Source organism: Lygodium microphyllum, chromosome 22 (assembly GCF_053477565.2).
Source record: "Lygodium microphyllum isolate KBCC chromosome 22, Lygodium_microphyllum_v1.1.10, whole genome shotgun sequence".
In the NCBI taxonomy this organism is placed as follows: domain Eukaryota; kingdom Viridiplantae; phylum Streptophyta; class Polypodiopsida; order Schizaeales; family Lygodiaceae; genus Lygodium; species Lygodium microphyllum.
Genome location: NC_141156.1, coordinates 127,730,674 through 127,874,852, shown reverse-complemented (window position 1 = coordinate 127,874,852; position 144,179 = coordinate 127,730,674). Strand labels below are relative to the sequence as shown.

The following is a 144,179-nucleotide window of genomic DNA, read 5'->3' as shown; positions in this document are numbered from 1 at the left end:
TCAATGGTGAAGGTTTTCATGCCTGGAAGGAGAAGACCATGTATCACCTTATGCGAAAGGACTTGTGGGACCTATTTGAAGATGATGCAGATAGCAAGAAGGAAGATTATGAAGATGGGTTCATTGAACAAGACCAACTCAAAACCAAAGAATGGAAGAAGATGAATAACAGGGCACTAGGCATCATTGCTTGGGGACTAAGTGATGATGTGCTACATCATATCTCTGGCACTAGAAATGCTAGAACTACTTGGGAGGAACTTGACAGGATGTTCGATACCCAAGCAAAGAACACAAAGGTAAAATTACTCATGCAGTTTTATAAACTAGATATCAAAGACAGTGACTCTATGACCACACACATTAACAAGTTCAAGAGCCTAAAAGCCCAGCTTGCAACTCTTAAGAAGAATATTGATGAAGATGAAGCAATAGTCATACTGCTTGCAAGTGTACACAAGGATCCATATGAGAACCGTGTGTCCACCCTAAGTAATGTTCCCAGTCTCTCACTCAAAGATATTGAGCACTCACTGCTTGATGCAGAAAGCAAATTTAAAAGCAAAGATGTAAAAGAGACCAGCTCAAGGGAAAATCTCCTATACACCAAAGGAGCTAGTGGAGCCAAAGGAAGAGGCCGAGGATTCAACATTGACAACAGAAGTCAAATGCAATGTCATTATTGTGGTAAGACTGGCCATATTGCCAATGAATGTTTTCACAAGAAAAGAGCCTAGGAGATGCAGAATGACCACCACCAAGGTCAATTCATGAATGAAGAAGAAGAAGAAGAAGAAGATACTTCCACTACCATCAACAACTCTGACAATTTGTTTTAAGGAATGTGTTCCCATAGTGGACCTACTTTACAAAAACCCTTGCCAAAGATGTAAAGTTTCAAGCTTTAACTTGACTAGGCTACCTATGAGCTAGTCTCCTAGGCCATGTTATCATGTAGGGGGGGCAAAAGCTAGCAAGTGTAGGGACTCATCATTTGAGGGGGGTGTTGAGAAATAGAAAAATCATGTATGCTCTAGGAAGAGCTGTATTGAATCACATATGCACAGTGAGGAGAATGGAACAACCAAACTTCTATAAAGCATTATACTTGACTATCACTTTTATATGGAATGAATACAATGTCATGATGCTTTGTACTTTCACTTAAGTGTCTTGACTTTGTCAGCCCTACATTAGATTGTGTTTATGAGTCCAAGCTACCAACTTGGAACCTAATTCACTTGTGTAACAAGTTGTCTCTACTTGTCTATGTCATCATGAGTTTGGTCCTCATCTTCCACCTGCCATAGCATTTGCCATGCTCTAGATCCACAATTTTAACTGTTTCATCCCTCTCTTTTCTATTCTCATTCTTACACTTCCTTAATAGTTTCTTGACAAAATCATTGCAAAATTTGGGAACCAAGCTGTGTCTCTCAGCCTTAGGCTCCTTAGGGATGCATTCCATAAGGCTATCTAGGATTTATTCATATTGCTTTCCAACATGTTCTTGCTCTTCCCATGACAATGGCCACTCTATGAATTCCATGTACTCCTCGACTAAGATTCCAACATCAATCTAGGGGTAGATGCGCGTGAGTCACATTAGCTTAACATTCAATTCTTCAATGCATTCCTCCATCATTCTATTTCATTTTGATATTTTCCTTCTACCATTTCATTGAGACTTCAGACCATTAAGTTAGGTCTTAATTTAGTTGTGGGGGTCTTGGTCCGGTCAAGCATGACTTAATAGTTGTTGAGTCAATTGTGCTCATTTCTTTAGAGTTGGTATCCACATTGTGCATTGAACCATTACTATTTTGTTCTTGGGTGGAACCCTTAGTCGCAAGTGAGGAGTGCAAGGATTGGGGTTTCACTAAGTTTGGAATAGTAGTGACATTATCTATGGGTGTAGCAATGTGAGTAGTCACCATAGATGATTACTTACTAGGATCCATGGACTAGATGGAAGCATTCTTGGGCTCAATGGATTTGAGACTTCCTATGATAGCCCTTTTGACTTGTTTCTCACTTTTGACTTCTTTCTATCATTCATCATATGATTGTTTCCCTTTTGTATGTTTTTTGGTGATTTTTGTTGTTTCTTCATGCTTAAGATCTAGATGCTCAGTGATACTACTATTTTTTCCTATAGATCCTTGTTATGAGATATTTTTTGGTAATTCACTTTGCCCTGCATCCTAGGATGAGGATGCGAGCTGTGTAGAGCAAAAGCAGAAAGCATGTTAGATTTAGTGTCACTTAGCCTTGGAATAAACTACTCAAAGAAGTTTTTGAGTGTATTGAAGCTAGGGACATAGTTGTTAAGAATTTTTTGATCTTGGGAAATGCAAAAGACATAGGAATTGATATCAAGGACCATGCTTCCTTGTCCCAATCTACTAGCCACATGTAACTCCTCCTTAGAAAGGAGTTTGTCACACAAGGGACGTTGTTGGGTAGGTGTAGAAAGTTTAACACTTTGGGCAATCAAAAGAACTCATAGAGATGTAGGGGCTACATATGTCAAATCATGCATAGAAGTCTACAATGCTTTTCTTTGTTTAACCATGATTATTAGTCAACTACCATATTGGGCTACCAAACTTCAATAGTACCATTTCTATTCAAACACACTTTGACCTTTTTCTTTTCATTCTAGTGCTTCTATTTTCTCCTTACTTGCCTCACAATATTCAACATGAAATGACAAAATCAAGTATAACTACATAGATTTAGCTTTTGGTTTAGCACGACTTCACCAAAAAAATGGTTATATAATGAAACCAAATGTGTTGTTGCTTGTCCCATATCAACAACTTTTCCAAGAGATTTTATGCTCTTTAGTTAACTTTCCAATGTTGGTCTAGATATAAGCATGTCTTAGTGAGCTTAGCATGTCATCCACTTTTACAAGGCACTTCATTTTTGGTCCATTAGTTTTGCTATCTCTTATGCCATCTCTATTAGAGTCTTTTGATGTACCGAGGCTTCAAGTGCATTGGAGGTTCCATTTGAGAATAGGATGTCTTGCAAATTATCAATTTCATCATGCTTTTGAGTAGAAAGCTTATGTCCCCTTCTAGTATCAAAGTAGTAGAGGCTTGATCCTTGACTAAAATGAAAAGTTCAATAGTTTCACTAGATTAGTCAATCTTGGCAATCAAGGATGATTACTTGCTTGGATCCTCAAACTAATTGAAAGTAGCCTCTCAACCTTAGCAATTTCAAATGTGCCTTAACAACACTCTCAAGGGGAGATTGTCAATCCTCGATTGTCTACTTGGCTATCCTTTTGTAAATTTTGTTTTTGCAATTGAATAGCTACAATAGACTATTGCTACTACATTTCTTATTTCTAAATTGATGATGAAGGTCTCATGGACTTAGGGAATTTCAAACCCTTGGGTGTAATTGCCTTGGGTTGTTTTTGGGAAATACTTGATGGATCCTTTGTTCCCTTCTTTTGGCTCTTATTTCCAACATGAGCAGCATAATGTGGATGCCATTTGATGGATCATCAAACACCATTAATTTCTCTTTTAGATTGACACCTACATTAAGTGGTTACCTAAGTCAAAGTAGACTTCGGGCCTTTTGTATTAAGGGAATTTATGAAAATGTGATATTGAATAGGAGAAAGAGATGATGCTCAATCAACCAGTAAAACAATGGAAATGGTGTTGTTTAAAAATGCTCTTTGTAGGGACAAAAAGTGCTTTTATAGAAATAGAAGTTTTTTTTGGATACAAAAGTGCTTTTACATATATGAATGCACTTTTAACATAGTTGACTATTTTATGGAGAATGATGGTGGAATGTGTAGTGAAAACCAAGTACTACTTCAAAGCATAATCAACGCAAGTAAACTCATAATGAATAGAGAACTCAAGCTCGAGACGATGGTTTTAGCTCAGCTCCCAAAGTAGGTAGATAGTTGCTCCACATTTCTTGCACTTTTTTATCCAACCATAATGTAGCCTTGATATCGGGAGATCTAAGTTGAATTTGGGAAATCCCAATAGTCAAGTTGTAGATCACTTTGTCTACAAACTATTTTCTTTACATTAGAGAATTTTGATTGTTAGATCTTGAGAATCAGCTCTTCAAAATATCCTTTAAAAAGACACTACCTAAAAATTATCCTCAAATGTAGTAGTGCTTTTCCAAGTGGACTAATGCTTATATTTCACTTTTACCATCCAATACATGTGATTTTTATTAACTTTAGATATTATTGAAATGTTAAGGATGATGTGAACTTACAATCTTTAACACCTTTCCTCAAGGACAACATCATCTACATGCTACAAAAGTGAATTTGCAATGGCTGAAGATGGATGTATGTACACCCATGATAGGGTCCTTCCATTGTAGGGAAAGAATCTAACGGTCCTTCCATTAATGATAAATCATCCTTCCCTTAAGGGAAGATCCTTCATTCCAAGATGATCACTATGTTTGATGAAGAGATCCCCACTTAATACCTTGGTGAAGATATTAGCTACATTCTCCTTAGTATTGTAATGTTGTAGTACAGTCTCTCCATCATGTATCTTCTCCCTAATGAAATGCTCTCAGACAAAATATGATTTTCCTTGATGATGGATTGGATTCCTTGCAAGAGCATTTACTGAAGTATTATCACAAGAGATAGGAATACTTGTAGAGTCATCACAAAATCCAATCTCAAGTAGAAATCTTTTCAACCAAATAGCCTCACAAGTTGAAGTTGTAAGGGCTTTTCAACCTCTATTGAAGAAAGGCTAAAAATAGTTTGCTTCTTAGAAGCCCATGAGATTGCTCCATTACCTAAGAAGAAAACATAATCTGTGATGGACTTGCAATCATTCAATTTTGAGGCATAATCAAAATTGTTTGCAAGCAAAAAACTTATTGAACCACTAATCATTTTGAATGGGATAGTTTAATAAATATCTAATCCTATTGAAATGTAATGAAACTTAACACATGCACTCATTAGGTGGCCAAGAGCACATTAAATTTTTTTTGAGCAAAAAAAAAGGAAGGCCCTAGTTTGAAATGTGGCGCTTGAGGCCATTTTCCTAATAGGAAAAGGACCCCAAATGGCAAACTTCAAACCAAGAGCTTTTTAAGGGGGGGAAAAAGGAAGGCCCTAGTTTGAAATCTGGCACTTGAGGCGCCAAATGCCAAACTTCAAACCAAGGGCTTGCCAAACCAAGGGCTTGCCCTTGGTCTGAAGTTTGGCATTTGGGGTCGTTTTCCTGTTAGGAAAATGGCCTCAAGCGCCAAATTTCAAACTAGGGCCTTCTTCCTTTTTTTTGCTCAAAAAGCTTTTGATGTGCTCTTGGCCTCCTAATGTGTGTATCTATTGAGTGATGTCACATTTCGATAAAATGTGATGGCTTCATAATCACATACTAAAATGTGTGTGGATGTCATATTTAGCTAGTTTAGGATTTTAAAGGATTTAAAGCTCAATCTTCTTCTCATTTTCACTTGTCAATTTCACTCTTTCCTCCTTAGCTTCCTCCTCTTTTCCATTATTCTCTCCTTGAGCTTGCATGGCATGCATCAAGCAAGCCATTGGCCGTTTAACCACCAATACCATGTGCACAATGCCCCCTAGGGTAGTACATGAAGTATCCTTTAGGATGACAAATACTCCCCCTAGACCACCAAGATCTCCACAAAGAAGAAAAGATGGCAATTAAGTACCATAACCCTTTGAGAAATCAAGCAAATCCAACTTGCTTATGAGCTCTTGATACCAAAGGCATCATTTCAAAAGATAATTCAAGAGATCTTGCAAGACTTGTAAGATGAAGAGCTATGCAAGTTTAGGACTAAGTGGTAGATGGCCTAACATGGTGGAAGTGGACTATTGCAGCCATGGAGACCCTACAAATAGTAGCACATGGGTACCTGATAAACTTCTTCAATGACAAGTCACTACCTACCATCCATGCAAAGTGGGTCAACATGACCAAGAAAAATATGAACTTTATTGTTCACCTTTGTCAAGGCAAGGTTCCCTACTAGGAGTCTCACATAAATGAGGTTTCTATAGGTATGAACATGCATTATCAAATTCTTGAAAGGCAATGCCTTGAATCAACATTGATTTATATGTATATATATGTCCACATATTTGTGTATTCATTGCCTTTATTTTTAGTAAATGTAACTGTTGTGTTTCTTTAAATTCCATACACATAATTAGCACACATGTTTAAGAAATTTTAATTACTTTAATATGTTTATGAACTACACATTATCGCACATACATATACTATGCATGATCCCATTAGATGTACCATATGTATATTTAACATATTCGGGTCACATTGTCATGTAAACATGTAACATGCATCTATCTAATTGGTTTAGGATTTAGTTATCACATACAAATGTATCACATATTTCTACTATTGAATTACATTACACGATTGCATGAAAATATGCAATGCATTATCACATGTATATATATCACACATTATCATACATCTCTTTATTGCACATTATCATCACATGCATGTGGACCACACATTTATTTAATAAATTCGAAGCTATTGAGACGAAGAAAAGTATTTGTATTAACAAAAAACAATATAACATGCAAAAGTTGTTAGTGACTAGTACAAAATGTGTTCACAAAGACATGCAAACAAAGAAACTCAATGTTTCTTCAATTTCTTTGATGGTGGGGGGCCTTAAGGTTGGAACAAAAGTTCTTTCTTTGACTCAAATATGAGGTGCTTTCCCTTCAACTCTTCCTGCGAGAGAAATGGATCCGACACATTGCCCAACTCACCTTATGTAGCAAGCATGTAGATTGCTCCACCATACACTTGATCAAACATTGCAAACGCTTTGGGTGCTTCACGAGCACCACCTTCTCCATGTTGGATGTTGCATGTATTGTACAAAAGGGTTTAGATTTCCTCAGTGATCAAATCTTCGTTGTATCTCATTCCCTCTAATGAGCTCTTATTATGAGGTGACCACAGCAAGGTTGCTGATGTACTCCTCCAAGGGTGAATCCTTGTGATGGTCCACATGCCTAGATCCTCCTTGTTATGACTCGAACAAAGTAATTCTTGGATCACATTGTCAAAATAAAAACATAATTATTGACTAACCTGAAGTTATCAAATTGAACCAAAACTTGACCTAGGGTGCATTGGGTCTTGATGAGGTTACCAATCAAATATTGATGAAACTTGAATATTGCAAGGCCCCAGTCCAAAGTCTAACATCTAGGGCCATTTTCTTGGCAAAAAAAGGGCCCCAGATAACACATGTACTTTTTTTTACTAATATCTTTATAAATCTACAATGTATGTATAAACATGATAGTGTGACACTTTCCCCCATTCCATCGGCTAATATTTGCAAGAAGTCTGCCTCTCTCTCTCTCTCTCTCTCTCTCTACATGGGCATGCATGTGTATGCATTATATCTCATATACATGTTCAAAAAATCACTACAAAGTGCAAGAATACAAAAGTAGTCTATAAATTAATTTTGGAGGAAAGCTCCCTCCCCCTTAGTAGATGTATGCATATTATCCTAATTGAAAAATGTGTGTACACATGTTTAAAAAATTCAGAAGTAGCAGATGTGTCATCCTCTCGGTGGGCATTTGAGTACATGTATCAATTCTTAAAAATGAAAATGTGTACACACCTTCAAGCATGAACGTATAACTATTAAAAAAAAAACTATAATGAGAATATTATAAGCATAGGATATTGCGAAGTAGTTCTATTCTATTAGAAAATTTTGATACTTATTAAGTGTTCGATATTATAATTTCTGGCATTGGGATATTTAAAGAGACTTCACAATTTCTATTATGTGTAGAGCCATACACTTTTCACTGGTAGCTTGAGAATGTACTTAGTTTGGAGTGTAAATTTTTACTTGAAAGCCATATCCCTTGTTGTCACTCGATACCTTGCTATGTTATCCAAATGCACTTTTTACTACATATGTGCTTTTAGTGCATCTCAAATTCTCAAACCAACTTAGGTATACATTATTTGAGGTAGCACTTGCCTTCATAGAGTTCAATATGTTTGGTAAAGTTTTGTGTTACACATGCAAAATCTCACCATTGCACAATGGACATTCCATGTTACCGAGACTCAATACATGCATACACTCAAGGGCTCCACAATTGAGACCACCTTTGCATAGTATGTACTTGAGTCCTATGTGAGATGCTTGGATATACGCTCCTCAAAAAGGAGTTAACAAATTTTGATGCAGTAGCACTTGAAAGTACATGTAAACTCTCAACATTTTGCAACTCGTAACAATTATAAAGACTTACTATTTACAATATTTTGGTGAAAGCTTAACGTGGATGCGACATGTATTTGTTTGTGTATGAATACACGTTGCACTAATGCGTCTATAACAAGGTAATAATCAACCTTTCTTTGTTTAAGAGCTTCAAAAATACCCTTCTAGTGCTCTAATGCATCTCCAATCACAAATGCTTTTACCTTAAAAGCTCCCTTTGTACTTGGATGCATGTGTATCCGACATGAACAACAATCAATTATCCACTTTCCTTCCTCATCTTTCCTATTACATACTTCTATTGAAAGAATGTTTATTCCTCTCCCTAACATTATGACCTATGAAATAGATGTAAAGAATGATATGTTATCATTACACAATGTGCATTTTAATACCAATCATCCAATCACAAATATGTCACGTAAATCGACTATGGCATTAAGATAAATTAGCATTTTTATAATAAATCAAACATTGGAAAACATATAGAGATACACGGCAACACAAAGTACAGGTTGAATTTGAAAGTGTCACATTGATCATCATGTGTACACAAAAGAGAATGGAAATAATAATATAAAAATAATGAGAAAGATAATTTAATAGAAAGAAAATTCATTATATTCAATAAAGCTTAACATATTGCATGAAAACATGGGTAGTATAAAATAGTAGCTACAAGAATGGCAGCCAAATGACATGTAGATTTGAATATACATGTTCTATCAACACTTGAGATGTTCTATAACTCAATGTATTGTGTGATAGATGGATAATGTGGCACATCAAATACAAGAATGGTAGCCAAATGGCATGCAGATCTAGATAGACACATCAAACTGACACAGAGGAATTCTAAACCTCAACTTTTAATAAACCCAATCCATCCAGCACAAAGGTAGTACTCACAACAACAAAGTAGATTGAGAGTTGTGTGCTTCAAAGCATTGTACTACACTTGTATGTTGCTAAAACATATAATCTCAATGCAAACAAAAAATAACTAATCAATCACTTGAATTTTAGCAACATAAAATAGAATAAATTTGGCTATAAGTTGATTTGTAGAAGAGAAGATAGAATCTCTGCTCTACCCTATATAATTGCTACAAAAGCAATGGATTATAAAGTTATGGTCATCAAAACCTATTGAAAATGATAGATATGAGAAAATAAAGACTAAACTATCCAAAACATCAATTATTTTAGCACAAGGACCTAAATCAATGAAAGAATCAAGAATAACAATAAAACTCATCAAAACATAGGTCGTCTTTAAGCCAAGTAGTAACTTCCATCTAATATTTCATTACAGATGCATGTTATACAAGTTGAAAACATTAGTATAATTCTAAAATTGTGAAAGGTGAGAAGGATCGAAGCTTGCACGCGAGCTATGGCGGGAGAGCAAGAGCAAGAAAGAGAGAGACAAGAAATGGGAACTTCAACAGTCACAATGTGTGACCGGGCCTTCCTTTATTTACTAGTCACTAAAATGAATGTAAAGAATAAAGTGATGTGACGGGCGCCCGCCACCTGCAGTGTGCAGTGGCGGGTATTGTCAGTGTAGTAATACATGGGGCGGCACGACGGAGGCACCTTTACCCCAACAACCTTCCACTTAAAGGCGAATCTGCCCCAGTGAGAGAGAAAAGGAAAGAAAAAAGACAGTACAACTGTACATAGGTACAAGGGATGAGGAAAGGCAACATCTCATCCAACGCCCATCAATCGCCTGAGGAAGGCAAAGCGCTCAGTAGTGAGGCTTTTCGTGAGCAGATCTGCAGGATTCTCGTCAGTGGAGATCTTGACAAGGTCAACAGACTTGTCCTCCATGACACCACGTATGAAGTGATACCTCACCTCAATGTGTTTCGTCTTCGCATGGAAGACCGGATTCTTAGCCAACTGAATGTCACTCATAGAATCCGAATGCAGTGTAAGTATAGCATCAATCCCAAGGTCAGCAACTAGACGGCCTAGCCATATGGCCTCCTTGCAAGCCTCAGTGGTGGCTGCAACATACTCGGCCTTAGTGGTAGACAAAGCCGTACACTTCTGAACCCGGGACATCCAAGAGACAGCACCTCCAGCATAGGTGAATACATAGCCAGAAGTGGACTTCCTACTATCTGCATGTCCTGCATAATCGAAGTCAGTGTACCAATGTTTCCTGCTAGGTGTAGCCATATAGCGTGCCACAACACCAACTGCAAAGGCAATATTTGGACGAGTGGCTATCATGGCATACATCAAACTGCCCACGGCTGAAGCATAAGGGATCTGGGCCATCTCGGCCCTCTGCTCATCTGTCTGCGGACAATCGGCCTGTGATATCTTCACATAAGAAGGCAATGGACAGCCAATAGGCTTTACATCATGCATGCGAAAGCGCTCAAGGACTTTATGAATATACTCCCTCTGTGACAAGTAGAGGAGTCCCTGATGCCTGTCGCGTCTAATGTGCATACCAAGGATGTGAGAGGCCTGTCCCAAATCCTTCATCTCAAAGCTCTTCTTCAGCTGAGATTTAAGAGCATCTAGCTCATCATGAGCTTTCTCTGCTATCAGCATATCATCAACATAGAGTACCAAAACAAGCAATGAACCATCACGGGCTTTCTTCGTGTAAATACATGGATCCATAGCACTCCTGATGTAGCCCTGTGACTGCATAAAGGCATCAAACTTATGATACCATTCCCTAGGTGCCTGCTTCAAGCCATAAAGACTTTTATTCAACTTGCACACTAGGTGCTCCCTGCCAGATTCTGCAAAGCCCTTAGGCTGATCCATATAGATCTCATCATGCAAGTCCCCATGTAAGAAAGCCGTCTTGACATCCATCTGATATAGATCTAAAGTCAAGCTGAGAAACCAAAGCCAAGACCAAGCGCAGGGTGGTCATCTTAACCACAGGAGAAAAGACTTCATCAAAGTCTACACCATGCTCCTGCTTAAAACCCTTTGCTACCAGTCTAGCCTTGTATGCCAGCTTGGGGTGTCCAGGGGTACTTTTCAGCTTGTACACCCACTTGCATGGCAAAGCCTTCTTGCCCTAAGGCAAGGCAACCAAATCCCAAGTCTCATTCTTATGCAAGGAGTCTATCTCAGACTGCATAGCCCTCTCCTAGGAGTGACTGTCACCCCTGCGCATAGCCTCATCATAAGTGAAAGGCTCTCCTGCATCTGTAACCAAAACATAATGCATAGAGGGCTGAAATCTATTAGGTGGACGTCTGTCTCTAGCAGATCGTCTCACTGTAGGCTCTGTTGCCCTACCCAGTTGCCTGGCCAACACCTTGACCATGAGTATCTGCTGCAGCTATAGGCTATCCAACTAGATGTGCAGGAGCTCTAGGCTCCTCCTGAAAGATCACTCTGCGGATCTCAACCACCTTCTCAGGTTACCTGTGCATCTTGTCTTCATGGAAGACTACATCATGGCTGCGTACTATTTTCCGCACCTCCGGATCCCATAGGCGATAGCCCATCTCTCCTGAATCACCATAACCAAGAAAGATGCATTTAATGCTCTTTGGATCCAACTTACTCCTCTTGTCCTTGGGCACACGGCAGAATGCCTCACATCCAAAGACAAGGAGATGTGCATAAGAGGGTGGCTTACTAGCCCAAACTTCCTCTGTAACCTGGAAATTTAATCCACTTGAAGGCGATCGGTTTATGACATACACTGTCGTACTAACTACCTCAGCCCAAAAGCTTTGTGGTAGGCATGCATGGCTAAGCATAGAGTAGACACGCTCCTGAATAGTCCTGTTCATGCACTCAGCCAAACCATTCTGGGGTGGGGTGTAAGGGGCGGTCAACTGACGCTTAATACCCATGTCATCACAAAACTGCTCAAAAGCACGTGAGACATATTGTCCCCCATTGTCAGTCCTAAGGCATTTCAGCCTATACCCAGTCTGGTTCTCAACAAGAGCAAGCCAACGCTGAAAGACTGCCAAGACATCGGACTTTTGCTTATGGGATAAGCCCACAGTTTCCTAGAAAAATCATCAATGAAGGTAACAAAGTACTTCGCGCCACCCATAGACATACACGGCATGGGCCCACAAACATCTGAATGCACCAAAGCCAAGGGCTCACTCATGCATGGCCTACCCAATTTCTGATGCGTAGACCTATTCTGCTTACCATAAAGACAATGATCACACGATTCAAAACGTGCATAGTCCAAAGGCGGAAGATACTGCAAACCAGATAACATTTTCATTCCCTTCAAAGACATATGCCCCAAACGGGCATGCCAAAGTGATACATGTGGGATAAAGCCCACTGCCAAAACATGGTCTACAGAAGACCCAGATACAACAAGAGGATAGAGGTTGCCAGCCTTGGCGCCTCTAGCAAGCACAAGTCTGCCTTTGGTAATCTTCCAGGCAGAATCCCCAAAACAGACATGAAACCCTGTATCATCCAACTGTCCTGCAGACATAAGACTGCGCGTAAGCGCATGTACATGACGTACATCCCTGAGTAAAAAGGAACTGCCAGTGGAAAACTACAACTGAATATCTCCACAACCCACAATATCAAGAGACCTGTCACCTCCAAGTCTGATTGATCCAGATACAGTACGATAAGAGTGAAACCACTCATAGTAAGGTGTCATATGGAAGGACGCATCCGAATCCAATAACCAGCATTGTGCACACATACTAGGTGTCTCAGTCAAGTGTGAGGCATCAGAAGAACTAGCTGCAAGTATGAACTCATCACCACCATCGGAATCCTCGGTCTGTGTGATATTAATTTCCTCAATCTTGATGCTGGACTTCGCAGGTACTATGCTGCGATCAGAGGACTTCTCCTGCACTTTCTCTTTCCCCTTATCCTTGTGCTTCTCATTGCGCAACTCATGACACTGTGGTCTGATATGGCCCTTTTTCCTACAATGATGACAAGTGACATTAGCGTTGCGCCCACGCGACTTACTACGTGACTTTCCACGAGATTTAGACCGACCCTTCTACGAGTCACGGCCACGGCCATGACCACGATCATTCCTGTCATTCCTGCCTCTAACTGTCAAAGCATGTGAAACACAAGAGGCATCCAAGTTTTTGCGATTAACCTCTTCTTGCAGAAGAGCACTCTCAACATCATTCAGTTTCAGAGTAGCACTAGAGGCACATAGGGCAGTGCAGAATACATCCCATGACTCATTCAGAGTCCCAAGCAAGAAAAGAGGAGTTACTTCCTCTCCAAAGGTGATATCCTGGGAAGTCAGGTTCTTCAGTATAGCATGGAACTGGCTCAAGTGAGCAGACATACTCGCATTATCCTTCATGCGCAGATCCATAAGCTGCTTCAACCAGTACATCTGACTCGCCGGACTTTTCTTATCATAAAGATTCTTGATCTTATTCCATAGATCCCATGCACTCTGTGCTTCCTCAAATACATTATTATGTACTTGTTCAGTGACAGACAATACAATCGTGGACTTGCATAGCTCATCAAGTTCAAGCCAGTCGTCATTGTCCATATTTCAGGCTACTCCCCGCTCAACTGAAGTGGCTTAATCTAAGATTTCTGCACCAAGACCTGCCAAATTTGACTCTTCCAATAAGAGTAGTCGGTACCATCCAACTTTATGATTTTAAATATGGCATTATCAGTCGAAGAGGACGCCATAATGCAGGCTGGAAATGCACAGACAATGTAAAACTGCTGGCTGTTTTACTGCAGAAAATGCCCAAAATCCACTGAAATGAGCTCCAAATGGCGAGAAAAGTATGCGGAAAGATGTTGCCCACTTAGTATTAGGTGCGATACACCAAATCAGGATATTTCAGCATAAAAAATACTGCTCAGTCCACCAATAAATGCTTGCAGTAATAAATTTCAGAACTGCAATAATGAGAGCAAACTGTCCCAAAACTGGATCTAATGTCAACTAAACAATGCTAGGTCCAAAGCTGGCATAAAGAGGACAAAGCAAAGCCAAATGACAGTGAAAATACATAAGCACAACACCGAGAGATGTCAAATAGCATCTGCCAGTAATAAGAGGCACACCCCCAGACAATCTAGGCAAAATGTACCTGCAACTGCCAAAACCTAACACAAATAGGTGTTTGCTCAAAAGAAAGCGGATCCAAAACTGAGACTCAACTCATAAGCATCCTGTGAACCAAGACATATACTCAATGCAACATCCAATTGTCGGAGTATAATCCCAAAGTCTCAATACATCTGTAACTGCTCAATGGCATAGACTGCTCCAATAGCATGTAATCCCTGCTCAAGGTCAAGTAAGCATGCAAGATGCTCCCACTGGCACAAAAGGCGTACAAACGAGCTCAAGGGCTCAAGCAACCCAAGACAAAGTACCAGTGATAAGTGACCAAGTCAATGCGTCATACGCATCCCAAGAGCATGACATACATGAAGCAACTGATGGAAGCAACCAACGAGCAATACATAATTCCAAAATAAGATCTCTGTCAACTCAATGACATCCGATAGCAACCAAGTAAATGATCAAACTGAGTCAGAAATGCTCAAATACATCCAAGGCAAAGCTCCCAATGTCGGTAAAGCATAGATGAACCAAGCGACATATATCACGAACCAAAGCATGCAATGTATGAAGCCTAACTGTCAAGCATAGACATGAGGCAGGTCCAAGAGCATGCCAAGTTGGTCCAAATGTCAGTGAATACCAACCAAGACGGAGCTTATGCGTAGCTCAAATACATTCCATAGATTCAAACATGAGCTCAAAGTCATCCCCAAATGTCAGATACTTGATGGCAAATCCCAAAGTATATATCCGGTACCAATAGGTAAGTGACAAAGTATCCAAAGTACCTTCAGCCCACTGTTATTACAGCCAAGTTTGACTATCAAAACTGAGAAATTTTAGCCAATATTTCAGGCCAAAATCATGGCATAATCATGTGCATACATTCCCAAGGCACTAGGCATCATGTAGGTCGCATACTGGCATCAAACAAGGTAATCGGAGTAGAATAGAAGCATCAAATGCCAAATGCCAAGTGTGGCTGCCCTGTTTCCAGCACTGTATAATAGTAAATGACAGTCCCATATCAGCCAATATTTCAGGCCAAAATCATGACATAATCATATGCATACATTCCCAAGGCACTAGGCATCATGTAGCCCGCATACGGGCATCAAACAAGGTAACCGGAGTAGAGTATAAGCATCAAATGCCAATGTCAAGTGTGGCTGCCCTGTTTCCAGCACTGTATAACGATAAATGACAGTCCCAAATCAAAGAATGTCAGCCCCAAATCTTCAATGCCAAGCACAAGGCCTAAAGAGGCTTTCAAAGTAGCTCAAATGCCTTCTAGAAACCATTGTTTAAGTGCTCATTTAGGAGCCAAGGCATATAGTTTGAAAACTTGATGAGTAGGCAGGCCGAAATCTGGCGCAAATTCAGCATAGGCTGTCCTGGGAAGTGGTTGCTCCATGTGGCAATGTTGGTGTGGATGGGAGGCTCAAAGAGGCCCCAAAGAGGGTATACAACAAAGCCATGAATGCCCAAAGCAAAGGGCAAGGGAGATATGGAGCTTTGAAGCTTCAAATGATGGTTGCCCCTCTTCTTCCACCTGTTTAAAACTGAGAACTGAAGTAAAACCCTTCAAACTCTGATGCAATACCTCAAGGGCAAGGCCGTGAAGAAGCCCAACAATGCCGGGAAGGAGCTTGGGAAGTCGGGGAGTGTCGGAAGCTCGGGAGATCGGCTATGGCTGCCGGGATGGAGACCCAATGCGTGAAGGGAGGCGATGCGAAGGTAGAGAAGCACCGAGTCAAGCTCGAGCAAGTGGAAGCCAAGCTCTGATACCAATTGAAAGGTGAGAAGGATCGAAGCTTGCACGTGAGCTATGGCAGGAGAGCAAGAGCAAGAAAGAGAGAGACAAGAAATGGGAACTCCAACAGTCACAATGTGTGACCGGGCCTTCCTTTATTTACTAGCTACTAAAATGAATGTAAAGAATAAAGTGACATGACGGGCGCCCGCCACCTGCAGTGTGCAGTGGCGGGTACTGTCAGTGTAGTAATACACGGGGCGGCACGGCAGAGGCGCCTTTACCCCAACAAATTGGTGATCAAACCCTAAAGTTGTAGCATTGTGAACTATAAAAGGTTATGTATAGAAAGATATGTAGGAGAGAAAGTAGATGCTTTAGTCAAAGTTGGACCTCTACAAGAAGATAAAAATAAGAGTTAAAACTGAAATCAAACCCTACTCTAAAAATAGTCAAAAATAGAAAGGAGAGAGAGAGAGAGAGAGAGAGAGAGAGAGAGAGAGAGAGAGAGAGAGAGAGAGAGAGAGAGAGAGAGAGAGAGAGAGAGAGAGAGAGAGAGAGATGAGCACATGTATCTTACCCAAAATGATATCTGCAAATGGCAAGAGTTGAAATCAACATTAAGCTCTACTAACAAATAGTAGAAAGGAGAAAACACGTAGAGAGAGAGAGAGAGAGATAAGCACCTATGTCTTGCCAAAATCATATCTACAAGAAGATAATATCAAGAGTTAGAATCAACATGTTTTTAGGTTGAATTTTGAGAGTTGAGTCCCTCATTCATTAGTCATCACCCCTTACCTCGGCACTCAGTAAAGTCCACCAAACGATACATTGACTAGTGACCATCATGACCTATGGTCAAGATGGTTATAATTGGCTAGGCCAACATCTCCCATTTGACCACGAACACCAACACCACAATCAAGAAGCAATAAACAAGCACACCAACTATGATGAGAGAGATAGGAGGAAGATCATACATACTTGATTAGGGTAGTTGAGGGGGTGGGGATAGTAAAAGAAGAAGAGGAGCACTTGAAGTGTTGAAGGAGAGGTGGTAGGGTTTGTAACTCAATCTCCATAGTTTTCAAAAGGAAAATTCAAAATTAATGTGTGTCTCTCTCTCAACCCCACCCTAACCCTAAAGACCTAGCCTTATGCTTGTCGTTTAAGTGGAGTACCACCATTCACATGGACTCAACCTGTAATCTACATGCATATGTTGCTAAATAAGCACATAGGTACATGGAATGTAATCAAATCACACCCATATACACTCATGGGCATTAGATTCATGTACTTAATCAACACTAGGTAAAAAACACATGCACTTAAATACCTCATTGTGTGTATAGTCACAAACAAACACACATACACACTCAGCATATAAACACCCATTAGTACGTAGGTTCACAATCACTCCCATAAGCTCACATAGGTACAAATCTAACACATGACTACTACCATTTGCCCTTAGGCATAGGTATCAACCCATTGTAAGATATTACCTCCACTTAGGCGCATAGAAACCACCTGTACATAAGCTAAAATTCACATACATCACAAAACATAGGAATAGGCATTAAATAAACTCATTATTAATAGTAAATGTGAAATTCTAGCAAAGTCAAAAGAAGATCAAAATAATGTCAAATTCAAAGTTAACATGTTGAATTTCTTCTTTGAAAGATTATTATTCTTGGAGCTTCGATGCATTATTTATTGTGCAATTGAATTACTTTGTGAGCACACTATATTTATGGTTGTATTATTTTGCGATAGTTGTGCGCCTTGTATTTTTTCTCACGTTTTTATTTGGCACACCCAATATTTTTGTGTGGATTGCACCCATGAAAAAGTGATTAGAATGGTCTAGGATAGGCCCAATTAGGCTAAGGTGTAACCAAGGAAGGGTAGGCCAAGAGCCCACAAAGTGGATAGAGTGTCCAAGAAATGGATGCAAACTCTAGTTCACATTTTTGAAAACCCTAAAATGGAAAAGGGGCACTAATCCTATTCAACAAGGGTACCTAACCCTAATTTTTTTGAACATAAAGGTGGGAGGTCTTGAGTTGCAACTTCTGAAACAATACAAGCATGTCCAAAAGTCCCAACTAATATGTATCTAGCCCAAAACTTCCTCACATACATACTCATTCACCCACCTAGCCACCCATGCACCAAGGAGCTAGGACACAAACATGTTCATGTTGACATAATTACACACTCCTAGTTCCCACTCATATACTTTTACACGTATGGATACTCACACCATCTTGTAGCCTTAGGGATATGATTAGTATAGGCATGCATGAGTTCACTTTTAGACACATTCTTAGTCTTTTATAAGCATGCTTATGCACATAGTGACACACATTTTCACACATTAAAATTCACCCGCTTAGAGCACACACACCCATTAAGGTTAGGCATTCTTCCCCACAATAGGTACTTTGCATTGGACACTCACACACCCACATTGGTACATAAGTCATCATAGCCACTATCACTTGGCCTTTAGTCTAGGACCTAATACACCCACACTTCCTTTTTGGTACAACTCTCTTCCATTCAAGGTCTATCCTTAAGACTAGTAGACCCTCAACAAATCCCCTACACTTGTACACCTTTGGTCTTCAAATTATAATCTAGGATACCCTAAGTAATCACTTTGCTTGGAAATTTGGAGCATCCAAGTAGTTACCCATCCACTTTCCTTAGGCACACCACATGGGCATTTAGGTTGGGATCATGCTTCCTCTAAATCCATATCCTACTCTTAGGTTAGGGTCTTAACTCGCCAACATTGTTTCTTAGGTGTGTCCATTAGCTCTAGACATCTCATTCCCACCACCTAGGTCTTCCATACATGGGTACATATAATCACCCTCCAACACTAGGATTGTTCTAAAGCATCTCTCATAGACTAGGCCTCTTACACACTAGTGTGCAAGTGCACTACCACTTAGGTCATCCTCATTTTGGAAACTCCCACATATGACCTTAGTTAATAAACTCCACAAGTATACCCAAGACACCCTTAACTCACATGTCTAAAACGTCATCTGTTACTTAGGTTCAGTTAAGACCACTAGGATCCCATCTCACAACACACCCTGGACAATTATGCACCTATGCACAAGGCAACCACATTTAAGGAATAATTAAAGCTAATCAAGCTACCAAAAATATCATGAGAATAGAGGCAAAAAATGTTAGACCCAAGGAGCATTGAAAGTGGGGGAAATGCTAAAATTTGACACCTAAGCCAACAAAGTGGTGTAGAAACTTAATGCAAAAGGGGGAAAAAAAGGAACTACTAACACAATTTTATGGACATTACTATGGTATGATGCATGTTATTTAAGGTAGTTTGACATTCTCATGTTCTTATTGTCTATTTTCTAAATATTGCATATAGACATATTCGTGCTACTCTCCCAAAGGAGGTACTCAGTGTACACAAACATGAAGTACAAGAGTGGACACTTGTGATCAATCTACTTATGTCAATGACATCGCAAGTTTGCTTTGTTTGTGGTCTACCCAACTAGGTCAACATCCTAAGCTACGATATTAGCTTCCCAATAATCCACATCCAACTCTACCACAAAACTAGTAATTTCTTCATCCTCTTTATCAACATCATTCCTTTGGCATATCTTCGTCACCATCCAATCCTCATGTCAAATGCCACACCCTCTCACTAGTTGATATTTTAATTCTAAGGGTCCTCTATATCAACTTTAAATGGATCTTATGCGGATTAGCCAAAGAATTACATGGAAATGTACACATGCTCTTTGACATCTTAAACCAAATTTGAAGACCTCTTATCACCTCAAAACACTTGAATTTAAAGCTATTTGTCTTTCATATTTTAAACCAAGAGTGCATATTATCTTGAGACGTAATCGTAACATTTTATCTTCAATAATGTGACATATTGGGTACCTCCATCCAAAAAAAACCTATTATACTTGTCTTCCTTGATCCCATGCATCCATGATTAGCACTATTCCTTTTACATTGGATAAATGGACTATTCTATTTATCTTAGCTTGATTCATTCCCATTGGAAAGGTATGCATTTTAATATCCCTACTAGATGTACTCCTTTTACTTGGTCATGGCTACTTTAGCACCTAGCTTAGCTTGGATGCAAAAAAACAAGTTGTCCAATACATGAGAGTGGATAGTAGCTTGAATGTATGGGAGTGACAATAGTAAGATAGCAAGTTATGCACCCCCTAGATGTAGTTGCCCAGCAAAATACAAGCCACACTAATGAGGGCTTGGATAGCAAGATACAAGTGTAGTAGCTCCAACTGCAATAAAACAAAACAATTTGGATAAGAGGTCAAGCCAAAATAAGCCCCCTAGTTGCCAAACAATGTACCCACCTAAAAGCTAGGTAAAATACCCTAACACCCAAGAAGTATACAAAACCAACATCCAATCATTAGATACCACAACACATTTTGAAGATTGCATGCATTTTAAAGAAAGATCACCTACTACTGATAGATTTTTACATTTTGAATAAAGGATCACCTACTCATAGAATTTTACACAAGTACTTTACAAGTAGATTTGGAATATGCATATCCTCAACATATGAATCCTCAGTGTCCCATCAAGCCTTGTGCAATACAATGTTCCAAAGTGTGTGAACAAAGTTAAGTGCATATTTTCCTAAAGAAATAATCCATTCAATTAATTTATCATACTTTAAGTATTACTTCATGAGAAGATGATATAGGCAACATAAACTCTTTCCAAATTTTCCATGACTCCCAAACATGGAGATTGCTAAGCAAAAAGTAGAGATGACAAAATTTAGAAAAACAAAACATAGCTAATTACTATATAGGCTTCATTCATCTACAATGGCATAAGAAAGTCATTTTTCATGATATCCCATTATTTAGATTCTTGCAATATTCAAGACCACATTCACAAACCAACTTTTTAGGTTTGAGAACCTCAATGTATCCATGGAATGTATCAAGTCTAGAAGTGGAGATTGCTAAGCAAAAAGTAGAGATGAAAAAATTTAGAAAAAAGCGCATAGCTAACTATTATGTAGGCTTCATTCATCTACAATTGCAAAGAAAGTCATTTTTCATGATATCCCATTATTTAGATTCTTGCAATATTGAGGACCACATTCATAAACCAACTTGTTAGGTTTGAGAACCTCGATGTATCCATGGAATCTATCAAGTCTAGAACTTGTAGCAAATGAGAGATCCAAGTATTTATGAATCCTTAAGAACCATCCAAAACTATTTTTCATAAAGTATAATCAATTTATAAGTACTTAGAGCATTTTCCACCATTGAGGTAAAGTGATAAATGCAATGAGAATTTGAGAATATTGAGTACTACCAAAAATTATGTGTTACCAACAAAGGTGTAAGTTGTTTAATGTTAGATGTTAGGTCTATGTGTTTAGTAGATGAGTATATGCTATTATGGTGATTACACCTAAGAAAAATGGAATTTGGAGGATTTGTGTATGTTTAGAACACGTAATGCAATAAAAAAGAGAAACCGTATTCCCTTGCCATTTCAAGATAAAATTTTGTACCAAGACATAGGTCATGAACTTTATAATGTATCTGATGGGTTATTTTCATATCACAATTGCACCCAAAAACCAAAAGGCTACTTTTACAACTCCCTAGTATTACTTCTATCATATGATCGCACTACATGGATTGTTAAATGTAAGCATAGCTTTCAAAGATGGCTCATTTCTTGGGGCAATCTTTGAATATCTTTCAAATGAAATGTGTGCTTACGGCTACTTCACACCCACTAAATAGCTCTATCTTCAAAAATCCAAGTTCATTTCTTAAAGAGAGATGCAAGTTATAAGATTCAATGAACTTAATTATGAGGGAAATGAGGTCTTGCATGGTGTAGATGAATTCTCATTTATAAAAGCAAAGTTATACTTTCAAAAAAGAGATGTGATTATAGTAAAGGCCAAATGTATTTTGTAAGAGGTCTCCAAATGGGTTTTTGAATAGAGATACTTATGTATGAAAAGATTGCTACTTGTCTAGCAATCTCTTGTGAACCTTGCATTGATATTTTGGGGAGAATCTAGCAGAGTAAAATAATTTTTATTATAAGATTTATTTTCCTAAGCAAAAATAGAAGTGTTGATCATTGGTGCAAAACTTGTGGTCAATGCAAGGCATATGCCAAGAGGAACCTTACTGTACCAAAAATCCAAAGCTATCATAGCATACTCACCTTGTGAGAAATGAACATTAGATTTTATAAAACCTCTACCAAGATAAGAATAGACAAAAATGTACATTCTTTCAATAGTACATTATATGGCTACTAAGAGTGCCAAAGGAAAATATATAGCAAAGATTCCAAGCTATCATGGTATATTGACCTTGCAAGAATTGAAAATTGACCTTTATCAAGTTTAGAATTGACAAAAGTGTACATTCTTTCAATAGTAGATTATACAACTACTAGGAGTGCCAAAGGAAAAGATACAGCAAAGATTGTGATCGAGTACATATTACAAATTTGGTATGCCAAGATTTAAAAGAAAATAATCAAAGAGCAACTTAGATTTTAAAGGAAAATATGCAACTTGTTAGTATCCCCAATGTAATGGTATGTTACAAAACACCATCTCTAGTTTGTGGAGTCTTATTGAATGAGTATTTTCCTTATTAAGCATAGGTAGTGCCTTTGGACTTAATGATTCACTCACTTAAGTGTCATCAAGAACACAAGTTCAAGATTAAAATCCTCTAAGATTTCAATAGTTTGAGTTAGATAAAGAAGCCATCAATGAGCATATTGATCAGATTGCTAAGAGATTCCAATTTCTCGCTTTAAAAAGCCATCATGACATTATTGTGCTTAGGCATGATAGTATATTGGACACCACCCTTTACAACAAATTTAAAATAGGTGAAAAGGATTCATTGCCATGAAGGTCTTTGCCAATGGTTACCTACTATCTAGTACTAAGACTTGGATGGCATAATGTATCAAATGAGGGGGTAATATTTTAAGTTAAAGAAAGAACTTGCTAGAATTATGTAGATGTTGGGAGGCAAGGGGGAACAGGAGAAGGGGAGGCCAAGATCATGACAATAATGATCCAAAGATGCCTTTTATGGGATGACTAAGGGCATATCACTTAGAAATGCTACGGATCAATACTACTAAGCATAAAGTCCCAAAGAAGCTCAAGTACGTGCAAACTTTCATGCAAAAAGAAAAAGTTAAGACATCACTATACCTCAATTTATTGCATATAAAGCAAGGTGTGGAGAATGACCACGTTAAGTTCATTGCATGAGATAATTGAGGTGAGGGGGATGAGATCGAAAACTCAACCTAAACATAAGAACCCCAATACATGAAATCTTCTCTACAATACTTTTCAAGATTCTAATGGTAATGATGAAAATAGTGTGGCTCTTCCATCTTAACAATAACAAAATGGTTCAAAGATGCTTTGGATGTGATGCCCAAGAGCTTAAAGATGCATAACACTTAAGTCATGGCATTAGTCCTAATGTAGGTCTAGCACATGCAAAAAGAAAAAGTCAAAACCCTTATAACTCAAGCTATTATATAAAGAGAGAGGTGAAGAATTACCATTTTTGGCAACCGTATTTTATGGACAATTGAAAGGAGAGGCATCAAATCCAAAACTTGACCTTGACATAGGGACCCCAATACATGCAAACTCCTTACTATGAGGCTTTCAAGTACATTTGGATTGCTCTAGTGGAAATAAATTATCCTTGTTCATGTTTTAAGTTGCATTCATGTTTCCTTGCATATAAAATGACTACTAGAGTTGTGAAACTTGATTTGTGAACTATAGTTCTTTTGAGATGGGTATTGCAATCATCAAGGAAATATTGTGTGTCATACTTGGTGTTTGCAAGGTTCTTGAGTTGCTTTAAGTGGTCAACATCCTTGGTTGCTTTATGGTCTCTAGGTTGCAATCATTAAAGGCTAGCTCTATACTCAACTATCATCAACATGCAAATTTCGAACGTACTTTCAATACCAACTAAAAGTTGTCGAAAGAATGCAACTCGTGATAGCTTGGTTCCATCAAGATGTGAGATATATACAAAGAAGCCTTGGAATCCAAAAGCACCTACTAAACACCAAATTGAGAGCTACATTTTGTCACTTTATAGCTCAACATATTACAATTCACCAAAGCAAATTATTAAGGGGAGGAAATTAACATTAAACTATTCAAAACTCAAATCAAATTCTAACCTTAAAGAGATGCAAAACTTCCTTAAGCACACAAACCATCCAAATAGCATCTGCCTAAGATGCAACCACTAGTATAACTCTACTCTAGTGTAGAAAAATGTAAATTGAACATTAATATCACATTTGTCCGTCATCCAATGCTATTGAGGGTAGTCAAGCATGCAAAGTAAAAATGGGACCCCTTAAGAACCTTATTACAAAAGCCCACAAGAGCACAAAGTAGCAACAGGCTCCAAAAGAGGAGAGGTCAAATGGAATCAAATTGTCTATGACACATCATATATTATCCCATATCCCATTGCTCTCGAGCCCCTACACATGTGACGAAAAAACTTTTGCAAATTAAGCCACAAGGATCATCTTAGTAGACACATATACAACACAACCCACCTTCACCTACCAAAGCAATACTTCATTTGAAAAGCCCATTTGCCCCATAAAAACATCCAAAGATACATATGCTAAATTTATTTCATCCTTGGCCATTTTCGCAAAAGTCAACAATTCAAGGTCCTTGCAATCTTAATATCACGTCAACAAATGTACCATTTTACACGAGGCATATCATTTACGAAAAAGGAGCCCCTACATCTCAATATCGAGGATCATTTTTCAAAAACAAAATAGGCTGCCTCAAAGAGCTGTCTGAATAATATTTTGGATACAATTCCTTCAATGTCATGCATGCCAACTAAGTGCATTTGCAATGTAAATGCTACATGGCACATCCATCCATAATGCCAAAACATACAACTTAACATTGAAAAGCTCGATGCAATATGACCTCTATATTTAGAATATGTATGGCAAACCATTAGTAGTTGCATAATACATACGTGCTAAAGGAAAATATTTAGGCTAAAGGGACTTGAATAGTGATAACTACCACAACCGGCCCCTGCCTCTGCTTCAAAAACAAACTATTCATCATTCCCAATAACAATTGCCTTCGCCACACGTTCAACCTTCAATCCTCGTGTAAAAAGTGGGGAGCTACAATGAATCACATCACTCAATGTAGAGAAACAAAGTTGTGCAATTGATTTAAAAACCACCACAAACCTAGATGAAAGACCCAAAATTTCAACCCTTATACGGAGAAAGCAAGAGCTTTTACACCATTGAAATGACCAATCAAAACTTCGTAATTGCAGCTAATCAAAGGTGGCTCTATCGTAATGGATGTCCTAAAATGGGGCGATCTTTTAATTATCCCCCTTGTCCTAACGAAACACCAAAGGTTTTCATTTTTAATAAACTTGTCACCGAAGACATGGTGACATAAGCATTTGCTATAATGTATAAAAGAGTCTATTGGAACAAGAAATAGATCTCAATATAAACCTAGTAGAAATTTTATTCGAAGCCTTCATGTTAAAATGAGAGCAAGCCCCTTCAAGGTAAAGGGCCCAATCCAATGACGTCCAAGGGAACCCCATTATATTTTCATCAAGAGTAGAATATTTGATAAATATTACACTTCACATACTAATTAGAACATCAAGTCAATACATCAAAAGAGCATTCGTGTGATCTTACATTTCACAACGGAGTTACGAAATTAGGATACACTATCTGATGTTTTAGGGGACTATCCTTACCCTAGTGCACAAGCGGGCGCACGTGCAAGCACACACGTGAGAGAGAGAGAGAGAGAGAGAGAGAGAGAGAGAGAGAGAGAGAGGAGACCAAACAGGTGTAACTCGATTAGTTAACTCAAATAGATGGTGATCAGATGGTCTTGAGTTCAATTCCTACATCCACACGGTCACTTCTTATAGGAATTTCAAACAAAGAAAGATTTGAACCCGGGTCAGCAGGTTGATAAAACAAGTGGCTTATCAGGCGCAAAGCCCTAGGCGGGGTGCCTCCGAGACAAATGCAAACAAAAATACCCTTTTCCAACTTTTGACTGGTAAGGCTGACCTTTAAAAACTTTCTGCTCTATTTGGTTAGACCAGATGGTTAACAAGTTTCAAATATTCATGATGTTCAGTGCATGGCTGTGGCAAACAAACAAGATACATCATTTTGGCACAGAAAAAACAGTAAAACAACCCCGTTGAGACCAGAAAATGAATGATCAAGAAACTAAATAACAAGAAGCATTGTCAAGGTTTAAGGACCTTACTGCTGCTTTAAAACAAGACTTTAGTGGCCCATATTTAAATGCCCTAACTCCTGTAAAATTTGCTCATGCTGATACTGCTGCTTTTTAATAGCCCAATGTATTATCTTGAAGCACAAGGGGAAGGTTGCACAAATGTGATGTATACTAAACAGAGGCTTTGAGAAGAGAGACATCAGATACCAAGCCCAGTTACCCAGACCTTCATTTTCTGTTGCATATACGTTAGACCAAAAGGAGGAAGTAGATAATACTGATGACTCACATTGCATTTACATATGGCAGAATAGATTCAGCAAACTTTTGTTGCCTGCAATCCATGTAGATAATAGCGGTTAATTCATATCAAGCATGGAACGGTAAACCAGATGCACCCAAAACTGTAATGCAAAGCAGCAGTTAATACACAACAGTGCATGAAACAGTATGAAATGCTTTAGTTCTAATTTATCAAGCTAAACATTGATGACACTTGTGTCAGTGACTTGGCACATTAACTGATCACCTATCCAAGGCCTATCTTCAGAATGGGACCACCAGCCAAGGCAAGGATAGCACAGGTGCATACAACTCCAGCCAGTCGGGGTGACACAGAGAGAGAGAGAGAGAGAGAATGGCTCCATTACGAAAAAAAAAAAAAAAGAGAGAGAATGGCCCGTTCCTGCTCGAACCCTGCACCCCTGCAAACAGTCGACCTGCTCTGCAACCAGTTATGCCCTGTGCCCTGCTCTGCGCCTGAGAGAGAGGTCGAAAAAGGACCAGCTGCAGCCCTGTCCCCTTTCGATTGCCCACCCTTTCGACTGCCCACCCTGTCGCCAAACTGTCCTGCGCCTGGTGCTGGGTACCTGTGTCTTCTGCACAGCGAGCTCACCTGTGACCCTGTGGCTGTTGACAGGCTTGAAGGTCGTCTGACTTGCGGTTTGTGGCTCCCCATCTGACATCTGACCTGCACAGGGTCCATTCGCAGCGTCCCGTTCTGCTTCCGGGTAAGATAGAGAGAGAGTGAGAGAGACTGTGAGAAGGCTTGTACAGACAGTACAGCAGATTCTCGATCTGCCCAGAGAACCTGAAGCACAACGGCCTGTAGAGGGTGACAAATTCAGTTCAGATCTGTGACAGACAGACAGGGTTGAGAATAGAGCATGTAAGAGAGAGAACAGGGTCGTTTGTGATCAGCATCTAGTTCTGCTATGGTGAATCTGCAGGTGTCAAATGGTATCGATATGGCCTTCCTCGATCACCATATAGGGCATGGGAATGACAAAGATCTGGTGGACTCAGATGGTGATTCGTCGGCTGAAGACCCCGGGCCGTTGATGGATGGGGATGAGATGGGCAAATGTTGTAGGATGCCAATTGAAGAACCGGTCTTAAGCTCCCAAATTTGCCTCAGCCAGAAGTTCATGTTTCTTGCTCACAAACTGATGGGTCTCTTCAGTTCATGCTGGCCACTGCCAATCATCTTATGTCAGATTATATCCATGCTAATGAGGGTAAAGCTAACTCTTTACCGGATGGGGATCATGTAGTTGCAGTCATGGGAACTGACCTAGTTTTACAACAGATTGCTACTTTCCACGAGAGGGCAGCCATTTTATTTTACAGGAAGGACTCCCTTGATCACCAGAATTTGTGCTTGGCTGCAGTCCATGCTTGTCAGTGTTGAACAATGCCAAGATGACGCTTCAGGGCATATGCAGGCCCCTCTTGTTGAAGAGATTTATGATGGACCGAGGGGGGTTTTTGAGGTTCTTTTTCATTCCTCGGAAGTGCGGGCTCTCATTATGCAACGCATTCCTTTGTTTATGGAATGGGCAGCTAGTTCATATGATCCCTAGGAGGCCTATGGCAAAGCTTCAAGAGGTGCTAAGGCAAGTATGCCCAATTTGGGTGGAGGTGGTTGATTTTCCTACACATCTTTGGATACTCCTCCCTCTGGTTTTGAGAACCCTTCGTGAGGTTTTAGTGGAACCTTGGATGCCTTCCCACAATAGGAACAGGGCATGTATGCTTTGGGACACAGGGAAACCTCGCCCGACCAAAATTCGTTTTGAGGTTCCAGGGTTGCAAACGGTGGTTTGAGAGTTGAAATGGGGTACTTTTGCTAGACATTGTTTCAGATGTGGCCAATTGGGCCATTTCATTTCAGAATGTGACAAAAATCCTGAGGTATTGCAGTGCTCTATGGATCCTGACATGGATATGCAAGAACACCATCCTCAGCAGATGCTTCAGCAACCAGAAGCTGATCCTCATTAGCTTCCCCAACATGGTCGTGATGATGTGAAGAAGGATGTTTCCCAAGTTGGTGTGGAGCGTGCTTCGCTTGCGGTTGGGCAGAATTTGTCTCCTTAGGAGGATTCTTGGGTCACAATGGTTAGACATAATGCCAGACAAGATTCTCGTTCAACTCCTGCCCATCCACCGCCACACCCAATCACTCAAACCTTTCAACGCAAAGGTAGGGGGTTTTATATAAAACCTCAATCTTCATGTGCACCGGCAAGGGATGATATAAGGACTTTTCATTCTGCTTTGCGCTTTGATGCACATGGGAGGCTTGTGCCTCCTCGGGATGTTTTCTGTTCACAACAACAAAAGTTTCCTTCTCATGCTTCGATTGTTGGTTTGCAGAGGGCAGATCTTGTAGATGTATTCCGAAGTGAAATTGGAGAGATTCCAGGCAGCTAAAGCTATTGATGTAAAAGGGAAAGGAAAAGTTGTGGTTTAGTAGTTTTTCTCATTTGTGATTTATCATGAGAATTGCTTTGTGGAATGTGAAAGGTATTTCTTCGGAAAACAAGCACTATCGGTTGTAGAAAGTTGTGTTAGCTGGAAATTGGGATGTTTTTTGTGTTGTGGAGCATAAACAGCACGCTTTGGCTGGATCTTCTTATGTATACAAGGATTATGCAATCTTTTTTAGTGGTCGAGCTCCGCATAAATCTGGAGATATGTTGATTGTTAAATCTTCCCTGCAACCATCATTGGTTTTTCAAGACTCTCGCGGCCGATTTGTGATTCTGGAAATACTATATGAGGGAGGGGTTTTATGGCTGGTGGGCGTGTATGCTCCTACTCCACGGAAACATCATCAGCTTTGGGATAACTTGCATTGCCTTGCCATGGCTCGTCAAGGCTTTTTCATGGGTGATTTTGATGCATGTGTATCTCGGGATCAAGCAACTTCTCCGCATTCGATCACGGATGGTCCTGAGTGACAGGCTTGGGATGCTCTAGCAGCTGTGTCTTTGAAACAAGACATGTGGTCCTGGATGTATCCATCACAACCCGGATATACTTATTGTTCTTTTCAGAATCCAAATACTTGGGCCAGACTGGATAGGATCTACATTTGCCAGAGTGATTCTTTTCTTCCTGCAGTCATTGACATGTGGGTGGAACAACACCATGTCTTGTTAGATCATTACCCTTTGGTCTTGGAAATGAGCCACAGACCTGTTCATGCATTTAAGGCTGTCCTTGCTCATTTGCCTCTTTGTTTTAACCAATCTTTTCTACAGCAAAATCAGTTTTTGGAATGTGTTCAACAATTGATCGCTTCTTTTAGCTTGAGGGTCCTATCTAGAGGGATGGAAGCATGGGCTGTTTTTAGGGATAATGCACGAGCATTATCCCGACAAAATGATATTCAGCATGCTTCCTCTTTCCGAGCTGAATTGCAGCATGCCCAATCTTTATTGGCCCATTCGTTGTCTCAGTGTCAGTCAGGGGATTCCAATGATGACTTGCTTACATGCACTGACTGGTTGAAAGGTAGGGTTTAATCTCTTCAAGAAGAGGAATATGCAAAATTGATGGCCAGAGCCGATGCTTTACACATTAATAAATGTCAATCCCAGACATATGCCCGGGAAAATATAGTGTGTTTAATGGATGCGCAAGGTGTTATGGTGACTAATCCTACTTCCATCATTTGGATGACTGATGACTTTTATAGGTCTTTGTTAGGTTCACAAGAGATTATTTCTAATGCTGTTCACTCTACTTGCCGATATATTTGCGAGTTGGTTAGTAATTAGGTTAAACCAGAATGATTGGATTCGATGGAGACTAATATTTCAAAAGATGGAAGTGGAAAAAGTTTTGTTCCACTTGCCTCGAAGAAACAGTCCTGGCTGTGATGGGCTTCCTAATGAGTTGTTTTCAACCCATGTGGAGAAGCTTAAGGAGCCATTAACATGCCTATGTCAACAAGTGTGGAATTCTAATATGATGTCTTCAGATTGGAAGATTATTGTTATTAGGTTGTTGCCCAAGGTTCCCTCTCCAACCTCTTTGAAACAATGGAGACCCATTTCTCTTATGGGTCTTTATATAAAATCTTCTCCAAAATCATTGCCAACTGATTGCACAAAGTATTTCCGCACTTGGTTCATCCACGTCAATACGGTTTCATTAAATGTCACGCACAACATTTTGAATCTTCAACTGGGAATTGACTATGTCAAAGCTTCACGCTAGCAGGTTGTTATGCTTCAACTTGATATTGAGAAGGCATTTGATCATGTTAGCTTGTCATTTTTGTGGCAATTAGTGTCTACAATAGGATTCGGTCCTCGCATGATTTCTCTGGTTGATACCATTAGTCACGATGTTGTGGCTCATATTGCACTTAATGGAGGGATCACAGAGGAAATTGCCTTACCTTGGTCTCTTCGACAAGGCTGCCCTCTCAATCCTTTGCTATTTGCTTTAGTCACTCACCCAATGCTCTCATTGTTAGATAAGTTGGTTGATCAAGGCGAGATAGTTGGCTTGTCTCTTCCCAGTGGTACCCAACTTGTGGGTCAATCTTTGGCAGATAATTATTTTATGTTCCTTAAGGCTGATCGCACTAATGTTAATCGGGTAATGGTGGTGTGGAATCTTTTTGCTTTGGCATTGGGTCTTCATATTAATACTCGGAAATCAACTCTACTCTCCCATACGGAGAATGATCTGCAGGCCTTGGGCTGGCATGGAATTGTGATCTCAAGGAGAATACAACCAGACACTTGGGATATCCTATTGGTATGGAGGTAGCTCCCCGTGTCTTGCTAGATTGGATGGCCTCCTAGATTCATGATAGGTTCATATATTGGAAATCTCAAGGCTGGCCTCTACATGTCGCAGACTTAAGTTGCTCAATGCATTATGATCAATATGATTTCCTTTTTTCTACCATTGCTTCCTTGGACTAAGAAGTCCATTTTGGAATTGGTTCAGCCTATCAAATTCATGTTGTGGAAAAAGAAAGGCAATCGTTTGTTGGGACAAGTGTGGATTTCGTGGCAGCATGTGACTACTCCTAAAAGAATGGGGGGTGCAGCTTTGTTGGATGTTAACTTGCATATGGTTGCTTTGAGGCTATCCCTTTTGCAAGCTCTATGTGTACAGAGTCATCGTTGGTCAAATATTGCTAAATTTTTCATAAAAAAAACTGTCATCCCTCATGGTAGCACGGTTATTCATGCTTCCCGGTGGCATGTGCTTAACTTCACAAGGCCTATTAAGGTCTCCCAATCTTTTCTCCTTTCTCATTTGATTGCATTCTAGCAAGAGATATTACGTTTTGCAGTTTGGCGCCCTCCGAATATTCATAAGAAGGAGAATTTGCTGCAAGGAGAAGTACTAGCTTCCTCCAAGTTATTGGATTTGCCAGATAAAGATTTACAACAAGACAAGCTTAATCCGATGGCTCGTTTGGGGTTGTAGACAATCCTTGATGGTGTTATTCCTAGGCAGCCTCGTCTTTATTCTTTCAAGCGTATTCGTCAATACTTTCAGGTGCCTCGCGGATATAGTGACATTTGGTTGTCCATACACAACAGACTTTAGAGGTTCTCTCCTTTGCCTGTGTTATAGCCATTGTATCCATGGTGTGACTGGATGTTTGTGCTTCCTGATGATTTCGAAAAGAGGTCAACTAATCAGATATATCATCAGATGGTGGAGGCCAAGAGATGGGTCACTGGAAAGGTTTATAAATTATGGCATATTCAAGATAGTAAAAAGAAATGGCAAGAAAGATTCATCTAGCTTTGGAAGTCTAAGTTTCCGTATCAAGGTAAAGTGTTTATGTGGAGACTCCTTATTGGGGGATCTTCCTACAAGGAATGTAATGCATGCCCAAAAGATCTTTGTAGGTCGTCGTGTATTCTGCACATGTGATGAGACATTGCTTCATCTCTCTGTCTCTTGCCCTATTGCTCAACAGATTTGGAGTTTTATTTCCCGCATGTGGTCCTTGATGACTCAGCACCGGATACCAGCTCGTTCGTGGATTATGGGAAACATGTCATCTATGTCTTCTTTGCATTCAGATTATTCATGCCTTTTCTATTTCCTTAGATGGATAACCCTGTGGCATATTTGGCGTACTCGAAATGCCTTTATTTTTTATTCAATATCGGGCATCCATGGTCAGGTGGCCCGTATTCGTGGTTTAGTGATATGGCCAATCTCTTCTATGATGTCAGCTGACCTGGTTCTTCTTGGCATTGCTGCTCCCTGGCAAGCTATTGTTCGAGCTACTCCAATTGTCCTTTCTCTGTGATTTCTTTGTGTTACTCATGCAGTAGGTTGTTCTGATAGCCTAATGGCTTCATTACAGTTGTTTCCATCCTGTTTGGTTGACCTAAAGGCCTGATGTAAATATTTCCATACATTAATATACACTTATTCACAAAAGAGAGAGAGAGAGAGAGAGAGAGAGAGAGAGAGAGAGAGAGAGAGAGAGATTCAGTGCACATCTTTAAGAGCCAAGCACCTTATGGTAGTCGGTTCTACCCTATGACAATGTAGAAAAGTACCAGTGGCATCAGATTTAAGCAGTGAACTGTGCGGCAAAGCACTGTGCTAGCTAGGATGATAACAGCGCAAGGCCTCCACGATATATCACACTATAAAAAAAGAATTGGTACACTTGCCGTAGGTGAGGCCTATTTTCATTAGTCTCATACTGTGTTTGGCAGAATTTACATAAAAGATTATTAATCCCCTTAAGCTCTATAAAAATTAGAGGCCAAAGGCACAAATAGAAAGCGCACAACTGCCAAAGACGCAATGCCAAATCAATAAGTTCCTTCACACAATAGTTATGTGTCTACCTGCTATGATCGACATGAGGTTTCTATACTACTACAATCACCTAACAATAACATAGGGCCCACCCAAGAAAGGTCCTTTTGCAACTAAGCAAAGACAAGTGTGGACTAACACCACACTCCGTTCAAAGAGAGTGTGGAATGAGGGGATGTTGAACATCAACCCCTCTGTCGCAACATAGTCGCACTCCAACCCCCTTAAACAGTGTTGATCTGGAGATAACTCGTTGTATGCTCAAAAGCAAGGGGCTGCCTCATAAATTTTGGTTAGAAGGCCTTCAATGTGCAATTCATGTGTTGAATCGTGTACCCACTCAGGCTAAAGACAGCTCCGAGCTATTGCTGCACCATATGCGCCTGAACAACAAGGTATTGATGATGATTTGCCACATGCCAATGTTGGAAAATGACAACCAGCTATGGAGAAGAGAAAAGAGAGACAATGAGAGCATGCTGAAGCAAAAGAGTAGAGTATACTTGCTGAACTAAAAGAATGAAAATGAAAGATACAAGATAGGTCTAAGATAGACCTACCTCTAACTCAACTAGAGTTAACTAACTCTAACTCTAACACTAAGAATGGTGGCACAACTTATAACTTTAGTTGTGTTCACACTAAGAACTGAAAAAAAACTAAGACAAACATTGGGCACTGCCCATAGAATTGGAAAATTCTTAACATCCCCCTGCAATGCCAATGTGGTAAAGTACAGGAATGATCAATCACCAAAGGGTAGCAAGTTTAAGGACTTGTGAAAAGCCTCAAACTTCTCACGAGGTACTGCCTTGGTGAAAATGTCTGCAACATTTTCTTGTGTAGGAACATACATCAAGCTGATCTCTCCTGCATAGCCTCTCTCTCTCGCATAATGGTAATGCATCTCAATATGTTTTGTGCGAGCATGAAACACAAGATTTCGTGCCACTACAACAGCACTCTTGACTATCAGAAGGAATGGATGTAGGACCCTCCAATAATAAATGTAGATCAGCCAACAATCTACACAACCATACACATTCCACTATTGCCGTGAAGGCTGCCTTGTACTCAGCCTTACAGGATGAGGTAGCCACTGTAGGTTGTTTCTTGCTTAGCCATGCAATGCATAAACGGTCCAGAAAGACAAAGTATCCACTAGTAGACTACCTAGTGTTTGCATCACCAGCCCAATCTGCATCACTATAACCCTATAATTGCAAAGTCTCCCCCCTAGGAAATAATAATACATGTGACTGAGTACCTTGCAAGTATCTGAAGATCCGCTTAACAACTTGCCAATATATAGTCCGTGGACTATACATATACTTGCTCACCTGAGATACTGCATAATACTGAATGTCAAGGTGTGTACTGCAAAGATAAATAAGACAACCAACAGCCTAGTTGTAACTTGCAACATCAAACATCTCTTCACCATCATGCATAGACAACTTTAAGCTTGGCTCCATAAGAGTGCACATAGGTTTGCAATCTTGCATATTAAACCTATGTAACATCTTATCCACATACCGTGACTATGACATGATGATACCATGCTGATTTTGGATGAACCGAATCCCCAAATAATAGTGTAGACAGCCCATATTTGGCATAGCAAATGTTAATTCAGCCTTGAAATCTGCAATTTTTGCTTCTAAAGGTCCAATGAGCTACATGTCTTGGTATTAGAGCTCAAGTTGCTAAGCTTGGGTGGCATTAGGACCTCAATCAAGGTGTGGCTTGAGGAGGGGTATTGGAAATGTAATCCACACTTACTAGAGAAAATTAGCTCACTATCGATGCAGCGGCAATGTATTGAGACTAGGTTTGAATCCTAAGCCAAATGGAGGAAGATTTCCATAATTGGATAGACTGGAGGTCATCCATCACCTTAAGGTTTTGGGGGCTAGATGGCTAGTCCAATTATGGGAAAATTCCCGTTAAGCACGCAATAACATGAGCAATACCAAGATGGGTGACCTTCTAGGAAGGGGAGGTACAAGGGCCCCCACCTAGTTTCTAGCCCCTCTCTCTCTCTCTCTCATGGTGAATCGTCGCTAGCCTAACATGTCACTACTCGTTGCAACTCCTATCCGCTAGTCTCCGGTTGCTTGCCTAACACATCAATACCCGCTGCATCTCTCTCTTTTTTTTTCGGAATGCTGCATCTCTCTCTCTCTGTGGATGGGATCTCCCAAAAGAAACAAGGTATCCCCACCATTCGAAAGCCGCACAAGAGGGGAGAAGAGGGAGAAAATTTCAGTCATCTCGATTCTCAAGCAACGTTGGCAAGGCGAAAGATTTCCATACACAAAAGGGCATGGAAGCGCTCCAAGTCCTTTGTAAAATTCAGGACCACAACATGGAGAATATCAAAGAAATTACAATAGCCATGTTTGACAAAGCTATCCATTAGATCAAGGAGGAGATGTTCGCCAAGATGCAAGAATGGAATAATGAGGTATACGAGGAAATCAAAGCACACTTCACATCCTAGAAAGAGGACATCGAACCTTGCCTCCAAGAGAGGAACAAGGTGATTGAAGAGCTTAAGCATGAGGTCACCAATTACAAGAACCAGCTCGACCTTCTTAAAAAGAAGGGGACATCACGAAAACCATGCCCCTATTAGATGCCAAAAGCCTATATGGAAAACTAAGAGTGGAGGACTCATCCATTGTGAAAAATGTATGGCAAGTAGATAAGGACCCAAGCGGCCCCTTATCGTTAATTTTACTGATTTGGGGTTGTGATGTGTCTTCCTCTCTAAAAGGAAGGCTCTCAAAGGGGAGAGAATCTACGTAGAGGATGACCTCATTCCAGCCCAGGTAGACCACTGACCGAAATGCATACCACAGATTATGGAGGCTTGCAAGGTGGGCATATAGGAAGTACATATAGACAAAGAGGCATATCATCATCACAAAAAAGTGCCAATGACAACACGGCCTATGAGTCACATCTAAGGGTTGCATTGTGGAACTATTATGGAGCCATGAGAACTAATGCCCAATTATTCCACGAGACCTTCACTGAGAGGGATATCATCTTGGATACAAATACATACCTAAGTCCGAGCACAAGTACCAATGGTGAGAGGTTGCAGATCGGAGTCGGGCTGCCACCCTCAAACTTGATCACGAAAGGGAACCAACGGCTCTAGGGGGGTGGTGGTTGTAACCGGCCTGTTCACTGGGAAGGGCGGTAGTGTACAACCAAAATAAATAAATGCTTTCACCCAATTTAACAGTCGCCCACTTTACCTGAACTTAAAGACACAGAATCACGAAGACATACAAGCTAGAATGCTCCTGTTGCAACACATACACCCTGTCGGCCCCTAAGTTAGGCGCCCCTTGTAGTATTTCTTTATTTTTAAAAAGAGAAAGTACAATGGGCTGTCTTTCACCTATTCTGGGTGAAATTTGACAGCATAACAGTACAATTACTAACCCAAATCAAGTTGACCAGGAGGGGAAACTCTGCCCAAGTCTGAATCTTCTGGTTGGAGTGCAGAATTGACCATTTCAACCTGCTGTATTTACTGATTCAGACCTGTTCTGAAACCTGTTTACAACTCATATTGTTCCCTGTACTGTTCAGCCCACTGTAATTACTGGTTCAGACCTGTTCTGACACCTGTTCTCAGCTCATATTGTTCCCTGCACTGTCCTGCATCATCTGGGCCAAGTGCCCCTTGATTCTGACATCAATTGGGCTCTGAAATAACCTCTGAACAGTCCAAAAACAGTACTGATTCAGTGCTGTTTCAAACACTTACTTGGTGAGGTTACCACCCTCCCCTGTCCCTGCTGGGAACTGCAAACAACTGCTCCAGTTCCTGAAGAAAGGAGGCTCTTGCCTCATGCAAAATCAGCATATTCCACACAGCTGTACCTGAATCAGAAGAAAGGCCCTTGATTCTGCAGCATAACCATACTGTTAGGGGGAGAGAGAGAGAGTAGGAAGCAAGCTCAGCCCTCTGTGCATCATAGACAGGGTAGACCAACTCTCAAGAGCTCTCCATCTGCAGCAATCCATCTCCCTTTCACAAAAATGAGCCCCCCCTGTGCTGCCCTCTCCTCTCTTTTGGGAATTTATGCCCAAATTGTGACACATGGCAAATATGTAACAATTTTCCTGTCTAAACCTTTCGTCTAAATTTCTCCATCCTCGGTTCAGAATTTGACCTTGGTACAGACCAGAGGATTAATCCTCGTACAAAAACGAAGATAATGACGCGAACAGATTCTGGGGTCCAAAAATAGTAACTCCCTAAATTTTAGGAGTGGCTTCCATTGCATCCCCACTAGTCTTCTGACCATTTTGCTGACTATGGCTACATCCAAATTTACAATGTAGCTCAACTGAAAGTGAATTTCCACTGATGACCCCACATGGACTAATCTCTTGAAGATTTGTCCATCTTCACTTTGAACTAGTCTCTTCTAGGCTAGTTCTTCAACACACTTATCCATATACACTTTCACAAGTCTCTTCCAGGCTTGTCAATCTACAGTGCCATCAGTCTCTTCCAGACTTGTACTGAACCTTAACTGTCCAATCTTGACTCACTAGACATTCCTGTCTGGTTCACATGCTGGCCATGCAACTCAGGCGTTTAGATTTCAAGAGGGATCCTTCCAAAAAGAAAAACCAAATAAAATATGTAATAAAGAAATCAACAAAAATGTAATAGTTGTCACAATCTTGTGACAGTTGTACTATGCAGGGAGAAGCTACAGCACGTTGTGCAAGTCATAAAAAGAGATGAGGAAACATGCTTCATGTGGATCCGGATTTATACATATCGCCCCCATGACATATACATTGCAATATGCTACTTTGTGCAAACTCCTCGGATGCACCATAGGGAGAGATATCACCACATTTACCACTATATAAGGATATCATGCACTATTCTAGCATGGGAGATCTTCTGCTAGCTAGAGATTTCAATGCTCGCACAGCATAGATACATGTCCCTTCTTCAAGAGTGAGGACCACATGAAGAGAGAGAGAGCACCAAAGGAGATGAGGATCATCCAGACATCAAAGATAGCCGAGTGCACAGATTATGGAAACCATCTCTTGGCCTTGAAGAAGCACATGGATTAGCCATCCTTATTAAATGGCTAGGATCGGATGCTCACATGCTTCCTACATAAGTATGCATTTAGACGTATAGGAGGGAGTGAGCACAATGGACTACCTATTAGGACCATTATGTCTCATCCACGACATACAGTCTTTCACAGTCTCCCCATGTCCACTGGTAATGATCACTTGCACACATGATGTGATCCCCCCAGTGAGAGGCCCTCAGCAATTTCCCAGATACCACTTCACTAGACTGACAACGAGTGCCTGCTTAGATCATATATATTGAAGCTTATAAAAAATGGACGTACATATACGCCTCGAGGAGTTCACAGTATAACTTGCCAGAGCATTCCACACCTCAACTACCTTATACTTTCTCCATACACATCCCAATCTCATTCATCCGAACAAGAATGTCCCACAGAACAACTAGTATGACAAGGAATGCAATGAAAAGCATCTTCACCTTCAACGAGGGGAAGCATGAGGGGCCTACACATGTGGGCATCTGGCACACACAATATTTTGCCACCTAGTGTGGCAAAACAAGAGGGCATACCTATCCAAATTAGAGCATGGGTTTTACCAACTATTCTTAGGGCATGACAACAAGGAGGCATGGCAAGGCATTCCAAGAGCCCCAAGCCCATACACCCATTACCTCTCTAATGACATCGCATACATATACCACCTCACTATACCATGTACTTGGACAGCCCCCTCTGCCTTGGCGATTAGAAGACACACCCACATTATCCACCTTCTTCAATGCAGCTATGGTTCACAATGCCATTGATAGACTCCAAAATGGCCAAGCTCAGGACCATGATGGACTAGTAGCCGAGCACCTCTCATATGCCAGAGATGTGCTACGCCCCTTCTAACCCACATGTTCAACAAGGACCTATGTGAAGGCTTCCATGCCAACTGGTTAGCTAATACTATAGTACCAATCCTAAAAGTTGGAGGACCCATGGTTCCTATGAACTATCGCAGGGTCATGGTCAACCATCCAAGCTTTATGGATCTATACTAGAGTATGAGCTGAGCAAATGGGCAAAGAAGTAACAACATCGCGCACATGGACAGGTGAGGTTCAAGAGAGGATATTCTACACTTGATCACATTCTCACACTCCAAGCCATCATTGAGGAGAGTAGAGCACAAGAGAGGCGAGTATATTACTACTTTGTAGGTTTCCACAAGGCTTTTGACACCTTACTCCATGCTAGACTCATGCAAAAGCTATAGGAGCTGGAGGCTCCAACTAAGATGAGATGGGAAGTACTAACACTATATGAGTCTGTCACGAGACAGGTACCAGCACTAGGAGGGTTGTCTGAGGAGATCACCAGCACTATGGAGTGAAACAAAATCAGGGTCTATCTAGTGCCCATACACTGTGCTCAATGAGAATTTCTTCTCCATCTCAAGACGAGGCATGGGGCTTACCTACACGACCAAAGCCCCTTCGTACCCATGCCACCATAGGAGGGAACCCTCTAGTGGTCGATCTCATCATCCTAGGTGTCAATCCCCACACTCTAGGCAATCAACTCCTACCATTGCACCTAGCCCACACACTACCGAGCATTGTCCCTAGTCCCTTCCATCACCATTCAACACTAATTACCAAGGCTACATCTTGCTCTAAAGTGCCCTGACCCATATTTTCCACCCGTAAACAGGCCCTTTCTCCATGCAACATGGAACAGATCTAGGTAGAGTTGTTAATCATGAATGCCATCGACAAAGTCAAAAAAAGATTTAGACAATGGACTGAATACAATAACAGGCTACTAAATGATCAGATCAAAAAACTTGAACCGAAAATTGAAACTCGAGACGAAGAAATTACATCACTTAAGAAGCAGTTGGCTGAAATACAATTCAACCCCAAGTTGGAGGAGGGAGAAATTCAACCCAACATAGCCAAGGAGATCACTCCTATCAAAGAGGAAGTACAACAGCTCCAAAAGGAGGAGGAGGAAATGACAAAGGCAGCCGTTTCTTGGGCAAAGATGCCTAAGAAAACCCAAAAACAAGTAGAGGAAGCGGAGCAATGGATTCAAGTAGCCAAGAAAGGGAAACAACCAACCCATACATCTACAACAGCCACCATCAATGACACACGGGAGGAAGAACAAAAATGGAAAGCGAGAGCACTTCACATTTAGGTGACAAGGCTGAAAATGCATGAGAAAGTAGAAGAAGACACCAAGGAATTATTATACACCTTGATGAACATTTAGAGGGGGAGAGATGGTATTCTACTCAGAGACACATCTACACTCCCACAAGTGACAAGCTATAGATAGGAGTCAGCATACATGAAGGAGACATGCACTGACCACAGTAGCCGAAACGAGGCTCGAGAAGAGTGGCAGTGCTATTCAAAAAGAGGAACTACATCAGATGATCTAGATAGTTCGCAGGGGTGAGCAAGCCACCTATATGAGGGTGAGAGTGCAGGGTGAGGAGCGCACTCTTTACATTGCCATAGGTTATTTTTCCCCTATGACATCCTAATACACCCCACCAAAGGGGCAATCACCATACATGGCTTTGGATGAGGATATTTGGGAGTTCTCAAGGGAGGGAGATGTCATCTTACCAAGGGACTTTAATGCGAGGACAGCCTCCCACCAAGTGTCTTTCTTCAATGCATCTGAGGAGATATTACAAGAGCAAAATGTCTCAGAGCTACAAATGGAGAGGACCTCCCAAGACACAGGGGAAGTCACAAAGTACAAGAGATATCTCGTGGAGATGGGCACAGCACACGGACTAGCCATCCTCAATGACCTAGCCAGATACCTGGAAATTGCCATGAATGTCACATTTTTTCTGGCATTTTTCTGGCTCTCAAAACAGTCCCAAACATGATTATTTTATTAAATGGGAGGTGTCTAACATATTTCTGCTGACACAATACACTATATGATCTGCTGCATGCACATGCAGTAGTGTGAAACACAACATGTCACAGCAAGTGTTTTAATCAAATTGCACAGTAGTGATGTCACCTCAAATTGAAACAGAGGGTCTGTAGATTACGACTACATACTCCACCTGAGAGCATCTGAGCAACTCTGAATCAAGCTCATACAAAACTTGAACTTAAAGATCATTTTATATAACAAAACTGTTCTAGATTCCCAGTTGTCAACTCATAATATCTGCAACCATGTTTTCTCTCCTATCCTTCTCTCAGATTCTGGATTGAATGCTTTGAAAAATCAAGCCCATCAATCTCTCTGTGAGAAATCCATGGCTGAGTAAGGAGATAATCACTACTTGTTTGCTTAGTCTTGATGAGCATTTCAGGTCCAATGCATTAATGCTTCTAAGCAACTCTTTACCCTACGTGCAAATTTTTGCTCAATTGACCTAAACTTACAAGACTCGAATGCAATTGAACAATTGTTTTTGCATATCAATAAAGCCTAACACTTGGCTACATGAAATAAACTGTTTAAGTTTGGAGATGGGCCTAAGACATATTGTTACTGTGACACCTGGTATGAAGTCCAACATGGGGTACATTTTTGAGACACTTATAGAAATGAATGAAGGACAGTGAAAATAGCTCCACATATGAAGCACAAGCAAAGCAGCTTTCTCGCTTTCATGGACCTTACAGAGTCAGCACATCAGAGAGCTAAGCTTTACAGAAAGCTTACTTTTTTTCAGTTAGCTTAGGACTTGGTCTATAATACTTCAAATAGCCATCCCATGCAACTTTCTTAATGCCAGCTCGTTTTGCGATCATGTCACGAACTCTGCAGCCCAATTGAAAGGATGCAACTTAGAAAGGTTTTTACAAAGTTAATCAAATAAAAAATGAGCATCCATGCTATGTAATTGATCACCTTTCAGCAAACTCAATAGGTGTCTCAGATGGCTGCAATGTTTGTGGCTCAAGATACCAAACATCACATACCACTGCCCAGGATGTCATCAAATGTAAAAGATGCATTGTAAATGATTGCCTACATCAAACAATGACAATGATAGTAAATCGAACCAATCTGTGCAGCCAACAAGAACAGCAAAGTAACATTTTCTTTTGTATCTTATTCTTCATTTAAAGAACAACGACCAAAATAGCTTCACCAGTTATACATATCACTGTTTCAAACATCAAAGATTCAGAAATAGTTTAGCCAGTTTTGCATATCATGGTTTCAAATGTCAAAGATAATCAGGCATATAAAGTTATGATTTAGTCACTAGTCTGTCACAATCACTCTGAAAAAACACTTTTGCCAGCTCTTGAACACAAGCTTTAAGTGATTGAATTGAGTCTAAAGCCCATAAGTGGAGGTCAAAAGTTATTCCAATCAAAGGTTAAATCATGTAATACATAAATAGTAGCTGATGGTATCAAGTTCCTTATAACACAAGCTTTAAGTGATTGAATGACTCTAAAAGCTCATAATTGGAGGTCAAAAGGCATTCCAATCAAAGGTTAAATTATATAGTAAATAGATAGTGGCTGATGATTGTTACGACACTCGTGTATCCACAAGTGTTTTTTGCTTCATGCTTGACACCTCATGTATATCGTGGTTGAGCAAGAAGCAGCCCACTATGGGCACTTCTAGTTGTGAAGCTGAGTACAAGGCAGCTTTCACACCTATGGTTGACCATATTTGGCTCAGATGCCTCTTGGCTAATTTGGTTGTTGGATAGTCATTTTCCACCACCATCTTTACTAACAATCAGAGTGCATTGGCAATTGCACGGAATCTAGTGTTCCATGCATGTACTAACCACATTGAGGTGCACTATCATTAAGAGAGACTCTCTGCATGAGATCAGCTTGGCCTATGTGCCAATATAAGATAACCTTACGAATCTTTTCACAAAGGCTTTGCCTTGTAAGAAGTTTGAAGCTTTCTGCAAAGCTTTGGACTTACTCACCTTTGTGGATTGATCTATTCCATTGGGCATGGCACTTCCCTATACAAGAATGCCAACTCTTGTTCACTGCATCACTCCCGAAGGGAAATTTGGTACCATATTTTGGTAATGATGTGTAAACATACTTAGGACCACCAGGGTACTTTTTTCCCTCTTTAGGATGGTGTTTCCCCTAGCCTTGTATATATGCCTATTCACTTTTAGGGCATACTTGGTCTTATAAATCTTCTCTATTGATATCTCTCAATCTACTTTAAGTTATACTCTCTCAAGCTGTTGCTTCTCCAAGCCATGTACGTGCATTCCTGCAACCTTAAACCCAACATTAATACCTTAATTAGCTTTTTAAACAGCCCCAAAACTCAAAATGCTACGGAATTTTTGTGTTTCATAAGCAAACCCACAAACTTCGGTGAATAGATGGGCTGCACAGTCATTTGCCATCCTGATCAGTTTACCTCAATAATCAACTAGCACCTACATCCCACTACTCTATATACCTCTACTGGCAGATATCACAATTCCTGGAATGCTATCCAGTCTTCTACTGCTGAGGCGCCTTGTTGGAAGCTATCACCCACCTTCCTCACCATCGTTTGGAGCTGTTAATCCTTGCCGACATCTGTGTTTCCATTGTGCAGCTGCCGCCCAGCCTGTTTGGAGCAGATGGCTGCCTGCCCACATCATCCAGCAGCTGTGTTTTCATCTTACAGCTGCTGCCCAGCATCTGCAGCACCTCCAAAAGCAGTCGCCCATACAGCTAGGCTTGCATTTTGGAGCTTCTGCCACTATGTATGACCACCCAGTCAGCCACCCTACTGGTGCCTTCAGCACTCAGCCTATTATGGACAGATATGCCTGCTGCATTTCAAGATCCATTTGAGGTACAACACACTCTTAGAGATATCATCAATGCCTCCAACTCCTCTTCCAGCTCATCTCTTCCCCAGTCCACTCGAGACATGGAGGTTTGAGGTTCATTGTATCCATATCAACATAGTCTGTTTATTCAGTCATTCTCCATTCATTCTCTTGCGCTTTGAGCTCTACTATGTTGATTGTGTTCTTGTCGTACACTTTGAGTTTCATTCTTTGTTCAAGCATTTCTTTACAGATGGCTGTCCAACAGCCATTGTCTCTCCTGGGAACACACTGAGATATGCTGAAGAAGAGAATCGTCCTTCCAAGACAAATACCAGACATGAAAAACCACACCAAAACTTGATGCTGGATGATGCAGAATAAGTTAATCAGCAATGCAGCTGTCGACAGAAACCAAAATGCAGTCATGCAAGAGAAGATGATCCTGTGGACTGGGCAGTGATAATGAGAAGACCTCCAGGTCAGCAACACAAAGGCAGCAACAGTTGTGTTGGATGGCACCTCTACAAGGGTTGTCATGTGTCATGGCAGCAGGAGGAAGAGAATGCAGCACGATGACTGGCTTGCTGCCATGAAGAGAATGCAGCATGGTGACTGGCTTGTCCAGGGCAATGTCAGCAACAGAACCTCACCTCCATATGATGGCAATAGCTGCTCAGAGAGGGTTCTAATGAAGGCTGGCTATGAAACCCAGCAAAGATGATGATGATCGCGATGAGACAATGGCAAAGGTCAATAGTAGCAAGGTGTGGTAAGGGATAGAACAGGATAAAAGAGTGGTCATACGTTAGTACCCCTTTATAGAACTTCTTCAGCCATGTCCTACCAAAAACTCTTGAGTTTCACATTTACATAAGTTTAATGTAGAACAGGTTTCGGAGCGCTATAGAACAGCCAAAAGAAGTTAGCCCATGATTTGAGATTATCTTTTAGGCTAATTCTGAGTAGCGCAACACCTGCTACACACCCCAACGCATGGGGGAAAATACAATATACAAGGGCTCGTTTGCTGTAAACAGCAGGAAAGATCTGGAGCCCAGCATAGTGAGATACACTTCCAAGGAAGAACCTATAGGCCGTGCAGCCCTAATCAGACTGACAGGACTACAGCCTGGCTGACCCACTCATCAGCATAGGCCTGCCTGATTTTGCAATCTAGCAGGTCCCAACATACATGATGTCTCCAACTGGATCACCACCCCATCCATGTGCCAGTCCACCCATTTACTTCCACACCAGCAGCTACATGGCCCGGCGCCACATCAGCAGGTACAGCTGAAGCTACACTGGTCACAAGAATTGGTAGATCTTAAGAGTCAATCTAGAATGACTAGTATATAATAAAATCGACAAAAAAACTTACGTCTACACAGGCCAAAACTAAAACAACATTCAAAAAGGTAAATTTCCATTTTTGTTAACGTCTACTTGCATTAATAAAGTACTTACTTTTTGCTATTCCAAAATGCATCAACGAATATTTTGTTATATTTTATTGCAATTGGACACACAGCACATCCCAACTCGAAGGCACCCTACAAACACAGAGCAGCAATTAGTATTATAGCAGTTAAATTGAGCTACATTCTTTATTGACAGTGCAAGCAATCAGAACACAAGCAAATGTAAGCTACATTGGTTTGTAACTACCAAAATACGAAGAAGTAACCCTACACAAAAACTTATATGCACACTTATATACATTTGTGCACATGCAACCTTCATATGGTTTAGAAACTTGTAGTACGCTGAGATCAATCATTGGGGATTGGGCTGATGTTCATTAGCCCACTCATCATCATGATTGCATCCATCAGCATAAGGAACTGTCAGGTAACTTTGAGTGCTGTATCTCCATGTCCTCGGGTCAATATTAGTTTACTATGCTACTAGAACGTCCTAAGTTACATTTCCATAAGTAGACTTTCCTTTCTTGTTATCATCAAGAGAACCTTTTATGCAGGGACTAGAAAACTCATTTAAGGGCCTCCAATCTTTAGTATCTAGATTCAAACTCAAAAAAGAAGAGGAATCATTGGTTGATCTCGAATGTTCAAATATTAAACTGTGTAGAAGTTAAATAATAAGTCCAGCTAGCCTTGGGGAAGCATTCCAGGAGACCTAGTGATCATAGGTACTCCAAAAAAGTGGTTGTATATTTATTTTATTGTGCATATAAATAGTGACTTTTCTATTTAAAACATAAGACTTATTTGGTGATACCAACAAATTGGATAATCTTTCATTTAACATATACAATCTTCGGTTATTAGAAAATGAAAGGCCTGAAGTTGACCATAAGACTCTGAGAATGCATGGACATAGAAGCAATAAACACAACACAATGAACAGTGAACAAGAAAGAACAATTAACTCAGAGACAACTAATAAAACAGGCAATGGAATCCATAACGAAGAACTAGAATGAGTACAATGTCAACAAGGTAACAAGCACCTTGATGACCAAACACACTATCTCCAATCTCCCTCTCTCCAAGGATAGGAGATGCTATGATGATGGTACAGCAGGAGTGAAAGCCTAATATAGGTAACAGTACAGCCAAGAACCTAGAGAATCAGGTCGGCTAGTGCAAATAGCTGCCCAATGGTCTAAACGTGGTGCCCACTAAAGCCCATGAAATGCACAATAAATACAACACCTACTACCCATGATATGGATAAAAGTTTAAACTAATAACCTCTCAAATCATTGGCGATTTGTGCAATGAAACATACAATGATATATCGCTCAAAATGCAGCCACCCAAGAAGATTCCCAAAAGTCTACCATGTCTGATACCACAATAAACATCAATGTCCATGTGCAAAGAATAGAAATAGCCAAATAATCTTTGCTCGTCACAAAAAAACCTACAAAATCACATCATGACCATGGATTCCCTGCCTTCGGCTATCCTATTAAAGGGGTCCTCCATGTGAGAACCAACTAGGAGCAAGCAAGCTCATTGTCATGTTTCCCATGATGCATCTCAGCTTTAGGCTTTCAAAACCACCAATTAAACCAATGCAAGTTGCAAGCCATGCAAAGTACAACAGAGACTAGGATCAACAATGCATAAAGTTGAGTGATCGCACTAAATCAACCATGAAGACTCTCTCTCTCAAGCACAAACACTGATATCAAGAGTGTGCAAAGTATAAGAATGCAGGTTGAACATGTTAGGAGCAGCAGTTATCAGCAAATCATTAGCATATTCGGTAACTCAATAGTATAAGGAGCCAAAACAGCAGTCCAATTAGCAAGGCATCAGTCCTAAACAGCCAATCATAAGGATGCTCAAACAGCATGCTCCTCTTTGAAGAAATTCCAGCTCCCACACGGGCTCTACTACCATGTGAGAGTGCATAGCGGAAAGGAAAGCGAACCCTAAGAGAAGAAGACAAAAAGAAAACGCAGGTAAGAGAAGGAACGATCTAACAACAATGGCTGATAGGTACACCGCTGCAATGGTCAAACCCAATATGCAGCTCTACGCATTAATGTGAGCACCAGACCGTAGCAAGAGGATGAGAGAATGAGGAGTGCTGGTTAATCACGAAGGATCAACAATGGATGATAAGAGTGAGAGAATAGTCCTCCTATAAATTGGCTAGCTAGGGCCACAACTAGTAATAAAGTTACTCATATTGTTGAACCCTTTATACATTTGCTTAAGGGTGTCCAAAGTTTTTTAAAAAAAGCACATTAGTTCACTAGTTGTTTGGACTAGTGAGCTCGATCAATGTTTTCAAACATTGAAACTGTTGGTTGATACTGCATTGATGTTGCAAATTATCAATCTGAATAAACCTTTTGACGTTCAAACAGATGCGAGTGATTACGCTATGGATGTTGTTCTCTACCAAGGCAGTCGATCCATCACATTTGAGAGCTATAAGGTCATGAATGCTCATGATGTCAATGTGCAAGGATCGAGACAGAGTGCAGGTCAAATTGAGTGCGGAGTTCAGAGTAGGAAAAGTGAGCAGAAGGAGTGAGAGCACAACACACAGTGTTTTTCGGTACAATGAGATGTACCACTTTAGTTTTGATAATATATATAAAGTACAAGTGTAAGGGTGCGTGCACACCCGAACACCGTAGAAGGCACGGTGAGCCTTTATTCCCAACAACCCTCCACCTAAAGGCAACGTGCCTGAAGGTAGAGGAAAGAATCCGCTAAGTCTATGTATATACAAAGCTGAAATTCACATATACTATCCAACCCCCATCATCTGGCGAGGCAATGAGCAAATCGCTCTGCTTGAAGACCCTTCGTAAGAAGGTCTGCAAGATTATCATCTGTATGTACCTTCACAAGCTCAATGCTTTGGTTATCAAGTACATTCTTGATAAAATTATACTTCACATGTATGTGCTTTGTCTTTGCATGAAAGATAGGATTCCCTACTAGCATGATAGCGCTCTGACTGTCACAATGGAGAATAGGAACCTTTGTAATACCAAGCTCTCTCACCAAACGTGAAAGCCATAAGCCTCTTTGCATGCCTCAGTGGCAGCCACATACTCTACCTCTGTAGTAGACAACGAACATACTTTTGCAACTTGGATATCCAAGAGACTACTCCCCCTATGAATGAGAACACATATCCTCAAGTAGACTTCCTACAGTCAAGATGCCCAGCATAGTTTGCATCCATGAAGCCAACAACAGATGACTTCTATTTCCCAAAGCAGATACAGTGTACACAAATCCCTTGTGCCCTTAAGGTATCTCATTATACCTTTCACTACTTCCCAATGTTTTTTGCCATGATATACCATGTACCTGCTAACCACTCTTACCGCAAATGCTATGTCAGGACGTGTAGCAACCATAGCATACATCGAGCTACCAACAGCTGAAGCATAAGGGATCTTGGCAATCTCAGTCTTTCCATCATCAAATGTAAGGTTGTCATCTGCACTAAGTTTCACATATGGAGGCAATGGTATACCAATGGCTTTCCCCCCCTCCATATTGGAACGCTGCAAAACCTTAGTAACATACTCTTGCTATGACAAATAGAGAAGACCCTTCGATCTGTCCCTGAGTATACGCATGCCAAGAATATGATTTGCCTCACCAAGATCCTTCATATCAAAGTTGTTGTGTAAGCTCTGTTTTAAGGAGTCCAAGGCATGAGCATCCCTACCTGCAATTAGTATGTCATCCACATACAAAACCAAGAGAATAAGGCTACCATCCATTGCCTTCTTGGTGTATAAGCAATGACCAACTCGAGAGCGATGGAATCGCTGAGATTGCATAAATGTATCAAATTTATGATACCATTCTCGTGGTACCTATTTTAGCCCATACAAAGTCTTGTTGAGTTTACATACCATGTGCTCTTTCCCCTTTGCAACAAAACCCTCAGGTTGCTACATATAGATCTCCTCGTATAAATCACCATGTAAAAAGGCTGGCTTACCATCCATCTATATAAGTTCCATATCTTCAGATGCAACCAAGCCCAAGATGGTTTATAAAGTAGTCATTTTGACTACAGGAGAAAAGATTTCATCAAAATCAATTCCATGTTCTTGCTTATACCCTTTAGCAACCAGTCGTGCCTTGTACTTTGGCAAAGAACCAGAAGTGACTTTCATTTTGTAAACCCATTTGCATGGTAGAAGTTTCTATCCTTTAGGCAAATGTACCAAATCCCAAGTGTCATTTTTCATGAGAGATTCCATCTCTAACAGAATAGCCTTATGCCATTTCTTGATGTCTTTTCTGTTCATTGCTTCCTGGAAGAAAAACGGCTCACCACAATCGGTCAACATGACAAAATCAACCACATAATTGACACCAGGAACAAACCTGTCTGGCTGTCTTTGCACTCTAGTCGACCTACGGACCCAATGGTCAAGATTTTCTAGTGGTTCAACCTACAAATCTGCATTAACAGCTTGCTGTTCTGCAAATCCAGCATATTGTACAGTTGGTTCTGGTTATTCCAAAGGTATATGTTCTTGATGAATTTGTGGTACATCATGGGCAATATCTTGCTGATCATTTTCAGCATTATTTCCTACATTTTCAAGGACATTTACAGCAGGTATTTGTTGTTGTCTAGCGGGTATCATTTGCTATCCAATTGGTACATCCTCCCAAAATACAACCCTTCTGACCTCCTCTGTCTTTTCGGGCTGTTTGTGCATGCGATCTTCCCAAAAGATAACATCATTGCTATATACTACTTTTCTTTTCTCAAGATCCCATAATCGATACCCTATTTCACCTTCATCACCATATCCTAGGAAAATACATTTATAGGACTTTGGCTCAAGTTTGTTGCGTTCTTCCTTGCAAATGTGCACAAATGCCTCGCAGCTAAACACTCTGAAGTGAGCATACGGAGGTGGCTTGCCCGACCACACTTCTTGCGGAACTCCCCCATATTTTGCGTGTGGCATCATCAACAAAGGTAATGAAATACTTATTTCCCCCTAGATATAACCCTGGCATTTGACATACATCTGAATGTACCAACTCTAAGGGTGAAGACTTTAGAGAAATAGATTTTTTATGTAACGTTTGAGCATGCTTCCATAAATACAATGATCACACTATTCAAAATCAGCATATCTCAAAGACCACAAATAACCCAAACGAGAAAGCACTTTCATTCCAGTTTGACTAATGTGTCCCAACCAGCTATGCCACAAAGAAACGCTTGGCTGCTCGGTTATGGCGACTACATGGTCACGTACTCTAGATACATGCAAAGGATACAAAGTATCACTTTTGGAGCCCTTGGCAACAATGTGAGAGCCTTTATAAATTCTCCATTTGCTATCCCCAAAGGTGGTGTGATAGCCTTCATCATCTAGCTGACATGTGCTTATCAAGCTCTTCTTGAGCTGAGGTACATGCCTTGCATTATGCAAAACAAACACACAACCATGCTGAAATTCCAATTTCAATGTTTTTGTTTTTGTCTATCTCTTTCTTCCATTGAACACAGTCCCGTTTGTAGTGCCCTTTCTTGCCACAATGATGACAGTCCACATTTTTACTACGAGACTTGTTGCGTGCTCTATTTTCAGAACTGTCCTTTTGCTTAAATCTGCCCCTAGTGTGCAATGCATTAGAAGACTTGTTTGTTGAATTGTTTTGTCTATTGAGTTCTTCCATCAGCGAAGAACTCTCCGCATCAGAATATAACAACTAAGCATTTAAGTTATTCAAGGCTGTCCTAAAAGTATCCCAACTTTCGGGCAAAGTGCATAGCAATAAAGTAGCTTTGAACTCATCATCAATATGGAAATCCAAAGCAATCAGCTGACTGAAAATTGAATTGAACTCGTTCAAATGTACAGACATGGTTGTACCTTCCTTCATGCGAAAGTCCATTAACTTTTTCAGCCAATAAACCTTGCTGGCTGCACTTTTCTGAGCATACAATTCTTCAAGTCTTTACCACATTGCATGCTGAATTCAACTTCTCAATGTTAAAGAGCAAGTTGTGTGACATTGAGAGCTCAATGGTAGAGCGTGCAAGCTCATCCAGATCATCCCACTCTTCTTATTCCATACTTGCTGATTTTATTCCCTTCGCTTTGATGGGCTTTACCTGTTTCTTCTGCACCAAGACACTGTAGCATTGTTTTTGCCATATTGCAAAATTATGTGCACCCTCAAGCTTCTTGATGTGCAAAAGATTGCTGCTGTCACTGTTTCCAGCCATAATTTGCAGCACTAAATTGACTCAAAAGTCACCAAATCAAGCCCAAATGTCACACAAGTGACCACAGTATACTGCAAGTACCAACCGGCAGTGAAAATCGAAGAAATTGCAGAAATTTTAGATCTACAAATAGATTTTCAGAATTAGAAAGTGTCTACTACTGCACTCCACAAGCAAATACAGGCGCATTCAAAGGCCAAGGCACCAATTACATGTGAAATCCCCAAAATTTGACTACAACTTCTGCTCCAAAAACATTCACAAGCACAACTTTGACAACTTAGGTCAAAAGCCCAAAATTTTCAAAAGGAAATCTATCCAGATTGCATCAATACATGTATCCAAGTGCATATACCAAACAATTTTTGCACAAATTGAAGAAATTTTGCAAAAGCCCCAATTTTCTTGGGTCCGGTGTGCACAAATTTCAATGAAATTTAAGAAATTTCACTAAAATGTGAAAAGCCCAAAATGTCCCAGGTAAATGTGCACCAATTTTGAAATTTCTAGGTCAAATTGTCATGTTCTGCATCACGGTTCCCACAAATCCGAGAAAAACCCCAAATTTTTAGGCCAAGAAGACATATTGAGCTTGTGCACGTGAACACCCGATAGGAGAAGGAGAAAAAGGATTGCATGACTTTATTAAAAAAAAAAGAAGAAAATCCATCCTGTCGAGACATTGACAAAGCCCCGTCACCCGTTGGTGGGCCTGCACCGGTCGTCCATTGGACCTGCACACCTGTCGCCCGTGCCATGTCTCGTAGCCTGTGCCATGTTTGGTCGCCCGCTAGACCTGCTTCATCATGTGCTGACTACTCACTGTGCCTATCTACTATCGCCTACCCTGTCAACATCGCCTACAGAAAAATGTACCCCCCTTGGTTTAACTACCTCCGTCAGGCAATCAACTATTTTCTCTAATGTGTGCCTGCTGAGCCTGTGCACGCCTATCAACTATCTTGAGGCGTGTGCACACCTGAGCTGTCTCTTGCCTACTCTGATACCAATTTGATGTCAATGTGCAAGGATCGAGATAGATTGCACATCAGATTGAGTGCAGAGTTTAGAGTAGGAAGAGTGAGCAAAGAGTGAGAGCACGACACACAAAGTGTTTTTTGGTACAATGAGAAGATATACCGCTTTAGGTTTAGATAATATATATAAAGTACAAGTGTAAGGGTACGTACACACCCGAACATCATAAAAGGCATAATGAGCCTTTATTCCCAACAGTTCAAACGCATTACACCACCCAAGAAAATCTTCATGATCAGTTTGACCTCCAAGCCCGTAAGGCATGATGGGCATAGCTTATGTAGGAATTTAACTTCGAGATTCGTTATCAAAAGGGCGCAACTAATATAGTTACCGATACCCTTCCTCAGATCCTCGAAGTCAATGCCTTGTCCTTCTCTAAAATTTCGATTGATTTCTATCTTTCTCTCAAAGGGCATTGCCAAAATGATTCTACTTTGGTAGGACTGACAATTAGTCCAAGATGGACCTAGTAGCCCAAAAAGCTTTAGCGGTCCAAACGTGTGAGAGGAAGATGGTAGAAAAGTATTCCATTTGCAATGGATTACTTTTTAAACAAGGAAAAGTGTATGTGTCTAACGATCAAGATATCCACAAAAAAATTTTATAGGAGTGTCATAACATGCAGAGTGTGGTCATCTTGTGTTCAGCATGAGTCATTGAAAGGAACGACTAGGATAAGGTGAACTAATTGTTGTGATTGAGAAAGTCCCGCAGCTCAAGGGTATTGCTCGTTATATTTCACTTAAACCCAAATCGGTTCTTGACCATACGACTAAACGATCCCGCCAAATCGTTTATCCTGAGTATTTGATCGAGTGGAAAAACCACAATGCGAAGGCCACTTGGGAGTCCGTACGTTCATTGAAGAGGGGTTTGTTCCTAGGATATTATTGGGGACAGCAATCATTCATAAGGAGGAAAGTGTTACAGCCTTGGATATCCAAACAGATGCTAGTAGCATTGGTTACAAAGGTCATGAAGTGATTTAGTGCAAATGCACTAAAGACACTTCAGGGTTAGGGAGACCAAGCCCTATTTATAAGACTCAAGGCCCTATTGTGCACATTCATTGTGTGATCACCACTCTTGGACTCTAGGCTCATTGGCCAATGCATTTGTGCACCGGACTCGTGTGGACTGGGAGTATGGGACGTCAGCCCTTGGGATGTGTTTGTGACCCGAAGTGTTGCTAGCTCCCAGGCTCGATTGTGAGCCTGTTTGGCTCTATGGTTGGGAGGCAAGTCTGATATCCTATCTCTTTATATTCGTGGATATAGCTTGAGTCATGTCTCGTATGCAAGTTGGATCCTAGGTGGGCATTTCACTAACATTTGGAATTGGAAATGAAAATGAAAGCTAAAACAAAAATCCTAATCCTGATCCTATTGTGCATGGCATTAACCAATTCAAACCCATTGTGGATGATGCAAGTGTTGAATGTAAGCCTAAGCTCTAAGAGCAAAAGAAATAGAATCTAAATTATAATGAGAAGTGGGAGAGATGGAAGGAAATTGCGATTGATTAGCACCAAAAACATGCTCAAATGAAGCAGAAGGTAGTACAATAGGTATACTTGAAAAGGTATGTTTGTCTCTAGCACCTCACTGATGGATATTAACATATCGATACCAATCATGGTCTCCATGGTAGCTTACAACCCGATCTTGCACGAGAAGGAGCAATTTGGTTCATACAAATCAAAAGGATCGAACTTGGCATCGCACTTGGCCATGATGAAGACAAGGGTTCACCAATAGTCAAGAATGTGCTATGTATTCCCTAAGTGGAAAGGTGGCCAGCCTCACCATAAAACTCATTGATGCACAGCCCCTAATGAAAAGTAGATTGAAGACAAAGGATAGTAGCTGAGGTATCTGCTACGTATGCATTCTCTGAACTCCACGTCCGCATAACATGTGGTAAGATGGATGAAGATGAGCGAAAGGATGTGTTGCTCTCATTGAGAGCATAATGCTGCCTTAGGGCCTCTAGTGAAGAAGCCTAAGAAGACATGATAACTTCCCAAGAGTAAGGTGTCTCAGCCATTGTTGGTTACTTATGTGTCACTTGTGTTTCTCGCACGAACCAAGCCTCCATAAAAGCCACAAGATACTCTTCAATAGAGTATTGGCTCTGATACCATATAAAGCTATGCTAGGGTTTGCATAGAGAAAACACAAAACGTACAAATACAACTAAAATACAGTAACTCCAAAAAAAAAAAAAATGCAAAACGTAAAATAGGGAAGAAAAAGATGAAACCGTATGAATTATGTATGTTGAATGAATGAATGAATGAATATAAACAAAAACAATGCTCAAAGGCAAAGCATTCCAATTGCCAACGACTCTCGTGAAAGCTCGCTAAGGGGGGTGTTAGATTGTGTCAACCACCAGAGACAGATCCAAAATTCAGTAATAACCACCAGTCAAAGCAGAGGATGATGTTGCTAAAAAATCCAAAACACAGCAGCTAACTATATGGATGATGACGTGGCAATCAGTCACTAAGAGCAAATCAGCAATTAGGTAATGATGAGGGAGTGATGTAAGAAGTGAAGCGCAACCGTGGAAAGTGTCATCAACAGTATGGATGACTTCTAGATGACAAAGAGCAACCAGTTCTGATGTAAATGCTGCAGTACGCCAGGTCATGATGAACAGGGGAGCAGCTAGAAACCCTTGGATAGGGGCTGGATCGGTCACAAATGGGATTGAAGCAAATGCAGCAGTCCGCCAGACCAGGACGAGCATGCTGCCAGCTGGAAACTCTCTAATAGGAGCTGGAGCAATCACAAATAAACTGAAGTGATTAATATGTGGAACCAAACGCAGGCGTGGGTAGCCTTCGAATGTTCATGGCACCAGCTGGTAATGATGGGCAAACTGGATGGCAAAAGGGATGCAAAAGATACAAGGGACCTAGCGCACACTATTTATAGAGATGGAACCACCCATAGTTTTAAGGTTTTGCTTATGAGATATTGAAGCACTCTTGTGCATTTGAGTTTTGGGACTGTTTAATAAGGTTTAATGTTAATGCACCTTTTTGAGCTTCACACCCAGCCCGTGCCTCCACACATGTGTAACATCCATCATTTCAGCCAAAGCTCAGCTACCCAGTTAACTAATAGAGCTCATGAAATGCGCAATAAATATAATGTCCATACCCATGATATGCATAAGACTAAAACATCCTCTCTCAAATAACGGGTATATGTACACTGAGAATACAATGGTGTATGGCTCAAAAAGCAGCCAGCCAAGAAGATCCCCTTAATGTCCACCATGTCTCATACCCCAACGAGCACCAAAACACCCTCAAAATCATAAACAACAACGATGACAACAAATAACATGCATACTCAATACTTGGGTCATCAAGCTAATACTAAGGTGGCTCAGAGAAGGCACTGATGTTGAGGTTAATCGTATTCAAACCAAGATCATAAAAAGTAGAAATACTCGAGTTCTTTTTGCCTGTTACAAAAAGACTTGCAAAAGCACATCATGAGTATGGATTCCCCACCTTCATCCATCCTACTAAAGGAGCCCCCCATGTGAGAACCAACTAGGAGCGAAACCGCCTGGGTGTTCTATCTCCTATCATGGACTTGAAGGCACACCAATTTCAAGGTTTCAAAACTGCCAAATAAATGAATGCATGTAGAAAGCCACAGTGAAAGAACCACCATACCAAAGAGATGGGTGAGGTGGAGATGCTTCACTATTACCACCCTCTTGTAATCCCACTCTGTCCTAAGAACTTATCAAGAGTGACAGCATCCCTAGGGCTAGAAGATGAATTCCATGGTCACAACAACCTTGGTTGCCCAACCGGAATTGGAGTCGGGGTCAAAGAATAATGAAGAATCCAAGTCACCCTTGCCCTTTGTTGCCGCCTCCTTCCGCAAAGGCACTATCATATTTCAATCCTTCTGCAAATGCCCCTTGTTGCCACAAAAGCAGCACTTTCCCCTTCTTGATGCCCATCTCTTCAACCATGAATGTTGTCAAATAACTACCTCCAACTCAAGAAGGCAATCTCCCCTATAAACTGAGAACAAACTCATGTTCCAACAACATGGAGGTCAAATGCTGAAAAGTGATTGGAGCTGATGAGGTATGACCTTTAAGGGCATTGGCAATACTATCAAAATTGCAAGAGCTTATAGAGCACAATTCCCACAAGTGTGCTTCAAGAAGGGCGGCCTATATGGTCCAAAGTTGACCTATATATGTGTCACTCAATTTTTTAAAAAATTTGTTGGTTGCATGTGAGTCTTGCAACTTGCCTAATGAGGTCCCTTCCGAGTTTCCTTTCCGCCTCTATGTCTGTTATTATTTCGTCTACCTCTCTATTTCTATGTTTGACACGAGTATGCTGGTCATAGAGTGACACTAAGTCCCGAATATTGATTGGAAACTCCATTGCATTGAACTCCAAGGAGTTGTTGTTTGAGCTTATTCCTGCCATGGTTTCCGAGTGTTCTTGTGTAACAAGTGTTTCAATGAGGCTAATGAGCCTAGATAAGGTTCTAGGGGTTCCTATAGGGATTCTTCGCAAGCTCGAAATACTCTCTAGTTCTAATCAATGAGGTGTAGTGTTAGCACTTGCAAGTGCTTTTACCTTGTTCCCTTACAGCCCTTGATGGCTAGGATAGCACTCTGAGCCTTTTTTTTTGGGGGGGTGGTATGGTAGTTCTCTTCAAGGTTTGGATGTGTACACTAGCCTTCTCTCTTTCAACACTCCCGTCACTCAAGTTCCTTGTTTCGGTTTTATTTTGTTATCCACGTCGGTCGCAAGGTCCAGGTCAAGGACGTGCACCCTCTCAATGGCTTTATAGTCTTTTTGAATAGAATCTCTCGTAACACAACTTTTTCTATCAAGTTGGTCAAGGTCTACCCATCTAGACTCAGTGTTTATTCTTTTTTCCTTCCGGTCCACCCTCCACTCAATTACATTTTAGGAAGGGAGGCTTCATCGTCCTAACTTTCTTTGGCTCAATGCTTATGGCTTTGCATGTCAAGCTTTGTACATGCAATCCCAAGTTGTCGCACTGTTGGAGTCAAGGCGTGGTGGCTCGGTTGGTGCCCCGACCAGTTACATCTGTGTGTCTACTCTAGTTGATCTCTTATTTATGGTTATTTTCTTGTTTTGCAGGCATTCGTTGTGATTGTCTATGTGTGTGTGGTGTGTGTGCAATCCATCTGAATGGCGCCTAAAGCTCCTTCTCCAGTCCAGTATGTCCCATTAGTGTCTCACAATTATTCTTTATTACTGGAGTCTAAACTTATCGGCAAAGCAGGCTTGGCCAAGTTCGTCGCACTCTCATTACCACTCATCCCGGAGAATGCTGCTACTTATGATCAGTTTCTATGTTATGCCACATCTTAAGGGAGGCAATCCATTGGATTACTCCTTGTGTAATTCCTCCCTTTTGTCTCAATGTTGCCTTGGGCCTTGGTGACTTGGGCCTCTTGGTTTGTTTGCCAAGACGTTTTACCCTCATCTCCAAGTCAAGTACTTGGGCTGTTCTCCTTGGTCTCTTTATCGGATCTTTCTTACCAGCTTTGAACTTAGACAAATTAGTTGGTTCAACTTGTCTTTTCGCACAGAAAATGCAGTCTTGGTGCATGGCACCTCTTTGGCTCTTCTTAGCCTCATCTAGAGTTGAAGTTCTTTGGGGGGTATCGACTAAGTCGTCACACGTAGCCTAGATTTGGGGTTGTGGAAGTGGAGGTATCATTGAAGTTCTTGGGGTGATACCTATGTTTGGAGTGCTTAGCATGTCACGGATCCATAGGATCGGGATGACAACTCCTTACACTGCTTGTAGCCTAAAGGCCGAGATCTTTATCTTTACCAGCATTGAGTATGTTCCCAATGGGTTCCATAGTCCAAAGACATTCACCTTAAGAGTGAGTTGGAGAGTTCTCCAAGGCTCAACTAGCAAGGTTCCCTTCCGTGGCACTAAGTTGCCTTGGACGGACCATATTGCGAACCCTCCCTCATATTCTTCCTTCTTTTAGGCTTCATCCTCTAACTCATTCTATCTAAGTAGGGTTTGCCACTTCGAGCTCCAAGGCATAGCCAATGACTCCATTGTTGAAGTTCACTTGGTTCCTACTTTGATCCGATTTCGCTAGAATGGGATGTGGCCTTGGATAGAAAGCTGAGTTTGCTTTATCCTTAGCCACGAGTTTGGCTTGGGGGGTTTTGGAGGCATCCTCATTCTTATCTCTCATCTTGGCTCTAGCGGCCTGCCTCCATTTCTTGGCATTGGATTTCGCCTTCTTCTTCTTCTCATTCTCATTCTCTTCTTTCTCTATCTTTCTATCTTCTTTTCAGCCTTCTTCACGTAGATCTATCTTTGGTTCCTCTTCTTCCTTCTCTCTTTCTTTCCTAAGTCTAACTCATCTCTATCCTTTCTTCTTTGGCCTTGATGCCTATGTCTATCTTTTCTTACTCTTCTCGTTCTAGCCTATCTTCTTCCTTTGACTTTCTAGCTCTCCACACTCTTTCTTCTAGCTTGGCTCCTCCACCTCTTTCTACTTGCTCATTCTTCTTCCTAACTTTCTTCTTCTGGTCTCTTCCTAGCTAACTCTACTTGTTCTTCTATCTCTTTTCTTGTCTCATCTTTTCCTTAATCTTCTCTATAGCTACATCTAACAAGACTTTTTCTTCTTCTTTCCTATCTTTTTCTTCTATCTCTTCCCATATTTTCATGATTCTTTCCTTCAACTCTCTTTCTAACCTATCATCATTGCACTTTGTGGGATTGGTTGGTTGTTGGGGTTGTCGGGATCGATGTGTTCCAAGATCTAAAGTGAGCTCATCCCCGCCTTTCTCTACTTCTTCACGTTGTTGGAATAGAGGTTTTCCTGTCAGAAGTGGAGCAGCAATGGAGGCATACACATATGTTGTAATAAACTGTTGAAACACAAGACAAAAGAGAAAAGGAAAGAAAAAAACACAATACAGATGAGAACTCAGATGCATGCTCGGAAAATGGAATCCATATATCAAACACGAGACTCTCGCATACAACAGTGAGTCACTGGCTGCGTGGGCACCGATACTGGCTCTTCTCTCCACGGGACCTCCAGGTGGTGAGCTGAACTAACTGAGGAGGAGCCCAAAATATATATAGGCATGAATAATGCCATAAAATATGTCAAGTCGGCAAGCATTTAATATTGACCAACTGGCAGCAATAAATGCTCCAAAGCATAAAATGCTACACAATAAAAATGCCTAAAATATCTACATAATGTGCCCAGCCATAAAACATGATCAAACTCACACATGAGTTGACATACTCTGCTAACATCCTCTCTCAGATCATGGGTGATCTGATACAATGATAAATGATTCATCATAGTTCATACAACAAAGAACCACAAGATAGAGCCATGGATACCTAGGCAGTGGATACCAAGGTGCCTCAGAGAGAACCTGATGTTGATGTTTATCATGCCAACTCCTGAAAATAGAGAAGATCATAGCAGCTCTCAATGTCTGCCAACAATGCCTTTGATATAGCACATGTGACCAGCCTGTCACCAATGCCATAGCGCATAAATGACCATCGATTCCCCTTCATTGGCCAGACCACCAAAGTGTCCCCTCATGTGAGCTCCAGACGAAAGCCACCCACCCTCTGTCAAAGAACCAGCCCATCATGAACCTGGATGTCAATCCTAGCTCCATGATTTGAACCTCCCAAACTTCGATCAATGCGTCAGGGACGTCCCTCTCTGAATCCTGTGCATCTGTATAGAAATATAGATGAGGCATGTGTTAGAGAGGATCACAGCCAGGCAGGTGCAGTCCAGTCGGACTGCTGCAGTCGGACCTGCAGCAGTCGGACTGCCACGTGGCAGTCCGACTGCCTGCAGCCATTTTATTCCAGGCTGCGCCCTATTTTGGCGCCCCGTTCTAGGTGATTTTTCGCCTATTTATTGCTGACGTTTTCAGCAGTCTGGCCACTATTCTGTCGCAGATTACAGACCGGTGCTGTGCAGATTTCTGTCTCTGTTCACAGATTTCAGACAGCAGATAGTGCAGACTGCAGCAGACTTCGAGGTGGACAGCAGGTCGCATCGTCGAGGTGGAGACACGCAGTCCAGCGCACTGCGCCCGTGTATATCTTTGTATTCAGCATTCTTTATACAGCAGATCTTCATTGTACACTGTCTCTTTCTCTCCCTTTTCTCTCTGCGTTCTCTCTCCCTCAGTCCTACGCTTCCGCACCGCTGCACTCTGACATGGTATCACAGCAGTGTTTGAGGGCTGACTGAGCGCAGAATCAACCTGAAGAGGAGTTTCCATCGCGACACAAATTTGCGTTTTCTGCATTTAAGGGCAGACAGGAGGGCTGCGCCTTGGAACAAGGCTGAAACGAGTGTGGGCGCACAGGAAAGGAGTACAGGTGGTGGATTTGCTGCTGTTTACCGCTGTTTGACGCGGAGAAAGTTTGAGTTTTCAACCTAAAAGTGCAGGTTTTGCTTTTTTCATCGCTTCCAGCGGGTGAAGAAGCTTCGGGACGCGGAAGAGCCTTAGCAGGCTGAGTTTACCCAGTCAGAGGGGGCTGCTTTTGCGTTTGAGAAGGCATTGCAGGTGAAGATGTCTACAGAGATGGACTTGGAGTTCCAAGCGATTATGGACCGGAAGGTGCCTGTCCTACCGGCTCTTCCTACAGATCAGAAGCTCGACGGCGACAACTACCGCATTTGGCGCGTTATGATGTTGGCCATTCTGGAGTCCTATGATTTGGCGGAGTTGGTACAGGAAGATATTGACCGGCCTTCGGTAAGAGATGAGTCCAAACTCTCTTCCGATGCTCGTGCGGAGTTGGCCAGGGCCCAGTCTCATTGGGACAAACTGAATGCCAGGATTCGATCCCTTCTCTTTCTATCATGCACTACAGCCGTGATCGCTCACATCGAGCACTTGACGGTGGCTCGTGAGATATGGCTGGAGCTTGATCAAATGTACAATCCGATGACCCTGATGAAGAGGGTTTCTTTGGAGGTACAGATGCGGACCTTGTCCGTCAATAAGTCTTCTTCGCTAAGGGAACACATTAACAAGCTAAGGCAGCTACAGATGCAGGTTCAGAATGCGGGAAAGCCAATTTCCTCCGAAGACATGGCAATTACACTCTTGTCCCAGTTGCCGCCACGATTCGGTACATTTTACTCTGCCCTTATTGCTTTGGAGCGAGAGTCTACTCTTCGGTGGGAAGAGTTGGTTCCTATGGTCTTGGACCAAGAGGAACAGCTAAAGGGACAGAATGCTTCCAAGACGGAGGCGTTGACAGGTCAAGCCTCTCAGAAGAAAGGGAAAGACCAAAAGAAGAAGAAGGGGGATAACAAGTCCAAGAAGGACAAGGAGAAGGACAAGGACAAAGACTCCACATGCCATATTTGTGGAAAGACTGGCCATTGGAAAAAGAATTGCCCTGACAAAGACTCGAAGGACACCAAGAAGAAGTAAACCAAGGATTCTGGAGCAGTGGCTGCACCCTCATCAGCTGCATTTCTACATCTAGTTGTCATTGAGGACGCTTCACCGAATGCTTCTGATGCTGCGATGGCGGCTTCCCAATCTCGAGAGTGGATTATTGATAGTGGTGCCTCACAGCACATGACTCCTTCATCAGATAGTGTTGCCCAGCTGCGACCTTCGCGTGGGCAGGTTCTCATTGGAGACAGCTCTTCCGTTTCTATTGCAGGTCGGGGTAAGATGCAGCTTATTCCGGATGGACGAGGTGGCACCCATACCTCAGAGGTTTTGCATGTACCAGGATTGGAGTACCATCTCCTTTCAGTTCATAAGATTTGCTCCCTTGGTCTTCTGGTGGAGTTTGACAGTTCTACAATGCGAGTCCTTGATCGTGAATCGAGGAAGGTTCTATCATCTGGATATGAGGAGAACGGCATTTACAAGCTGAAGTCTTCCACTGCCCTCTCTACTCTTCTTCTTACCTCACAGTCACAGTCTGAATTATGGCATGCTCGGTTTGGTCACCTGAACTATGACTATCTTCGGAAGGCGTCACGTGGACAGCTTGTTCGAGGGTTGCCGGATATAGTGGTGAGCCAGCAGCCATGTGTCTCCAGCATACGGGGAAAGCAGCATCGGGATGCCATTCCCCACACAGCTTCGCGGCGGTCTACTTCACCGATGGAGCTAGTATCTACGGATCTATGTGGCCCTATGAGGAATGAGTCCCTGCGTGGGAGCTCGTACTTCATGCTGATCGTGGATGACTACAGCAGGATGACATGGGCCTACTTTTTGGCACTAAAGTCAGAAGCTTTCTCGCACTTCAAGGATTAGCTTCTCTTTGAGGAGAACCGATCAGGCCGGAAGTTGAAGACCTTGCGATCCGACAAGGGAGGTGAATTTGTGTCTAATGAATTTGCTCGGTTTTGTGCAGATAGAGGAATTCACCAGGAGTTTGCCAATACCAATACTCCTCAAGAAAATGGTATTCTAGAACGGAAGAAGCGCAGTGTGATCGAGATGGCGCGCACCATGATGGAGCACCGACAGACCCCTCAGGTTCTGTGGGCCGAGGCTGTGGCTACTGCAGTCCACATCCTTAATCGATCCCCTACTTCGGCCGTGGAAGGGATGACTCCATTTGAGGCTTATTTTGGGACGAAGCCAGATGTTTCTTACTTTCGGGTCTTTGGGTGTGATACCTATGTTCACATTCCCAAGGCTCACCGTGACAAATTTGAAGCGGCTTCCCGAAAACAGGTATTTGTTGGCTACAGCTCCCAGTCCCAAGGCTACCGACTGTATGATCCCGTCAAGCGGGATGTATATACTAGCCGTGATGTGCGGTTTGTAGAGGTTCCGGCTTCTTCAACGGGTGAGGAGCATCCCGTTCTTGGAGATCCAGGGGAGAGTTTGGCTCCTTCTACAATTCCACTGGAGCCTGTGCCGTTTGATTATGATTCTGTTTCTGACACAGAGTCTACTGTTCCACCGGATCCTTCTGAGGAGTTACCACCGGTGGACATTCCAGAGTCTTCTACTGATGGAGAACGACGAGGGGAGGTTCGGCCTCCTCCTCGCTGGGCCCGTGACACACTCCGTGATTCAGGGATCGAGGGGGTTCATGAGGAGTGGGGACCGCAGGATGGTCCGCGGCGGTCACGGAGGCACCAGGCGCATTCTTCGGAGCTTGTGTGCTCCAATTATTGTTTGATGTCCCAAGTTATGCAGGATCGAGAGCCCACCTCCGTGAAGGAGGCTTTATAGTCCGCCCCATGGAAGAAAGCTATGGAAGCTGAGTTGGAGGCTATTGAGAGGAATGGCACTTGGTCACTTGTGCCACGCCCCCCGAAGAAGAAGGTGATTGGAGTCAAGTGGGTCTTCAAGACCAAATATCTCAGTGATGGTACTTTGGATAAGCACAAGGCTTGCCTTGTTGCTAAGGGTTTTGCCCAGCGCCCAGGGATTGACTGTCATGACACCTTTGCCCCTACAGCTCGTATGGCAACCATTAGAGCTGTTCTTGCTTTGGCTGGCCATAGGAGATGGCCTGTTTATCAGCTGGATGTGAAGTCGGCCTTCCTGAATGGTGATTTGAAGGAGGAGATCTACGTTGAGCAGCCTCCTGGCTTTGGTTCTTCAGATGGGAAAGTCTACAGGTTGAAGAAGGCCCTGTATGGTCTCAAGCAGGCCCCGCGAGCTTGGAACGAGAAGATTGATTCGTTCCTCCAGACTCAGTTGGGATATCGGCGGTCCAAGACCGATCCGCAGCTGTATGTTCACACTTCCGGGGAAGGTTGTGTGCTGTTTGTATTATATGTTGATGATTTGATTGTCACAGGTGATGATGCACAGCAAGTCCAGGAGACAAAGTCAGCTTTACATCGGACGTTCGAGATGACGGATTTGGGGCTACTCCATTTCTTTTTAGGACATGAGATTTTTCAGTCTCAGAGGGGGATCTTTCTCTCCCAACAGAGATATGTACAGGAGCTCTTGGTGTCTTTTGAGATGGAAGATTGTCGAGCCCTCTCTACTCCTATGGATCCGAACTGGAAGGCCACTTCCCACTCAGCTTCTCCTTTGGCGGATGCTTCCCGCTATCGACAGTTGATAGGGTCTTTGATTTGGCTTCTCAACACCAGGGTTGATCTATATTTTGCTGTTGGGCTCTTGGCAGGGTTCATGAGTGAACCTAAGACGGTGCATTGGCAGGCTGCTCAGAGGATACTTCGGTATCTGAGGGGGACGTCTGATTTGGAGATTCATTACCCCGCAGGGACAGATGGGTCAGATCTTGTACTTGCAGGTTGGAGCGACTCGGATTGGGCCGGTGACGTGGACCACAGGCGGTCTACAACAGGTTACTGCTTTACTTTGGGTGCAGGTGTTATTTCATGGAGTAGCAAGAAGCAGCCCACGGTAGCCCTTTCGTCTACTGAGGCGGAATATCGGGCCGCATCTTCCACCACATGCGAGGTTTTGTGGCTTCGGAGATTGTTCGAGGAGCTTGGGTGCCCCCAGACTCGTCCTACATTGCTGCGATGTGACAATGAGAGTTGCATTGCCTTGGCAAGGAACCCTGTTTTTCATGCCCGGACGAAGCACATTGAGATCCAGTACCACTTCATCCGAGAAAAGCTTCTGGATGAGACCATCACTGTGGAGTATTGCAAGACGGAGGACAATCTTGCGGATTTGTTTACGAAGGCGCTTCCTCAGGCTCTACTTCGGCAACATTCCAGATCCCTCAGGCTTCTGCCCTGCCCAGGCTCTGAGAGGGGGTGTTAGAGAGGATCACAGCCAGGCAGGTGCAGTCCAGTCGGACTGCTGCAGTCGGACCTGCAGCAGTCGGACTGCCACATGGCAGTCCGACTGCCTGCAGCCATTTTATTCCAGGCTGCGCCCTATTTTGGCGCCCTATTCTAGGTGATTTTTCGCCTGTTTATTGCTGACGTTTTCAGCAGTCTGGCCACTATTCTCTGTCGCAGATTACAGACTGGTGCTGTGCAGATTTCTGTCTCTGTTCACAGATTTCAGACAGCAGACAGTACAGACTGCAGCAGACTTCGAGGTGGACAGCAGGTCGCATCGTCGAGGTGGAGACACGCAGTCCAGCGCACTGCGCCCGTGTATATCTTTGTATTCAGCATTCTTTATACAGCAGATCTTCATTGTACACTGTCTCTTTCTCTCCCTTTTCTCTCTGTGTTCTCTCTCTCTCAGTCCTACGCTTCTGCACCGCTGCACTCTGACAGCATGGCTGCCCCATCTCACCACCCTTTCACACTCCCTCTCTGGCACTGGAGAGTCGAGAGGGATGACCTCATCACCACCACTAGAAAGCAGCTAAGGAAGGGGCCATCAAGCCCTTCCCACGATTTGAAGAAGAGGATCCCTTCTGCGCCTTGGCCAAAGGATCTGAGTCAGAATCTAAGACAGATAATGACTCGTTGGAGGAGGAGTCCGCATCTCGCTCCGTCTTCTGCTCCTTTTTCTTCCTGGAAGCCGCTAACTCTTTGCAGTCCTTCCACAAATGGCCCTTCTTGCCACAGTGATAACACTAGGCCTTTGACTTCTTCATCTTCGAAGACCCTCTCTGAAGCTACAAGAGCCTCACCTGAACCTCCATAATGTGATGAAAGCCACCCCTATAGTCGCAAAGTCGCCTCATGCTCAAGCAACATCGAGGACATATGAAGAAAACTAACAAGAGTCGTAGATGTTTGCGCCCGTAAAGCATTCGCCACTCCATCAAACTCCTGAGAAAGCTTGTAGTGTACCGTACCAACAAGATGTGCCTCTGATAGGGCAGACTGCATAGTCCAAAGCTGGTCCTAGATCCGGGTAACTCGAAGGAGGAATGATTGGATCGTTTTGCTGGAGTTGGCCATATAGAGTAACAGCCCTCAAGGTGGAAGGAGCCTCATACATCAACTGCAACTTCAACCATACGTCTGAAGCTATCCTACAGGAGGTGACTACCGATAGGACTTCTTTGGAAATACACCGAAGTAAGACCGAATAAGCACAGGCATCATCCAAATCCGATGTAAGCACTGCTTCCTCATGGTTGTCTTCATCAAAATCAGCTGGAACAGGAGAAGGCTGTTGAGGACGTGCAATAGCTCCACAAACCACATACAAAACAGCTTTTGGATGAACCAAGCCTTCATCATCGCACTCCACGTGTGATAACCAGGTCCATGGAGCTTGTCATCAATGGATGTACATGGAGAATCCATCTGTATAGGATTTAGAAGAGAAGTAGAGAAAAGAAGGTATGTGGAGAGGGAACACAGCCAAAACACGAGTACAGACTGCAAAAAACAAGAGTTCACATACAATATAACCCAAAATCTGACCAAATGAAGAGTTGCTGCAAAAAATCAAAAAATTAGTCAAAAACTACCAAAAACAGCAAAAACCGCCTGAAGGTACAATCGCCCCGCCAAGAAGGAGTCAAAAACACCAAAGGTTGAGTACTACCACAAATAGGCTGAAAAACTGTCGCAGCAGTCTGAAAACCGAAAACGCAGGCAGCAGAGGGGCTGTAGGCAGCAAGCGATGGCAAATCTGCAAAAAACGCAGGTAAAACAGGTCGCCTGGTTGGAGCAGCAGTCACCTGATTAGCAAGGGTGAAAACAGTCCTGAAATCAGCAAGAAAACACAATAGGAGCACAAATCCTAAAATTCGATACCATGTCAGAAGTGGAGTAGCAATGGAAGCGTAAACATATGCTATAATAAATTGTTGAAACACAAGACAAAAGAGAAAAGAAAAGAAAGAACACAATACAGATGAGAACTCAAATGTATGCTCGGGAAATGGAATCCATGTATCAGACACGAGACTGTCGCTTACAACAATGAGTCACTGGCTGTGTAGGCACCGGCACCGGCTCCTCTCTCCATGGAACCTCCAAGTTGTGAACTAAACTAACTGAGGAGGAGGAGCCCAAAATATATATAGGTATGAATAATGCAATAAAATATGTCAAGTTGGCCAGCATTTAATGCTGGCCGATTGGCAACAATAAATGCCCCAAAGCATAAAATGCTACACAATAAAAATGCCTAAAATATCTACATAATGTGCCCAGCCATAAAACATGCTCAGACTCACATCTGAGCTAGCATACTCTGCTAACAGTTCCAAGATCTGGGCTGAGCTCATCCTCTCCCTTTTCTTCTTCTTTTACCTCCAACTCTTTCTTCTCTTCTTTTTTTCCAAACTCCTCTTCTAATGTTAAAGTGTTGGCTCTATATAGTGGATGCATGCCCAAGGTGCTTTCACCATTCCATTCTCATCTTCTACGTCTAGCTCCTCATCTACTTTCTCATCATATTCATTGAAGGCATCCCATGCCTCAAAGGAGGGCGCCAACTTGGCCTCACCCTCAATCTCAATGGGTGGAGCATGGTTGTCAGGTACGAAAGGTAAGATACGGTATGGTACCATAAAATATCGTACTAAATGGTACCTTATGATTTTCTAAGGTACGGTACGATACTAGTACAAAAAAAAATTAGCTTAATTTTTTAAAAACTATAAATAATAATACACATGTTTAAAGTGAAAATAGGCTATAGCAATGCCATTACAAAATAAGATCAATGATCATACATGATACAACTATCATAGAAATCAGGAGTTGAACGAGTCATGATGGGCTCAAGACTCAGCAATGGAATCTGCCAATTTGGATACAAATATCAATTATACATAATACGTCATAATCATCATCACCATCATCTCAACGCTCATCAAGAGAGTCTGAAGATGACACCTTGGCATCAGATAATGAGATACTCTCATACTCATCCTCACTAATGAGGTTACCATCATCATCAAATGATAGCTCCCTAGGCAATGGCTGTGCAACTGTAGGCAAGGGGGGGGATGTCATTATCAAGCACGAGATGAGAGCTACTAGAGCCCCACCTCACATATGTCTGCAAACCACTCGAACCACCCCTCGTTGATCTCGGAGGGCACAAAATGTCCATGCCCCTGCTAGCAACTCTTGCAAATTGAACTCCTCGAACTAGTTGAACTCCTCGTCCACGAGCACATTGACTGTGAGTGTCACGAGTATCTACTACTATGAGCTCTCTATAGAGCTCAGCAAAGATCCGCTCCTCCTCATCACCTCCTAGTGTACACTTGGAAGAGTGTCGCCCATCAACTTGAATGTATCAATATTCACCTATACAATACATGTAAGATTATAAATACTAAATTGTTAAGTATAAAATTAAAAATAACAAATTTAAACTTGACTTAACCAAAACGATAAGTGTTTATCTGCTTTGGACTACCCATGGTCATCATGGCCTTCATCATGCGCAAGTTAGTGCCGCAATAGACTAGCCGCTCTAATTATCGTGTGCTAAGCCGATTAAGAATCTTCATGGGAATGAGAATAGGCACTCCAATTTCTCTCACATGCACCCGAAGAGCAATCCTGAGCAAAAATTCTCATACCCAAGGGCTGAAGAGTCTACAATGCATATCCAAAATTCTACCACCAAAAGAGAGGCTTCACAAGTGACTCTCTTCTCCAACAAGTCGGACAAGCAAAAGCCACCTGCCCTCTCTGATCCGCATAGCATCCAAGCTCCTCTAAAACTGTGTTGTAGTCATCCACGTGGACCACACGAGTTAGATATGCAAGCTAGTCAGAACGCAACTCTTTATCATCCATGACTGCTGGAGACTTGCAGACCGGATATAATAGTGCTACAAATCCATGGATGGGCTTATACCATGCCTATCTCTTCTAAGCTAAGTCAATGATGTGTACACATTGTGACTCTATGATCACTATTCAAGCCCTTGTCTCCACCAATGCTGCTCTAAAGAAGTAAACGAGAAGGCCCATGGTGGACCCCTCGCAATCACTCACACGTAACACCCTATAAAAGGAACTCACAGCAATCACAATCCCACAAACTCTTTGCCAGATGTGCTCATTGAGGCCACTACATGGCTTTTGCCTCCTCTGTCTCATACTCATCCCACTCATTCCATAGAGTAGACACCACCGTTTGCATAGGGCGGACCGCACCTCATAAAGGCGCTCCAACAACAACCACATATAAGCAAAGCAAGAAGAAGGCTTTTTCAACTCAAGCGTAATATGCTTGCGATACATCATAAGCACCTTCACCTTCACCGTGAAGAAGGTGACAACTGATGTAGCCTTATGCACCACCCTCTTCACCCATTTGAGCTTCTCGATGTCCTCCGTGAGCAAGTCCAAACAATGACTTGCACATGGAGTCCACACTATTGAAGGAAACTCGGCCGCAAGCAAACTGCCCATTCCTCAACAATTGGATGCATTGTCGGTAACAACTTGCACCACATTTGATGGGCCCACCTACAACGACATCATACATAGCACAAATTCAAAATTATGATAAAATTATAATAATAAAAGCAACAACTTTAAAAAGACAATGTATACCTCAATGAAAGCTTGTTGAATATGGCAATAAACAAATGTACCGATCGCTTTGCTTCACCTCTTGCCGGTATCTACGGCTTGAAAAAAATATATGCCGAGTGGAAATGAAACGACTATGTTGATGATGCCTTGTTTACTATGGTCTCTCCATCCGTCGGTGAAAATAGAGCAATTGTATTTTGTCCATGCATCCCAAATAGGATCAAGGGCTCTATCAATCCTCTCCTTCTCTTCATCAATCTTCTTCATCCTCGTGTCATCGTATGTAACACTGCTCCATCCTTCACACGAGCCCATATTGGCGATGGTTCTCAACATCTTTCTCCATTGCTCATGCTTTAGGACATTAAATGTAAGATTGCACTCGATCACCATACATGCAATTTCAATGTCTGCCTGTCATTGCCTTTCTCTAAGAAAGGCAACCAAACCAAGCATATGACCGAGAGCTTGATAGAGAGAGGATTGCCTCTCTAGTGCCACATGAGCCTCCAATTTTTACCCTTTGCCAATGCCGGAGCTGGAAGCAAATGTGGAGTCGGCACCATCAATAGTGGAGACCTCACCCGCATCAATTGAAGATATGCCTACATTTGAGGCTTCCTCACAAGTAGACATAGGTATGGGTGCCATCGTCAATGGGCCACTTTCTCCTCCTCTAGTGGATCCCCCTTTCATCTTGGCAAGAATCTTATCCACAATGTGTTGAGGGATCGCCTTGCATACGGCAACTTGCTCCCGCGTCTTGGAAAGATGAAGAAGAAGCCACGTTGCACCACTTATGTAGCGCTTCCTGCAATATTTACATGTCCAATGGTGGGAGTTGGACTTCTTTGTGTCCTTCTCCACATGGATGGCATGCATGCAAGTTGAAGGCCTCATGCTTCTCATGTGTCATGATGCCAAGACGTCGAGGCAAGGCCCGATGGAGAGGAGAGAGCCGAGATTTCTCTCCGATCACGATGATGCTTAAAGGAGGGGATGGGAGAAAAAGGAGAGAGTGAGTGCTTTAGAGGCTTGAAGAGGGATGGGGTGGAGAGATGATGCTTAAAGAGGGAGGGGATGGGGGGAACTTGGAATAATAATCAAGAGAGAGGGGATAGGAGGAAGAGGAGAGGAAAAGAGGAGATGATGCTTGAAGAGGGAGGGGATGGGAGGTTGATGCTTGGAGACAAGAGAAAGGGAATGAGCCTTGAGGAGAGAGTGAGACTTGAGAGTGTGTGCAAATGAGCCCCAAGTCCAACACCCATCCTTTTTTTGCCAAACATTGCACCGCAAAAATGTGCCGAAACTATTCTAAATAGCATGTTTTTGTCTGCAAGATGGGTGGCCAAAATGTGCCCAAAATCACATACGAGTACGTACAGTATGATCTGTATGGTACGGATCCATCCGTATGACGTAGGGAGGCAACCATGGGGTAGAGGTGTTCCAAGACCAAGATTGAGCTCATCCTCTCCTTCTCAAACTTTGTTTCTTCTAAGATTGGTTCTTCTTCTAACTGGGCTGCAACCTCTAGATACAAGGGCTCATACTTCTAACATGTCCATCTATCTTTATCTTCATTTTTGTATCCTAACTCTATCATAATATTTTCAACCTTTAAAATCACGTCCATTCTCCATCCTTGTCCCTTCACATATTACTCTTATCTTTTCTTCTTCTTCTTGATCTCCTTTGGGTTGGCACTCTTCGAAATAAGGGTAGTGGGTGTAGAGATAAATCACCTTCTGGGTGGTAGTCAATGGGAAAAATCTTCATGGTAATAGTATCCATCTTGTTTAGGAGGGTATTCGTTGTAGAGGTATTGATCTTTGGGGTAGCCTTCTTGGTACTAATCTTCAGGATAGTAGTTAGGGTAGTGGCAATCAGCTCCTTCTTGTAGGGGACGAGTTGTTCCGAGATCGGGACTGAGTCCATCCTCTCCCTTATCTTCTTCTTCAGCTTCATTTGACCAGAACTCTCCTTCTTTCATCTATTTCTTCTTTCTTGGCTCTTCTGTTCTTGGGTTGGCTTCACTCCATTCTTCAACTCTTGAACTCTTTTGGCTCTCATCTGCTTCAAGTATGGTTCGGCCCACTCCTTTGCTTCTTCAGATCTAGAGGCAATCTCCCAGTCCCACCTCAACATGATTTCTCCTTATAGCTCCGTGTCAAGGTCTCTGGCCATCTTCACTTGCACAACCTAGCTTGCTCTCTCACCATAAGCAGTTGGCAATCAACCTTCTTTGGGTCTTCTTCTAGCTCTTTAGCCTTCTCTTCCAAGTCGCGCAACACATATGTTCCTTTGTGGGTCTTTTCCAATGCTTTGATGGTCTTCTTGGCCTGCTCAATCAATTTGAGCCACAACTCATTCTTCTTGTATGTGATTTTGAGCCAGTGATATAGATCATCCTCCTCTTTAAAGAAAGTGTCCTTTCATAGCTTCAGCTCTCTCCAAGTCATTTTTGAATGGTTGCCGCACATCTCTATCATGCCATGGGTCCCTCTCAACTTTGTAGGCACAACAGGCTCTCTTTAAATTTTCAACAAATATCACACCCAGGGAGCATCGCGATGTGGGGCATCGCGCCGTGTCGCGTCGCGTTGCGTCATGTCGTATCGGAGTGATCATGTTGTATTGCATGACGTGTTATGGTAGGATCTCCTCCATATCCATGAGTTCGCTCCCTTCTCGAGCTCGAATGCTCGGCACTAGAGTTGCTCTAATACTAAGTGTAACGGACCTTCACGAAACTTCGAGTTGTAACCTGTCATAAGGCACAGAAATGGCATAGCGGAAAAACGTAGAAGATAAATCAATAAGGAATTCTTTGTATTCATGATATAGAAAGATACAACATAGAGGCACATCTCAAGACTACACCCTCGTGATGCAGCACATGCGAGAGTTCACCACTAAGCCTAGGGAATCACATGTAGAAGCACAACCCAAGCAAGGCTTGAGTGACTACCACTCCCTATATAGGAGTTTCTGGTAGCAACACCATGGTATACTTACAAAGCCCTTGCAATGTCATCTCGACAGAAAATTGAAAAATTAAGATAGATAGAGATACTTGGTGCAATTGAGTGGTCAAATAGCTCAAACAAAAAGCAAGAATTCAACAATGCAAAAAGTCACAATTCAATCGCACACAAACCCAAGAACACAAAACACCACCGAGACTAGGATCAACAATGCATAGAATTGAGTGTTAGCATTGAATCAAATATGGAAGACCCTGATAGAGAATTAGGAGCAGCAAATATCATCATATACAGCCAAAATGTCAGGCAAAACAACATTCATCAGCATGCAACCCATAAATCTTCAGGGTATTAAGCCAAAGCATCACTCAAATAGTCGAAACATCAGCCAAAACATCAGGGGTTCGACATGAGCAGGCAGAACATCAGTATGAGAGTCAAGGTGCAAAAGGTCAACTGGGGTAGGTGGATAGACAAGTGGATAGGGCCCTCAGCAGCCCAATGTGAGACGATGCTAGGAAGGTGAAAACACAATGATCAACAGCTCCAAAGCCATGCAAACACAAGCAGTAGCCCCATCAATCAATAAACGTAGGAGTTCACCCAATCACCCCAAATGCAGCAAACGAGGGGACCAAGATCTAGCTAGCTAGACGTCTATTACCATGCGAGAGTGCACAAAAAAAGCGGAAGCAATAACACAAGGCACAAACACAAAAAAGTCAACACTGAGCAAGAAAGAAAAATGAACACAGGGAGAAGTCATAATGGGCAATGGAATCCATAATGAAAGCACAAGAATGCATATAATACCAACAAGGTAACCTGTGTTATGATGACCAACTCCAGTCTCCCTCTCTCCAAGGATGATAGGCGATGCAGCAATGAAAATCAGGAGTGGGAGCCTTTAAATAGACAACAGTGAGAGAGACCTGAGAGGATCAAGTCAGCCAATGTCCAATGTAAAAAAATGGTATGGCAAACACAAAAAACACAGAGTGTAAGACAACACACAGCACAATCTGTAGAATGGTGAATGCGAATGAATATAATCAATATGACAATGATACAACCAGAGGGCATCAAACCTATGTGTCTTTAGGAACAGCGCGGAGGTGGCTTAAGGAATGGGTGTTGGGGCATGCCATACTCAAATGGATTCCAAAACACAGCAGCAGTAGTCTGAAAGTGTCCAATGATCACTGACAGAGATGGCAGCAGCATAGGGAGCTATCTGCATGAAAATCTAGAAACTGATCCGATGACATAAGCAACTCAGAAGACCACCAGCAGCCAGGCGACCAGCAGGATGGCCTCTCTTGAATGAAAACGCAGGTGCAGCAGCCTGCTAATGTCCACCAGTAGCAAAAAGTGGGTCCTGGGATGAAGGCCACTACTGTAGAAGACCTCTGATCAGCTAGGCGGCAGCATGGAGCAGCAAAGGCAGTTGTGTCTGGAGTGGAAAAAGGTTGCCAGGCTGAGGACAATGTACAGGCAGCCAAGTAGGCTCCATGAACTTACAATGTCCTCTACAAGGGGGTTCGGCAGCAGTTGGTGATGAGAGGGTTGAAGGTGTGGCCGGCCAGAATGAAGGGATTCAAGGATGCACAAACACAAGACTCCTATTTATACAGGATTGGGTGGCATTTGTCCTACTATCAAAAGTAAGCCATTTATTTTTAGTAATTTAGAATTAATTTCTTTTGGGGGCTATTTACAGGAAACTAAATTAGAGGTTAATGCACCATAGTTGTGACTTAGTGCAAACCCTAATATTAGTCCCTCAACATCCAAGCACCCAATAATCAGCAGGTGTGCCATAAATGCAGCTGCCTAAATGAGGCACCCAGCTGCCCACAATAGCCTATGAAATGCACAATAAATAAAGGGCGCATACCCATGATATGCATAAAACTGACATATTCAAACAATTTGCACATGAAATGAGAAATCAAGGTGAAGTGAAAATGAGCAACAAGGTGAAGAACTGACTCCCTTATGCAATAGTTCTTCCACAATTTCATGGATTTCCTTCACTATGAAAAGCCAGAAGGTCTTGTTATTCTGCGAGTACATTTATACTTGACTCTCCACCTTTTTCAAAGCAAGGATTCCTGTCATTCAATGTGCCCTAAAGTTCTCTCTCTCATGCTACCACCATGCTTTCCAAATAATCCCTTCATTACAAGTAGCTGTTATTGGATGCGCTACCACCATGTTTTCCAAATAATATCCCTTCATAACAGGTAGTTGTTATCGGATGCATTATGTGGAATGCTCATGCAAAACTTGGAGAGCCTATAAAAGACATTACCAAAATTTTCAGAGGCACTCTCTATAATCATACTGTAATATCTCCGCACAATAAAAGTTAGTTGGTTGGTTCGTAAGTTAGTTAGTCAATTAATAAGTTAGTAAGATTACTAACTAAAGACTAACAAAGGTAAAAACTAACTAACATTTATTATTGATAATTTTTATTTAATTTAAAATATTTTATTTAGAAAAATCAAGAGTCGTAAATTCGATATTTTTCTCGAATTGGCAAAGACCGTAGCTACCCTTCACGTAAATTACAACGTGAACGAGACTTATGAGTTATATTAATCACTAAGTTCATGTGTATAGTTTGGAAGGTCCAAAAACATTAGATTTTGGGCAAAGCTAGTATATTTTAGATATTTTAGATATTATCCTAAAAGAAAAAGATATGGAGATTTTTGAACTAGATGTCATTTAAAAAGAAAAGACAAGTGATATTTTAGTTAATTTGAAGATTTTATAAAAAGAAAAATAAAGAAAAGTGACTGGCGAAATCGCGCGCGCGCCGCGATCGCAGTTTACAGGCAGTAGACAGCACTTCGAACAGAGAAAAGAAGAAGGAGTAAACTGAGAGCTTTCTAACCAAGTGTCTTGGGGTTTTGCCCCCCTTTCGGAGCCAATGGAACCATCAGATTTATGATCTGAGCATCAGATCACTGATCTTTCCAAGATCCCCCTCCATAAAGAGCTCTACTTCTCAACCACAAGCCCTCTTCTCGAATTCACTATAAATATGAGGCATGGGAGAGGCATAAGAAGCATAAGGAGACACCGAGAGGCTGCGAGAGAGAGGTAGAGAGAAGGATACCCCTCCAAGAGATTGTGAGGAAGAGCTTGAAAGAGAGCTTGAGAGAGAGAGAGAGAGAGAATAGTCACCCCGAGAGGCTGCAAGGAAGAGAATTAGCTCAATTCCCTCTATCTCGATCCTCGACTTAACCATCTTCTCTTACAATCTTCCATCTTGAATCTATTCTACCTTCTTAATCTCGAGTCTATTTGCGGACGATGGCCTCCAAGCAAAGAATGTCGCGTGTCGATGACAATCGTGCAACCAACAACAAGGCTTCGGGCAAAGGCATCACCGTCAATCCAACTACGGTTCCCGTCGTAAGTAATGTATTTTCAAATTGATTGATGCTTGCTTTGATTCTCGTATGAGATACGTTAGGCCCCATACTATTGCACGAGTATAGGTAATGGGAAAGGATAAATTTCATCTCACCTATTCGGAAGATGGAGTTTGCGAAGTGCATATAACAAGGATAGATAATTGCATCCAGTTACACATGACGTATTTGCTAGTAGAGCAATTACAAGGAAGAATCAGTCAAGCGTTATGAATGGCATAGTCGTCAAAAGAACGACATTAAAAGATTGGGCATGCAAGTGTTAGATTAAAGTATAGTCAAGGGTTATAACTAGCATGATTGCTAAGAGAATATGACATTAAGAATCGTGAATAGAGAAGTACTAGTTTAAAGTTTAGATACTTCAAAAGTACTTAGCCTAACAGGCCAAATATTAAGAAAAACTAGATTCTAGGTCAATGCGAGGTCTATTGGAGTCTAATTACTTGAGATCATCTCACACTTATCTTATCAAGTATTTATATATTATGCCTATAACATGTTTGATATATGAGGATAAATTTCTATTTGCCTCATGACTTGACTGAGAGCTAATACAAGAAATTGATTATAAGGGTTAAAACTAGGATGTCTTGAGATCCGTTGGATAAGGATGACTTTTGCCAATCCAAATTCAGGGTTGGGTTACCAATTAAGGTAAGTGACCTATAGAACTTACATCATGAATAGTGTTTGAACCCTTAATATATGCCCTAGCCGAAGGAAGGAAGTATTAAGAACATGTTTGCATGGTATTGCTCTTAGATCCCAAGGGAGAGAGCAAATATAGGATGGAAATGTTATATCGTCTATTCTTGCATTGTTTGAAAAGAATGCAATTGGTTTTGTTGATTGATCGAACAACATCCTAAATGTTTTTACATTCAATTGGTTGTTAGTTATTGTTTGGATGATAATTTCAAGTGCTTGTGATTTATGGTAAATGCATGGCAAGGGTCTGTGATGACAAGTCGCCATGGATTAGAGGAATGTTTTCTTGGAAAATGATATTAGGCTGATTGCCTTGTTTATGCTTGATTCTTAAAGGATTTAATTAAGGAATGATATATTGTACGGGTGGATCACCTCCATGGTCGCACCGCGTAGTAACCCGAGAGGGCACTGCTCGATTCATGGGCCGAAGGTCGAGTGGTGAAAAGGCCAACCACGGGAATGATGTTTCGCTCCTAGATAGCTTGTGGGTCAGTTGGAGCTCTGGACACCCCTTGCTAGGTCAAGAATGGAGTTGAAGACCTCCGTGGCCCCCAACATCTGGGCATGTTGGGAGATCCTATTCTAGATAAAGGATTGAGTTTTGGTGCCATGTGAATTGGACCAGTTACTTCTGCAGGGCAGAAGGGATACTTCTGTTGGACAGAAGCGAAACATAATTTCTCCTGTATGGGCGGGAGACAAAGATTAACTTGAAGATAAGTTAAGGAACTTGTTTGATCTTGTTTGTCAATAGATTGCTTTGCTCTGTTTTCGTGTCTGTGCTATAATTTACGCGAACGAACCTTGATTCCCTAAAAGGCTTAATTAATGAAGCTGATTTTAAGTGTCACACATAAATGTGGTAGGACCTAATTAGAAAACTAAAGCTATTAAGGGAAGTGGGTGGACGGAATCCCCGACGGGTCCGTCCTATGGCAGGGTGGTCCCAGAGAACTGGGAGGCTTCTCACAAGTTTTTATCGTCATTCGACCTTTAGGTATCGATAGGTTAGAACCCGATTCATGCCGTTTTAGGGGACCAGAATGGGACTATGTCCTATGGGCAGAGAGGTTGAGCAACGCATCCCTCTCGTTTCCCATTCTCTTTGAACCAAGTGCGGCATAGATCTGCTTCGGGTTGGGTATCTCTGCGTAAAGTAGGATGTCCAAAACCCGATGCTAGAATGCTAATAGGAGACCTTGACAACTAGGAACCCGAATTTCAGGTCGATCCTAGTGGGTTCGGTCGTGAACGTTTCGTTGCGAGGCGGATTCGGGAAACCCTAGGCGACAAAACTCGGAACATTCCTTGGGAGTGCCGGGCAGCGATGCTTAGATTTGTTTCTCGATAGACCGCTAAAAGAGTGCCTGGAACACCGATGGGCGGGCACCTCACACATACCCACATGGACGTGATTGAAAAGACTAAAGTGATTTAGCCTGTTTCTAGATAACATCATAACAAAGTTTCAATGTTCAAACCTCAAGTCATGGGACAGGTGTGTATATTATTGACCTCAACCTAACTAAAATCTATGCCATCTCCTCACTTGAGTCGTTTAGTGCAAAGCATACTCACCATTTAGCTAGACTGCAGATTCTTATACCTCCTAAGAAAATTTTATCTTAGCTAGGAACTATGAATGTGCAGAAGGAAATCCTACAAAATTCAAGTTTACCTTTTTAAACATCACAGTGTACTCATTGTTTACACAGGTGCCTTCTGGGAATATAAGTAATGGGTTGTTCTCAGGGTCTTCAATATGCTGCTTGATCCTGCACAGAAACAGACATGAATCAACACTACAGTCCCTCATGTTTACAATATAAATACCTGGAAGTTTTTTGAAACCACCAGCATGCCTCACATACTTTTTTGCAACTATTTCCCTGTCCTTTGACTCTGTGCGGTTAAACCAAATGCATCCAAGGCTCTCTAAAATAGTCGTTTGCAATAATCCTGCAGGTGCACAATCTAGTCAAGCCAGACCAGAAATTGAAGAGGAACCAATCTGTAGATTAATAGCATAAAGACATTCAAAGGTAACACCACTCCATCACTCATCCTCAAGAAAACTAGTACAAAAGAAAGGTTGAGCATAATATAAATCATTTACAACCTAAAGGCATCAGATAGCTCACCAACCCACCCAGGATGTTTTTGCATAATGACAGCAAAAGCAGTGATTTGCTCAAGGATAATGAAATCAATCATTGAAGTGTGATTAGCCACAAAGACCTGTAAGAAACAACAGAAGCATTCATGTTCTTGATTAAGACAAACATGCGAAAAGGTTTATGTATTGTGTTGATCGATAGATTATCTACTTGCTTTGGCCTCCTGCTTGGACGAGGTCCATGATACTTAACAACCCCTGTCCAAGAAGCTACGAAAACGCTGCATATGAACTCCACAAGGCCTCTCTGTTGACATCAATCATGAAAACACATTGCCAAAAAAGTTAGTGTCACAACTTGTTTGCATTCTGCACATCCTGTACAAAATTCTTGTTCTTTTAATTATGACTGTCTTAACTTCTTTGCCACCCAAAAGATTCTCTTGCAGCTTGCTGAAGGACTTGTTCTTTTAATTTAGGACTGTGTCTTAACTTCTTTGCCACCCAAAAGATTCTCTTGCAGCTTGCTGAAGGATCACATGTCACACAAAGAAAATAGCATCGCATAACGAGAACAGAGTCTCTCTCAAAAGGTTCAAGCTATTAGTGTTAACTGTTCAAGTCCATATTCATGGGAATGATAAGGCCGGTTGAAAATAATCACTTCACATCAGATTCTCTTATTTCTAATTTTCATTGTTGAGAAGCTTGCCACTTAGTTAACCAGCATATCATGTCAGAATTGGTCAATTATGGGTAGTGCCTAATTGTGTGGTGTGGACACAACCAAGTTACTAAGTTGTGTCATTACTTCTAGAGTTAGTTTAACTCCAGTTGAGTTAGGGATAGGTCTAACTTACATTAGACCTATCGTGCTTTCATTCTATCATTCTAGCAATTGCATCTTTTGAGTGTGGGACTGCTGCCCACTCTTGGTCACTGTTGTGTTCTCTCTCTCTCTCTCTCTCTCTCTCTCTCTCTCTCTCTCTCTCTCTCACACATTTCCAATAGTCGGTACCAAAGGTAGACACACTGATTCCATCTCGCCACCAGCCAGATAGTGCCGTCTGCGCAAAGTCCACTCAGCCAAGAAAGGGAGAGGAGTTGCCGTTTTGGAGGGAGAAGCCGCTGCTATTTTTGACACGCAACCTCTCTCTCTCTCTCTCTCTCTCTCTCTCTCTCTCTCTCTCTCTCACATTTCCAATAGTCAATATCAAAGCTAGACATGCCGGTTCCATCTCGCCACCGGTCAGCCAATGTCACCTGAGCAAAGTCCACTCAACCAAGAAAGGGAGAGGAGTTGCTGTTTTGGAGGGAGAAGCTGCTGCTATTTCTGACACACAACCTCTCTCAGCCTTGCTCATTGTTTTCTCAGCCTTGCTTGCCATTTTCTCAGCCCCCAAACATTTTCTCCAGATCTGAAAGAAATTTTCAATTTCTCACACTGGCTGCCAAGAAATTTGAGGGTACCTGCCCAATTTCCAAGATTTCTTGAAATTTCCATCAGAAAATTTGGGGCTTTTGCTGAAATCAACTCCCTTTCACGGTGAAATCTCGAGGTTCATCACCAACATTGGTCATTGGCTGTAAGTAATTCTGAATTTTTGCAAATTCTCAAATTTGTATAACATTAGATTGCTGTTCTGATCAGTTTGGGCATGGAAATTGACGCTTTCACAGCCATTTGTTTTGCTACACAACAGTGATTCAGCTCTTGACAGATTTGATACAGCAAGTGCTCTTGTTTGCATTGGGATCCCGAAGAACATTTTGGTCATTTATGCCTCTTCTATGTTGAAAGTTTTGGTTCCAGCTTCCATTCAGTTTTTATTCAGCTATGGCAAAAAATAGCAATGATGTTCTTGGTATCCCCCCAGTGAGGACAAATTGGATGGTATAAATTACTCCCTCTGGAGTTTCATGATTCAGAACCTTCTTCAGGCCAAGAATTTATGGGATGACGTCACTTTTTAGCATACCTCCTGCGCAAGGGAGAGGTGGAGGACAGCTTGCAGCTGTCCCCCATTGTTATTACACTTGACCAAAAGAGATGAGATTCTAGAGATGCATAAGCTTTGTCTTTGATAGCTTTAACAATTCGCACCATTTGCCCCTGCTAGCATCTAAATTCCCTAACAATTACACAAATTTCAGGTGTTGAATTCCATGTACGATGCCTTTTCCTACTGGCACGGGTCCCAAGGTGGTTGTTGAACCCTAATTTTTTCAAAAATTTAGGGTTTACAACAAAAATCCTCATGTTGTCCACCAAATATGATTGAGATCTGCTCCAAATGGCTAAGAAATGCTGAGATCTTTTGAGAAATTACTGGAGAAGGTGAGAGAAAGAGAGAAATCTGATTTTCTTTGCGAGAAAACGCTAAAATCCTACTTGCTGCCTACTCTAGCCTGAATTTAATGCAATCACCTACTACCATGCACCTCCAAAAAGTTTGTCACCTAATTAGCAATGCAAGGTGTCTCCCTGTTATCCCCTGCCTTCTGAGGTCCCCCAAATGATGGCTGTCTTCTGCAACAAATTGTTGTTCTCTGATCAGAAAATGGACCAACAGCTCCCTCTCTGTCCCAAGCTGGCTGAGATCCAACCCCCAAAAACGTATTCTCAGTTTGCATGGGCATTTTTGCAAAGTGGCACCCTTCTTAAATGTGCCCATCCATAATGAAATTGGTTAAGCCATTTGCAACTTGACGTGGTCCCCAATCTCTGTTGACCCTTAAACTGGCATTATTTGGTCCATATCCCATCATTCCCTATAGGTGTCCTAGGAAACTCAAAAACATCCATATCCCATCATTCCTTGTAGATGTCCTAGGAAGCTCAAAAATAAAGTCTATTGCACTGCTCTACCAAGGCCTATTTGGAATAGACAAAGGTTGCAACAAGCCCGACATCTTTTGCATATCATGACTTACCTTTTGACATACGATGCATGTCCTGACAAACTACTCTACATCATGCCTCAAAGTTGGTTAATAAAAGAAATGCTCCACTACCTTGATTGTAGCATCAATACCTCTATGTCTTGCATATGGAAGAGCATGACTTTCAATGATAACTCTAGGCCTCAATTGCTTCGTGACATAGTCATTCATGCATCATCAAAAATCCATCTCTTAGCACAAAAAGCTCATGCCTTTGGCCATTCCACACTTGATCATAAACATTAGCAAAGTCTAAATCAGCAACATATTGCTCTTTCATGGCATCCAACTTAGTGTGATAAACCACGCTAATGGCTGAAAATTGTGCCTTACATGATAGTTCATCAGCCATAACATTCTTTTTACCATCAATATGTACAATCTGAAAATGAAACATAGAGTGAAAATTCGCCCATCTCATATGCTTCTCTGACAACTTTGTCTACATCAAAAAGTATCTCAAAGTCTGATGATATGTTTGCACTATAAAATTTCTCTGACAACTTTGTCTGCATCAAAAAGTATCTCAAAGTCTGATGATCTATCTGCACTATAAAATCAGCCCCAAACAAATAATGTTTCCACGTAGACAATGCATGAATTACAATCAAGAGCTTTTTCTCATAGACTTGCACATTCTTCTCTGCACCGTGGAGAATTCGGCTCTCATAAATCACAACACGGCCATCCTGCCTAAGAATAGCTCCAATGCTATTACCAAAAGCATCACATTGAACCACGAATGACTTCCATAGATCGGGCAACACAAGCACAAGATCTAAAGTCATCTTACCCTTCAACTTTTCAAATGCTGAAATTTCCACTAGTGTCCATCTAAATGGCACATCCTTCTTCTACAAGGCATGCAATTGAGATGCAATTTCAACAAACTCACATACATACTTCCTATAGTAAAAACATAAACCCAAGAAGCTGCAGATCTCATGCACATTTCTCAAAGGTGGCCATGATCGTACTACCTTAACCCTTGCAAGGTCCATGCGTATACCATCAACCGATACAATATGTCCCAAAAAGTGGATTTCATGCAAAAAGAATTCACTTTTCTTGTCATGGATAACGAGGCTATGCTCACACAGTTCTTTGAACACAATGTCTAAGTGTCTTCTATGCTTTGCCTCATTCTTTGAATAGACAATCATGCATTCAAAGAAAGTGCCCACAAATCTTCTATCTGGCCTGAAGATGCAATCCATCGTCCGATTAAAAGTGACAGGAGCATTTCTAAGCCCAAAAGGCATGACAAGAAACTCATATAGCCCAAAAGATGTTCTGAAAGCTCTCTTAGGCACATCCTCCAATCTAATGCATATCTGATGATACCCACTTTTCAAATCTATACGGCTGAATATGGCTGCCCCTTGAAATCTATCCATAACATCATCGATCCGAGATATCGAAAAGCGATTCTTTATCATGATCTTGTTTAAAGCACGATAATGAATGCACATACACCATAAACCATCCTTTTTCTACATCAAAAGCACTGGAGAACAAAAAGGAGATGAGGTGGCCTGAATAAGCCCTTTTTTCTAACAACTCATTAACCTGACTCATAATCTCCTCATGCTAGGCTGCACCAACTCTGTAGGGTGGCTTATTAGATGAGCTACTTCCAAGGATAAGATCTATGCTGTGATCTTTACGCCATTTAGGCGATAGTTGCCTTGTCCCCAATGATCATTAATCAATGCAAACGTATACTTTCAGAGCTACAGTGAAAACCATACCCATCTGCATACCAAACATAGTGACTAGTTCACTGAATAGTGATCTCCTGGCAAACATACTATCAGCTACATGTCAAAAGTGGTGTAGCGATGGAAGCGTAAACATAAGCTGTAATAAATTGTTGAAACACAAGACAAGAGAGAAAGGGAAAGAAAGAACACAATACATATGAGGACTCAGATGTATGCTTGGGAAATAGAATCCATATATCAAACACGAGACTGTCGCATACAACAGTAAGTCACTGGCTGCGTGGGCACCGGCACCAGCACCATCTTCTCTTTCCATGGGACCTCCAGGTGGTAAACTGAGCAACTGAGGAGGAGCCCAAAATAAATAGGCACAAATAATGCCATAAATTATGTCAATTTGGCTAGCATTTAATGCTGGTCTGCCAGCAATAAATGCCAAATATGACCATAAAATGACACAATAAAAAATGCCTAAATAACCTAAATAATGTGCCCAAGCCTCTGCAGCTTAGACTCACACATGAACCGACATATCTACTAACATTACAGTACCCTAAATGCATGTTGAATACATCAGAGATCCACTATATCTAGAGTTGTCCATCACTGAGAAGCGGAGGTGCTAGCTCGCTCACGAGTATCGAGTAATATTCTAGACCCCTGCTATGCTGAACCTGATTGAATCCAAACTAAAGTTGACTCTAGCTAGAAAGCATCAAGGTAAAGCTGCAACAACTGAGGATAGTTTGCCAAGTCATCCTCCATCCATTTGGCATCCATTGGTGAATAATTGTGAAACTTCACCAAGTACCTTTTGAAAACCTTACCCCTAATCTTCCGCTCTTTATGTGCTGAAATTTGCTCTGATTTTCAGCTTTATTTTGAGATTTACCCTTTTTCTCAGCCTTGGCCTCAATGACATGTGGCTTGGCATCACTATCTTGAAATCCTGCATCCTTTCCATGCAGCAATGTGTCGGCTGTAGTAGCAGTTTCTATAAGCTAAGACATGCTGGAAACAGTAGACTTCATGCAAAAATCCCAAATACCCTTTGGCAAACCACAAATATACTTCTCCACCTGCTCATGGAGGGGTACTTTGCGATAAGAAGTAACTAGCAGCAATGCATCCCAAAACTCCTCATTATACTGATCCAAGTTCTTGCAATCTTTGGAATTCAACTGATTCTAAGTTGTCATAATGTCTACTTCAAAGGTACTTGTCAACTAATTTGAAGCAAATATTTGCTTGAATTGGACCCAAGTGGTAGGTCGCTTCCCTTGAATAAGAAGTGTAAACTACCACTACAATGCATTTCTCTTCAAAAATGTGGTTGCCTTTCGTATCTTAGATGCCTCTATGAAGTTGCTTCCAGAGTACATTGCATCAAACTGCTGAATAAAAACAAGTGCTTTCAACCTATCTTGTGCACCACTAAAAGGCTCAAACTTCGCACTTTTGCTACCTTCATCATAGTCCTTCGACGAACCTATGGAAGTCAAGTTATTATAAATACGTTGTTGCAAAAAGGGTACATTTGCTATATTTACATGATAACCAACACTATCAGATGCTCCTACATGACCAGCACCAAATCCTTGTGCTCCAACAGTCCCTAGGGGTGCAGATACATATCCATATGGTCCACTTTGTGCCCTAGGCATCATGCCTATGCTGCCTTACATGGAATTAGGCATTCCACTTGCATTACCCGGATACATTGGCTGTTGTGAGCCATGCATTGGCTACTGCATACCATAGGGATTTGAGCCATACATTCCCGTATGTGGTGCCTGTCCAACCATAGCATGAAAAATGGTACCACCACCAAAGTCTCCTTGATGTCCCATGCTTGCATGTGCATAATTACCTTGATGCCCATGTTCCCATGGATTGGCACTACCAAGTTGGCCATGCATTTGCACTTGTTGCCCCACGAATACCAATTGTTTGTGCTCATCAAGCATCTCGGGCTCTTCCAAAAAAGGCTTAGGCATTTCCTGTTGAGAGTATGCACAAGCTCTTGCCCATTATCCAAAGATAAGTATATAATGCCAATCCCATCAATGCTACAAGTATAGTTATTTCCAAGTTATACTTTTCCATAACTGCCTGCATTGAACATAGCAAAACACTCCAAGCAAGGAGTTATATGGAAAGAGGCACCAACGTCTACAATCCAAGTCTGAGTGACACCAAAATCGACTAATAAAAGTGCATCAATCACATCAACCTTGGCAATCTACATATCCTGCATGTGACATACAAGGGCATCATAATCAACTGCACATAATACATCAGCCTCTGCATCCGAGAGCTCCACTATGACTACACTGGAGGCCACATTGGCCTTTTCCTTGCCATTGGCTATCTCAGATACATTTGTCTTATCCTCTTTCTTCTTTTTGTCTCCTGCATTCTTCTTTCTCTCTTGTTCCTTCTTGTAGTTCCTGCAATCAGGCTTCTTGTGGCCCTTCCGACCACATTGATAGCAAGTAATATCACTCTTTTCCTTTCCTTTGCTCTTGCTTCTATTTCTTTGTCCAGCATTTGCATTTTTCTTTTCAGCCATGCCTCTAACATTGTAAGCTGAGTTGTTGCCTTCTCCACTAGACTTATGTCTAATTTCTTCATTCAAAATTTAACCCCTCACACCATCATATGAGAGATTGGGGTTATTATTGAGAGAAACCACCAAGGTCTCCCAAGAATCGTGCAATGTCATGATCAGAAAGATCGCCCTCAACTTATCATCAGAATCCAAATTGGCATCCTTGAGCTGATTTAAAATGCCAGTAAATGCACTCAAGTGCTCAACTGCGGGCTTGGACTCATCTAGTTACATATTCACCAACTTGCACATTAAATGCACCTGATTAACAAGTGTGGTGATCTCATAGGTAGCTTTTAACTTCTCCCATATTGCATAACCAGTATTTAAGCCCTTAATGTCTGTCAAAATGTCATCAGTGATACCCATCTTTATATAAGCCGTAGCCTTTTTGTTGACTCTAGCCCAATCTGCATCAAACATTTGTGTGGGTTTATCTTCCTGCAAAGCATCCTCACAATCCTTTAAGAACAATATGCCCTACATACGGTCTTTCCGAAGGTCAAAGCCCTGACCATCACACCGTTTGATTTCCATCAAACTCTTAATGTCAGAACTGGAAGAAGTTGCACCCATTTTTATCACAAACACGAGAGTAAATAAATTGAACTGTAAAGCACAAGCTAAACCAGCAAATACACAGTTGTTCTTGCCCAACCAGAAATAAATCTATGCTGTTTTTACATAAGCCAGCCACCACACGGGCAAATACTGCAGAAATTTACCAAATTCTGCACCAAATCCCAAATTTCCAGGTCCAACAGTGCATAAATGTCCTTCAATCTAACCCAGCAGAGCAACATCTCGTCAGAAAAGCCTTAATTTTTTCGGGTCCACTGTCAAGAAATTTTACTTGAATGAGCAAAATTCCAACAAATTTGGCAAAATCCCCAATTTAATTGAGGTCAACATGCACATTGTCTGCAATTTCTAACTCAAATGTCACTATCAAGCATAAACAGCTTCAAATCCGGGAAAACCCCCAAATTTCCAGGCTCAAATTTGCACAAGTTCGAGGGTTCGTTGCCCGCTGGCATCGGCTGACTGGATTCCGCTCCGCACAAAATGCCGTCCCATTGTTCGCCACGACTCCGTCCCATGCACAGTCCTGCTGCCTGGTCCCCGTCGCCTAGTCCCTGCATCGACCTGTCTGTTGTTGGTCGCGACCTGTCTGCGTGTCACCTGGATTAAGAGCCCACGACTATCCTCCTATCAACCTACCACCACCCAGCTCTTTGTCACGTCTTTTGCCTACTATCAACCATGTCAGCTAGTCCCGTCAAGTCACACCTGACTTGTCAAGTAGTCCGTGCCATCGACTAGTCTAATCTCGAGAAGCATGCACAACCTGTGCTCTGATACCAATTGTTGAGAGTGTGCTCCAGTTGGAAAAGTGAGTAGATGAGTGAGAGCGACAGAGAGAGAGAGAGTACAATCTAATTTTTGGGTGTACCAACAATGTGTTGGTACACAAAGAATAAAATGTATTTAAACTTAGGGCACGTAAGGGTGCATTCACATATACAACTAAATAATACACATGTACAATACACGGAGGTAAATAAAGGACCTTTATTCCAATGTTTCCTTTGGTTCTTGTGGCTATCCCGAAGCTGTAGAAGTGTTTTCTTCTCTTTGCCTTTGTTGTCCTTCCTTGGGGCATTCATGAATTGAGAAAACTCGGAACCCTTTGCCAATTCAGCAAAAAGATTTACTATTGTACACATTCGATCCTTGAAGCTATCATCGAATTCTTCAACCCCTTCCTGGTCATCAACCTCTTTATGCATTGAAGTGCCAACATTTGGGTCACTTCCCACATTTTCAGCTTGTTGTCCATGCTAAGAATCATGCCCTGTTGGAGCTATATATAGCTCACCCTATCTAGACTAGGTCTCACCTATATATATGTAGATTGTGATCAATATGAAAGTCTTTGGAAGTGTATATGGTGTGTCTCTTCTCTCTCTCTCTCGCATCTCTACATATCTTCTCTCTCTACATCTCAACATGGTATTAGAGCTATCATGATCGACTACAACCAATTCCTTGAAGAAGATAATCAAGAAGTATACTTATGTAGTATCTCTTCAATTCTTGATTCATATTCTTTTTTATGCTTAAATTTGATGTATTGTGTATGTTATGAGCATCTTATGTTATGAATTTTAAGCATAGAATAAGTTCACTCGATCATCATTTAGATTACAGATATGTTGAATTGCAGATATACCATGCTTGGACACCCTAAAAGTTTCTATTTGGGAAACTCTTAAGGAAATGCCTTTCTCAAGAAAACCAGTTTATGTGATGTGTTAAGACTCACAAGCTTTCTTCCTAGCAAATCCATGCTCAATTTGGAGTTCTGTATCAAAAGTTATGTTAGTTCAGGTAAAACAAACAGGACAATAGCCTTACGTGTAAACTTCTACAACACAGGTTTCATCACGATTACTCACTCTTACGTTTCTGCGTTTCTGTCAAAATTAGCCAAATCATCATCTATTCTTGGCCAAAAAGTAAAGCGATAACATTTTGAGCATTGTTCATATTTCTTGTCTATGTTGGGCCGATTTCTTCTCACACGTTTTGTCTATTTTGAATCGCTTTTTTCTTACCCACGTTTCGTCTATCTTGGGTCTCTTTCTTTTGGAGTATGCTTTTGAACTAAACGTCTTTCTTTGCAGCATAGCTTTTGTGTATGGCTTATTGTGCTGCACTTTCGTCATCATTTCGTATATGGTGTACAGATTCTGTGATCTCATATTGCGCGTATTCTCTCAACCAGCTATGTCAAATTCTATAATCGTCAACGGATTTCCTTCTGGACAACGTTCCATCCCTCACTTTCAAGGAAAAGGATTCCTTAGATGGAAAGTAAAGATGCTGCTAATTCTTGAAGGCGATGAATTGCATGATATTGTTCTTGGTAATTATAAATGTCGGCCTCAACCAATTGATCGGGCTCATGATAATACCCTTGTAACTAAAGGACCTATCTTTGAAGAATGGCAAACTGTTTATAATAAGTGGATTAGATGCGACAAAGCAGCTCATCGGTATATTCTTTCTACTCTTCAAGAATCTCTTATGCTTGATGTATGTAATCTTTCAACCTCACAAGCTATATGGGAGCATTTGATAGTAAATTTTGAGAAGAAATCTATTACAGAAATACTTTATCTTCATAGTCAACTCACTAAGTAACAATTCAATATCGGAACTTCTATAACAACACATATCAAATCATTCAAGAACATTATCAATCAACTTGCTGCTGCTGGTGATGCCATTCCACGAAAGCAATTAATAACATAGCTTCTTAACACTATAAGGATATTGCTTATAATAATATTGTTACCATATTATCTAACAAAGATGGGATCAATTTTGATCAGGCTTGTATATCTTTGATTAAATATTCGCAACGACATGAACAACGATACACAAATCAAGAAACAATTATGATCTCACAAGAGGACACACAATTAGAACAAATCGATCAAGCTTTACTTGCTTGAAGGCGTCCCTTTCCACGCTTTACACACAGGAGTCGTCATGGTGATAACTTCTCTCATCTCAAGTTTCCTAATAGACATTATTCTTATTGCAATGGAAATGGTCACACTACAGATGATTGCTAGGCAAAACAATCTGATGAAGAACATGGTATTACAAGTAAACAACCACGTTTATCCAAAGATTATTCTCCTTGTGACTGCTGCAAAAAGAGTGATCATCCAACCCATCTATGCTTCAAGAGCCATTTTGATTTAGACCGTAATAAAGCATATGCTACTACACATGACAACACTACTGAAGAAGCAAATTGTGTGAGTTATTCTATCTCTTCGGAAAAAATACTTCATGTTCATGATGGATCTCTTTTTATTATTGATTCTAGTACTACGGGAAACATGACATATCAATCCCAATGGTTACATAATTATCATTTTATTCTTGTCAAGAAATTGGTTTATCTTGTTGATGACACAACTTGTCAAGTCAAAGGTATAGGTGATTTATGTCTCGATACTCTTTCTTCAACAAGAATTCTACGTGGAGTTTTACATGTCCCAGATCTACAAAGGAATCTTCTTTCAATTGCAAGACTTGTGGCCATTGGTCTCTTTGTCAGTTTTGACCATACGAAGTGTTGCATTGAGAAAGACAGCCAAACCATAGTTGTCACTTCTCGAAATGGTTATCTTTCTAAGTTATTTGTAAATAAAGATGTTGCAAATGTTGTTACAACTCTTGGCTATCTTAACAACAAAATATGGCATCATCTCCTTGTTCACTCTGATTTTTCTAAGCTTGTCGATCTTTATAGGTGTAACCTTGTTCAAGGTATGGAATTCAAAGCTCATCCTCATATGGGTATTTGTGAATATTGTGCACTTGGAAAGCATTTTTACAAACCTTTCTCCATTTCCACCACAACTCATTCTAGAGATTTGCTTGATCTTATTCACACTAATATTTGTGGACCTTTTCCTCCATCGAAATCTCAACATCAATATTTCATAACTTTTATTAATGACTTCTCAAGGTGCACTACTATTTTTCTCTTGCAACACAAATCAGAAGCTTTATTATCTTTTAAGCAATATCGAAAAGCTGCAAAACTTCATACTAGTCGTCACATCAAGAAACTTCGAAGTGATAATGGTGGAAAATACATTTCAAATGATTTTGATGATTATCGTAATAATCAAGATATTCATTATGAATATACGGTTCCCTACTCTCCTCAATAGAATGGTATTACTGAACATAAAAACCGGACTATCCTCAATGCCATGCGATGTATGCTCATTTATTCTAGCTTATCTCAATGTTTCTGGGCTGAAGCAATCTTAACGGCAGTATTTGTGCAAAATCATCTTCCTACGACAGCTCCTTCTAGTAAAATACCAATTACTACCTGGACAGATGAAACTCCTTCTGTTTCATATTTTCAAGCTTTTGGATATATTGCTTATATTCATGTACCCAAAGAGACTCGCAAAAAACTTGATCCCCTTAGTTTAAAAGTTATTTTCATTGGATATTCAATTTTTTCTAAGGGACACAAGTTTTTGTGTGAGTGCGCAACGGAAGAAGGAACACGAACACACACACACACACACACAACACACACACACACACACAGAAAGCAGAAAATGAAGGAAGAGATACTGCACTCACTAAAATGAATGCTGAATACAAAGCTGTGGACTGATCAGTCCCTGCATACAGCCCGGAGCATCAATGAGGGCACCAGATTAGGCTGGAAACAATGGCAGCACCAATGTCAGAGTGGGAATGGAGGAGTGTGTGCTGAAATCTGCAAGAGAAGTGAGTGAGAATGACTGGGGGGCTGCTATAAATAGCCCCCCATCAACAAAATTGGCCGCCCTGCCCAAATATGGGCCGACTGCACACTAAAAGGCCCATTTTGGGCTGAGTGTCACCCGAGAAGGGAATGCACACAAAATCAGCAACACAAGAAATGCCAGAGCTCCTGTCTCTTGCCAGACTCTGACAAGAGCTTACAACCAGGAGATGACACATTGACAAAGAAATAAGGCAGGCTAACAACCCCTCTCAAATCTTGGGAGGGTCTGAAGATGTAACAACCGCATGAGATGAAGCAAATAAGCTTGAGGCAAAGGCTTCGTGAAGAGATCAACCACATTGTCCGCCATGGGACAATAGGCCACCACCAGCTCCGAATCCACGATCCACTCCCGCACATAGTGGTACTAAACCTCAATGTGCTTCGTACGAGCATGAAACTGTGAGAGTGCACAACAGAAGAAGAACACGAACACAGAGGATGAGAGAGAGACAGCAGAAAATGAAGGAAGAAAATCTGCACTGACTGTAATGAATGCTGAATACAAAACTGTGGACTGATCAGTCCCTGCACGCAGCCCGAAGCGTCAGTGAGGGCACCAGATCAGGCTGATGATGACGGCAGCACCGAAGACGGAGGAAGATGACGGAGTCGGAATATGCACCTGCCAAAGGAGGGAAGATGATAATACAACTGACTGCCAAGTGGGAAATGGCTATAAATAGCCAAAAAACCCAAAAACTGGCCGACCTGAAATTTGAGGCCATAAATATGTCCGACCAGCATTTAATGCTGATCCGATCAGCATTTAATGCTGGTAAAAATGCCAGGAATGCTCAGAAAAATCCCGGAAAGGGTGGACAATGTCCGACAGGTGAGGTAGGCTGAAGAATGCAGAAACTGCCCCGGGAAATGCACATAAAATCCCGAGTGGAGGAGAAAATGCACTGAAATGCAATAAATTGAGTGCTCTAGAATGAGCTACCTCCTCCGTCAAAACAAGTGATAGACAAATCAGAGCTCCTAAAGTCCTCGTCTGACTCAGACTGAGGCTCACAGGCAGGAGATGACAAGGCATGACAAACATGACTGCTAACACCCCCTCTCAGATCCTGGATGTGGCGGAAGGCCAAGGGAGAAACGGATCCTGGGGTGGCAAGAGGAATGCCAAGGTCGATGAAGTCCGTCGATGTAGACTGCTGCTGAAGGAGCTCCTCACGATCCTGGGAATCCCCCTCTAAAACACTAGGGGCCAGGGAATCCACAGCTGCATCACCGAGATCGTCCCCCTCTGAAAGGGATGGGGGGGTACGAGGGAACCACCGGAGGAGAAGGTGGGGGATGGGAAGGAACCTGTGGAATAGAAGGTGCACAAGCGGGAACGGGTGTAGCAATAGACTGCCTCGGAGGACCTTGCATCAAAGAAGGGGAATGGAGCCTGTAAAGCCCGCTCTCCTGCCAACCTGTAGATAAGACAGCTCCTGTAAAAGAATCCTCAATAACAACGGCATGCTCGGTGAAGATCACTCGTGTGCCAAGCCTCGTAAGGCCATAAACTGAGAGGAGGGGAAGGCCCAAATCCGGAACATGTAGAGCCTGGGAAAAGGAGCTCGAAGGTCGGTCGGTAAACAAAGGCAATGTGCCAACACCACTAATAGGCACCGATAAAATGTCACCAACAGTGACTGAACCCTTTGATGGACGGAGATCCTGTAACAAATCACCTCGGGGAGTCATATGACTCGAAGCACCACTGTCCACTAACCAAGGCTACGCAGAAGACACTGCAGCCACGGAAGAAGGATCCTCCTCCAAAGCATGGATATGAAGGAGCATTGACTCATGGGTAACAGCTGGTGTAGAGGTAGAAGAAGGCTCCGATGTAGATCCACCCTTCGCTCCTAGACGAAGGTGAGGGTACTTCTTCCAACATTTCTCCTCTGGATGTGTCCCTTTCCCACAGTGTGGGTACTTCAGTCTCTCTGAATCTAAGTCAGAGCCTGAAGAACTGTCCTTCTTCTTAGCCTTTGACTTCTTCTTCTTCTTCTGTCCTCCCAAACCTGCAACAAAGGCTCTAATGGAGTCGGATCCACTAGCACTGACCTCTCTGAGGCGCTTGTCATGCTCCAAGACAAGCGGGGATAGCTCCTCCCATAGAAGCTTCTCATGGGTCCTCGATGTAAGAAGGTTGGTGTAGAAGACATCAAACCGAGGCGATGGCAGCTGAGTCAAAAGAATCATAGCCATGTCTTCAGAAGATATCGTCCGACCAAGGGATGCAAGCTCATCCCTCATATCCTGTAATCTGTTGATGTGGTCCTTCATGAAAGGACTATCATCAATAGCGAGCATCCGCAACTTCTTTTCAAGAGATATCCGGTGGGCAAACGTCTTCTGTTGATAGAGAGACGCGAGCTTTCTCCACACATCTGCTGCAGTCTTCAACCTGTGAACATGAACAAGGACAGAATCCTGCAAACTCAGAAAGAGGAAAGATCTAGCTCTAGAATTAAGCCGATCCCATAAGGCTGCACGATCCATAGATGTCCCATCTGCGGGATCCACCTTAGGCCGGGGAATAGGAACAGAAACAAGCTCCCAAAGATCGAAGGAGTCCAAGATACACTCCACCTTGCAGGACCATAGAGAAAAGTTGGAGCCATCCAACCGGTCCTCTTTGGGCAGCTGAGGAAGTACGGGTACCTGTACAGGGGGTACCAAAGGCTGCATCTTCGGCCCACTAGAAGGGGCTCGCCGAGATACATGAATAGAAGGGGGACGAGAAAGAGGAATAGACTCCGGACGACAGTCCTCGTGATAGAAATCACGCCTTGGTTCAGATGAATGTCGAGACAAAAGCTCATCATCTGAGTCATCAAAACCTGTAAACTGATGATAAGACATCTTCTAAATCTGCAAAACACCAAACACCAAAGAAAACTGTGCCGATGCTGAAGAATGACCACTAGAAGGGTCACCAACCACCAGAAGAACCACCGAACGCCAGGAAATCAGGTCGCCTATCACCAGGAGGTGAAAAGGCAGCTGTATAGGGCACAAAATCCGGAGGGAAAGTTGCCAGGCACCAAAACGCAGCCAAGAAGAGAAGCGCCAGCTGGAGATGAGCCGCCAGGAGGGAAAACGACCACCTTGGATGCAAAACGCAGCCTGTAGTGGAGTCACCCAGCTGAAGAGAAGGCCGCCCAACTGAAAACGCAAGTAGACAGGGGCTGGTTGATGACGTGGCAGCCTCTGGAAGGGGCTGATGCAGCAAACGCAAATGTATAGACCACCTGGAGGGGCCGCCTGGCTGTTGGAGAGAAGGGGGGCAGCAACAGATGATAGATGTGGTGTCTCTCCAGTCGATGAAGACCTCCGTGCTCTCAGTTTGGCGATGATACCATGTGAGAGTGCGCAACAGAAGAAGAACACGAACACAGAGAAGGAGAGAGAGACAGCAGAAAATGAAGGAAGAAAATCTGCACTGACTGTAATGAATGCTGAATACAAAACTGTGGACTGATCAGTCCCTGCACGCAGCCCGAAGCGTCAGTGAGGGCACCAGATCAGGCTGATGATAACGGCAGCACCGAAGACGGAGGAAGATGACGGAGTCGGAGTGTGCACCTACCAAAGAAGGAGGGAAGATGATAATACAACTGACTGCCAAGTGGGAAATGGCTATAAATAGCCAAAAAACCCAAAAACTGGCCGACCTGAAATTTGAGGCCATAAATATGTCCGACCAGCATTTAATGCTGATCCGACCAGCATTTAATGCTGATCCGACCAGCATTTAATGCTGGTAAAAATGCCAGGAATGCTCAGAAAAATCCCGAAAAGGGTGGACAATGTCCAGCAGGTGAGGCAGGCTGAAGAATGCAGAAACTGCCCCGGGAAATGCACATAAAATCCCGACTGGAGGAGAAAATGCACTGAAATGCAATAAACTGAGTGCTCTAGAATGAGCTACCTCCTCCGTCAAAACAAGTGATAGACAAGTCAGAGCTCCTAAAGTCCTCGTCTGACTCAGACTGATGCTCACAGGCAGGAGATGACAAGGCATGACAAAACATGACTGCTAACAGAAACACCGAGTTCTTCGCCAGAGCAAGGGCACTCTAGTTGTCCACACACAGCTCCGTAGGTCTTGACTATGGAAAGCCAATCTCCACCAACATACGACGGAGCCAAACTGCCTCCAGAGTAGTCGAACATAAGGCCCGATACTCAGCCTCTATAGAAGAAAGTGCAACATGTAGACTGCTTCTTGCTGCTCCAAGAGAGAACCCCGAATCCAAGGGTAAAAGCATAACCTGTAGTGGATCGTTGGGAATCCACATCACCTGCCCAATCAAAATCACTCCATCCAGAAAGAGTGGTCCCATCTCCATACATGATCCCGTAGGATTGAGTCCCTTGCAAATACCAAAGGACACGCAAGGCTGCCCTCCAGTGATCCTCAGTAGGAGTCTTCATAAAAGAAGACAACAAAGCCACTACAAAAGAGATATCCGGTCGAGTGTAAATAAGCCAAATAAGTGAGCCAACAAGGTACATGTAACGGGTGGGATCTGTAAGGGGACAACTGAGCTATAGGAGCAAAAGTCTCAAAATAATCCAATCTTGCACGTTGAGCAAAACCCTTGGCAACAAGCCTAGCTTTGTGCTTGTCCAAGGAATCATCTGCAAGATACTTGGACTTAAAGACCCATTTCACACCTATCACCTTCCGCTTCTTGGGATGCGGTACAAGCTTCCAAGTCTAATTTCGCTCAATGGAAGCAAGCTCTGTTTGCATAGCCTATCTCCAAACATTCTGAGCAAGAGCCTCCTCAACAATAGAAGGCTCGGAATCTTGAATAATCTGAGACATAAGAGCATAGTTTGCACAGAGTGAACTATCCCGCTAGGCCTGTAATCGGGCTGATCTGCGTGGACCTAAAGGAGTAGCAGAAAAGTGAGAAACACCTAAATCATGCATAAGCTGCTTGTACCACCAAGGAATCCGAAGAGACTCCTACTACTACAAGGGAGACCAAGTGGACGCCGAGACCTGCAAAGCACCTGTCTGTGGAAGGAACTCCCCCTCACCAAGGGAAGATAGATCCTCCTCATCTCAAGAAGGCTCCCCATCACACGGCTGTGGATCCCTAAAAGACTCCTAAGGGGAGGGTGAAGGGATGGAAGTACTCAATGAAAAACGAGACACATCCGCCAAGGGTGGAAGGGAAGCCGGAGTAGAGGGTACAGAAGGAGGAGGAGGAATAGCAGGGGGAGGAGCTGAAGAAGGAGGGATGCTAAGAGGTAACCTGGAAGGAAGAGAAGGGAGAGAAGATGGGGGAGGGTCAGTCGATGACGAAGAATCAATTGTAAGAGAACCATCAATCGGATCCTCGGAGACCCAAGCCTCATCAAAGATCACTTCCCTGCTCACCTCAATCTTCCATGTCGTCGAGTCATAGAGCCGATATCCCTTCGTGGTCGTGCTATAGCCCACTAAGATAAGCTTTCTCGACTTCGAGTCAAGCTTTGTTTTCCTCTTCTTCTTGTCCACATGGACATAGGCATCGCATCCGAAGATGCGAAAGTGGGACACAGAAGGCTTCTTCCCAAAGAAAGCCTCATAAGGAGTCGTACTATAATCTCGAAGTCGGAGAGCAGTTGCGAATATGCACCGCCGTAGCCACCGCCTCACCCCAAAGGGAAAGAGGAAGACTCCTATGCTCCAGGGCCATCTCCACCATGGTCCAATTTGCAAGCTCCACCACACCATTCTCCGATGGTGTATTCAGATGGGAATCCACCCGAATGTCATGATCCCTACAAAACTAAGAAAAGAGGTGAGAAGTAAACTCACCACCGTGATTAGCTCGAACACCACGAACTTTGGAAGTAGTTTGCGTCTCCACAAACACCTTCCACTCGCAGAATCGGGAGTACGCCTCGCTCTTATTCTCCAAAAAATAAGGCCACACATAACGACTAAAATCGTGCACAATTAGCATCAGATAATTGGCCTTCCCAAGGGAGGCCGTGCCCATAGGTCCACAAAGGTTGGTATGGACCAACTCCAGTGGTGAAGACGCCCGCCTAGAGGCAACCTGTGGTGGATGAGACTACCTATGCTACTTGCTGTTAGAGTTCATAGCCTGTTTTTTAGGCAGCAGCACAGCTGGTCCAGCAGTCGGACCAGCTGCACAGTCGGACTGTGCAGTCGGAGTGCCACGTGGCAGTCCGACTGCCTGCAGCCATTTTTATCAGGCTGCGCCCCATTTTTGAGCCCCGTTCTAGGTGATTTTTCGCCTATTTATTGCTGACGTTTTCAGCAGTCTGGCCACTATTCTCTGTCGCAGATTACAGACCGGTGCCGTGCAGATTTCTGTCTCTGTTCACAGATTTCAGACAGCAGACAGTGCAGACTGCAGCAGACTTCGAGGTGGACAGCAGGTCGCATCGTCGAGGTGGAGACACGCAGTCCAGCGCACTGCGCCCGTGTATATCTTTGTATTCAGCATTCTTTATACAGCAGATCTTCATTGTACACTGTCTCTTTCTCTCCCTTTTCTCTCTGCGTTCTCTCTCTCTCAGTCCTACGCTTCCGCACCACTGCACTCTGACATGGTATCAGAGCAGTGTTTGAGGGCTGACTGAGCGCAGAATCAACCTGAAAAGGAGTTTCCATCGCGACACAAATTTGCATTTTTTGCGTTTAAGGGCAGACAGGAGGGCTGCGCCTTGGAACAAGGCTGAAACGAGTGTGGGCGCACAGGAAAGGAGTACAGGTGGTGGATTTGCTGCTGTTTACTGCTGTTTTACGGGGAGAAAGTTTGAGTTTTCAACCTAAAAGTGCAGGTTTTGCTTTTTCATCGCCTCCGGCGGGTGAAGAAGCTTCGGGACGCGGAAGAGCCTTAGCAGGCTGAGTTTACCCAGTCAGAGGGGGCTGCTTTTGCGTTTGAGAAGGCATTGCAGGTGAAGATGTCTACAGAGATGGACTTGGAGTTCCAGGCGATTATGGACCGGAAGGTGCCTGTCCTACCGGCTCTTCCTACATATCAGAAGCTCGATGGCGACAACTACCGCATATGGCGCGTTATGATGTTGGCCATTCTGGAGTCCTATGATTTGGCGGAGTTGGTACAGGAAGATATTGACCGGCCTTCGGTAAGAGATGAGTCCAAACTCTCTTCCGATGCTCGTGCGGAGTTGGCCAGGGCTCAGTCTCATTGGGACAAACTGAATGCCAGGATTCGATCCTTTCTCTTTCTATCATGCACTACAGCCGTGATCGCTCACATCGAGCACTTGACGGTGGCTCGTGAGATATGGCTGGAGCTTGATCAAATGTACAATCCGATGACCCTGATGAAGAGGGTTTCTTTGGAGGTACAGATGCGGACCTTGTCCCTCAATAAGTCTTCTTCGCTAAGGGAACACGTTAACAAGCTAAGGCAGCTACAGATGCAGGTTCAGAATGCGGGGAAGCCAATTTCCTCCGAAGACATGGCGATTACACTCTTGTCCCAGTTGCCGCCACGATTCGGTACATTTTACTCTGCCCTTATTGCTTCAGGGCGAGAGTCTACTCTTCGGTGGGAAGAGTTGGTTCCTATGGTCTTGGACCAAGAGGAACAGTTAAAGGGACAGAATGCTTCCAAGACGGAGGCGTTGACAGGTCAAGCCTCTCAGAAGAAGGGGAAGGACCAAAAGAAGAAGAAGGGGGATAACAAGTCCAAGAAGGACAAGGAGAAGGACAAGGACAAAGACTCCACATGCCATATTTGTGGAAAGACTGGCCATTGGAAGAAGGATTGCCCTGACAAAGACTCAAAAGACACCAAGAAGAAGGAAACCAAGGATTCTGGAGTGGTGGCTACACCCTCATCAGCTGCATTTCTACATTTAGTTGTCATTGAGGACGCTTCACCGAATGCTTCTGATGCTGCGATGGCGGCTCCCCAATCTCGAGAGTGGATTATTGATAGTGGTGTCTCACGGCACATGACTCCTTCATCAGATGGTGTTGCCCAGCTGCGACCTTCGCGTGGGCAGGTTCTCATTGGAGACAGCTCTTCAGTTTCTATTGCAGGTCGGGGTAAGATGCAGCTTATTCCGGATGGACGAGGTGGCACCCATACCTCAGAGGTTTTGCATGTACCAGGATTGGGGTACCATCTCCTTTCAGTTCATAAGATTTGCTCCCTTGGTCTTTTAGTGGAATTTGACAGTTCTACCGTGCGAGTCCTTGATCGTGAATCGAGGAAGGTTCTATCATCTAGATATGAGGAGAACGGCATTTACAAACTGAAGTCTTCCACTGCCCTCTCTTCTCTTCTTCTTACCTCAGAGTCACAGTCTGAATTATGGCATGCTCGGTTTGGTCACCTGAACTATGACTATCTTCGGAAGGCGTCACATGGACAGCTTGTTCGAGGGTTGCCGGATATAGTGGTGAGCCAGCAGCCATGTGTCTCCTACATACGGGGGAAGCAGCATCGGGATGCCATTCCCCACACAGCTTCGCGGCGGTCTACTTCACCGATGGAGCTAGTATCTACGGATCTATGTGGCCCTATGAAAAATGAGTCCCTGCGTGGGAGCTCGTACTTCATGCTGATCGTGGATGACTACAGCAGGATGACATGGGCCTACTTTTTGGCACTAAAGTCAGAAGCTTTCTCGCACTTCAAGGATTGGCTTCTCTTTGAGGAGAACCGATCAGGCCGGAAGTTGAAGACCTTGCGATCCGACAAGGGAGGTGAATTTGTGTCTAATGAATTTGCTCGATTTTGTGCAGATAGAGGAATTCACCAGGAGTTTGCCAATACCAATACTCCTCAAGAAAATGGTATTCTCGAACGGAAGAACCGCAGTGTGATCGAGATGGCGCGCACCATGATGGAGCACCGACAGACCCCTCAGGTTCTGTGGGCCGAGGCTGTGGCTACTGCAGTCCACATCCTTAATCGATCCCCTACTTCGGCCGTGGAAGGGATGACTCCATTTGAGGCTTATTTTGGGACGAAGCCAGATGTTTCTTACTTTCGGGTCTTTGGGTGTGATACCTATGTTCACATTCCCAAGGCTCACCGTGACAAATTTGAAGCGGCTTCCCGAAAACAGGTATTTGTTGGCTACAGCTCCCAGTCCCAAGGCTACCGACTGTATGATCCCGTCAAGCGGGATGTATATACTAGCCGTGATGTGCGGTTTGTGGAGGTTCCGGCTTCTTCAACGGGTGAGGAGCATCCCGTTCTTGGAGATCCAGGGGAGAGTTTGGCTCCTTCTACAGTTCCACTGGAGCCTGTGCCGTTTGATTATGATTCTGTTTCTGAAACAGAGTCTACTGTTCCACCGGATCCTTCTGAGGAGTTACCACCGGTGGACATTCCAGAGTCTTCTACTGATGGAGAACGACGAGGGGAGGTTCGGCCTCCTCCTCGCTAGGCCCGTGACACACTCCGTGATTCAGGGATCGAGGGGGTTCCTGAGGAGTGGGGACCGCAGGATGGTCCGCGGCGGTCACGGAGGCACCAGGCGCATTCTTCGGAGCTTGTTTGCTCCAATTATTGTTTGATGTCCCGAGTTATGCAAGATCGAGGGCCCACCTCCGTGAAGGAGGCTTTACAGTCCGCCCCATGGAAGAAAGCTATGGAAGCTGAGTTGGAGGCTATTGAGCAGAATGGCACTTGGTTACTCGTGCCGCGCCCCCCGAAGAAGAAGGTGATTGGCGTCAAGTGGGTCTTCAAGACCAAATATCTCAGTGATGGTACTTTGGATAAGCACAAGGCTCGCCTTGTTGCTAAGGGTTTTGCCCAGCGCCCAGGAATTGACTGTCATGACACCTTTGCCCCTACAGCTCGTATGGCAACCATTAGAGCTGTTCTTGCTTTGGCTGGTCATAGGAGATGGCCTGTTTATCAGCTGGATGTGAAGTCGGCCTTCCTGAATGGTGATTTGAAGGAGGAGATCTATGTTGAGCAGCCTCCTGGCTTTGGTTCTTCAGATGGGAAAGTCTATAGGTTGAAGAAGGCCCTGTATGGTCTCAATCAGGCCCCGCGAGCTTGGAACGAGAAGATTGATTCGTTCCTCCAGACTCAGTTGGGATATCGACGGTCCAAGGCCGATCCGCAGCTGTATGTTCACACTTCGGGGAAGGTTGTGTGCTGTTTGTATTATATGTTGATGATTTGATTGTCACAGATGATGATGCACAGCAGGTCCAGGAGACAAAGTCAGCTTTACATCGGACGTTCGAGATGACGGATTTGGGGCTACTCCATTTCTTTTTAGGCCATGAGATTTATCAGTCTCAGAGGGGGATCTTTCTCTCCCAACAGAGATATGTACAGGAGCTCTTGGTGTCTTTTGAGATGGAAGATTGTCGGGCCCTCTCTACTCCTATGGATCCGAACTAGAAGGCCACTTCCCACTCAGCTTCGCCTTTGGCGGATGCTTCCCGCTATCGACAGTTGATAGGGTCCTTGATTTGGCTTCTCAACACGAGGGTTGATCTATGTTTTGCTGTTGGGCTCTTAGCAAGGTTCATGAGTGAACCTAAGACGGTGCATTGGCAGGCTGCTCAGAGGATACTTCGATATCTGAGGGGGACGTCTGATTTGGGGATTCATTACCCCGCAGGGACAGAAGGGTCAGATCTTGTACTTGCAGGTTGGAGCGACTCGGATTGGGCCGGTGACATGGACCACAGGCGGTCTACAACAGGTTACTGCTTTACTTTGGGTGGCGGTGTTATTTCATGGAGTAGCAAGAAGCAGCCCACGGTAGCCCTTTCGTCTACTGAGGCGGAGTATCGGGCCGCATCTTCCACCACATGCGAGGTAGTGTGGCTTCGGAGATTGTTGGAGGAGCTTGGGTGCCCCCAGACTCGTCCTACATTGCTGCGATGTGACAATGAGAGTTGCATTGCCTTGGCAAGGAACCCTGTTTTTCATGCCCGGACGAAGCACATTGAGATTCAGTACCACTTCATTCGAGAAAAGCTTCTGGATGAGACCATCACTGTGGAGTATTGCAAGACGGAGGATAATCTTGCGGATTTGTTTACGAAGGCGCTTCCTCAGGCTCTACTTCAGCAACATTCCAGATCCCTCAGGCTTCTGCCCTGTCCAGGCTCTGAGAGGGGGTGTTAGAGTTCATAGCCTGTTTTTTAGGCAGCAGCACAACTGGTCCAGCAGTCGGACCAGCCAGTCGGACTGCCACGTGGCAGTCCGACTGCCTGCAGCCATTTTTATCAGGCTGCGCCACATTTTTGAGCCCCGTTCTAGGTGATTTTTCGCCTATTTATTGCTGACGTTTTCAGCAGTCTGGCCACTATTCTCTGTCGCAGATTACAGACCGGTGCCGTGCAGATTTCTGTCTCTATTCACAGATTTCAAACAGCAGACAGTGCAGACTGCAGCAGACTTCGAGGTGGACAGCAGGTCGCATCGTCGAGGTGGAGACACGCAGTCCAGCGCACTGCGCCCGTGTATATCTTTGTATTCAGCATTCTTTATACAGCAGATCTTCATTGTACACTGTCTCTTTCTCTCCCTTTTCTCTCTGCGTTCTCTCTCTCTCAGTCCTACGCTTCCGCACCGCTGCACTCTGACACTTGCCCCTCAAGCAGCTGGGGCATAAAGTGTGAAGAGGAGGGGAATCGGGAAGTCCCTCCACCATCTTTCTCTGAGAAGCCCGCCGAATCACATCAAGGTTTAGATGCCCATGACGAGCATGCCAAAGGAGCCCAAGCTCGTGGGAAGCCCTTGCGGCTAAGGCTGTGAGCTTGTAGAGCTCACCCTCCTGTGTACCTATCCAAAGAGCAACACCTGTAGAAGCATCCTCCACAATCATTGCATCCTGGGTGAAAATGACTCGCATACCTAGCTATGTAAGACCATGGACAGACAATAGGTTAAAGCCCAAATCAAGTACATAAAGAACTTTGGCAAAAGAAGATTACCTATCTGAGAACAAAGGTAAAGTCCCCAAGCCTCTAACAAGAACCGTAGAGTTGTCACCAATGGTGACAATGCCCCCTCTCAAACGAATGTCTTGAAGCCAATCCTTCCTGAAGGTCATGTGAGAAGACGCTCCGTTGTCCACTAGCCAAGGTTTCTCTTGAGTGGTAGAAGCTAGGGTTGTATCCTCCTCAACAAAGACATGCACAAATGCAGACTTTGTCATGGCTAGGGCCGGTGTCAAGTCTTTCTCCTTTGGCTTCAAATGGGGGTACTTCTACCAGCACTTGTCCTCGAGATGAGTGTCCTTCCAACAGTATGGACACTTGGGCTTCTTCTCCTTCAAATCCTTCTTGTTCTCCTTGTCCTTGGCCTTCTCCTTCTGTTGCTACTTCTTCTTCTTGCCACTTGTACCTGCAATAAAAGCCTTGGTGGAGCCAGAACCACTGGTCCCCACCTCTCTAAGTTGCTCGTCATGCTCCAAGACAAGCGGTGAAAGCTCCTCCCATAAGAGTTTCTCGCGCGGGTCCTCGAGGTGATGAGGCTAGTGCAGAAGACATCGAACCGGGGTGATAGCAGCAGAGTCAAGAGAATCATTGCCATATCCTCGAAAGAGATCACCCGACCTAGAGAGGCAAGCTCACCTCTCATATCCTCCATCTTCGTCATGTGCTAAAGACACAAGCTTCTTCCACACTTCCGCCGCGGTCTTTAACCTGTGACTATGAACAAAAACAAAGTCATGAAGACTCATGAAGAGAAAAGGTCGGGCTTGAGAGTTGAGTCGATCCTACAAGGTTGCACGGTCCATAGAGGCCCCATCAAAAGGATCCACTGGGGGACAAGCGATGGGTGAAGAAACTAGCTCCCATAGGTCGAATGTATCGAGGATGCATTCCACCTCGCACGACCAAAGGGAATAGTTGGAACCATCCAACTTGTCTTCCTTAGGAAAGGAAGGGAGTATGGGCACCTATATCGAGGGAATCAAGAAAGGCATGCGGACATCTGAAGCAGTCTTTGCCGATGGAACCTTCACAGTAGATGGAACCCTCTGAGATGCATGGACTGAAGAAGGACAAGAAGGAGGGGACTCCTCCCATCGTTGATCACGAAACTCCTAATAATCCCGTCTCCGCTCTGAGGAGTGATGAGAGAGAAGCTCGTCCTCTGAGTCATCGAAGCCTGTAAACTAATAAGACATCATCCAAATTTGCAATCGCCAAACAATCTACAACCAACAAACAGTCAAGATGGAGCCGCCTATGTCAGAAAAGACCCAAAAGATGTTGTCACCTGCAAGAGAAGAGAGAAAATGCTGCCGTCTGGAGAGAAAAACCGCCGCCTATCCTCCAGATGATGACGCCTCCCCCTCTGCTCATGTGGACGACCTCCTGTTGGCTACAGTTGATGCAAATGCAAACTGAAAACGCCTAGAAAATTGTCGCCTGATCCTCTTGATGCTGCAAAACAACAAAACGCAAGTATGGAAGGCTGCGTTTCAGCCTGGACAGCACCGTCAGGGGCTGGAAAGGAGGGAAGGAGGGCTGCACTTGATGGTGTCCTCCTCTACAATGGAAGCTCACCTCTGTGCTCTCAGTTAGGTGATGATACCATGTGAGAGTGCGCAACGGAAGAAGGAACAAGAACACGGAGAGAGAGAGAGAGAGAGAGAGAGAGAGAGAGTAGAAAATGAAGGAAGAAATACTACACTGACTGAAATGAATGCTAAATATAAAGCTGTGGACTAATCAATCCCTACACACAGCCCGAAGCGTCAATGCACCAAATCAGGCTGAAAACAATGGCAGTTGTCACGAGGACGTGAAAATTTGATGCTTTGCTTATGTTTAATTGATATTTGATTAAAGGATTGATCAAATGTGCAATTAAAAGATGCATATGTGAGGTGCAAGCTACTTTTTCACAGTTGAAGACCGAAGGACCCTGTGAAAAAGATGGGTGTCAAAGGCAAAAGTTGTAACAAGTTACACTTGTTAGATTCTAGGTGAATTTCGGTGTCAGTTTGTCCCTAGGACCATTAATTGGCCATTAAGTGTCAATGGTGACACTGGGCAATTTTCTGGGCATGGATTAAGGGCTGAATTAATTTTCAAAATTAATTAATTCTGAAAATTAATTAAATGGCTGAAAATTGCTGAAAATGGATTAAGAAAATTGCCACTTGGCAAAACTTTCCCATGCAAGTGGAGGAAAGGCTAAATAGGGCTGAAGAGAGAGGGAAATCTCGTTTTTTCATTTTGGAGCTGTTGGAAAGAGGTGTTGGACTGTTGTTGCCAGCTTTTGGGGCAAATTCCCAACCATTGGAGACCATTTTGGTGATGGAGATTGCATATTCTTGACCTTGGGAAGCTAGTAATTGCTGCTGATGCACTTTCTCCTGAAGATCACAGTCTCTGATGCTCCTGTTGTTGTTGGTGCATCCGTTTGGGGCAAGTACAGCAGGTTTGATCAGTTCTTCGCGACGAATCTCAAAATTTTCTCTCTTTACAGCATTCTCTCATCTCCTTTAGCCTATGCTCAGCCATTCTCAGCAATTCTCAGTCATTTGGAGGAGATTTCAGCCATTTTTGGTGGGCTGATCTGTAATTTCTGCAGTAAACCCTAATTTACAGCAGAAATTAGGGTTTAGCAGTCACCTTGGGATCCGTGCCAAAGATTGAAGGCTCAAGGGACTGAAATCAGCAGCTGATAATTGAAGATTATCAAGGGATTTCAGGAGCCAGCCCATTCCGAATTGATTTGGGGCAGCATTTGGCCAGCCAAGGGTCAAATTGGAGAAGAAGCCCTGGGTGAATCAAGGGGCAAATGACCCAAAAGGCTTGCTGGTCATTTATGACAGCAAGAGCAATTGGTTAGCAGGAGGAGATTGAAGAATCTGGAGTTGTACTCCTTCCAATTGAATGAAAGCTAAAGAAATACCGCAAGGGGCACCAATTTTGGGGCCAACAGGGTGTCTACTATCCAAGAATGTTATGGTAAAGTGTGTATTTCATTTTATGTGCATTTATTTATTGCTGTAATTAACTCTTAAATCAGGTTATCACCACCTATTCCAAGAAGGAAGGCTGGTTTCAGCAGCACCAATGTCGGAGTGGGAACGAAGGAGAGTGTGCTGAAATCTGCAAGAGAAGTGAGTGAGAATGATTGGGGGGGCTGCTATAAATAGCCCCCCATCAGCAAAACTGGCCAACAGGCTGCTTTCAGCAGCACCAATGTCGGAGTGGGAACGGAGGAAAGTGTGCTGAAATCTGCAAGAGAAGTGAGTGAGAATGATTGGGAGGGCTGCTATAAATAGCCCCCCATCAGCAAAACTGGCCGACCTGCCCAAATATGGGCCGACTGCACACTAAACGGCACATTTTGGGCTGAGTGCCACCCGAGAAGGGAATGCAAACAAAATCAGCAACACAAGAAATGCTAGAGCTCCTCTATCTCCTGCCAAACTCTCACAAGAGCTCACAACTAGGAGATGACAGACTGACAATGAAATAAGGCAGGCTAACAATTTTATGATCCATCTTCCAAGAAGGTAATCATAAGTCGTGATGCTATTTTCAATGAGCAACTTACGGGCAGCACATGGTCTCGGAGAATGCTGGGCGGACATGGTCACTAGAGAATATTGATGATACAAAGTCATTACTCACTTCTTTTCCTTTTCTATATGATGATGAACCTCCTTCATGAGATAATATTGACTCTTCAAATCAGGATTCACAACCTGCACCTATTATTGCTGATGACGACCTTGTTGATCTTCCTATTGATAATGCGCATGGTACTTGTCATGTTTATGATACTGATATTCTTGAGAATGCTCTCAATATTTGTGAAGACCCTGTCTCTTACAATGATGCCATGCCATTCCCACAAAAGCAACAATGGCAGGAGGCCATGGAAGCTGAGTATGAATCTCTTCTCTCTAAAGGCACATGGGTTCTAACTGAGTTACCACCTGGACGTACTGCTATTAAATGCAAGTGGGTTTATAAGACTAAAACAAAAGCAAATGGAACTTTTGACAAATTCAAAGCAAGGCTAGTTGCCAAAGGTTTCTCACAAATTGCAGGAGTTGATTATCAAGAAACTCTCTCACCTGTTGTTTGTATTACTAGTACTTGAATCTTGTTAGTTTTTGCTGTTAAGTTTGATTTGGAGGTTCACCAAATGGATGTGAGAAATGCTTTTCTTAATGGTGATTTAAAGGAAGAGATATACATGGAGCAACCAGAGGGATTTGTAGTCAAACATAAGGAAAATCTTGCTTGCAAACTTTATCGAGCACTCTATGGTCTCAAACAATCTTCACGAGCTTGGTATCAAAAGATTGATCTCTTCCTCACAAAACAAGGTTTTATCTCTTGTTCTTCAGATCCCAACTTATATGTCAAGCATTGCAATGATAGTTTTGTTATTCTTGCTCTATATGTGGATGATACCATACTTGTTTCAAACAATCTCAGCTTCCTTCAACAATTAAAGAAGGTTTTATCTTCTGCATTTGACATGGTGGATCTTGGAGACATACACTCATGTCTTGGTATTCATATTCAACGCTATCAAGAAAAGGGTGTTTTATCACTACATCAAACAAAGTTCATTGAAAATATTATTCAGAAGTTTGATTTGGGTTCTGCACATCCTGCTAGTACTCTTTGTCTTGTGAGCTCTACCAAAAACTCTCACTTCCTGCAAAATGATGGACAATTAGCATTACATCAACCTTATGCTAATCTTGTTGGATGTCTTCAATTTGTTGGCTTAAATTTTCGCCCTGACATTCTTTTTGCTGCAAATTTTCTTGGACAACATCTTAGTTCTCCATGCCTTAAACATTGGATTGCAGCTAAACGAGTTTTGAAGTATTTGAAAGGCACTAAAGATTTTGGGTTGGTTTATCGGCGCCAACAAAACTCTGGAAATTGTTTCTTTATCAATGGTTGTCTTGTTTCTTGGACTAGCAAGAAACAATGTTGAGTTGTTGTTTCCACTACAGAGGTTGAATATGTAGTTGTATCTTTGGCGGCTCGAGAGTTAGTATGGCTTTGACAAGTTCTATCAGATATTGGCCATCCTCCTCTCTCCAACACCCCACTTCGATGTGATAGCCTAGGTGCTATTAGTCTTACTAAAGACTATGTTCAACATAACAAATCTAAACATATTGCACTGCATTATCATTATGTTCGATATGAAGTAAAGAAAGGCATGATCATGATTGAACATTATCCAAGCTTCACTCTGCTACGCTCAAAACTTGGAGTTGTCTCACCCTCAATCTTTGGAAATTAATCTACTATGACATTGTAGTGCCATTGTACATACTCCTTGTAAGCACTATACACTTCACATATACAAATACACCTCAGACCTTTCATATTCAGTTTCACTTCACATGCACGAATTCACTTTACATGCACACAATAATCCTTCTTGATCATGTTTGTACATTTGTATATAGGAGCTCGGGTTTTTCCCTTGTGCTCCCCAAGGGTTTTTTACATCCGCAGCTAGAGACCTTTGTTTGAGTGGGGGTGTTGGAGCTATATATAGCTCACCCTATCGAGACCAAGTCTCACCTATATATATGTAGATTGTGATCAATATGAAAGTCTTTGGGAGTGTATATGGTGTGTCTCTTCTCTCTCTCACGTCTCTACATATCTTCTCTCTCTACATCTCAGTATGCCCAACATCAATCATTGCATTTCCCCCTTCACCACAAGTTTTTGTGAGTACAGATATTATATTCTCCGAAAATTCAGCACATACGCATGGTGAATTTGAAATGTCAGTCACATCAAACTCTTTGGATGTATTTGGGGGCCTCCTTCCATATGCTATTGGTTCAAGGGCTGATTTTGATGCAGAATATCAGCCTTTATAGCATATTGAACCTTCTCCACTTGCCCAAAATCAGTCTCCAATTGATCCAATTTCTCCTAAGGCAGCGGATAGCACAGTTGTACAAGAAAGGGCTGCTATACATAAATCCAAAACAGCCCCCAGATGGCCATTACAGACTCTTAACGAGAGTCATATGGATGCTCCTTGGCTTCAACATACATAGATGATATACTACTGATTGGACCAAATGAGAGAAAAATTGCAAATTTCAAAGCTGAATTGCAGTCTACTTTTTATATATCAGATATGGGGCAGCTTCACTATTTTTGGGGGATTCAATTCACCCAAACCTAGCATGGTATTGATATGTCTCAATCATGATATGTTCAAAAGTTGCTAGTAAGGTTTAACATGCAAGATTGTAAACCTATGAGCACACCTATGAAAACACAACTGAAACTTCCAATGCATGACAACAATGATCTATCACAAGTTGCTATTTATAGCCACACTATTGGTTGCCTCATCTATTTGTGCAACACTCGTCCTGATATATAGTATGCAGTATCATAGGTGAGCATATACTTACACTGTCCAAGGACACTACATGGGCAAGCTATCAAGTGCTTCTTTCACTATTTGCAAGGAACACAATCATATGGTTTGCTATTTCCCAAGGGGAGAGACTTGCAAATGCATGCTTATAATGATTCAGATTGGGTTGGTGATCACGATACAAGGCAGTCTACTAGTGGACATTGTTTCTTTATAGGACGGTCGTTGGCCAACTCATCTTGTGAAGCTGAGTACAAGGTAGTTTTCACAACAATAGTCGAATGTGTTTGGTTACACTATGTATGGCTGATCTTCAAGACCGATCACACCTCTGAGAATCCAATTTTGTCTATACTGCTCCTTTAGTTATGCAAGAATTGACTATAAGTCAAAGTGGAGATCTAGATTGGTGCCGGTATGGTTTTGAAGAAAACTCTTATGTTCAAAGATGTTCCTCAAGGTAATCCTTCATCCTCTCTTTCGTTTGAGTATGAGTTTGGTGCTCTAGACCCTTACTTTAGGCCTACAATAGGTTATCCAATCTTAGTGCACATTGACTTTGATGCATATCAAGGTTTTAGGCCATCACTAGACACTCGGAGGTATACTACTCTACACCCTGGTACGTTGTTTGCAGGAATGCCACCCTTTGACATTGTGCCTTACACCCACCCACGAGTGTGTTACCCTCTCTCCGCTAGTCCTATTGTTTGGGGAGTGCATCTCTTGCACATTGTACCACCCTCCTCGATCGCTCAAACAACAAATCCCCATCTTATGCTAATGACTCACATTCTTTGAAGGAATCACAAAGGGGAAAGTAGAGGAAGAGGCGGCCAAGCCCTTCCCTCAATCTAAAGAAGCGGATCCCTTTTGCGCCTTGGCCTTTGCATGGGCTGAAGAATTTGAATCGAAGTCTAAGAAAGAGGATGACTTAGCAGAAGAGTCTGAATACTACTTCTTCTTCCTCAAAGCCGCTAACTCTTTATAATCCTTCCGCAAGTATCCCTTCTTACCACAGTGATAACACTAGGCCTTTGACTTCTTCTTGTCACCCCTCTCTAAAGCTGCAAGAGCCTCACCAAAGCCTGTATAATGAGACGGAAGCCTAACTTGGACACACAAAGATGCCTCATGCTCAAGAAACATGGAGGACATATGGGTAAAGCTCACAAGTGTCGAGGATGTCTGCGCCCTCAAAGCATTAGCCACTCCATCAAACTCCCAAGGGAGCTTGTAGAGTACCGTACCCACAAGACGTGCCTCTAGAAGAGCAAACTACATGTGTCGAATGTCAAAAGATGAAGTACTAGCGAGACAGTAAGGTTTGCGGGGAAGAACACGGAGTGAACTCGGCAAACATTGAGAAGAGAAGAGAAGAGAAGAGAGAAGAAACTCTGATGAATGGAATGATGAAGCTCTGAATCATGGAGTGAATGTGTAACAAGGAACAAGGGTATCGTAGCACAAGGAAGATGATGAAGACAGCCACGAACTACGAACTGCAATGCCTCCTAAAGGGGTGTGAGGATAGTGGAGAGGCTAGAGAGAAGAGATGACCGACTGAATGAATCAGCCATAAGGAATGAATGAGGGAGTAGCCTATAAATAGGCACAGTCAGTCTAGGATGGCACCCCTTTTTGGGGCTGCAAGCCCTAAACGCAAAACGCAAAAACACAAAAACGCAAACTGCGAGTGAAGGATGAAGGGTTTCTCAACACCCCCTCTCAGGCCCAAAAACGGGAACGAGAAGAGTGAGGTGGAGATGCAATGCTACATGCTGAAGAATGCTCATGTAGCAGGTGCCATTTGGATAGTGTCCCTCGTGGAAAAATTGTTCACTTACCCAAGCACTCTAGTACAAAGATGATGAAATCATGCAATGCATAGGAGGAATGTCGGACTTTGTGTGGTGCTGAGAATCATAAGGATATGCCCGTACTCGATCTCGGGAGATGGCTCCATGGTGACCAAGGGATGAAGAAGATCTACCCTGTAATCAGAGAATACCACCTGAAAGGAGACCTTTGAAGATAGCCAGGAGACTGGATGAGTTATAGAATCCGAAACTCAGCCTCGTGAGAGAAGCCACTAGCTCTGTGACTCCATGCTGGAAGGAATACGAAGGCCTAGCCACCAAGTCGTTACTGAAGACCCAAGGGCCCCAATCTAGGTAGATCCTCTAGATCCTGGGTATGAGTAGAGGAAATGATTGCTCAAAGAAGAGCCGCTCCTCGAAAGTGAAAGATGGTGGTATGTGAAGAACTTCACATAGGGTCCCCCTCTCAATCTGAAGGAGTAGAAGTAGGAGCCCTCTGTGAAGCCGAAGAAGAACTGGAAGTCCCCTTTGAGGGCAAAGCAAGAAAATCCCCTTATGAATCCCAGTTTGAGAGAAAAAGGAAATCCAACCACTCATGGCTCACAGACTGTGAAGCATCTGATGACGAAGAAAGTGTTGTCGCTCGTGCCGAAGAAGGTATCTAGGGCTCGGAAGAAAAAGCTGGAAAGCACCCAGAAGTAGCCTTTTGAACTTGAGTGGAAAAGGGTGGGGAAGGAGGCTCAGAATGAGCCAAGGGTGGGAAACAGTCACAAGCTCTCAGGAGAGTGGACTGTGGAGGAGATGTGGGTCGTGGAAGCCACTGTACCCGAAAGTGAGTGGGGAAAACCTCCACGCAATGGGGTGGTCTCCAGAAGGGCTTATCGCCTTGGAAGGTCTTAGAGCCTCCGTGTGCTCGAAAGAACTTAGTGCACGTCGAGTGCAGCTTATTGCCTCGAGCATAATACTCTGATAGCCGATGCAAAACGATCTCTATGGCCCAAAAAGGAGACATGGCACAAGGAGTGCCTAGTGAAAAACACATATACCTGAAGGAGTGGGGAGTAAAGGTCGAAGTCAACAGCCCGGTGGGATGACCGGTTGTGCCACAGTAGGAACACCCAAGAGAAGGACACTCTATTGGTGGAGACACCACGGTACTAGTGTGGCAAACTAGAGAAGGGAGGGTGGGAGGGAGAAAAAGGATATCTCCCAATGCGCAGTGGAAATGATAGAGAGATCAAATGTTGATGTCGAACCTGCCACCGGTCTTTGTCTTCTCTGATAAGGAGGAGAGAGAGACTAAAAATGCAAGTGAGGAGAGAGAAAGACTAAAACGTAGGAAAAACTAGCAACAGCAGTCAGTATGTTGAAATCAGCTCTAAACAGTGTGTGGTAGGCTAGAAATAGGCGTCAAAACTGTTATAGACAGCAATGGCCAGCTTGGACTGCAATATCCTCCTCGTCTGGGGTGTGGACAGCAAGTTGAAATACCTGAAATCTGCAAAAACGAGATTATTTTCTGAATGAAGAGTGATCAACAGCAGTCGCTCTACTATAAACAGCTGCAAACTTTGGGTGGAAGGCTGGAAACAGGCGCCACACTGTAGATGACAGCAAGTGGCAGCTGAGACTGTCAGAAGTGGAGCAGCGGTGGAAGCATAAACATGTGCTGAAATAAACTGCTGAAACACAAGACAAAAAGAGAAAAGAAAAGAACACGATACAGATGAGAACTCAGATGTATGCACGGGAAATGGAATCCATATATCTGAACACAAGACAGTCGCATACAACAGTGAGTCACTGGCTGCGTGGGCACTGGCACTGGCTCCTCTCTCCACAGAGTCTGCAGATGGTGAAGATGAAGTGACTGACTGAGGAGGAGCCACTGAGTATAAATAGGCTGAAAAAGTGGGGAGCAATAATGCTGGTCGGACAGCATTAAAGCTGGCCGACTGGTGCATAAAATGCTCCACTGGCATAAAATGCCACTCCAGAAAAAACCTAAAATACCTAAAAAATGCCTAGCCTAGATCAAGCTCAGACTCACACATGAGCTGACAAATACTCTGCTAACACCCTCTCTCAGATCATGAGGGATCTGATACAATACAATAGTACAATGAAAAGGGATCAGAAACTATACAACATAGAACCACCAAGTAGAACCATGGATACCCAAGCAGTGGGTGATCAAGCCACCACCAAGGTGCCTCGGAGAGAACCTGATGTTCGATGTCGATCGTACCAAACACCTAAAAATAGAGAAGATCATAGCATATCTCTGTGTCCATCACTAATGTCTCGCAGTAGCATACAAGACCATCCTGTCAAAAATGCCTCTGAACATAGGTGACCATGGATTCCCCGCCTTTGGCCAGACCACCAAAGTGTCCCCTCATGTGAGCTCCAGACGAAAGCCTCCCGCTCTCTGTCAGATAACCAGCTCAGCATTAACCTAGATGTCAATCCCAGCTCCAGGATTTGATTCCGCCAGACTGAAGTCGATGCGTCAGGGACGTCCCTCTCTGGAACCTGTGCACCTGTATAAAAATATAGATGAGGCGCGGCTGCCCCATCTGAACACCCGCTCACACTCCCTCTCTGGCACAAGAGAGTCGTGAGGGATGACCTCATCACCATCACTAGAAAGCAGCCGAGGAAGGGGCCACCAAGCCCTTCCCGCGATCCGAAGAAGAGGAGCCCTTCCGCACCTTGGACTTCACCTTGGTCGGAGGAGCGGAGTCGGAGTCTGATGAAGGAGAGGACTCATCGGTAGAGTCAGCATCCCGCTTCGTCTTCTGCTCCTTCTTCCTGGAAGCCGCTAACTTCTTGCAGTCCTTCCGCAAATGTCCCTTCTTGCCACAGTGGTAACACTGGGCCTTCGACTTCTTCTTCCCGTCACCCCTCTCTGAAGCTACATAAGCCTCACCTCCATAATGTGCCGGAAGCCGCCCCTGTAATCTCAAGGATGTCTCATGCAACTTATCAGGGGAAGTACACGGAGGAGCCATATGGAGAGGAGAAGAAGAGAAGTAGAGAAGAGATGGAATTTAGAGAGGAAACACAGCCAAAACACAAGCACAGACTACAGAAAAAGAGAGTTCACATGCAATATAACCCAAAAGCTGATCAATAGAAGACAAAATCTGCTGCAGAAAGTCAAAAAAACAGTCAAAAACTGCCAAAAACAGAGAAAACGGCCTGAAGTAACAGTCACCCAACCACGAGAGATGCTGAATCAGCAAAACGCAGGCTGTAAACTGGAGAAAAACAGGTAGAAAACTGTCGCCAGTAGCTGCAGATGAAAAACGCAGGCAGCAGAGGGTGCGTAGGCAGCAGAGGGTGCGGAGGCAGCAGGCGATGGCAAAACTGCAAAAAATGCAGGCTGAAAACAGCCCCAAAATAGGTCGCCTGGCTGCGACAGCAGTCGTCTGATCAGCAGGGGTACAAAACAGTCCTGAAATCAGCAAGAAAACACAGCAGAAACACAAATCCTGAAAACTGATACCATGTCAGAAGTGGAGCAGCGGTGGAAGCATAAACATGTGCTGAAATAAACTGCTGAAACACAAGACAAAAAGAGAAAAGAAAAGAACACGATACAGATGAGAACTCAGATGTATGCACGGTAAATGGAATCCATATATCTGAACACGAGACAGTCGCATACAACAGTGAGTCACTGGCTGCGTGGGCACTGGCACTGGCTCCTCTCTCCACAGAGTCTGCACATGGTGAAGATGAAGTGACTGACTGAGGAGGAGCCACTGAGTATAAATAGGCTGAAAAAGTGGGGAGCAATAATGCTGGTCGGACAGCATTAAAGCTGGCCGACTGGTGCATAAAATGCTCCACTGGCATAAAATGCCACTCCAGAAAAAACCTACAATACCTAAAAAATGCCCAGCCCAGATCAAGCTTAGGCTCACACATGAGCTGACAAATACTCTGCTAACAGAGACTGCCATGTCCTCCGCGAAAGGGGTGTGGACAGCAAGCTAACAACACCTAAAACCTGCAAAAACGAGATGTTGATGCAGCGGAAGAAGAAGAGAAGTAGATATCAAACCTACCACCGGTCTTTGCCTTCACTACAGTGGAGGATCTTTGCTGCTGTTTGAGCAGATCTAGCTCTGATACCATGTCAAAAGATGGCATACCAACGAGACAGTAGGGTTTGCGAGGAGAAACATGGAGTGAACTCGGCAAACACTGAGAAGAGAAGAGAAGAGAGAAGAAACTTTGATGAATGGAACGATGAAGTTCTAAATCATAGAGTGAATGTGTTACAAGGGAACAAGGGTGCCGTAGCACAAGGAAGATGATGAAGACAGCCACGAACCACGAAACGCAATGTCCTAAAAGGGTGTGAGGGTAGTGGAGAGACTAGAGAGAAGAGGTGACGGACTAAATGAATTAGCCGTAAGGAATGAATGAGAGAGTGGCCTATAAATAGGCACAATCAATCTAGGATGGCGCCGCTTTCTGGGGCTGCAAGCCCTAAACGCAAAACACAGAAACACAAAAATGCAAACTGTAGGTGAAGGTTTCTCAACATCGAAGCCGGTCCTATACTCGTGTAATACGGAGCAAAAATGACTCAATAATGTACTTAGGCTCAAACTTCATCTACTGGAGCACTCCATAAAGGGTCACTGCACATATGGCACAACATTTGAAGCTTCGACCATACTTCTGGAGATGTCCTGCAAGAGGTAACTGCTGATAGAACTTCTTTGGAAATACATCGAAGAGGAGCAAAGTAGGCACGGGTATCATCTGTATCCCATGTAAGCATAGCTTCCTCATGATTGTCCTCATCAAAATCTTCTAGAGCTGAAAAAGGATGCTAAGGACATGAAATAGCTTCACAAACGATGTACCATAGCCGCTTTTGCACATCCCAAGATTTCATAACAACACACCAAGTTAAATAGTCATGGCCATGTACCTTATCATCAGTAGAAATACACAGGGGAGCCATCTAGAGAGGATAGGAAGAGAAGATGGAGGAGAGAAGGTGGACAAAGAGAGAAGATAGCGAAATCAACAGTAAAAACTACACAAAATGAGAGTTCACATGCAATGGAAACCAAAATCTGATTCGAAGATGAGAGTGACTGCTGCAAGAAGTGGAAAATACGACCAAAACTTGCCCAAAACAAAAAAAATGACCAGAGTACACAGTCACCCAGCATAAAATGCCACAAATAATACACAACAAAATGCCTAAAATATATAACACATGCCCAACCTAGTCTGGCATACACAGACTCACACATGAGTTGACATATCTACTAACAGATTCTCCTTTGGCTACTACTAAGGGATGTTAGATCTGTTGGGGAGCTTAGCTGAGAGTAACAGAAGTTCGAGGAGTGAGCGTAAGAGTGTGACGGTTGAAGAGAGAGAGAGAGAGAGAGCAGAGTCAAGTACGATTCGATGCGTGTACCAACCATGTGTTGGTACACAAAGAATAAGATGAATTTATACTTAGGGCACGTAAGGGTGCATTCACAAGTACAATGTGCATGTACTATACACGGGGGGGTTAAACCAGGCCTTTATGCCAACATAGATCTACCTTCTTCTTCAGTTATCAGCTTTATCATGGTTCTCGGCAGCACCCAAAGACCGACATCAGGTCCCTCATCCTCCTTCAACATCAACATCCATGGTTGAGAGGGGATTCCTATCCTTTCTTGGTATTGTACAAGTTTCAGCATTTGTCCTCGACATCAACCTTCCTTTCCTATTGTACCTCCCCTTTGCATTGCATGATCATCATCATCTTTGTAAAAGGGCCAAACATTGTCAAAGTGGCACTTGCTACATGTGTATTCTCATCATGTAGCATTAGTCTATACATCTCGTTGTGGAGAGCACCCTTGACCAGATTTTGAGCTATTTCCACCATCAGTGATATGGTGGATCTTACCATTCCCTTTTCATTCTTCCCACACAGCACAATTACTTGACAAGTTGCAACCCAAACAAACAAACAAAAAGTTCAATTTGATTCCATCTGCCTTTGGAGGTTTTAGTAGGCCACTAGGCAGCCGATGAGCACTCTTTGTCCAATGCCTTGGTCTCTTTGGGGTGATCACTTGGGCTCCCTTAGTAAGATAATCATCGCCTCTATAGTCTTGGTAAGCCATGCGTAGCTGACGTGCACCTTTTGTCTGATGCCTTGGTGTGCACCCCTCCCTCCGAACACCCACAAAGTATCTCCCCTCCAAATACTAGTTGAGAGAGCACGCAAGAGCCACATTAGCAGTTTGCCGTGCCCAAATAGAAGAACTTACAAGCCAAATGAACAACAAAGCTGGATCACATTAGGACACTCCTCAGTGACCTACTAAGGAGGAGGACCAACCAAGCGTTTGAGTAGGCAAGAGCTTGAACTTACACAAACATAACATGTGAATGCAAGCATCCAACCAAGTGGTGTTCCTAGTCAAACTAGAACCCACAATCTTACAATTGTGAGCCCAAGTGCTAACCACTAGGCCATCACCTTTCAAACATTTCGAATGCATTTGTTCCTACATTTTGAACAAACTCGATACCACGCCAATAGATAAGCAGATCCACCAAATATAAAGCTGCAACCAGAAACTTGATCCCTTTTAAGTTGTTATTGACTTGAGAAAGACATAGATGTTTTGTAGCTGAGACTTGAGAGCACCAACCTCCAACATTTGGCGTACTTGATCATGGCCTCTCAATACTGAATGGACAAACATGAACAATGAAAGAAAGACAATCCAGCCTGCTGCAAGAAGTATCAACCTGCCACAAAAATATTCACACATTAAAGCTATATCCCTTTGAAGTCATCAATATGGACATGGCAATCACAAAATTCCCATTGTGAATCCTTTGTATCTACAATGTCCATGTGTTTGTTCTCATAGTTAAGAAGCATGTACAGTGGCTCCTTACTTTGGTGTATTTTCCTTTTGTGTATGAAAAGTTCACCTTATAGTTCTCTTAATAACAGAAAATCAGAGACTACTTAGTACTGAATTCAGCCATTACATGCAACAGTAATTAAGTATCTCTTGCACAGATCTGAATAAATTAGAGTTACTACAAAATCAATATGTGGAAATCATTAGGAACCCCAAAAACACAGCCCACCTTACAGGGAAAAGTATCAGATAACGCACAAGCACTCCCAAACACCAAAGAGGAAATAAGTACAAATTCCAATTCCATGGTTCTGGAGGATTTGATTTGAAACAGCGAGTAAAGGTATCCTGCACTTTGGCTCAACCAAAAAAAAGGTGAGAAATGACACTTTTGGAAATCGTGTGATTCATTTAATGGATTACATTTCTGCTCACATCAACTATGGCACTTGCTCCTTCTTTCAAGACTAGTGAGATATCTAGCAGTTCATGCCTGATGCCAGTTGAGGATTTAAGGAAATCTCTTATAACCCTCATAAGTTAGGCCCAAAAGAGTTACCATGCAATTGTAATTGGATTAAAAATATATTTACTTGCAAAAAACATCTTCATTTGTGTGAATAATCTTGAAAGCTGCAAACATGCAAAAAAATTTCATCCTACAAACAGTGGTCTCTCTTTTGTCTGGATACAGAAGCACGTGATGATCCTGTTTGACATGAAGGGAGTTTGCCACCAGCACATCCTCTCCCAATCTATAGAGGTCTACTTCTGATGGAGAAGGATCTATCAAGAATGCATCTTGTCCCTCCCTGCATAGAGGTCCACAAGCATCAATAGATCGTTTCAGTTTTCAGGAAAACTCAAACAGAAGAACACGCATGTCGCACACGATGCACATTTTCACAAAGTTTTGAAAGGCTGCCTCCTAACTTTTCGTATTCTCATTCAGCCAGAGTTGCTTTTGGTGTAGTAAAGTGGTGTGGTAAAGATTGTGACCTATCGATGCAACAGTAATACATGTATGCTTCTTTTTCTTCTTCTTCTTCTTCTTCTTCTTCTATGGTTCGAAGTCGATTCTTTCCAGCCATTTGCAAGCACTTCACGCGCAATCTTAAAAAGGATCTGCTTACTTGAAGCATGCATGCGATCAATGGAAGGAAGAGAATCGTACCTGAAGCCCATGCTTGTATTCAGGGCTGAACTCCTACCGGTCTTGACAGCAAGATGGAAGCTCAAACCTCAACCCTTCAAAATATAATGGTCACAATAACTTGTATCTGCAAAACGTTGCCGAAAAGACCTCCAGTCAGTTTAGCGTTCATAAACGATCACTGCACGAACATGAATCGAGTCGATACGGATGCCATCGTTTTCTCCCTTTTTCTAGTAGAGGCACACTTGTTCTAAGTGCCTGGATAAGCCTCTATTTTCTTTAACCGCGTGCACCTTGTCAGAGAGAGAGAGAGAGAGAGAGAGCGAAGGTGAAGAACTTGGAAGCTTTGAAGATTTACGCACCTGCAGTCGATTCAACAGAATTGGGATGCACGATTACAACAGTCGCTGTTGTTCGGAGCACAGAATAACTAGAACGGAAATCCGAGTGCAGCACAAAACTTTTGAGCCTAGAGAGAGTTCATAGATCATGGGCTGTGAACTGCAAGTTATTTTAGCTATTATGATTAATGACTAATTAAGACATTCATACAAACCTGTAAGCCCGTCCGTCCTTACGCATTCAACTGTCTGCATGGGACCACCCAAATGTGGTCCTAGACCCCTATTCAAACCTATGGAGGAGGATGAGGACATGGAAGAGAAGATTCTACATGTGACAATTGGCAACTACCTCGGATAGGTGGCACTGGTGATGGATCTCATAAGCACAAATGTAGTGACTCGTGAGGAAGAAGCGAATGGTGATACATCATCAATTGTACTTCTAGTGGGAGCTCAAGACTAAAGAGAAATCTCCATCCGCGTAGAAGAAGAGAATGAGCTTAGGCTCGAGGCCAACCCACAATTGGTATCTAAAAGACTTATCGAATCGATTAGGAAGAACATGGAAGAGAAGGTCCATAGATCTTTTTAAAAGGCCATCCTAAATGCAAACAAGGTGTGCTCTAATGTACTTGAATTCAATACAAAAGTAGACAAGGTGTGCTCTATTGCAAACAAGGTCAATAGATCTTTAAGAAACACCATCCTACCTGCGAACAAGGTGTGCTCTGATGTACTCCAATTCAATAGAAAAGTAGGTTAGTTTTTTCCACAATAATCTATGTTCAATTTCAAGACATTATTTTGATATACTTCTACTTACAAAGGCAATGGATGTAGCAATGTAATTTGACACCATTCTCACAAATCAAGAGTGGTGGACCCCATTTACTATGAGGCAATGGCTGTGCAAAAAGTGTTGGCTTAAGGTATAAAGTATTTGCGGCTTATATCAATCATGCCTTGGAAACTAGTGAAGACAAGCAAAGATAATCTTAAAAAGGAGCATTTGGCATGGATCAAAATCCCTAAATTGTGTACATGTCTATGGAATCTTCTTCTAGACATTGCAAAAAGGGCTAGGCAAACCTATCAATAGACTACCTTTGGCTATCTATTTAAAATTCAACTATATCTTCTTTGAGTCACAATGAAAATAAGTTGGTCTAGAGCAAGTTCTCACATGTATGCTATAACTTTGGGATGTTGACACGTTACTTTAAAGAATGCCCAATTACTACATATGAAAGTTAACTAGCAAAACACTTTACAAGCAAGGCTTCTTGGGCAAAAGTGGTCGAGAGCAATTAGTAAGTTAGGAGTGCCAAGGGAAATGGTCTTGGCAATCATAAGAATGATAAGGATGAAAGCTAGCGATTTTGTTTGGAATCACAAAGGGAAAGTATCCTTTCAAGGCAAAGTTAGCAGTGCCAACTCATTAGGCTACTACAAGTTTTTAAAAAAAAAGAATTAAGCATCCATTCCAAAGAGCATCAATAGAAAAGCTAATACATTAACTTAGTTGTATAAAATATATTGGCAATCCATTGACGCATAGCATTGTCACGAGTGGAACAACTAGTAATCATAGCAAGAAATGATAAGCAGTCCATCTCTACAATAACAAGAGCTTCTCACACTTTAAGCCTGTCACCACTCCCCACAACTCTCTTTTGATATATGGATACCTTCTTTGCTATTCATCAATAGTTTAGCCCCAAACCTTAAAGCACACTTGTTTTCCTCTTCATCACCGTGCCCAATGGACCAACCAATACATTGGTTCATCAAATGTCTTAGCATTATCCTACACTTTCCCTTTACCATTCTCTCGTCTATCCTGGCATATCTTATGGTGTTGTGGTCATATATGTCCCTACTACCCACAGTAATGACAAGTAAGAGAAGACTTAGGATTAAGGGATTTAGTGCGACTTTGTATCGACGATACCTCTAGGATCAAACAACCCCCCAGAAGGTTCTCAAACACTTTCCACTCGTGTCACGTGTCCATCACATGTTATGGACGTCACATATGCCAAGCTTAACGACATAGCATGTGCAAAATAGATCCACAAATGGTATCTAGCATATACTAGCAAACTCGCATGCATGGTATCCAAGCAAATCATTAAAGATCAAATGCAATAAGAGAAGTCTCATTCAAGCAAATCAAGAAGCCATCATCATCTGGTGCACAGATCGGACGCCGTATGCACGCGTAGTGAGCGACAGAAGGTCCCCAAGAATAAAAGAACTCTACTTTTTACACAAAAACCAATGAAGAAAGCTTGCACGACATGAACAAGAGACCAATTGGGTGCAATCTCCCCCCATGCCTTGTGTGAGCGCTCCACAAAGCATGTATTTAATATATTATTCATCTTCAAGCTCAAGAAATAGCCCAATTTACAAAATAGCACGCTTTTGCTTTTGAGTTTGCTTTTGTGCCACTAAAGAATTAAAGCTATTGGGCACCCAAGAAGTCAGGCGATACCCAAATACAATGTCCAATACAAATATTTAAATTGTGCGCCTATGTGCATACAAAAATAATAAATAAATATCAAGCGCTAAGCGCGACAAAATATAGGCGCCATGCCTAAGATACGCGCCCATAAAAAATTGATGATAATTTGAATACACGCTATCCTCCAATGCTTCCCACTGCCACCGCTGCTTACTCTACACATCAACTAAAGCATTCACAATTGTTAGAAAAATAATACAATTAAACCGACAAAAGTGAATACCTAGCAGTCTTCAGCTACAAAAATAAATTGGTTAGTTATTACGAGTGCGCACTCTAAACTCATAAACGTTTATTAATTTAAATATGTATTTTACGGAATCACCCGCTATGGAATCACCCACTTATACATTAAATTAACAAAACGCCCGAAAAGGATAGGCGTCCCCATCGACTTTTCGCACACACAAAAACCTCATGGAATCCACCGTGGAATACATCTCTTGGCATCATATCCTCGGGGTGGGATAGCAATTGTCCTCAATTACTATTAGCTCAATGTGGAGCTAACTAAGTGGGGAAAGTACTTAGATCTCTAGCATGCATCCATTGGGCCTCTTCAACAGGATGATTTTTAAACTTGACCAAATATTTAGAATATCTACGGCCAGTTCTAGTTGTCATAAAATCAGTATCTATAATAGTTTCAGGCTCAAGTATTTCAGTTTCATCATCTAGCAAAGGAGGGTTTCCATAGACAGGGTGTACAGGTAATTGGCCTCTAAAAGGTCATAATAAACTGATATGGAAGGTGTTGTGGATTTTCCAATGTTGTGGTAATTTTAGTTTAAATGCACTGTCATTGATTTTGTGTATGATCTTGAATGGTCCATAAAATCTAAGTGCTAATTTGACAACTGAATGTTTATCTACACGTTGTAATCTGCGTTTTTCAATTCGTAACCAAACATAATCATCAACTTTAAAATTCATAGCCTGTCGTTTCTTGTTTACTTGTTTTGTATATGATTGATGGGCTTTGGCAATCATATCTTTAACTTCATAAAAAATAGTAGCATGCATATTAGTAATGTCATCAGCAGTTTGAATTTTGTTTGACAATGATGTAACAGGTGTTGACAATCGATATCCAGAAACAACTTCAAATGGTGCTTTCTTTGTAGCTGTATATGGTGTGTTATTATATGCAAACTGAAGTAAATGTAGATATGTATCCCATGTGTGCGATTTTGAAATGGTGTAAGCACGCAAAAGATCTAAAATAGTACTGTTAGTAGCTTCTGTTTGACCATTTGTTTCAAGATGAAATGCAGATGAAAAATCAATCTTTATTCCTAAGTTAGCAAATAAAGTAATCCAAAAATTATTACAGAATCTAGAATCACGATCAGAAATAATGACTTTTGGTAAACCATGATTAGTGAAAACAGTTTTCAAAAACAATTGAACAGCTTGAGATGCAGTTAAAGTTTTCTTGCATGGAATAAAATATGCTTGTTTGTTAAACCTGTCTACAACAGTCCAAATCATATCATGGTTAGCTTTAGTGTTAGGTAAACCAGTGATAAAATTCATTGAAATCTGTTCCCATGGTCGTGATGGAATGGATAATGGCATTAGTAAACCATATTGTTTACCATGGTGGCTTTTAACTCGTTGACAAATTAAGCATTTAGATACAAAGTTAGATACATCAGTGTCTATGTGTGGCCAATAAAAATCTTCAGTCAATGTACGCAAAGTAGATATAATTCCTCTATGACCTTGCTATGGGAGGCAATGAATTTCATGCAAAACAAATGATCGAAATGGAACTGTCACACATAATCTTTTTTCATAAAACATAAATCCATTAGTGTAAGACAATGAATCAATAGGAATCCAATTATTTGCAACTAATTTATTCCAATCAGCTTGAAAAGTAGGATCCTGATGATAAGTATCTTTCATAGGAATAAGGGAATCAAATGATATCACAGAAATATTTTGAATTGTCGGTCTTCTACTCAAAGCATCAGTAACAACATTCTCTTTTCCAGGTTGATATTGTATAAGGGGATGAAAACTTTGAATAAAAGCGGCCCATTTAATATGTTGGTCAGATATTTGTGGTTGACTAAGGAGATGTCTAATGCTTTGCTCGTCAATTTTGATCATAAATTCAGATCCCATTAAATAATGTTTCCATTGACGTAAGGCTTGTACTACGGCTAACAATTCCTTGTCATAGGTAGAATATTTAAGTTCAGATGGTTTGAGTTTGCAACAAGAGTAGGCTATGGGGTGAGAATCTTGCATAAGGACTGCTCCTATTCCAGATCCACTAGCATTAGTAACTACTAAGAAGAATGGTCTATTGAAATCAGGTAATTGTAATACAGAAGCATGAGTTAAAGCATGTTTCAACAAATCAAAGGACTTTTGTTGATTGTCAAACCAGTTATACACAATACCCTTCTTTAAAAGTTTTGTCAAAGGTAATGCAAGTAATGAGAAATTCCTCACAATTTTCTGTAAAAGCTAGCAAGACCTAGAAAAGAACGTAATTCATGCACATTTTTGGGTATGGGCCAATTTAAAATTGCTTTTATCTTTTTAGGGTCGACTTTAATTCTTCTAATGAAATAATATGTCCTAGATATTCAATTTCTGTTGGAAGAATTTACTCTTTTCGGAGTTAGCATATAATTGATTGTCTTTTAATAACTTAAAAACTAAAGATAAATGTTCATAATGCTCATTTTCATTTTTACTAAAAACTAATATGTCATCAAAGAAAACTATGACACAATGCTGATGTTTCAAAAATATGCGATTCATCATGCCACTGAATGTGGCTGGTGCATTAGTTAAACTGAAAGGCATAACCAGAAACTCATAGTGTCCAAATTGTGTTCTAAATAAATGCAATTTTGAATATATCAGATTTATCCAATCTTACTTGATGATATCCAGATTTAAGATCTATCTTACTGAAAATGGCAGATCCTTGTAGCTTATCCATAAGATCATCTACCCTAGGAATCGGGTATCTATTCTTAACAGTAATTTTATTTAGGGTACGATAATCAATGCACATGTGATAGGTATTATTTTTCTCTTTCACTAATAAAATAGGTGCACCAAATGGAGAACTACTAGGTCTAATTAATCCTCTGTTAAGCAATTCTTCTATTTGGTTTTGAATTTCTTTCTGTTCAATTTGGTTATGTCTATATGGTGCTTTACAGGGTGCTTTACAGGGTGATTCTGTTCAATTTGGTTATGTCTATATGGTGCTTTACACGTTTAGCCTGAGTATGAGTAAGTAATTGATAATTATTGGAAGCATGCATACCATGCAGTGTGATTTGTTTTCCTTGAAAATTAAATTTAATTGAATGTGTAGAATAATCTATATCAGGATTGTATTGATGACGCCAGGGCATTCCTAAGATAATGTCACTAGACTACAAAGGTACAACTAGGAAATTTATTCGTTCAGTATATTCACCAATTTTAATTTCTAAATTATGCACCTCTTGTGTTCCATTATATCTCGTACCTAGGAATGCACCTTTGATGCGATAATGTGTAGAAACAATATGTAAATTCAATTATTTGACTAATTTTGTAAAAATAAAGTCATGTGTGCTCCCATCATCATGTAAAATAATATTTTCTTTACCATGCATAAAATATTTCATTGTTAATAAAGAATGGGGAGTTGGCATACCTGGCAAAGTATATGAAGTAGTATCAATGTCATCATCATCTTTCGTAAAGTCCGACATTTCCTCACGTTCTTCATCTTCTATTGCTCCCAGATAATTGATGTGGACAGATGGCTTTTTGGATTGGCAATTGGGTGCTAGATGTTCAGGTTGATGTCATTTGTAACAAACTATGGGTTTTGCTTTAGATACATTATTGGTAATGGCAGGAAGTTTAGGAATGTTGGAATTTGACTGTGGAGATGGCTTAGGGTTTGGATTTGTGTTTGATGGCAAGGCAGGTGGTTGTGTCCAAGATTTACGGAATGAAGATGGAAGAAAACGACTTTGATTAAATCTTCAAAAATTTGAATTAAATTGTTTGGAACCATAGTTACCATTAGTTTGAAATTGTTGTGGTCGCTTGTCTCATCCGCGAATTTTGTCTTTAGTGTCATGGGCCAAGGAAATTGCATCTTCAAGTGTTGTTGGCTTAAACATATTGACTTCCGCATAGAAATGTCCAAGTAGGCTAGACATAAACTTGTGTTTATGAGTTGCCTCAGGTACATCTTCGAGCATACGTAGCTGCAGTAGAGCATTCCAAAAACGTTCAGTGTATTGGGAAATAGGTTCGCGATCCCTTTGTTGTAGAAGATCCCATTGCTCGATGGCTTTTTCGTGGAATTGAGGAGGAAGGAAATTCTGCAAAAATTTCTTTTGGAAAGTTTCCCAAGTAGTGGGACAATCAACACTCTTGCGGACCACAGTCCACCATAAGGATGCTCGGTCAACTAAATGGTTAATGCCACAGGCGCAGAAATTTGTTTTATAAAGCTTTTAAATAAGCTTATTGTCAAGCTTAATAACTAATCCCTTAAAGCTTTGAAAGCTTTGAAGCTATTAAGGATTTCTTATCTGTTATTCCATAACTTGATGAAGAAGCTTTGCCGCTGGTCCTTCGCCTGTTGAGAGAGGTCCTTCACGATCAGAGTGTACAACAGGGGGTTCTTGACTGCCAGGAACACGCTGGTATCGACCGTTTGCCATGAGACTGACTGTAGAGCTCGATCGTTCCAGGAGCTCCGCCTTCGTGCGACATGGTAAGCGATTGGAAGCTCTCGATCTGAGCTTCGCTCTGATACCACTAGTGCACAGATCAGACGCCGTATGCGCGTGTAGTGAGCGACAGAAGGTTCCCAAGAACAAAAGAACTCTACTTTTTACACAAAAACCAATGAAGAAAGCTTGCACGACATGAACAAGAGATCAATTGGGTGCAATCTCCCCCCATCCTTGTGTGAGCGCTCCACAAAGCATGTATTTAATATATTATTCATCTTCAAGCTCAAGAAATAGCCCAATTTACAAAATAGCACACTTTTGCTTTTGAGTTTGCTTTTGTGCCACTAAAGAATTAAAGCTATTGGGCGCCCAAGAAGTCAGGCGGCACCCAAATATAATGTCCAATACAAATATTTACATCGTGCGCCCATGGGCATACAAAAATAATAAATAAATATCAAGCGCTTTGATAAATAAGCGCAACAAAATATAGGCGCCATGTCTAAGATACGCGCCCATAAAAAATTGATGATAATTTGAATACACGCTATCCTCCAATGTTTCCCATTGCCACCGCTGCTTACTCTACATATCAACTGAAGCATTTACAATTGTTAGAAAAATAATACAATTAAACCGACAAAAGTGAATACCTAGCAGTCTTTAGCTACAAAAATAAATTGGTTAGAAATCAATCCTAACCTTAATTTATTACGAGTGCGCACTCTAAACTCATAAACGCTTATTAATTTAAATATGTATTTTACGAAATCACCCGCTATGGAATCACCCACTTACACATTAAATTAACAAAACGCCCGCAAAGGATAGGCGTCCCCATCGACTTTTCTCACAAGGAATCCACCCTGTGTATGAGCCCTGGTAATAATAAAATTTTATAGAATCCACCGCAAAACCCCACGGAATCCACCGTGGAATATGCCTCCTGGCATCATCATCCATTGAGGTATACCTTTTTATTGTACTCATTTTCTAGCTCAATTTGAAGACTTCCACCATCAAAAGAAGGAAGAAAGATAACCATTGAAGCAACTTTACAAGGTCTATTTGTCTCATTTCTTGTGTTGTCTACTGTGCAAGGGGTTAGCTTAAACCCCCTTGCTTAAGGGGGACAGCTTAACAACAAGCTGGGAGCTTGCTTATGGTTGAAGCTCGGAGCCAACTTATTCCACAAGTTGGGTGGATGCTTCTTTATTTCAAACAATGAAGAAATAAGAAAAGACTCAAGCCATTGAGAGCTTTGAAGCTTTTATTTCATCGCTTGCTATCTAAAAGGGTTTAGTTCCCAATCAACCTATGGTGGAGACCTGTGTGGGTCAAAAAAGCTAAAAAATGGAAGCAAGGCTACTATTCAATGCCATTTCATTCCCCTTCTTCTTTCTACGGCTAAAATTACTCCCTCTCAAAACCCCTTTCACACTTGTTGTCCCAAAACTAGTTTACTCTCAACCCTTTTTACACTTATACATTTTGAAGTAGTTCAAATGTAAGATCTTTACATAGCTTAATGCCCAAATTAGTTCTAGTTATAAAGGAGTTATATTCACATGCACATAAACATTGAATCAACTATTGTAAAAGCATAAAGGATCGATTGCATGTAGACCTTGAAAAGTTTTTCTCCAAAGTATCCCATGTAAATTGGAGTTAGACACTACCAAGTATTGCTATAAACTTGGTGAGACCTCATAGCAAAAATCATGGCTTTGACTTCCAACATTCCATTTAGCATTGAAATCTTTGAGAGTAGAGAGAAATATCACATTTGGGAAACTCATACATTGTTTCTGCTCATGCATAATAAATTATGGATAGTAATATAAGATAGTATAGCACCACAAATGACTAGAGAGATGGATAGAGAAGGATAAACATATACTTGCTTTATTTGATTTATATCTTGCTACACACCTTATCCACCACATTCAAGAAGTGTGGGAAGAGTTAAATAAAAATTTTGATGTAAGGAGTTAAACAAATTTTTTGGTGCAAAAGTAAAAAAATAGAAGATGTATTTAAAATTAGATTTTTATAGTTTATCATGAATACAAGGATTCACTTGCAAAACATGTATCAAAATTAAGAAACTTAATCAATCAACTTGAAGGTATCCAAGTCAAAATTCCCAAAAAGGATGCAATATCAATGCTAGTTGTAAACCTATTTAAGGAATATGCATCTTAAAATATTCTCTTCTTACACATGGAACACTTAGCTTTGAAAGGTATAATCTTCAATTCTTTTGAAAGAGAAGGAACTTAAAGGGCACATTGACTTCTCTATAAGCAAGGACATCATGTTCTTTACAAAGAAGGATACCAAGGAATGTCACTGCTATGGAAGGAAAGGACACATCGGCACAAAATGTAAACTGAAACATTTACCAAATGCAATCATTATAAGAAAATTAAATATCATTAAGATGCATACAGGTAAAAGGACAATCAAATTTCATGGAGGAAAATAACCAAGACAAAAGGGCAAAACGGTACCATTTCTGAAGACAAGAAGAAGAAGACAAAGACCCGAAGACAAAGACCCAAAGACAAAGAGCTTGACGACCCACTAGTAGTAGCCATATAATGTACCTAGTGAGGAGGGGATACTCAATCATTCAATGCAACTAATGTACTCATCCATATGGCCAAGTTGTAATAGTCGAATAAGGCACCAAGGGGGGTGTTGAAACATTTGTATATGCATATGCAAGAGTGGTGCCTTCTTTGTATGCAATACAATACAAACTAGATCTTAAAGTGTGGAGAGATAAGGGTGTTGAGTTGGATAGATAAGGATATGAGGTGGCAAGTCAAACTAGACTCATAACAATATATCCAATGTACTCATGTGCCTATTTAAAGAGGCAAGCTCTATGCAATGGTATGTGTGGTTTTCTTTAATTTCTCAAACTTATTGTCTACTTTGTCTATGAGCCTCCTTGAAACTCTATCTTTTTCACAATGACAACCATATAATCTCTAGAGTCTTGATCTTTGTACGAAGAAAATATCATAATTCTCCCAATCCTTCATTTTAAACTTGACCTTGAGAAGACTCTTCACATGGTCAATCTCTATCTCACTAGTGCCCATAATAATCAAGTCATCTACATATATAGTAATGACTTTAATACATAGTCACTCACATATACATGTGCTCTATAATATCCAATGTTAACAATATATTTTGCAATCTTCTCATACCATACCTTGGATGCTTGCTTCAAACCATATAAGGCCTTACAAAAGCTATGTATATAACAAGGATAATTGTCATCCATAGGTGGTTACTCAACATGAACATTTTCTTGCAACTCCCCATGCAACAATGCATTTAACATCTATATGATGATCCAAACTTTTGACGTAGCCACTACTATGTTCGCTCTCATAGTAGCCATTTTAGCCATTAGAGAAAATGTCTCCTCGTAATCAATACCATGAGTCAATGCATACCCATTAGCAACTAGCCTTGCCTTATAGTGCTCAAGTGATCCATTGAACTTATGCTTTACCTTCTAAATACATTTGTAACCAATAGCTTTATCGCCTTCTATTAAAGGCACCCAATAAAATGCATCATTTGCCTTATTTGCATCCATTTATTCATCCATATCTACATATTGATGAGCCATATACCTAGTGGTGATCCATGTTTGCATACCTAGATCACTACCAGGTGGCTTAGCAGTCTCTTGTACCTTATTCACACCAAGTGTCTCAATAGACGAAATCCTAAACTCTTTATCCAAGCTTTGATCAAAACCATACGAATCCACATCAACACGAGAGAAACATGATGATATATCAGTCATAATAGGTGACTCTCTAACCTTCTCTTTGCCTTTCTTTTACACATGTAATGTACTTGGTGGACTAACTTGTGTTGAGATGGCAAGCTCGACACATGCAAACATTGATGATGGACCGCCTGGCTAGATGGGTCCACACATCTATACTTAGCATGTCGATAGTCATTATGATCCTCACATGGCCCCATTGACTTATCACTTATTATATTTAGTTTGTTATACTTACCTACGCCTGGCATAGATATAGTGTCAGTTGATTAGTATAGTCAGCTATGCATTGTTTGACTTACTAGACCACTTTCCTTCAGGTTATGTCTTATTTGTGTGCATTGTATTGTGTGTGGAAGAAGAAGAAGAAGAAACTAGCAAGAAAATATTTTTGGCCTCCATCTCTCTTCTTATATTCTTAAGCGAGCTTTCTCTTGTGTATAAAGGGTGTGTTGGTGCAACAACTCAAGCAAGTCCCCCCACCATGCGATTCTTGACATGGTATCAGAGTGATGCCATCGAGAGAGGCTGGATTTGAAGGCTGAAGAAAAGGAGTCGAAGTTGAGTATTCTTGCGACTCCAAATGAATTAAAGGCATGGAAAGAATGGAATGCAAAAGACAAGAAGGTGATGTATTGTTTATCTACAGTCATTGATAATACTATGTTGGGACATATAAAAAATGTAAAAACTTCACATGTAGCTTAGACAATTTTTGAGAATATATTTTCAATAAATATAAAGGCTCAAAAGATTCAACTCAAGCAAGAGTTAAATACATTTAAGAAATGGAAAATGTTTGTCAATGAGTATATTTTGAAGGTGAGGAGCATTGCAAATGCTTTAGCGATGCTTAATGATGATGATTTTCTTTCATCTACTTTGGGTGGCCTTAATAATGATAAGGCTTGAAAATCATTTGTCACTTCTGTATATGTACAGAAACCATTTTCAGATTTTGATGAGTTGGTCTTTCTCATGATTACCGAAAAGATCAATATGTAGGGTGACTCATCTGAAAGAAATGGTGAATAGGTCCAAGCATTCTACTTAAGTTTAAGAAGGTGACGTGACAAATCCTCTTTGAGAGGTCGTAGTATGGGACGTGTTGGTGATAACCATAAAAACATGTTAAATTAACAATTTGGTGAAATGCAGGTCTCAAGAGGCTGTGGAAACTTTAGAGGCAAGGGGAGCTCTAGAGGAAGAGGTGCATGGTAGAATAGGTTTTGAAAATTTTGCTATTATTTATCATTATTATGGCAAGATATGTCATATTGTAGCCCATTTTTATACTAAGAAGAATAATATTCACAATGGTAAGTTGCAGCAAGGAAACTATGCATCGTCTTCACAACAAAATGAAGACAAGAATAAGCATATGTTTGTTATGTAGGTTTCAAGAGGCTATGGAAACTTTAGAGGCAGGGGGAGCTCTAGAGGAAGAGGTGGATGGTAGAATAGGTTCTAGAAATTTTGCTATTATTTATCATATTATGGCAAGACATGTCATATTCTAGCCCATTGTTATACTAAGAATAATAATATCCGCAGTGGTAAATTGCAGCAAGGAAACTATGCATCGTCTTCACAATAAAATGAAGACAAAAATAAGCATCTATTTGTTATGTAGCATATGATGAATGTTATTACATAAAAAGGGACACATGATGATGTATGGTATGTTGATTCAGGTACATCTAATCATATGACCTATCATGTTGAATGGTTTGGAGAGACGCAAGGCTTACAAAATCTAGGTTATATGCAGACGGGCGATGATTCATGCCACCCAATTTCACACATTGGAAAGGTTTCCTTGTCCTTGGATGAAGGCCAAATAAAGAGTCTGACAGATGTATTACATGTGCTATCAATTACAAAGAATTTAGTGTCTATCGGCTAAATGATAGAGCAAGGATTGCAAGTTTGATTTAATGTAAAATGTTGTTTTGTAGAAGACTTTAATGATAAGTGCAGTTTGGTTACAAAAGGAAGTAGAGTTAGCCACATGTTCACTTTAGATGCTGAAATTCTTGCAATGAATGCTACTATGCATGCTAAAGGAAAATCAATGATTCTAGACATTGAAATATGGCATAAACATATTGGACATGCAAATGTGCAAAGGTTGAAATTAATGCAGTCCAAAGGATTGGTTACAGGGTTGCTTTCTTTTAGAGTTGTTGAATTTCATAAAGTGTGTGAAGCATGTCAGTTTGGTAAGTAGGCAAGATAACCCTTTTTGCATGATAGAGATATGAGCAGAAATATACTCGATGTTGTGCATATAGATGTTGGGGGGCCTACACAGAATGTATCTCTTGGTGGCAACAAATACTTTGTCACATTTATTGATGATTATTCAAGGAAGCTATGGCTATATTTCATGAAGGAAAAGAGTGATGTATTTCAGCACTTCAAATTTTCAAGGCAGTTGTTGAAACAAAAACAAGCTTGAAAGTTAAGTGCTTGAGATCAGATGGAGGGGGAGAGTATCTTTCTAATGAGTTTAATGGCTTCTTGAGGTCTCATGAAATAAAGAGACGGTTTACTTGTAGGTATAACCCACAGCAAAATGGGGTTGCAGAAAGAAAAAATAGGCATATTGTAGAAGTTGCACGGGCATTGATGGCTAAAAAGAATAAGACAAAATATTTTTGGTTTGAAGATGTTCATATTATTGTCTATATTATGAATAGAACTTCCACAGCTGTAGTTCATGGGATGACCTCCCCGTCCCCGAGGAATGCTTTACTACAGGTAAGTAGCCTGATGTATCACACTTAAAAGTGTTGGATTGTATTGCATATATTCATATGCCATATGAGTTGTGAAAGACACTTGATTCAAAGGCTGAAAATGTATTTTTACTCTTTAGAGTACAAAGGATATTGTTGTTATAACCTTGTCACAAGTGAGTTTAGAGCAAGTAGGGATGTTATTTTTTATGAGATGAGTAGTTGGTGTGCATCTACTCTGGTGATGTATTAGATGATGATAATGATCATGATAGCTATGTACAGAAAGAAAAGAAAGAATCATTGAGCCTTAGTGCACCAACAAATACATCATCCGGTACTACATTTATAGTTAGCCCTCGGACTAGGAAACTGAGTAGCCCCACATCTTTAGGTGGATCTACAAGTTGCAGGTAAAGACAAAGGAAAGAAGAAAGTGTTGGATTGTAATGATGCATCTATTAGTCATTTGGGATTTTATGGAAATTCTAGTGGTTCAAAGAGTTTAGATGATGAGCTTGGTATTCCTTCAATTAGGATACCAGGTGTACAAAGAGCACGTAAAGGCTCCACTAAGTGATCCATTGGTACAAAAGTCTAGCAAGGTCAAATATCCTATTAAAATATTTGGTTTTGAAGGTTCTGTAGCTCACCATTATGCTTATATAGTGAAGATAGTTAAAGATAGTGAGTCCACTTTGTTTTGAGGATGCTATTGGTCATGCTCATTGGGATGCAATAATGGATGAGGAGATGGTTGCATTAGAAGTCAATAAGACTTGGGATTTGGTACCCTTGCCTAAGGGCAAGAAAGCTATTGGCTGTAAGTGGATAATGCAGATGGTTTAATTAATAGGTATAAGGCTAGGCTAGTTGCAAATGGCTATGCTCAAACATATGGCATAGATTATGAAGAGACATTTAGTCTAGTTGCTAGGAGGATAACTGTTAGATGCGTGATTTCTTTGACATGAGCCAAAGGTTGGAGTTTGCAGCAGATGGATGTAAAAAATTATTTCTTATATGGTGAATTATAAGAAGAGGTGTATATGGAGTAGTCAACAGGTTATGAGGATTTAGAGCATTCCACATATGTGTGCAAGTTAAAGAAAGCACTTTATGGACTGAAGCAAGCACCTAGAGCATGGTTTGCCAAGATCAAAGAGTATCTTGTCAATATTGGCTTTTATATTTTCAATGTTGATCACTCACTTTATGTGAGAAGGGGACATATAGGTTTGTTCATCGTAGTCATCTATGTGGATGACTTGATTATTACAGGTAATAGTGACAATGGGATTGCTAAAGTTAAGGACTTCTTAAAGAAGAAGTACAAGATATAGGATTTAGGCAAGCTGAGATATTTTCTTGGTATTGAGGTGATCAGATGTGATGATGGTATATGGCTATCCCAAAGGCAGTGTGGCTTGGATATGTTATCCAAGTATGGTATGATAGCATCTAAGCCTCTTTTAGTGCCATTGGAGTAAAATATGAAGTTGAGTGTTGACATTGGGCATGAGATAGAAGACCCTACTATGTTCAAGATGATAGTAAGGAGTTTGATTCACATAAGTATCACAAGGCCAGACTTGAGATATGCTATTGGCCTTGTCAGTCAATTTATGTAGATGCCTAGAAAGCCTCATTTGGATACAATTAGATGCATATTGAGGTATGTGAAGTCCACTTTCCATTATGGACTTTTTTATGAGGCAGGTAAGGATGTATAGGTGTTTGGATAAATAGATGTAAATTGGGCTGGTAACATGTCAAAAAGAAGATCTACCAGTGGATTCATGTTTTCCCTTGGTAGTGCAGCAGTTATATGGAGGAGCAAAAAGCAATCTATGGTTGCTTTATTGAGTATAGAGGCTGAGTATAGAGGTGTTGTTATGGCAACATGTGAGGTGGTATGGCTGTAAAAGCTATTAGATGATTTGGATGTGCAAGGAGATGGTTTAGTTGTCATTCAGTGTGACAACATGAGCAACATACAGCTACCTAGGAACCCAGTGTTCCATGCTAATACAAAACACATTGAGGTGCACTACCACTTTGTGAGAGAGAAGGTACTTGCAAGAGAGATTAACTTGGTATATGTCAACACACATGATTGGATTAGATAGCTCACATTTTCACAAAGGCATTGGGTGTAGGGAAGCTTCGAAAGTTTCAAAGCTTACTTGGAGTTGCAGAGTTAGAGTTGAGCTTGAGGGGGAGTGTTGAGATGGCAAGCTCAACACGTGTGGACATTGATGTTGGACCACCTGGCTAGATGGGTTTGTACATCTATACTTAGCACATCGGTGGTCATTATGATCCTCACATGGCCATTGACTTATCACTTATTATATTTAGTTTGTTACACCTACCTACAACTGGCATAGATATAGCACTAATCGATTAGTATAGTCAATTATGCATTGTTTGACTTAGCAGGCCATTTTCCTTTATGTTATATCTTATCTATACTTTGTGTACATTATATTGTGTATGGAAGAAGGAGAAGAAACCAGCAAGAAAATGTTTTTTGGCCTTCATCTCTCTTCTTGTGTTCTCGAGCGAGCTTCCTCTTGTGTATATAATGTGTGTTTAGAGGAACAACTCAAGCAAGTCCCCCCACCACGTGATTCTTGACAACTCATTACCAAGGTCTATCAATAGATCCATAACTAGGAGACTCCTATGGCCCACTCAATGTTTATGACTATTGACATGTTTTCAACATTGCTACCTCTCATGCACATAAGCCCCAACTATATCCTACACATTACTATATTAGCTCTTCATTTCATCAAAGACAATATCCCCGCTAACTCTCAACCTATGTGTAACAAGGCTATAACATCTGTATCCCTTCTACTTGAAAAAGAATATACTATAAATACACATTTTTTTGCTTTGGGATTCAATTTACTACTCAATTCATTAGGAATATGTATGTAAGCGATACATTCAAATACTTTCTTATGGATATATTTGGCCTTTTACCTGTATGTTGTACCATGTACAACAATCATAGTGCCCTATTCACAATGTATATAGTAGTAGCAACTACTTTAGCCCAATAGTAATGATGAAAGTCTCTTTCAGATATCAATGCTTAAGCCACCTCTATAATATGCCTGTTTTTTTGCTCAATAACTCCATTTTGCTGCTGATTGTACTTATATGTAAACTACCTCTAGATATCATTTTTATGTTAAAAAGCAAAAAATTCATTAAAGAAGTACTCTTCCTCTCCATGCGACCTAAGGCATTTAATATGTAACCATGTCTCCTTCTCAACCAAAGCTTTAAAGCTTTTAAAGTGAGTCATGCATTAAATAAACCCATACTATTTGAGTATGATCATTGATGAGGAAGACATAATACTTGCAACAACTCATAGTTGCAACCATTGTAAGGCTCCACACATTAGAATACATCAACTCAAGTGGCTTCTTGAATACACACTTTTCATGTGAAAATGCATGCTTTGCTTACTTCCAAAATGACATGTTACACATGCCTTATGCATTCCATTAACTTTGAACATTGGTAAGCCATCCACAATTAGTTTTGGCTATATGTTTTTCAAAGACTACACATTTATATGATCAATCTACTTATGCCAAATTTCAATGCCAGTTACAATACAAAAATCTTGTGCAAATATAATACTATCATCCATTTCAGGCAGATCCACATTAAGAGTAAACAATTTGTAAATACGCTTATCTTTTGCAATTAAACTACAACCATTTCTAATGTCCTCTACATAGCAACCATCAAATGTGAACCAACTTGCAATTCCTATTCCATCTTCTAACTAATAGAAACCAGGTTCTTAGTTATGTTTGATACATGCAGCATGTCAACCAATTACTTTGTTTTACCGTCCCATATTAAAGGAGGCATTTTCTATGTGAGTAATGGAATGGGTTATATCATCCCTTGTATCCTCATAACCTGGAGACTTTGGACTACACATCTCTCTAAACCACTCTCCACAAGAAGTCATGTAGTTAGAGGCACCTGATTCTACATATTATACATTATTCTTACCATTCACAGTCATAGTATTCATACAATGTTTTATAACAAAGAGTTGTCGATTTCAGTCATCATTGTTTTTACTAGTGGAAGTGTAATGGCCTTGTTGCTTTTTGTTCTACTTTCAACCTTCTTTTTGAAACGAGTACTAGAAATATGGCCTTTCTCACACAATGCTAACATTTTCTATTATCACTAGAATTTTGATGTTTTCATGGTTAAAACTTGCAACTTGCCCTCCTTGGCTCCCCCTCTCTCAAGATTATCCTCTCTTATTTTGCTATGTACCATAACTTTGGCATTAGCTCTTACTCTAACAAGAAGAGGAATCTAAGACAAGGTTCATATGCTCAACTATTAGTATAGAAATCAAATTTGCAAACTCAAGGATATTATCATTGGTATTCATAGACGATTTGAAGCTCTTATTCCCTACAATAGTGGGGGTTTTTAATTCTTGCAAATAGCCCATCCTACTATGTGTGACACTCACAAATAGCCAATATATTACTTTACTCAATGTATGATCCCAATCCTTCTTAGCATTTACCTATTTTGCAATAGCATTTTGTCGAGGGAGTTCAGGTCTCATAGCCATGTCTCCTTCAATGCAATTTTAAATGCCTTTGCCCTTTAAGAAAATTTTAATCCTGAACTTTCATATAGGATACTTATTATCAAGCTTCTCATTAACTAATAGTTGTCAGTCATTTTGATAAGACAAGCAGCTTTACAAAACCTACAATTTACAACCAAGCCAATACCTGGTGCTATATAACCAAATCGCATAGCCTTTTTTAGTGACTGCACAATGATAATTGTAATCTATAACATGTATGTAGATACTCTTTGTGCTTGCAATCTCACAAACATCTAAAACCTTACATATACAAAATCTGTAACCTTTGCACCTGTAAACGACAACCATAGCTGAATGTATAGTATATCCAAAAACTGCTTCTAACCAACTTGCATGACTAGAATGGAGATCAAAATGACCTTAGATAGCAAAAATCATTGTAGAAAATCCCTACAGAACTTATTTGGAGTACACACACTACTCTTCATACTCACCAAGTTTCCCTGCAATTGGAGACTACAACCCTACTAGTCTCAGAAGTCTCTTGCTATTATACTCTTAGGGAAAATCAAACAAGGTGGAAGAGATTCTTACCTATTGTTTGTTTGCTTGCTTTCATGATTTGATACCTTCATCCCAACCTTTGATAGGACTACTCTGATACCATGTAGACATACAAGAGAAGAGAAACAGGTGAAGCAACCAAGACTACATAGATAATGGAGACTCGAGCACACAAAGGGGTAGGGTTGAAATATTATTATTATTCTTACTTCTTTTTTCACACAAAAAGAGCTTAGTCTACAACATGATAAAAGACTAATATAAAAGTACTAGAACATATATACAAGTGGACACTAAGTGTGAATCCACTAAGAATAGATGAGGTGACACAATGAATTTGCCATAACCAATAATGGAATATGTAGGTATGGTCCACTTGTAGAATCACTAACATATCCTCCATGTTAGTCACCTAACACACCAATAAGTAAAGTCTTGCTACATCACCAAGGTATAATTTATAGCGGATGAAAACTCATGTGGAGCTTGATATCTCAACAATATGTACGTAGATCTAGTCATGCTCAAGTATCTCATGCTACTCTTAACTATCTCCTAATGCTTCTGGCTAGCCTTTGAAATGTGTTTACTAACAACTTCCACTACACAGGCAATGTTTGGATATGTAGCAATCATGGCATACACCGAGCTACCAACCATGGATACATAAGGAACCTTAGCCATTTTAGCCCTTTGCTCATCTATCTCGGGACTATCCTCCTAGCTATGTTTTAAATATGGAGGCAATGGAACACTGATAGCCAATCTAACACTTACAATCTTCCCCTCTCTACATATTAAAATTCTCTGATACCTTCCCAATATACTCCATCTGCGACAAATAGAGTATTTTTTTTGTCTAAATCTTGCATAATGTTCATATCAAGAATGTGACTAGCATTCCCCAAGTTCTTCATGTTAAAGGTTGCAACTTTTTCTTTAAAGCATCCATATTCATAGTAGACTTCTAGCAATTAGCATGTCATTCACATAAAGAATCAAGATCATAAGGTTATCATACCTAGCCTTCCTAGTGTATAGGTAGTAATTGATCTCATTCTTAGTGCACCCATGAGATTGCATAAAGGCATCGAATGCATGATATCATTCCTTGGGAGCCTATTCCAAACCATATAAACTCTTATGATACACCAACTACTCATTGCCTTTCATAATAAACCCCTTAGGCTATTTCATGTAAATGTCCCCATCCACATTCCCACGCAAGAAAGCAATCTTTATATCCATCTAGACCAACTCCATGTTCTCTCTCACAACCAAAGCAAGAACTAACAAAGGCTGGTCATCTTGGCTATTGGCAAGAATATCTTATCAATTTCAATGCATTAGATGGAGATACCTTCAACTTATAGGCCGCATGACAATGCATGTTTTGAAAGGTAGAGCCCAAGTGGAAGCACACAAGTAGAAGCAAGAGCTATGGCAAATGGAGCAAGACAGCAAGAGAGAGACACACAGTATGTGGAAACTCCAATAGTTACAATGTGTGATTGGCCTTCCTTATTCAAATGTCACCAAAAGAATAGTGAATAAAGTGACAGTGATGGGTGTCCGCCACGTACTACAGTATATAGGTGTGTGGGTATTGTTAGTGTAAAGAATACATGGGCGATTAGGCATAGGTGCCTTTACCCCCAACAACCTTCCACTTAAAGGTGAATATGGACCTAGTGAGAGAAGAGAATAAGAGAAAAGTGATAAAGCACAACATGATGAGGAATATATGTCATCTCATCCTATGCCCATCGTCTTCCTAAGAAAGGCAAAATGTTTTTCTGAGAGACTTTTAGTGAGTTGATCAATAGGTGATTTTCTTTCCTCTACCACCTCCTTGATGAAGTGATAGTGCACCACAATGTGCTTTGTCTTCACATGGAAGATCGGATTCTTAGCTAACTAAATGGCACTCATAGAAAAGCAGTGTAAGGACCACATCAATAATACCAAGGTTTGCAACCAAATGACCTACCTAGAGAGCCTCATTGCAAGGCTCAATGGTTGCAACATACTTTTCCTCTGTAGTAGATAGGGCTGTGCATTTTTGCACTTTGGACATCTAAGAAACAACACCTCTAGCAAAGATGAAGACATAGCCAAAGGTGGACTTCCTACTACTGTCTGCATGTCCTGCATAATCATAGTCAATGTATCCTTGACTCTTGTATCCTAGCCACCACAGCATATGCCCCTTAGGATACATCATGATACCCTTGATAGTATCCCAATGCCATCTGTAGGTGTAGCTACATAGCATGCCACAACTCCCACTGCAAATGCTATGTTAGGATGAGTAGCTATCATTGCATATATCAAACTGTCCACTGCAGATGCATAATGGATCTCGGATAACTTGGCCTTCTACTCATCAAATTGTGGACAATCAGCCTAGCTAATCTTCACATGAGAAGGTAAAGGATATCCAATAGGCTTGACATCTTGCATATGAAATCACTCAAGGACCTTCTGGATGTACTTATTCTATGACAAGTAAAGGAGCCCCTTAGAGTGATTGCACATAATACACATCCCAATAATATGCCAACATGCCTGTCTCAAGTTATTTATCTCAAAGCTCTTATTTAGTTGACCTTTCAAGGTAGCTAGCTCATCATGAGCACTCCTAGCAATTAGCATATCATTCACATAGAGTACCAAAATCATAAGGCTGCTATCATGGGCCTTCTTTCTTTATAAACATAGATCCATATCACTACAAGTGTATCCCTATGAATGCATGAAAGCATCAAACTTGTGGTACATTTTCCTAGTTCTTGCTTAAGGCTATAAAGGTTCTTTCTCAACTTGCATAGTATGTGTTCCTTGCCTTTTTTCTCAAAGCCATTAGCCTATTGCATATAAATCTCATCATGTAAGTCTCCATGTAAGAAAGTTGTCTTAACATCCATTTGGTAGAGGTCCAAATCAAGCTATGCAAGTAAAGCCAAAATCAAGCAAAGGGTAGTCATCTTGATAATAGGAGAGAAGACTTCATCGAAATTAATACCATACTCATACTTAAAACCCTTAGCAACAATCTGGCCTTAGAGGTTGGCTTGGGACATTCAGGGGTAGTCTTCAACTTGTACACCCACTTGCATGGCAAAGCACGTTTTTCATTGGACAAAGGAACCAAATCCCACATATGATTTTTTCATAATGAGGTATACTTTGACTACGTGGCCCTATCCTAAGAGTGACTATCACCTCTGCATGGCCTCATCGTAGGCAAGAGACTCACTAGCATCTGTCACCATAACATAATCCATAGAGGGTGCAAACTGATCAAGTTGATATCTATCTCTAGTAGACCACAACAAAATAGGCTATAGGGTTCGTACATATTGTCTAACATCATGGTCTTGGGCCGTTGGAGCATCAGGTGTTGTAGGTTGTCTAACTCACTATAAAGTAACATAAGGCCCCTCTTGAAATATCACACTGCGTACCTCAACAACTTGCTTAGGTTGCTTATGCATTTTCTTCTCATTGAAAATAACATCATGGCTGTGAATAACCTTCTGAGCTTGTGGATTGCATAGGCAATAGCCCATGTCACCTACATCCCCATAACCAAGAAAGATGCATTTCATGGACTTAGGATCCAACTTATTGCACTTCTCCTTGGGAACATGGCAGAAAGTTTCATAACCAAAGATGAAAAAATGATCATATGATGGAGGTTTTCGAAATGATACCTCCTCTACAACCTAATAGTCAAGAGTAGTGCATAGGGATAGATTAATTAAGTGTACGGCAGTAATAATTGCCTCACCCAAAAGTGTTGTGGTAAGCCTGTTGGCTAAGCATACTACCATCTCACTCTTGAATCGTCCTATTCATGCGCTCAACTATACCATTCTAGGATGGGGTGTATGGGGTGGTCAATTGTTTCTTAATACCCCTCTCATCACAAAACTACTCAAAG

The 144,179-nt window shown here is 41.7% G+C and overlaps 1 protein-coding gene across 1 annotated transcript; it reads right to left on the bottom strand.

The window, feature by feature from the left end:
- Positions 1-26,457: 26,457 nt before the first annotated feature.
- On the bottom strand, positions 26,458-121,407 carry GPAT9 (glycerol-3-phosphate acyltransferase 9). The gene is made up of 14 exons (XM_087663066.1): positions 121,261-121,407; positions 120,917-121,022; positions 120,435-120,554; positions 120,178-120,235; positions 119,972-120,090; positions 119,521-119,620; positions 80,209-80,304; positions 80,023-80,119; positions 79,753-79,840; positions 79,560-79,656; positions 45,973-46,058; positions 42,588-42,707; positions 42,399-42,497; positions 26,458-26,833 (listed from the first exon to the last, which is right to left on the bottom strand). Exons 2-14 carry the CDS (start codon positions 120,925-120,927, stop codon positions 26,785-26,787), a joined length of 1,140 nt encoding a protein of 379 aa, XP_087519192.1. The 5' UTR covers positions 120,928-121,022; positions 121,261-121,407; the 3' UTR covers positions 26,458-26,784.
- Between the last annotated feature and the right edge of the window lie 22,772 nt (positions 121,408-144,179).

Excerpts from the sequence above, each read along its gene's own strand:
- GPAT9 (XM_087663066.1), bottom strand. Across the intron at positions 42,498-42,587 it reads CCTATTGAGTTTGCTGAAAG|AGTTCGTGACATGATCGCAA; the intron begins GTGATCAATTAC and ends ATTGGGCTGCAG. Across the intron at positions 26,834-42,398 it reads CCTAAGCTAACTGAAAAAAA|GCAACAAAAGTTTGCTGAAT; the intron begins GTAAGCTTTCTG and ends CATGGATTGCAG.